This window comes from Cyrtonyx montezumae, unplaced genomic scaffold (genome assembly GCF_038088225.1).
Source record: "Cyrtonyx montezumae isolate F1298 unplaced genomic scaffold, pur_monq_1.0 scaffold_3, whole genome shotgun sequence".
NCBI classification, from domain to species: domain Eukaryota; kingdom Metazoa; phylum Chordata; class Aves; order Galliformes; family Odontophoridae; genus Cyrtonyx; species Cyrtonyx montezumae.
This window is the reverse complement of record NW_027072034.1, coordinates 137,395,638-137,517,533: the sequence shown is the minus strand read 5'-3', so window position 1 is coordinate 137,517,533 and position 121,896 is coordinate 137,395,638. Positions and strand designations below refer to the sequence as shown.

The 121,896-nt window shown below is 41.1% G+C and overlaps 2 protein-coding genes across 2 annotated transcripts; one reads left to right on the top strand and one right to left on the bottom strand.

Annotated features, from left to right (window-relative positions):
• Positions 1-728: 728 nt before the first annotated feature.
• On the bottom strand, positions 729-35,494 carry LOC136051468 (ankyrin repeat domain-containing protein 26-like). Its single transcript, XM_065740908.1, has 26 exons — positions 35,292-35,494; positions 33,707-33,843; positions 30,945-31,004; positions 28,541-28,574; positions 28,388-28,460; positions 27,253-27,276; positions 25,214-25,316; positions 24,392-24,477; positions 21,976-22,739; positions 21,461-21,470; positions 21,067-21,301; positions 20,216-20,351; positions 19,569-19,602; positions 19,223-19,361; positions 18,106-18,319; positions 15,937-16,120; positions 14,722-14,868; positions 13,166-14,122; positions 11,330-11,482; positions 10,337-10,512; positions 10,050-10,143; positions 6,760-7,041; positions 5,881-6,116; positions 5,227-5,473; positions 2,596-2,641; positions 729-1,095 (listed from the first exon to the last, which is right to left on the bottom strand). The coding sequence occupies exons 1-26, from the start codon at positions 35,492-35,494 to the stop codon at positions 947-949; spliced, it is 4,923 nt and encodes a 1,640-aa protein (XP_065596980.1). The 3' UTR covers positions 729-946.
• Positions 35,495-53,542: 18,048 nt separating this feature from the next.
• On the top strand, positions 53,543-93,423 carry LOC136051467 (ankyrin repeat domain-containing protein 26-like). Its single transcript, XM_065740907.1, is given in 37 exon segments — positions 53,543-53,748; positions 55,453-55,567; positions 55,808-55,981; positions 56,097-56,203; positions 56,620-56,757; positions 57,514-57,650; positions 60,333-60,392; positions 62,701-62,734; positions 62,815-62,887; positions 64,119-64,179; positions 64,533-64,681; positions 65,197-65,320; positions 66,582-66,652; positions 67,392-67,494; positions 68,901-68,929; positions 69,027-69,093; positions 69,179-69,223; positions 71,023-71,084; positions 71,834-71,936; positions 72,683-72,723; positions 74,375-75,111; positions 75,113-75,320; positions 76,101-76,336; positions 77,075-77,185; positions 77,813-77,996; positions 78,523-78,669; positions 79,269-80,225; positions 81,937-82,089; positions 82,907-83,082; positions 83,276-83,369; positions 85,935-86,047; positions 86,466-86,607; positions 87,321-87,602; positions 88,237-88,472; positions 88,880-89,126; positions 91,708-91,753; positions 93,232-93,423. Coding segments are annotated over 37 exon segments (6,117 nt in total). The 3' UTR covers positions 93,381-93,423.
• The last annotated feature ends 28,473 nt before the right edge of the window (positions 93,424-121,896 follow it).

The following is a 121,896-nucleotide window of genomic DNA, read 5'->3' as shown; positions in this document are numbered from 1 at the left end:
CCTCTCCAGCTGCAAGACACTACACTTGGAAGCAAAGAAGGCATTCAGTATCTCCACCTTCTCAGCATCCCTCTAACCAGGACACCCAGTCTTATAGACACAAAGTCCCATGGCATTACCTTCCACCTGAGCTGCAGTTACTGCATTGCCAGCTGTTGGCAGCAACAAAAAGTCATCCTGTCACACAGCAGTATTAAGTACCGACAGGACTTAAGGTCGAAATACTGCTTTTCCATCTTCCCAGCATTAACTGCTTCAGGTTCATCAGTTGATCTAGCAGCTGTGAATGCCTACAGCTGAATCAAATTCTAATACAAAGTCCAACATGGATACCAAATCAAACATGTCAAAGAGATCACATTAAAGCTTTCTTGGCACGGCTACACGCTCACAGTACTTTTAGACCCAAGGTGTGTAAAAGTGACACAACAATGTAAAGTGCACTGTTTTCCAGCTTAAACGTGTGTAAAACTTTATCACTTAATCAGCACAAATATTCACAGTATCAGAACTGAAACAGCTGGCAGAAAGCCAAACAATAACCTCCTGTGCATTACAATAACACTAGAAACATTAACACGAACAATGAAAGGATTTAAACAGAGAAAAGGGAATGCTTTTGTTAAAACAAGGAACACAAGTGGAACAAAATAACACATCTATTGTAATCAAAGGCACTTAAGACAGTTCTGTCAAGTTCAAGAACCAACATTACTCAATCCGATAGTAAGAAAAAATAGATATGGTTCTTTTCCTGAGTGCAAAACATATCAGCTGTACCTCAGTAACCAACAGGGAAGTGCAGAGTGCTATTTTTTTTAGTACATTTAGAACTTATACTCAAAACGCAATAAAGATGTTTCCATATCTAAGCTACAGGATGGGAAACCACAGACATGCCGTGTAAACAAAATAATTCCCAGTACTTTTCCCTTTGCATTTTTATTTAGATCAGGTAATTTTTGGTTAAGACATCACGGTACTCCTGTATTGCTCTGCAATGGGGATCCTGGTCAACACTGAGATTTTTTGAAGATCCATTAATAGAGACCATTGGAGAACCTTGAGGAGATCTAGTTCCAAGATCAGCAGTGGCTGGAGAGAAAAGAAGCAAGATTCATGATGTTACTTTTACAGTAGACTGAGTGAAATAAGTCACTGTAAAAACATTACTGGTAGCTGAACAGGCTACGCTCTGGAGACAGATTTAACAACTTCCAAGAGAAACAAAAAGCAAAAGGGACAGGCACAAAGGAAGAAACATTTTTTCACATTCAGTAATCAATCAACACAACTTCTAAAACTACAGAAAGAAATTCCAGAGGTCTTAGAATCATAGAATGGTTTGGGCTGGAAGGGACCTTTCAAGATTACCTAGTACCAACCCCCCTGCTATAGGCAGGGACACCTCCCTCTAGACCGGGCTGCTCAAACCCCATCCCAGCCTGGCCTTGAACGCCTGCAGGGTGGGAGCACGCACAACCTCTCCAAGCAACCTGTGCCAGCGTTTCAGCACCCTGACTTTGGGAGTAGAGAATTTCTTCCTAAAACTAGTAGTTTAAATCTACCCTCTTCCAGTTTAAAGCCATTTCTCCTCATCCTGCTGTTTCATGCCCTTATAAAAAGCCCCTCCCCAGCTTTCCTGGCCCCATCAGCTACTGGAATGTTGCTATAAGGTCCCGCTGGAGCCTTCTCTTCTTCAGACTTAAGAGCTCTAGCTCTCTCAGCCTGATCCCACAGGGGAGGTGCTCCAGCACTAATTATTTTTGTGGCCCTCCTCTTGTGCTGGGGGATCCAGAACTGGATGCAGCTCTCCAAGTAGGGTCTCATGAGAGCAGAGTAGAAGGGCAGAATCGCCTCCCTTGACCTGCTGGTCACAATTCTCTTGACGCAGCCCAGGATGCGGTTATCCTTCTGTGCTGCAAGCACACGCTGCTGGCTCACGTTGAGTCTTTAATCAACAAACACTCCCAGATCTTTCTCCTCAGGGCTGATCTCAAGCCATTCTCTGCCCAGCCTGCATCTGTGCTTGGGATTGCCCCGAGCCAGGAGCAGAACCCTGCACTCAGCCTTGGTGAACTTCACGGGTTTGGCAAAGGCCCACCTCTCGAGCCTGTCCAGGTCCCTCTGCATGACATCCCTTCCCTCTAGCACCTCAACTGCACCACCCAGCTTGGTGTCATCTGCAAACTTGCTGAGAGGGCACTCGATCCCACTGTCCGTGTCACTTAAAAAGATGTTAAAACAGCACCAGTGCCAGCAGAGATCCCTGAGGAACACCACTTGTCACTGGTCCTCACTTGGGACACTGAGTCTCTGACTGCAACTCTCCTCTTCAGAGAATCCACAAACAACACTGAGTGCAATGAATGTATGCAGAAAGAGAAGTGATGACTGAAGTCCATAAAAATCTTACTTCAGGGTGTTTTATATGTTTGATGTTTGTGCCTGAGGATGAAAGGTGACTTCAGCTTAAGCCAAGTGTGTCTGTGTGGGGGAGGTGGTTTGGTCTCTGTGTTTTTTCTCTTTTTTACACAAAAGTTACAAACAGTCATAATCTTCCTTAAAAACACTGATAGCAGAGTACTACATTACCTCGTTCAAGTTCTTTAGTGATTTTTTCATCCAGTTCTTTCCATATCTAGAATTATACATAACACATAATTGAATTTTCAAGTTACATTTTTGTATCATAAAACTTACAGAACAATTTTAAAACCCACACATAAATGGCCTATTAGAAACCAAAAATATCGTCCCAAATGGGGACATCTTGGTTTGGAGTTTGAGTTTTCACAAAGACAGTCTCTTGGTGAGTGAGGCTGTAGCTTTCTCACTGCTGAGCAGTGTTAACTTTGGCACAAAACAATACAGAATTCACCAGCTGGACCATAACAGGGCATAAAAATACAGGAAGAAAGCACAGTGGATTTATAAAAATGTAGATATGGTTAATATCTATCTTCAAACACATATAAAACACATTACTCCTTTGTTAACTTTCTTGTTAGCTTCCTTACAAAGCAAGTACTGCAGATTTTATTATGTAACAGAAACCAGCTTGGATCACTAGAAAAGAGCATTTACCCCTTGTCCCCCCAGAGCTGGTTATTTATTGTGATTTATTCTGAATGAAAAGTCTTCATAAGGAGAAATCAGACCTTTTCAAGGGCCACAGTCCAAACACTCTATGCTATTATTAGCATTTGATGGTATTTGTGACTCTTGCATTATTTTCCACCAGGTCTGTAACACACAGAAGTGATCGTCAGCATACAGCTTCCTGGCTTATGTCCTCTGCAAATACACGACGTGCTTGGAGCACGTGGCCTACGCAGAGGGGCTGAGAGCACCAGGCCTGGTCAGCCTGGGGAAGAGAAGGCTCAGGGGGTTTCACCCATGGGTGCAACCATCTGACTGTGGGATGGAGTGTAAAGAATAACAAAGCTAGTCTCCTTTTGGTGCCCAGAGAAAGAACAAGAGGAATAGGCAGAAGTCAAAAGAGAGGAAATTCTTAAGACTGCTACAAAAGCAGAGTGCAGACGGAATAAAATCAGAAGGGGAACAGAAACAGAGATGGAATGGGAAGAAGGTGTTCCCTCTTACGCTACCAGTAGGAAAACTGGTAGCATGAATCCATGCACTCACACTGGTTGCAGCTAGTAGAGTTCACCTTTGTTTCCTGTGCTCCTTTCTTCCTTTTGTTTGTAATCAGCACAGTTTGTTTTTTCTAATAGCTGCATGGACAGAGGAATCAATACCAGCAATTTGGAGGATGGCAGTGTGAAATATTTTCAACCTCTTGTCCTTGAAGCTATTTCAAAGCTTTTGCACAAATCAAAGTCAAAATCTAAACAAGCTTCCTTCTCCCAGGAGATGCATACACTCTTCTTCAGATAACCTCCCTTACTTTGAAAAACTCCAAATGCGCACAGAGAGCTTTAAATAAAAAGCCACGTGCAAGACGACTACATAAGGCACGATGCAATTTAAGCTCCTTAACTCCCTGTCATTATGAGCTTTACTGTAAGGAGTACTTGTGATCTCCTTCGGCCAAGAAGGCAGCACTTAGCTTGAATTTAATGGCAATACAGAGGTGTTGTTTGCTGTTGGTTTTTTTTTTTTTTTTTTTTTTCAATGGAAGGGAACAGATTACTGGAAAAATCTGAGGTATTAACTGAAGCTAACACTGAAGGAAAGAAAAGGCTGAGTGTCGTATAAACTCCTGTCTTTCTAAGTAGTCTGGTGAACAGGCCAAGTACTAAGTAGCACAACTGGTAGAGTACTTCAGAGTTACTGCTGTGTTGCAATCATATATAAATTGCTGCAAAATACTAGAAAGCTGTGAAGACTTCCTGAAGAGTAGGCCACTCTTTCTTCAGGTAACAGTACATAGCAGATGCATGGGAACTGTCGAATCAGGGCCTGAACCACTGATTGATCACCTGAGGAGAGCACTGAGTCAGCCACAGGACCACAGGGGAAGGCAATGTATCTGTGTGACCAGAAGGGGTGGAGTCTGGCTCCACCTCTCCCAGACCCCATTTAAGGGCTGACCACCACTGGGGAAGGATCTCTTGCTGGAGATCCCTCCCATGTGGAGTCCTGGGCGCGTCTTGACCATCAGCTTTTCTTTATTTACTACTTGTCTGTATGCTATCCAGATAAATCACACAAAATATACCATCCACCTCTGTTATTTTCTGTGGATACTATTCTTTTGGGTTATCTACCCTACGGCAGGAAGCACAAAAAGCAGTGTTGCCTAGGCACAGCATGCATCCCACAGTAGTGTAGGAAGAAGCAAAGCAATCATACTTATACCGTCCTAGTTTTGAAGCATGTCTTCGTTAGTATTAACGTACAAAAAGAAAGTATCAAGATGCAGATCAGCAAGGAAAGAAGAAGTGGCTTGACCAGGGATGTCTGATAGGCATCGCTAAGATATCAAGTTGCCCATTTTAAGTATGTCAGACACTTATCTTCATACTATACATCAGTTTAGTAAATAGCTGAGAACTTCCGATGCCACAGCACTGCTTATTAAATTTTCTCTTGTTAAAAGAAAAAACATGAAAACCTTATATGTATATAGTTCTGTATGTGTATAGTTATATAGTTCATTAGCTAGATGCCAGTATTTCTGGTGTCTGAGCACTCCTGGAATTTTTTACAATCTTGATGCCCAAAACTCTTCACCACTTAAGAGTATTTCACAATGCTTACCTTAGCCATGTAGGCTTCAACCTTTCTTTGCGGTGATAACACATTCCCAGCTGTGCCTAGGAAGCTTCCTCCTAGGCCAAGACTTCTGTTCAGGGCCACGTGGTTGTCAAGATGTCCCAGTTCAGCCGAATACAGAACTGGGCTTGTGGGCAGACCTCCACCGACGAAGCTGCTTGCAATTAAAGATTTGCTTCTCTGGCGCGCCTGAAGGAGCTTAGTGTTGGCTTCTGATAGTTTCTCATTAGCCCTGAAACATTCAAAAACACATAAAGAATCATCTTTGGTAATGTTTTTGCAATGTCACTTTTTCCAGGTCCTTGACTGTTATCCATCTTCAGAAAACAGAAAGCATTCAGAGTCCAAAATGAGAGGGGCCAAAAGGCAGCCTATTAAAATGCTATCAACTTCAAACACACTCTAGTGATGCCACAGCTAGTGGTGTTACTGCTAGAACACTGAAGTGACATCACAGCAGTTGCAAAAATAAAGGGGAAGGTTTCAGAGGGCTCATTCATAAAGACATCATCTTAGGTTTATGTCTGTAATACTGACAAGACATTGAAGAGGGATTTTACGAGGAAACTGAACAAGGTTTTTCATGCAAGCTACTACTAATTCACATTTCGTTACCACTACAAAAAGGCACGGACTTACCTTTCCAGCTTATTTCCTAGGCATATTCTAGCTTTCATTTCTTCCAGGTACCTTTCTTTGTATCTTTCTGCTTCTGCCTTTGTGGATTCTTGTTGAAAAACATTGTCTTGTTGAGTGTTCTTTATTCTGTCCAACTCATATTCGAGACTTTCAATTCTGTGCTTTAGTTGGTTTGTCAGTGAGGCACGATGACTGGCTCTAATTTGTTCTAAACGGTCCTGGGAGGCTGCCTGGGCCTGAAGCAGATAACACAGTTTCAAGCACTGCAAAGAAAAAGTGAACTATCTTTCCCGCCCCAGGGCACAGTTTTACAGAGCTGAGGCAACTGTACCTACTCACTACCATCAGGAAATCAAGGCAGAAGCCCAGAACCAACACATTACATAACTGTTTTCATCTAAACAGAGATCTGCTCTTAGCAATATTACTTAGCCTTCTTTTAGAAGCTGCTCTGATATCTCTGTAGGACGGGGCACACAAAAAGGATTCTACAAAGAAATGATAAGAATTCCCCTCCCCACTCTTCCTGCCCCATGGCAACTTCAGTGACTCATTCCCTGAGCATTTTATCCTGTACAGTGACCTGTATCTATGGCCAAACCATCTCTAGGTTGCAATATTCCCGTGCTGATGAGCAGCAATATCAAGATCACCAGTCTGCAATACCCTTTAAGAACTGCAAAACAGAAGTCTGTCACAGGAATGCTATTATGTTGGAAACCTACAGGCACACTGCACACACAAAAGCACGTTCACCCAACAATTTTTCATTCTCCTGTACAGGAAAGACACACGCACAGCACTAAGCATCAAATAAAAAAATGAAAAATATATATATGCTTAATAAAAATGACAGACAGACTCAAGAAATTCATTTACCTGCAAAAAAACATTGACTTCTTGTAGTTTTTGTCTGACTTCTTGTGCGGCTCGTTCATCTATCTCTTTCTTATACTGTTCTATTTGGATGAGATTCACTGTATTAGTCTCCAAGTGATGTCTGAGTTTTGCCACTTCTTCCTTAAGCTGGCGTTTGTTCTTCTCCAGTTTTTCATGGCTCTCATGCAGAGTATGCAGCGCTTCTTTCAAACCCTGGTTTTGTGCTTCCAGATGGATGCATTTTTTAGACTCTAACTCCAGCTTCTGAGAAAGTTCAGTAACCTACAGACAGTAATAAAATGAACTCAGAGGGGTGTAAAATTATTCTTTAAAAATTCATAAAGGGGAATACCTTCAGGACTGGAACTGTCATCTGCTGACTCAGTATCAAAGCCAAAGGAAAGTCAAGCTCATCTTTTAAAGGAAGAACAGCTTTTAAACTGTTGCCAATAGGATTCCTCGAGTTCCAGCCTTCCTCAGCTCTTCTGCAGCAAGTATTCCAAATTCTGCACCAAATTCCAAATACAAATACCAAACTAGCAGAATTTAACTTGTGGGAATAGGCTGAAAGGTGCTAGGGCTGCTCTTCTGCTCAATGGAAATCAAACTCAACCCAGATATCAGAAAGAATGTCCATTGTGCTTCAGGGAAGCGCTTCAGTACAGAGCTAAGTGGGCACGGGAAACAAGTGCTCCTCCTGCCATTGCTCTTGAAAGCTTTGTAAACAGAGCTTCAGAAAGCAGCTTCCACAGCAGTGGTAAAGGAGGTTACTTCCTCTCTAGGTCAAATCCGCTGTCTGGTTGCTAGAATACGTTAGGAAATATGAGAAGTTCCAGAAGTTTCCAAGGTCAACTGTGAAGCCAATTTCCCCTCCTCCCCCAGAAATATAACTTTTCTGTACCTCCTGAAAAGCATATTACAAGTTTCCAGAAATTATCACAACTCAAACAAGCAAACAAACAAACAAAAAAACAAAACAAAGAAACAACCAGAACTTGCCTTTGTTCTTAATCTGTCAACTTCATTCACCATTTCAGAATACCTTTGCTTCATTTGTTCTTGGAAATTACGTCCCTTTGCCTCCCGCTCCTTAGATACTTATAGACAGGGATGAGATCCCCTCTGACTCTTTTCAAGGCTGAACAGACCCAGGTCTCTCAGCCTCTCCTCATAAGGGAGGTGTTCCGTGCACTTTATCATCTTTGTAGCCCTCCACTGGACCCTTTTGAGGTGATCCCTGTCTTTTTGTACCAAGGAGCCCAGAACTGGACACAGTACTGCAGGTGAGGCCTCACCAGGGCAGAGTAGAGTGGGAGGATCACCTCCCTTGACCTGCTGGCCACACTCTTTAATGCACCCCAGGATCTCATTGGCCTTCATCGCCACCAGAGCATACTGCTGGCTCATGGGGAGCCTCAGCACAGGCCAGTACATGTTGCAAGTGCAGACAGCACATATCTGTCCCTCTGCCAAGTTCAGCACAACACTGGGGCACATGATTCTTGTGAACATTTAATCAGTTCAGATGCCACACAAACAGGCTGATACCTGTGGATACTAACAGATGCCCCCACTGAAGCAAATGCCCTCCTCTTAATGGGTTTCATCCCAGAGAGCTGGAAAAAGATGTAGAAGAACAGCTTCTGCAGTCCCTCTGCTAATAGGTCAGCTCACATAGGTAGCCACAGCCCAGGAGAACACCTCGCAGTCTAGAGCATTCATGGATTTTCCAACGACCAGCAGGCTCTTGTGGAAGAGTCAGCTCTTCTGAAATTCATCAGTGTCTCCTCTGTCACGACCTCCACATCTTGTGTGTGGCTGTTTACTAATTCTGGTTTTGTTCCTCGTGGTGTTTTCTCAGACAAACCAGAGGAGAGGTGGCAACTAGTTTAGTACTTTGCACTCGCACCTTATTTATTCTGCAAGGGTTTTAAGCTCCTGCTGTTCTGAAAACTTGCAGCAGTTCCTCCAAAAGCTGCACTGAAAATAAGGGGTTTTAACCCTGCCCAGAAATCAAGGGGTCAGACAACAACCAGAAGGAAACCAAATAAAGAACTGAGGAACTGCAGCCTTGCTCCGTGTGCTCTACTGGTATCAAACCACACCATCTTCCTGACAGGACAACTCTAGCATTTACAGAGATGTACCCTGTTGGCTTCTATTCAATTCCTTCACGATTCCCAAATCACAAAAGTACTCAGGGCCTGAGTGGCAGGGATACAAAAAGCTGAGTATGTGAGAACTCAAGATCATCTGTTTTTTGAAAAAATTGTTTAAAAAAACATATAAAATTGTTAGCAATTATCACCTCTGCCATTTGGCTTCTGGAAGAAAACTATGAAGAATACAAAGAAACTTCAAATACAGAATCATAGTATTGCTCAGGTTGGAAAAGACCTTCAAGATCATCAAATCCAACCACAACCTAACCATACTACTCTAACTCTTAACAATGAACACGCAAAAGAGCTTCTCTCATCCACCATACATTTGAAAACAATGCCGTCTTAACCAAGGGGGAAAGAGCAGGCACACGTGTCTTCTTGAGTCAGTAGCACAAAGTTCAACTTCCACACATAGTTATTTTCAGAACCACTTCCACATTAATTGACAACCACAGGTATAACAAGGCCTACAGTTCACTGCTTAGAATACATAAATAATTTGCTTTATATAAACCACAGGTGACATCACCTTATTTATGCTAATATCGATCACCTTATTTATGCTGCTGCCACTGAACAGGGGGAAATTCCAAATCTTTCACCAAGTTCAGAAAATAATTCCACAGGGATTTCTCTCTACTGCTTCATGAAAACAAATACACATCAAGCAGCCAATGGAAAAGCAATTCCACACAGCAAAATCCTTGTCCCAGCTTGATGATGTCAGTCAGGCCTCGAGCATGAAGCTCTTGGAACCAACACACATGTGAAATTTCCCTAAAGAAACCTGCAGAATTCCTTTCAAGATGCACATTCCAATACGTGTCTGTCATGTAATGTCATGAATGGTATAAAGAATAAAATATTTAAACCAGCAAATTAATGTCAAAACCTCAGCGTTCAGTAGACTTGATATATTATTACAGGAAAACTCTTAAAACCAGAAAGCTGGGGAATGGACCAGCAGGATTTTCAGAGTACCCTACAGTCAGCAGAGCTCAGGTGACTCACCTCCTCTGCACTGTCCAGGAAAATCATATAACTTTCCCATGAAAAATATCCAGCTAGGCTCAGAGGCTCCCCACCACCCCCTAAAAAAAAAAAGCAACTTTATGACTGGCTTACTGAGGCTGAGGCGTGCAGATCCTTCTGAAGAGCTTCAATTCTATTGGTTTGTTGTTTGCTTGTGGCTTCCAGTCTGGCATTTTCAATTTCAAGTCTTAAAGAGAAATAGAGATCATATTAGAGAGATCCATAATAGCACAAATTGTGAAAGAACAATGTGAAAGAATGCAATCTAAAGCAAGAGCTTCCTTCAAAAGCACGTATTACCATGGCAATGCAACAAGGCAATCCTGATGTTTTCAGACTCCCAGAAAGCAAAACCTTGCTTCGCTAGGTTATTTTCTTACCTCTGCACATGTTCTTCCAGTTGCTTTATAGTAATATTAGTTCCAGAATTTGCTAACAGAAGGTCTTGCAGTTTCTGGGAAGAAGCTGATATTTCTCTTTCCTGATAGTCTAAGACAGCCTTCAAGTCATGAACACAATGCTCAGATTGAATACGCTGTTCTTCGGACTCCTGTAACTGTAAAGTAACACTGAGAATCTGCAGCAGCCAGGTTAGTTTCTCTACAGAGAACTCAGAGGGTGCTGCAGAATTTGAATATTGCACATACCTACATACACCCCCTACCCAAAGTACTGTAATCATTTACAAGTCAGTCAAACTTTCATTTCTCTTAGCAAACAATCAACAACAGATGGTTGTAGAGATATTTCATCATCTGTTACACTGGCCTCTACCATCCATCCAAAGGATCTTCTGTGACACCGTTATGAGCGCTGACACTGTCAATCCTGTCTTCTCAGTGACATGTGACACTCTGTAGCTACTTGCCTGCTATTCCGTAGAAAATATTAATTTCTAAGGACCTGCTTACAGTGTTTACAACCAACCTTATAAGATACAGAGCAATAATTTGTAAATTTAGAGCAACTGTGTGAGATGTTGCTTGAAATAGTGGGAACATCCCACCCACAAACAAATTGTTAAGTTGTGTTTGACACCAGGAGGGGGGAGCAAGTAGGGAGAAGAAAGAACACTGCTGCAATACCCTGCAGCCTGAAGAAGAGCTTCAGCTTTGGGGCTGAAGAATGTCCCCTACTTGCAAAAGAAAATAGTTGGGGTTTTTTTCATGATTCCAGCAACTCTTTTCTTGCACTACAAAGGAAGGAGGCCAGCTGGCAAAGATTTCAATGGCTTCATGAATTATGACGGGGTATCACTGCTAACCTCTTAACCTCTCTGCTACTCACATTCAGAACATAATTTTTCTCTTCTACACCAGAAACAGGGAAAAACACCCTCGGATTTATAGGTATGAGTTACAGTTTATCTGTACCTTGGTTTTCACCCTGTCCAATTCCTTTTGCAAGCGCAAATTGTCTTCCTCAAGATCACTGCAGTACCGTGTAGTAACTTCAAGTGACGCTTCTGACATAGACTGCTTCTTAAGAGCTTCAGCAAGCTCCTGCTGCAGCTGTCTGACCGTACACTGAAGAAACAGAAGAACAGGAGGAAATGCATGACGTATCACTTTACTTCTTTAAACTGTCTAGATTATATAATTCAGTCTTCAGAGTGAATTGAAAGGTAAGAAATTTTGTCTCCACCAGCAGGCACTTGCACACAGTAACCTTTATCACACAAGCACACTGCCATCATGTATTTTTTTCCCCTAAGAAAACACAAAGAACTCTGCTGCAATGTTTGACTGCAGATGTAACTCCAATGATCAAAGGTGTGACCTTATATTAGACCATTCATTGTGCTTTTCTTTCACTATGCAGGCATAATTAAATCCACAATAAAATTGTGTTCCTGAATCTCCTGTGAAGCTTTAAGAAGATGCTGAATCACATCCTCTTAGAGCCTTCTTACTGAGTTCACTGTGGATTAATATGTTCTGTATCTAGGAACTTCAAAAGGAGGGAGGAAGAATATAAAGCAATTCACAAGTTAAGACAACTGACAACTCTCTAAGAGTTATTTCCCTATGTTACCTTTAAAAATAAACAAAAATAAGGCGTCTATCTGACAGAAGAGTAATTTCAGCTCACTACTCAAATCGTTGGGGGACACAAACTTTATTATCAAGGTATCTAAAAACTGAATGTGATCATTTCCTATTCTCTAGAAAGGAAAGAAAGATTAACCAAAATGGTTAAGCCAACTTCTTAATCATTACCCTACCTGGAATCGAGAATACTTTACTTCTAAGAACATTCATAACGTATTCTCCCATTACCTACAGCTGTATAACTGCTCACAATCACAGAATTGCAGGCATTGGAAGGGACTTCAAGAGATCATCTGAGTCCAACCCCTTTGCTGAAGAAGGTACAAGGAAATCCTTGCTCCTACCATCCCTGTTATGTTCCAGTCTTTCTCATTTTCTGTAATCTACACGCAGATATGGGAGCAATACTTGTTCCTTGCACATTCAAGACACCAAGAATGCTAGTAATCTGCATGGCAGCACATTTCATATTCATGCACTCTATCAATTTTCAGGAGGAGATTTACTTATTTCCTAATTAGTCTTTCTTCCGTCTGGCTAAACAGATTTTTGCAGAATCATAAAGAATGAACACATTTACATAAGTCTGCACATCAGAAAATACGTAAGACTTCAATCAGTGTCTGAAATCAACTTCTTGGAGGATTGGCACATGCCTCAGAACTCCTAAAACACACACATAAATTAATAACTGCATAACACTAACACTTCAATTTTCTATCATCTTAAGAAGAAGTGTTTTTTTCTACTCTTTCTTCTGCATGAACATACTATAAATCCATCCCTCATCACTTCACTTATCTGCATGTTCACCTCTCAACCTTTGAATATTGGATGGTTCTTCTAATACTTTTTTTTTTTGTGTGTTGACAGTGCAATATGTGTAGAAAAGCAGCACTCTACAGGGGACTAAGGAGAAAGGATGAAAAAATTCTGAAGGATCATCTTCTTGACCAAGCCCTGTATTTCTCTAATTTCTGCTCAGATCTGAGCAGTGACCATTTACCAAAGTCTTCCTTAACTCCAAGAGAAAAACAATGAACCAGAACAAAACTACAAAATTCAGTCCTATGCATATAACATACCTGATGCGTTTTAGAAATACAAAGTCATTTTATGAACTGAAGCATTTTAATTTATTCTAGTTGTATAGCTTACCTCTCTTTCTACTTTGTCAGTCTCGTGTTTAAAGGCTTGTTCCCTTAAATCAGTACACTCGGTATTTAATTCCTTGTTTCTCTCTTCCACGAGGTAAACTTGCTTTTCAGTATCAGCCCTGAGTTTGTTGAAAATATCATTACATCTGTCCTGGACATCGTTCACAGCCTTTTCTTTCATAATCCCCTTGTTCTGCAAATCTTCCAGCTGCTGATGGAGTAAAATATTTTCACTTTGGAACTGAGCCAATCGCTCCTGCATAGATTCCTGCTTTATCATAAATTTGCTGACTTGATCTTTCTCAAGTTGCCAAGCATGATGACTTTCCTTTGCCTGCCACTGGGCTTGATTTAATTCTTTTTGTGTCAATTCTAGAAGCAGTGTTTCTTCTTGAAGTGTCTGTTTCAAACGGTGAAGCTCATTTTCTAGGCTACTAGCTTTGCTTTCCATTTTACTCAGCTGCTGAGTCAAGCCCTTGGTGGCTTCTCGCATATCACAGAGCTCATGATGGAGCTTGTCTTGTAAATGAAGCCACTCTTCACGTTCTCTCTGAAATGTTCGTTCGACATCACTTTTCAATGACTGATGACGTTCAAGATCCTGGACAGCAGCGTTCAAGCGAGAACGGAATGATTCAATCTCTATTGCCAGTCTGTCTTTGATTTCTTTTGTCTGTTCAAGCTTGGAAGTTAGCACTGCAGATTCCGTTCTGAGGAAATTCAGCTGACCGCTGTACTGAAGTACTGTCTGTGTTAAGGCTTCCTCATTCAGTTTAAGTTCCTTCTTAAGATCTTCATTTTTTTCTTTCATAGTCTCATTGTCCACTACATATTTTCCTTCATCCTCCTGGTGCCTTAGTTTTACTTGATCAAACTCTATTCTTAGCATAGCAATCTCTTCTTGCAGTAACTGATTTTTGTACAACAGATCCTTTTCTCTTTCACTAGTGTCAGATACCTGAGTGATAAAGGACATGAATAAATAGTCACTTGGGAAATTGTGGTTTAACCTGGCAGGCAGCCAGGCACCACACAGTCATTTGCTCACTCCTCACCGCTAAGTGGGATGAGGGAGAGATCTGGAAACAAAATTGAACTCATGGGTTGAGATAAAAATAATCGATACAGGCAAATGATGAAAAAAAATGGAAACAAAAATGTGGTGGTAGTATAATAATCATTTCAAAACCCAAGCAATGGGATCACAAACAGCCTCAACCAAGTTCTTTCCTAGTTAATCCCAAAATATCTGGGTGTTTCACAACTAAAAACCTTAAAAATGATGGTAACAACTACACAATGAAGAACAGCAGATAGCTTAAGAAACTGGGTAAACAGCATCTTATTTTCCAGTGGCTTCCTACTTCCACATGCAATTCAGGTATATATGGGATTGATGCTGCTATCCAGAGTTTTTTAAAGAAAGCAGTAACAAAACCAGGTCATAGTGATAAACTGTAGATAATCCACCAACAGGCACAAAGAGTTATTTTTCTTATGACTTTAGAATGAGCGCAGTGAAATATAATCACATGCATTAGAAATGGAACTGCTTACCTCTGAATTTTTTTCCATAGTCTTCCTTGACTGTACTTCCAGATCCTTCTGCCTCTGCAGGTGGCTGTTCAAAATTCCTTCTTGTAGGGCTCTAGCACTCTTTTCCTGAGTGAGCTGCATCTGTATTTCATCACGCTCTTCTTCAGTCTACAGCAATATAATGAAACTTGTGAATCCTGAACAAAATCACAATTAGCAATACCTTCCTGTTTCATTCTTTGCATTCTTACGTTCTATTAATTCTAATAAGAGCTGTTTATCATAAAATCATAGAACGGCCTGAACATCAATCTTCCATGTTTGCAAATAAACATGTTTAAGCACTGCATGTTAACTGGTTAAGCACTGGAATAGGCTCCTCCGGGAGGTGGTTGAGTCACCTCCTCATCTGGATGTGGTGCTCAGGGACATGATTTAGCAGTGGGTTGTTAGAGTTAGGGTAGTATGGTTTGGTTGCTGTTGGACTTGATGATCTTGGAGGTCTTTTCCAACCTGTTGCAAAAAATTAGCGCTCTAAAGTTTTATACTTAACGAATCACACTCTGTAACAAAAGAAAAAGGTAAAACTACCTTTCTTGGAAATGTACAGAGTTTAAGCAGAAACCCAAGTTATCTTTCTAACATACTATATATACACACTGAAAATAGAGATGTACACTTATATGCTTACAGGCAAAGATCTGCCTGTAGGAACAGCATAAAGCCAACAAGTAACATTTCCAAAAGCACACTAATTCCATTAACTATATGCTACTGCAAGGGCTTAAGCCTACATCTGTAACTCAGTGCTAACATTTAGAAATGCTTCAGAACATGTCATTATATTTTCAGTTTACCAAAAGCTAGCAATACTGCTGTACAAATTGAGCTGTACGAGATTTACGAAGACTACTAATGAGGTGAGACCCAGAAGAGGACTGGCCAACTGAACAAACAGACCAGGAGGCAAACTAATGCAAACCACACTGCCATTACATTCAGGCAAACTGAAAGAGGTGATGCTAACTATTTATTGCTCCTGCCAGAACAGTGTGGCCACTGAAGATCCCTAAGGACCATTTTCATGTGCTCTTACTATGTTTGTAATATGTCCTCAAAATGTACCAAGATAATTACCTAATGCCTGTTGCACAAACAAGGTACATTTTCAGTGGACATCCCAGAATACAGTATCAATTAGTATCAAGAAACAGAAAAACTGAATGTTTAATATACCTGCTTCAAGAGTTTTCTCAGCGATATTAACTCTGTTTCTAAATTCCTTGCATGCAATTCAAGTTGTTGTTTCTTCTCTGTCTCTCTATAATACTGATCTTCTTTCTTCCTCAGTTGTTCTTTCATTGTTTCATTTTGCATTTCAGCTTTAAGCCTCCTTTCCTCTTCTTGTTTCAAAGAAAATCTGGGATTTTAAAGAGAATATTTGAGGAATTAAAGCACGGACAAAAAAGTAAATATGCCACATTATGAGCTCGCAGAAACAAACTGTAAAAATGCCACATCTTTTCAAATGCAATATTTTTGCTGTAATTTTAAACTTTTAAAATCCAATTTCAACCCATTAGTGGTGGAAGACATTTTGTACGTGAGCTGTACAAGACTGACAAATAAGCCATTAAGTGACGTATAAAATTCATCATGTATTTTCCAGTTTATGTAGGCAGATATGAAGAATGTACACTTCTAAAATTTCTAAAAAAAACCCCAAAACTTCACATTACAGGTGCACACTTCATTCAAAATTAGCTCACTGTCTCACCAGATCAAAATACCATAAACTTTTAGTATCAAAATAAACTGCTCTTAATGTAGTGAACATCATCTACATAGTGAGAACTCATGGAGACTGCAAGTAGTGCTAACAAAAGAGCACATCACTTAACCTAAGACAGATCCAAAAACTTTTAAGCAAGCCTCCTCTAAGACTACAACAACTGTTCACCACGTGTAGAGTAACCTTTTTATTTTTATTCTGAAAGAGTAAGGACAGTATTCCAAAAACAGATTTAGAAATGTTAAGCTCAGAATGATTGAAAAGCACAGTTCTAAAAGTCATTGGATCTACATGTAGGAGGAATATCAGCAACTTGATTTTCAATCTGATAAAAAAAGCCTTGGAGAATGTGAGGCTTTATTTTTTTTAATAACTGAAACCATCAGCAGTTTGATTGGCTAAAACTGTTCACTGATGTGGTTAAAACTGTTCACTGCGTGTCCACAGTAAGTAAACAAGAAAGTATGTTCGTATTTGGTAGTTATTTTGAATATTTTTCCAATATCTTTGTCAACAAATAAGAAAGCAACTATGAACATAAAGAGGTGCCCCCAAAAATCCGCTTTACTAAGTCTGGAAAATGAATCTGCTTCATTAGTAGTGACCGCTAATAAATAGCTCAAAAGATTGGCTGTAACATTAGGATTTAAATGGCTTATAATTATTGCTTTAATTTCTCAAAAAGTACAGCTTTTACAAATGTGTAGCTAATAGTTTTGAGATTTCATATAGAAAAAAAATTAATTCCTTGCAATTTATAGATGTTTGGGAATTTTGAAAAACATTCAGAATCAAATCCAGGCCAAATTAGGAACTGCTCTGTCTTACTCATAATCCCCTTCCAGACACTGGGAGACTTCTGACACACCTCTTCGACTTCTTCTCACAGAGAGAAGTGCTTCGTGCTCTGTGATCGGCCTAGAATGCCTCCGCTGCACTCACACATGCTGATTATGATCTCATGTATGGAGAGTCCAAAAGTTGGACTCGGTGCAGCAAAAAAGACCAACAAGAGCTATCACTCCCCTCAGCTTCTTGACGCTCTGCTCCTCTTAACAGAAGCCAGGATACTCTCGGCCTACAGGGCTGTGAGATCATTCTGGCTTTTGTGGCACTTAAATCTGCCAAAGCCCCCAGGGCCTTCTCAGCAAAGCAGTTCACAAACCCGAGCATTTCCCTGGCTATCCTCACAAGGGATCCCTCCATCCCATGTGCAGGGCTTGGAATTCGTTCTTGATGTATTTTGTATAATGCCTGCTGGCCACTCCCCTGAAATAGTGTAAACAGTAATTATAAACCATCTGCATCTAGCAGATGAGGACAAGGGAATGATCTCAAATTTGACCTTCAGTCAAACACACCCACTAAACTGCTTCAATTGGCAGTCTGTGGAGTTGCCACAGTTCCTAATTTTATATAAAAACGGAAGGTACAAAGACAAAATCTGTGAAGCGCGACTCTTAAAAATACTTGTACTTCCCTATCCATAGAGGTACTTCAGAGATACATGGATGTAGCACTAGGGGACATGGCACGTTGTTGGTGGCTAGACCGTCAGCATCTTCTAAAACGTGATCAGGATAACACACATGATCAAATACAAGATTGCATACTTAAGGCTTTGGATGTCACTTTTGAATTCAACTTCTTGGTGAGCCAACATGGATTTCAAATCTTTAGTCTCTTCTGCTATTAATTGCAACTCCTCTTTTTCATTTTCCAATTTCCAGGCTTTGCTCTGGACAGCTGTATGGTGGTTTTTTTCACGACCTATCATCTGTTCATATTCAAGGAGTATGTTTTGAATTTTCAGCGGCACAGCAGAACCTATATGGAGGAAAAAAATACACGAGATTGCACGTACAATCTATTTAATTCATTGCTGTACTGGGGCTAGGTGGCAAGGTTTTCAGCAAGTCTCTGTAAGACAGACAGAGAAGACCGTGCCAAATACAGACGAGTCCAACAGACCCACTGCAGGACACAGTTTAGCCTATCAGCCAAGCTCATGGTACCTCCCAGAAAGCATGTATTGGAAAGGGCAAAAAATACCACATAGACAGAGAAGGAGGAAAAAAAAAAGCGTAAATAATAGCAGTGGTAACGTAAAGGTAAGATGAAGGAGAGAGAGGAAGGAGGATGCACTCCAGGTGTGGAAGCAGATTCCTAATCAACCTGTGGAGAGGACCATAATGGAGCAGGTGTTTTCCTGCAGCCCGCACTACAGCCTGTAGAGGGACTTATGCTAGAGCAGGGGAAAAGCATGAAGAGGCTGAAGGAGCAAAATTAAGTGTGTGAAAGTGGTGGGTGGAAGGTGTTTCATTTATTTCTTTTTATCGTTCCCACTACCAAATTTAATTGGCAAACAATGAAATCAATTTTCCCCAAGTGGAGCCTGTATTGCCCATGACAGCAATTAGTGATGGCCCTGCCTTTGTGTCAGTTCTTGAACTTTTAAAATTCTATTTTCACCTCCTGTCCTGCTGAAGAATAGAAGTGAGAGGGCAGGTAATCCATATGTGCATTTTGAAATATTAGAAAAGATTAAGAAAATTAGTGCTGCTTATATTTATATCAAGCTATGTGTATACATGCAAGCATATTTGATTATGTATATTTTTTTTTTGGCAAAGATATTTTGGGGAGCAATTTGTCATGACTTACTAAGAGGTACAAGCAGGAAAAAAGAGAGGAACTTGTAACAGAAAACAAAGTGATTTAGAAGTTTACCTGCATAAACCGCACTAAGCTGCTCTAACAGCAACATAGCTTTTTTGCAGTTTGAAGTTGTCCACTCAGCATCCCATGTAGTTGTGTCAGAGGACTGTGTTAAATCAAGGTCATCAGTAACAGCCATCTGTGTGCTGACCTACGGACAATACAGTGTGGTAAGTATACAAAACTATATTATTGCAGATCATTATAAATGCAAGAACAATTCATCCTCTCACTCAGAGATTTGGCTAAAACAGTACAAAGTTGCATACTAGCAGAAATCGTTTGCATCTTGAACTTGATGTAAAAGCTATTACCCTTTAAGTGATTAAAAGCTGATAAAAACGTAATTTTACAGTACCTTTTTCTTCTTGCTCCCTGTTCTTGTTGCACGTCTGGAAAACAGAAAGACACTTCAGTACTGGAATGCTTATACTGCATTACAAATAATAACTGAAATTGCTCTGAAAACTTTCAGAAGAAAATTAAACTACAGTTTAATAACAAAACTTTTTTACATGTAGTCGAAGGCAAAAAAAAAAAAGAAACAACAAAAACACCTCTTCATGTGTACTGAATGGCTATGTTTTCTGCATGGTATTAGGAATTATAGAACAGTTCAGGTTGAAAGGGACCTTAAAGGGTCATTAGGTCCACGTGGGGAAAGGGAGCCTAAAGGAGACTATCTTGCACCCAGTCCAATTGTGTCCTGAAGATCTCCAATCACAGGAAATTCTATCATGTCACTGGGAAGACTGTTCCAGGAATTGACTGTTCTCCTTCAAAAACATCTTTTATACCAAGATGATACTTCTCCCAGTGCAGCCTGTACCCACTGTACCTTGTTTTCTCCACATGGCTCACATCCAGCTCGCCAACCACCTGTACCCCCAGGTCTTGTTTGGCATAGAACAATCCCTATGCATTCAGTTTATAAATCTTACCTTTCGTTTTCAGGCCAATTTTTGTAATTATTAAATTATTTATAATATTCCTTATATTTAGTACCTTTCTTCATCTTGAGATGTTTCACTGACAGTGCTATCATCCATTAATCCTTGAATCTTCTGCTTAGCCTTCTTCTTTGAAGACTGCCTTTTCTTCTTCTTTTTCTTCTTCCTTTTTGCATTCAGAACAGATTTACAGCATTGAACAGAAAGAAAAAAAAATCACCAATTGCGTACATTATATAAAAAAAGGAACACTCTAGGAAAAAAAACAACACAACAAAAACAAGACTAAAGATGTCTGCGATAAAACACAGACTTGATTCCCAAGATCTTGGAAAACATTCAAGCTGTAACGCTTCTCTGTCCCAATCAGGGGATGCACATAGAGCACAGATTTTCCTCAAGAAGACACAGATAAAAAAATCCTGCCTAGAGTTATGCAAAAGCATCTGTGTCTTCTTCAAACTTTTTAGACCTGTTTGGTAATATTATCTTTCCCTTTTTCCTGACAAAGGGGATCTGAGTTTAATGAAAACAAGTACACAAGGAACACTAGCATCTCCTAGAAAAGGGAGAAAATAAATTAAGTTTCTGCTTTTCTGTTCTGAGTGGCTATTTATTACGAAAATAGCTTCTTCTCAATCTCCAGCTAAGATTCTGAAGACCCGATTAGTGTCCGTTTTAAGGAAGAAATTCACAAGATCTCTATCTCCTCCAGTGAAATAAAATTGAACGTCCAATGTGCACTCAGTTCTTAGAAAAACATATTTTTAAAAGCTTGAGAATCATGGGACAACTCGGCATAGCTTTCACTGAGGAAAGTGCTTCAAACACAAGACCAGAAAAACCCTGAAGCTAAAACCCCTAAATATTACAAATAAAAATTACAGATTATTTTATTAGTTTACCTTTTTAGTGGCATTTCTGTTAATTTTAATCTCTCTTCAGATGAAGAATTCTCTGTGTGCATTTCTTCTTCTATCGTTTTTTCACTCTCAGTTTTTTCTTCATTCTTCCTTAGAGCAAGCTTTTCTTTCACTGGTTGACTGGTAATATCGCCTGCTGGTGTACTGAATTTATCAAGATCTTGTTTCTCCATTGTTTGCATTTTGAAATGTTTCTGCTTCCCTTCTTCCTTCTCAACCTACGAAGAGAAAGTTAAGCTTCATGTATTTTTTTGTTCCTAAAGGTGATAAAAACTGTATGTAAGACCAAAGAATCCAAGGCTGACTTCTGAAATAATGAAAGATAAAACAAAAAACAAAAAATTGCTCCACAAAATGTATGAAGTCATTGAAAATACTCTGATTTCACTCATGATTTAAAGTATCACAAAAAAACACAGCCCTTAGGACAGAAACAATAAGTCATGACTGATGGATAAGGAATTAGATGGACTACACACCATTACTTGTAGAAACACAAAATAAAGAGCGCATGTATGACGGAGCACTTCCTTAATGATGAGGAAAAAGAAACCCCAAACTCACAAGCAGAAAGTTTCACAGCAATCAGGAGTTTTAGTGAAAGGCAATGAAGGCACACCATGCACAAATCACAGCAAACGAAGAGATTAGTCAAGACCCTGTTCAGAAGCTATTTTCATTCCTTGACTGAGAATCAAAATTGGTGTACTTGTATGCATTTCTTTTTACAGCAGTGAGGTGATCACTACTTACACTGGAACTGACTGCCACCTATTGTTAAACAGAAACACTACATTTTGTTTTCCCCACAACGTAATTAGAAGGTTTTGAGAAAAGTACCACTCTAGTCTCTAGTTTTTTATTTCCATTCCTCCCATTTCCTTGATTTCACTAAGGCAGTCTCTGGAAATCCTTGTCAAATTTCCTCTCTCTTATCAAACCAAGTGTACTTTCATCATTTGTGGAAATCCGTCTTATTTTAGGGGGAATATTAGAAATGCCATCCAAAATATTTGTTTCTAGACAATGTCTCAGGGAATATTCAGGACTTACCTCTACATTCCTACTAATCCCATTCTCATTCTCTTCCATTTCCTCTCCTTTTGCTAGAGGTACTTCTGTATTATCTGTGCACTTAGCACAGTCTTCTTCGTCTGCACTCCAGATATTGTCCATGTTTGCATTTAAATTACTGTGATCAGGAAGGACGGCACAATTTGAAATGACAATTTCCAATTTGGGTTCTTCTAGGTCTGCGTTAAGTTTCGTATCTCCAAATTCACCTTTACTTTCTAACTTATTACTTGATTCTGTCACCCAAGATGAAACACAAAAATTCTCCAGTTCTTCCTTGAAGTCATCTTCTGCCACTTCTGCCGCAAGGGACGTAGTTTTTTCAGATTCATCAATTTCACCAAACAGCTGCTTCAGCTTTGCTGTAACCTTTTTAAAAATTGCTTTCAATTCCATTTTCTCATTTTCAAGCCACATTCTTTCATATCTTCCTTCCCACGATTTTAGATTTAACTGCTTGTCAGCACTGTGGGATTCCTTGTTTTTTGCTAGGGCTTCCTGAGGAGAAATTTCTGCTCTGTCAGTCTGCTTTACATGTGCTGTCCTTTCTACCAAGTTAGTAGTTTCTAAAATACATTTAACCTTAAATAAGCGGATAGAGACAGACAAATTACCAAGAAAAAGGAAATTACGGTTAAGCCAAGTGATGATGTTGCAGACTTATCCGATCATGCCACAAAAATAAAAACACTACCTTATTTATTTATTTATTTATTTTAAGAAGGAAATAGAAGGATGTAGTTTAGAAACAATGGTTTTTCTTCCTTTAGATTTCTCTGATCACGAGCATTGCTTTTACCAGTTATAGAGAGAAGGCAGGCTAAAAGGACTTTATGTTTTAGTACACTACTTAAGAAAACAAAACAACAACAACAAAAAAAACACGATCAAACAGAAACCAACAAAACTATCAACAACAATGTAGAACACAACTGCCTTAAATTCCCCATCCTCCATCACTTTCTACTATCTGGCACTCTACAACACCCTGCGAGCTGTGTTAACACAGTGTGAGTGATTAACAAGCTTTTTACTACCCACCACAAGGAGAACTGGCTACATTACAATCATTTGTGCTCCCCGGAGTCAGAATTATTAAATTCCATTCCAAGCTTCCAAGAAAAATATTTACTAGGAAAACCTGTTGGTTCCTGCCCTCAGCCCAAAAATCAAAAAGCAAAACATCTACCAAAGCTGTACCACGCCTCAAACCCACCAACTGCATCCTCTCTGCAGTCTCCTCGTAGCTCTGACTTCACACTCTATTCCTCAATGGTGCTGACTGCTCATATCACGTGTCACAGTCCCTGCAACATGCTCCTTGGTTTGTGTTCCCTTCAGAATTAGGCCTGCAGCCTTGGTGTCCCAAGGGGCCAAGACCATTGATCTTCTCACACTGGTTATACAGGCCCTTTTCTCCCTCCACATCTTAATTCTGCAAAAATCTTTCACAATGGAGAGGAGCATCTCAGTCAGCCAACGCTTGTACCAGCCATTCTGCTCCCAGGCTTCACTGTTTTTGCACGTCTACTACCTTCTTTCAGTACTTAAGTTCTGTTCTCTACCTCTTGAAATTCACATCCCTCTTCCACGGTGCCTGGGCATGTGGTTGAAAATACTTGCTCCACTGTCCCTTGAGGTATTACAGAAGACTCTAGACACTCACTGGAGATCCCTACCCAGTCCTGTCCTGTATGCCCAATACAAACGGAATGCCTGCTTTATATTCCTCCATAATGGCCTCCAAAAATTATTTTCAAACACTTTTTAACTTGATCACACAAGGCTACCTTTTGCAGAAGCAGAGAAAGCATTGACAGATCATCATATTTCAGGTTTTTGCTTGATCTTTCTCTTACAAAGAGGAAAATATGGCATATTTTATCAAAGAAACAATCAGACAATAGAAAAATCTTGCTCCCAATTGAATACATATTTTGGATAGGAAAAAAAAATCACAACTGCACTGTTTCTCAGCACTGCACACAAAGAAAAACACTGCAGTGTTTAAGCAAACCGGCTGGAAACATATCAGGACGATGTCAAGTATCCATCGCAGCAGCAAGCATTTTACACAACTCTAAGAAGATAGTATCTAACTTCAGATGATAAAATCCTCACGTACAAGACTCTCTTTTCAGAACTATTTACTGAGAGGTAAGCTTTCTTTTACCTAAATGCATAACACAGTTCACTAATTCAGACTATAACTCATAATATCTGTTTTCACATACCTGCTCCCCACAGCTTTCAATGGCTTCCATGACAATCTCTTCTTCAGATGATGATGGCGCATGAAAGACAGAATCGGAGCACTCATCTACAGTGAAGAAATCACATTTTTGTAATGTACATGACTTATTACAACTTACTACAACAACAAAAAAACATCAAGATTTGATTTTAGTTCACTTGCTGGTCAAGTAACACAGATGCACCATAGAAAGATCACCATAATCACCTCTTCCCCCTTTCCATACTGATTTCAAACTTAACTTAGCTGAATCATATGAAGCAGACTTTCAAGACAATTGAAAAGCTGATTTAGAGCTCCCAGAAGCTTGCAAAGATCTGGTTCCAGCCTACTAAGCTAAAATTGGATTAGCCTTTTCAGTTATGTCGCTGTACCCATGTTATAAGCTGGACTGCCAAATCATTTTTAAAAAGAGACAAGTTTTATTCCGATAACAAAACTTTCCTGCTCTCTCATGCTCAATCAGGATGGTCATGAGGTAAATGCCACAAGCTGCAGGCAGAAACCCTTAGCAACAAAACCTGAATTTATCCTCAAGTTTAACTCAACCAGACACCACTCTTACCACATTGAGCAGCAAATTAAAGCAAAAAAAATACATACATGTCCAGACAACACACACAACACACGCGAGAACTTCCAGGCCAGCAAGAGCAGTGTTAACTGGTGTTAATTAACAAGAGCCCAGCATTTCTTCACTGCTAAAGCACACACCCAGAACACAACAGGGCTCCTATGGAAAACACTAGAAAAAGTTCACTTGTCTATAAACACAGACAAATCCAATCTATGAGAAAGTTACCATTGTTGTGCTCCCCTGAAATATTCAGCAAGCACGCTCCATGTTCAGCTGCAGCTGGGAGCAACACACCAGGTGATACTTTTCTCAGGCTTTCGGAATCCGACTGTACAATGTAAAACACATGCATGAGAATTGGTACAAACTTGTTTTTTCTGTAATGTAATTTAATCTTCAATCTTTAATTTAACCTTTGTATCAAAGGTTTTTATATCTCTAATAAAAGGGAAAAAACATCCTCACGTCTCATCTGAACTATTCTCTCATGTTGATCAAGCTTGGCAAACCAGACAGCCACAAAAGAAATTAACATGGGAAATCAAGATGTTGATAATAAACAAGGAGCTTATGCTCGAGGGGCTTGTACCCCACAGTGGTGAGAGAATGCACCAATCACTCCATTGCAAAAAGAAAACAAGTGTGATTTGTGTTGATTAAAGGCTATTAAAGGCTAACAAGGCAAAGCTAACAGAGATTAAGGCTACCTTGAAAATCTTAGTCTTGTATTTTTAAGAAAGGGGTAGGGGATGAGTTTGTTTTTCCTCACAAAAAAGCAAAAACAACAACAAGAAAAGAACAACCAAGAGGAGGGCTAGCTACAGACCCTGCTCACTTTTGTCTTGTTACTTATCTCAGACAGAACGGATAAAAACAGCCAACACACTCGGTATTTGTTGAACACTTTTGAAAAATGGATTAAGTGTATCTACAAAAGATAGAAGTTCTATACAGAAAAATCTAAATGTCTGTGCTGCTCACTCGGGAGACAACCATTTAATTCCAACTGCATCGGCAGAATAGAGCTGGACAGTGAGAAAAACAATCCTCACACAAGCTCCCCTGAGCAGCTAACAAGTTTTTATGTGCAGTAAACCATGCTGTATCAACATCATGCTAGAAAACCAACTCCAAAGCCAGTAGCTAGGAGGCCCACGTAAGCAGTTTGACCTAACTTTGTCCCACCACTAACTGAACACACAATCTACCGTGTAAGAACTTCAAAGACCCCCAGTTACAGACATAGAGCAGCAACAACACGAGGTAAACAAGCCTCATCAGGGGCAGGGCTCAATTCAAAGGGAATCACCTTATTTATTTATTTATTTTAAGAAGGAAATAGAAGGATGTAGTTTAGAAACAATGGTTTTTCTTCCTTTAGATTTCTCTGATCACGAGCATTGCTTTTACCAGTTATAGAGAGAAGGCAGGCTAAAAGGACTTTATGTTTTAGTACACTACTTAAGAAAACAAAACAACAACAACAAAAAAACCCGACCACACAGAAACCAACAAAACTATAAACAACAATGTAGAACACAACTGCCTTAAATTCCCCATCCTCCATCACTTTCTACTATCTGGCACTCTACAACACCCTGCGAGCTGTGTTAACACAGTGTGAGTGATTAACAAGCTTTTTACTACCCACCACAAGGAGAACTGGCTACATTACAATCATTTGTGCTCCCCGGAGTCAGAATTATTAAATTCCATTCCAAGCTTCCAAGAAAAATATTTACTAGGAAAACCTGTTGGTTCCTGCCCTCAGCCCAAAAATCAAAAAGCAAAACATCTACCAAAGCTGTACCACGCCTCAAACCCACCAACTGCATCCTCTCTGCAGTCTCCTCGTAGCTCTGACTTCACACTCTATTCCTCAATGGTGCTGACTGCTCATATCACGTGTCACAGTCCCTGCAACATGCTCCTTGGTTTGTGTTCCCTTCAGAATTAGGTCTGCAGCCTTGGTGTCCCAAGAGGCCAAGACCATTGATCTTCTCACACTGGTTATACAGGCCCTTTTCTCCCTCCACATCTTAACTCTGCAAAAATCTTTCACAATGGAGAGGAGCATCTCAGTCAGCCAACGCTTGTACCAGCCATTCTGCTCCCAGGCTTCACTCTTTTTGCACGTCTACTACCTTCTTTCAGTACTTAAGTTCTGTTAATAAGAACATTAATAAGAACAGTAGGAGTGAGCAGATGTAGTTTATAAAAAGAGTAAAATCAAAGTATTCAAAAACAAAGAAAATAATGCACACTGCCAAGTTTGGCTTCTGTGGCTTCTACAAATGAAAATACATTTTAAAAGAATTATTTGATCTATTTTTATTAGCTTGTTTGTTTTTAAACAAATCTTTTACCTACATCAAATCTTGAACAGTAAATAAAAGGCTGACTCCTTTTGAAAGTACTTATATGCTTTCTAGATCCTTCAATTTTAATTACACAAACATTCTTCATGTATACAAGTCAGTGACTATTTTACTTCAAAACTATCTGTAGATGCATAACAATCCCAAGAAAAATGTTTTTTTTTTTTAAAAAACTGACAGTCAGTGACAGACCTGTAAATTTCAAAACAACGCTTGAAATATGCATCACTTCAATTTAAATCAATGTAAGCAAATGGAATGATGTTTAAAGTACACATGCTTCCATCTCCAGCATTGCAGAGTGTGTTGAACTACCAAATCCTAATCATTGCAGAATCCCAGTGCAACTGACTACATACTCCAGACATCACTGAAAAAAACGTCAATCCTTCAGAACATCAATAAGAACAGTAGGAGTGAGCAGATGTAGCTTATAAAAAGAGTAAAATCAAAGTATCCAAAACCAAAGAAAATAATGCAGCGTGAGATTATGTACAAGCACGGAATGTCATCCCACAGAGAAAGGAAAAAAGAAAAAAATCCTTATTTGAGCAGCTCAAGCATTAAGCACTCAAGGAACCTAGTGAGAAAGAAAAGAGAACCAGGTGATGAACAGTTTGACTAGATTTTGATAAATAAATATTCTTTTTGATTATCAGTTAGCATTCTACCATGTAAACTAGGGGAAACCATAGCAAAGTTTGAAAGAGAACAAAATAGGTTATTAACTTACCAACCCCTAAAGTCTGCAAATCTGACTCAATGAACATCTACAAAAATCTGTTTTTTTTATCTTGGTATCTACTGCGTTTTTGCCCCAGACCATAAATCTACTGCATGTTCTGCCAAAGGTACATCTCTTTTTGGAAAAACTCAGAGCTGAAGAAAGGTTGACAGACCAGAGACTCCTTTTAAGGAGAAAAAAATGAATTGTCTGGAAAAGCAGTTTACTGCAATCTAATAGAGAACTGCCTTAAAATAACTTACTTGACATAGCCATTTTCCTACAAAGGCACTGTACCTTGGAGGTAAAATCCAGTTCTTCTTCGTCAGAAGTATGCCAACTGTCACTATCGTCCTCTTTTTCAGAACTTCTTAGAAAACAAAGCAAAATAAATACTGGTTCTCTCAAATCATTTCTCAAGTAAGTGTTTGGTATTTTTAGAAGACTCACCTTATTGAACCTCCTCCGGAAATGTCATCTATTGCTGTTCAAATATAAATGGAAAAGTGGAAATTAGATTTTGCATAGTAAAAATTAATCAGTACCAACACTGAACACGGAAAAACGGTTCATAATAGTATGGAAGCTGGAGTGGCCAATTCAATAAAAACACCACGAAGGAAAGCATCTACAAAACAGTGCTTTTTCAAACTATATTGTAAAACTAAAATGATAAAAACAGATGAGAGATATTTGCATTTTATTTGCTGCTCTTCCAAGCTATGGATTATTCTGAAAAACGTAAAGAAAATCAAAAAGCATACTTGAGAGCTAAAGGCTGTCCTTAGATAGAAGAATCACCAGCAGTTCTCCACAGTGAATCATCGAAGGATATACAAGAGACAAAAGGAGCATTACCCGGGCATGCTATACTACACTGCAAGTTTTCATCAGTCCAGTGGAGGTAGTAATTCACACCTAAGATCATACGGTAAGTCGCATCAGAAGGGATCTCCAGAAGTCTATCAGCCAACTACTTAGAGCCAGCTCAGCTTTCAGGTCAGGAAAAGTTGGTTAGGGCTTTATTCAGTGTAGTCTTGAGCACCTCCAAGAAGAGAAACGGTCCAACCTCTCTCTTTTGCCATCCTTATCATGGCAACACTTTTCATTTCCAGTTAGAAACTTTCTTGCTTCCATTTCCACGTGGCTCTTGCACTTCCACCTCCTGCCAGGTATCACAGGGAAGCACCTGGCTGTGTCTTTTGATCCGCATTAGAAGCCACTGTTAGGACCTTTCAAAGCTCCCTCTTCTTCAGGCTGAGTAAGCCCATTTTCTCAGCCCCCTCTCACGGGGCAAATACTCCTTCACAAAAATGATGGCTCCCTAGAGAATTAGCTCACTGCTGAACCATCAACCTCTCCTGTAGCAGGAACTCAGAACTACAACCAAGGATCAAGGCACAGTCTAGTGAGTGCCAAATAGGGGCAGACAATCACGTTTCTCGTCTCCTGGCTTTCCTGCTCTTAAAACAGCCCAGGCTGCAGCTCTTAGCTGCCACAGCACCCTGCTGGCTCATGCTCAGCTCGCCCTTTGCCAGGTCTCTGTCCTTTCTGCCACCCTGTCACACAGTCCCACCATGTTTTGTAGGAAGGGATTGTTCCTCACCATGAGGGTCTTGGTATTTGCCTTTGATGGATTTCTTACAGTGTCTGCCAAATCCACTTCACCAATTGGCCAAAGTCCCTCTGCATGCCAGCTCTGTGCTGAAGCATATCCAACCATCTCCCTAATATCAGATCATTTGCAAACTTTATGAAAGTGCCTTTAAGTAGATATATCCTTCGGGTCATTGATGTACTGATGAAAACTGCACGGTAGGAAAACAACTTTTGTCCTCTTAACAACCAAGACAAAATAGAAGGACTTTGATTCCCAGCAAACAAGGAAAAACAAACGTATCTGACCTCCACATAGAAGTCAGCATTCCCAAAGTTCTTGAACTAATTGTTAACGATCATTAACAAAATGAAGGGCAAATGAGAGTACAAATTCTGTATTTCCTAAACACAGAGATTAGCTGAGAATATTCCCTGATCTGAACACAGCTTTCTGAAGATGCAATACAGTATACACATTCAGTGAAATCTCATGTAGAGAGATTCACCAAGAGGCTGAAACTTCCAATGTTAATGTTCTAACGTTAAATGGATTAAATGCTTACAGTCTGATTTTTGATGTTTTCCTCTACAGACAAACACAGAACATTCTTAAACGCTAACAGAATACTGCAGTACATATAACTAACTAACTCAGTACTAAGACTCTATCTGCTAACTTTACACACACAACAGAAAATTGCTGCTGTGTAGAACAGTTAAACACTGGACAGGTGACTTCAGTTACAACTTCATTAAGTATCGCTAGAATTAATCAAAACAGCTCATTAACTTATCTGAACTTTTGCTTTCAACATATAATACATAGAACCAATGATCAAAACCAGGTCACACTATCCTTTTCAAGGCAGGACAAGAATTTCACGAAATAGCTTTCAGCTAGACCAAAGTCACAGCCATGATGCATTGACACAGAAATGAGATCTAGTCCCTAGGGATTGCCTGTTTCCACTTTATTTGAATCCCGTCCCCATTTCTGAGCAACAGAAGAACAGACTACCAAGCAAACAAACATACAACCTAAAAAACAAAACGCTATCACAAGCGACAAAAGCAATTGCTGAATTCAGTAATAATGAACTCATGCAAAACATGCAAACAAATAAATCTGCCCCAAATTCACTCTAACTTATAGATCTTAAACCACCAAGATATGGATCTGCAAGATAATAAACCTATGATGTGTTAGTGCATCACAAGACATGTTTCATATTTAAAATACTGCTGTGCATAATACCTTTCCTTGATTCTCCTTTTCTTGATGTCTGCTTAGGAGATGGTTGCATTCCTATATCCACTAAGGGAAAGGCATGGAAAGCACAGACGAAACAATGACATCAGAATAAATTTAAAATCTTAGAAGACTGGAAAACACAAAAAGCACACAGACAAAGCTACAGCACTGGGAGAAAGCACTGTGACTATGATGTGCATTTGTGTGCATATATACATCCGTGTTTCAAAAGAGAAGTAATGGAACCGTATCCCTTCATCAAATTCTTTCACAACAAAGCTGTCACTTTTCTCTGGAGCAGAAGGTCGTCCTGTTTATATTGATTTTATCACAATACATGCAATAATGTGGAAAAACAGCTATTATCAGAAACATACATTTATGAAACAGATAAAAAGGATCACAGAATGGGCTTGGGTTGAAAAGATCTCAAGATGGTTTCTCATCCTTTCTGTTTTCCTCTGTTTCCTCAGCGGGGGAATATAGGAAAAGTTTTATCTGACCTCAGGAGATATAAATCACACAGGAGTGCTGATGTACTTTTCTAAGAGCTTTACAATGCCGAGACTAATTCTCTAACAACTTGGGGAAACAGTGAAGGAACGGCACACTAGTACGTGCTACAGTGGCTAAAAACAGTCACTGAAGACACAACTCAAAATAAGAACTTCACCATTATTATTTTTCTTAAAAATAAACTCCTACTTAAAATCCAAGAGGTCAGTCATTCAATACGTTAGTTCTGGAAATCAATTTGCCTGTGATTAATAAAAAGGTTCATGTTCTGATATTCAAATAATCATGAGCGAACTTCTTAAAGATGCTGACCTGTTCAACATTCTTCACAGTCCTCTAACTAGAAAGTACAAATGTAGCAGAAAGAATAAGGTCAACATTTTAAATGGCAGAAAAATAACAGAGAAAAGCAAAAGAAAAGAAAATAATTCCAAAGTGGGCATTTCTCTGGTCTCTGCCTTGGAATCCCAGCTTCTTTTCTAACGAACACTTTGAGGACTGTTACTGTGGCATATTAAAAGGAATCGCATGATGCAAAGTGTGGATGCAAGCCAGAGACTGCAAAATTAATTCCAATATTGTTCCTACTATGCTACTGAAGTTTCCCTCTGTGCCCTCCAGTTCACCTGCTGGGTCACCTCTAAGAGTCTGTTGGAAAAGACCGTTAAGATTTAAACTGAGTTCCAACCCCCCTGCTTTAGGCACAGGCACCTCCCTCTAGACCAGGCTGCTCCATCCAGCCTGGCCTTGAATGCCTCTGGGGCATTCAAGGTTCAAGGCATCCACAGCCTCACTGGGCAACCTGGACCAGCGTCTCACCACCCTCACAGTAAACAATTCCATCCTAATATTTAGTCTACCTTCTTCTCAGAATAAGAATCCTTCATATTTTAAAGTGATCCAGGCCTGTCAGCCCTTACTGTGGAGAAAAAGAGAAACTATCTACATGCACAGAAGGTAGCAACTGAGTGGGTTTGGGGTGAAAACAGGATTTTGATGATTAAACCAACTGTATCAAGCCCCACCGAAGAGCAAGCAAACAAATCTGCAAAACCAACCTACGAGAAACTTTTCCAACCAATGTCGATTTCAAAGCAACTGCTCCTAAGTCAAAGACAACATCACTTGGGTCTAAAATCTATTATATCTGTGAAGAGTCTGGGAAGAAAAAATATGCCGTGTATTCTTTGTTTATACTTCCCAACGCCTTACAATAATAATAATAAATGATGAGCAAGTGTAATAGATAATGAATTGCGTTTGACATAATTCTGACACAAAGCCCTTAAAAATAAGGAATAAATAAAATCTCCTATGTTAGCGGGGCCTGAAATGTAAATGGCAAGGTAAACATTTCCTTTATACTAAAACAGTGGTTTTCTAAGATTCCTTTGGGGCAATATGAGCATATAAACGCTGCCTGGATTTTAAAGGAGTTCCCTTCCTTTAATTACAAAGCAACGAGGCAAGGCTACAGTATTTCTGGATCACAAAGTCCTGTGGTCTTCCTTAAATAAAACCGATTGGAGCTGAAGAAAAGCATCACTTTTATCATAAACCAAACCATGTCCAAAAAGATGCAGTATACACAAACACTGTACCATTGTTGCTGATGAAGTTACCTGTCCAAGACAATTTTTGTTAATGTCTCCACAGCACAAAAACAACTGTAATTGAAGGTGAGAAGTTATGTGACTTTCTACAAGGAGCTTAGTACGGGTGAGACTATCACAATTAAAACAAAGTGACAGAAATCCTGTGGAACTCAACAAAACATGCATCTTCTTGCAAGTCATCTGCTGCTTCACTGCTACAAAAGATAAAACAATTCAGGACAAAACTACAGCTGTTGCAATCTGATCTTCTGAGCAAGGATCTGAAAGAGCATCTCTAAGTAAAACTGCACACCTGAATAAACAAGGTCACTCTAACCTAGTTTGTTCCCCGTCTTCCCTTCTCCTCCTTGCCAAAAGGAAAACTCAAATAATGGAGCAACTTGATGGGCTGAAGGTGACAACTGTATGAGTGGATAGATGTAATGAACACAAATCACAACTGTCCTCACAATCTGTTGAGATGCATTTCAAAGTAGCCGCAAGCAAGCACATTCATAAAACTTCTTGCAACAGTCGAACTGATGCTTCCACCAAAATCAATACTAAGCGCAGTAAACTAAAAAGATACAAACCAACCTAAGGAAGAAACCATCATGATTTTCTCATTAGCTCTACCACAGTTAAAAATCCTACCTCGGTCCATAGCAGGTGCACCCAAGGTAAAGCCAGTAGCACTAGACTTGTCAGGAGTCATAGGTACTGCGATGTCTTGGCTATCACGTGCAGAAGCTTCCCCTGTGTCCTCCCCGTCTGCCAGTTGTTTACTAAGACTATAGAAAGAGAGGAAATGCATTTGAGAAAAATAATCCCATACCTGCACACAACACTTAATGGAATAGTAAGAGCCTCCTACTATCCACTCTAGACACATCCATAGCCAAAATGTTTGATATATTCAGTCAGGGTAACACAGTCTACTTATTGCCTGACTGTAACATGCTAAAGTAAAAATATAGGAATAATATTCATGCACTAGCTTGGTTATTACTGCAACCAGTTTGGTGCAAAAGTGTTCTACATCTGACAACGTCTGGCAGAGCAGATGGCAGAACACTGGTATCCTGACTAAAACAAATATTACCTGACCTTCCTGGTGCTTACAGCTATGATATAAATGGGATATCACAGAAGAAGTCCCCTTCTGAGAGGGAAAGCTGTGTTTCCAATACGCATGAGAAAATTAAACTTCTTTTCTTCAGGTTAAAGACAGAAAGAAAGGGGCTTTTTCAAACTGCTAAGGGTCTGACGACAACTACTCAGTGTGCTTGTATCCAAAGCTGCAGTCATCCGAACAGTACCTGCAGGAGTTTCACCGAATCACAGTAGGGGCTGGAAGAGACCTCTTTGAGTCCAACCCCCTGCCAAAGCAGCTCCCTAGCCTAGGTTGCACACGTGGGTGTCCAGGTGGGTTTTGAACGTCTCCAGAGAAGGAGACTCCACCGCCTCTCTGTGCAGCCTGTGCCATTGCTCCGGCACTGCACTGCGAAGAATATCCCACACACATTTGCGCAGAACTTCCTATGCTTCAGTTTGTGGCCATTACCCCTATTCCTATCACCACACACTGCAGAGAAGAGTACAGCCTCATCCCTTTGCCTCCCATTCCTTAGATACTTATAGACATGGCTCAGATCCCCCCTGAAGCCTCTTTTATGAAGGCTGAACAGATGCATTTTCCCCCCTGAAAACACAGGGCAAGGCAGCACAAACAGAAGGCACAGTTCCTCCTGCATGGGACACCTGCTCCAGCAGAGCAGCAGATGAGCTAGAAAGCAGTCAGCATCTTTCTCCCTCCAAGGTCACGTAAAATCCTGCAACTCGTCAAGAATTTATAGGGAGTGTTTTTCTTTTTCACACAATCATTAAAGGTTGGAAAAGGCCTCCAAGATATCCAGTCCACCTGTCCACCTATCACCAACGCTGCGCATTAAACCGTGTCCCTTAGTATCACTCCTACACATTTCTTAGGGATGGTGACTTCACCGCCCGCCTGGTCAGCACGTGCCAGTGCACAACCGCTCTTCTGAACAAAAAGTTGACTTCAGCATCCAACCTGAACCTCCCCTGGCACAATCTGAGGCCGTTCCCTCCCGCCCTAACAGATCCCATCACGGGCAGGCTGATGAGCCTCCTCCACAAGATCAGTTCCTCCAAGGCAGATCACCCAAAAGCTCCTTGCTACAGCCGCGCCCGTCCCATCCCGTCCCGCCACCCTCACCGCTGCTCCTTGTCGCGTCCATCGATGCTGTACTTCTTCAGCGCCTGCCGCACCTGGACCAGCACTCCTGCAGCGGCCGCTCGGTGCAGCTTGCTCAGCTTCTTCGGCCGGAGCTCGTACGCACCGGCGGGGCACGGAGAAGCGGCGCTGCAGGACGGCGGCGGCTCCCGTTTCTTCTTTCCGAATGTGAATATCTTCTTCATGTCGTCTCAGGAGGCCACCGGGACGAGGAGCCCAGAGCACAACGCGAAACCCTGCTGCACGAACAGCAACCCGCAGCCAAATGAGCGGTTGGGCGTCCGGGCGACCGTTGATCCCCATGGCAACGCCGCGAGCACTACGCATGCGCGGCGGGAGGCGGAGCTAAGCGGTGCCAGTGAGCGCGCGCCCGCAGACAGCAGGAGAGTTTGCGCATGCGCAGACTCAGTCGCGTCAGGAGCTGAGTGGACGTTTCCGTCCTGGTTTTGCTGCTTGGTGCTGCTGAAGCATCGGCAGGGCTCATTCTTGGTCTCCCTGTGGGTGTTATTTAATAGGGGCCTCAGAGCACGAGTTTTTCCTGTGTTTTGGAACTCCTGCTTGCATCTCAGCTCCTGAAAAAAGGGAGAGCTGGCAAACAAGTCTCTTTAGAAGAGCTAAAATATAATAATTTAGAAAAAGGAAAAACAAAAACAAAAAACTTTTTGCTGAAACTGCAGCCACACAAATCCGGTTTGCAAAACCTATGCGGTGTGAGTAGCTATTTTGAGAGCATCTCCTTCATCAGCGCAGTCATTTAATGGAGAAGTGACAAGCAAGATATGTTTTTAGCTAGGTGTATTTACCTTCTTCCACGTGCATTAGAAGAGTTGCAGGATATTGCTTATCAGTGTGCCATCTATGTGCTCTTCCCAGGAGAAAGTAGTTATGTCAGGTGCTCTGTAAGCTGGATGCGTGCTCAGCTGCAAAAGGTCAGCTTTCTGTCTTCCGTTTTTCCATCTTTTTTCTCCCTCATGGATGATATTAAACATACCACTTTTAAGGAGCATTTTTAATTTGTTGTAGTTAAAAACAAATAAATAGGTCATTTGGAATTTTTTTTTCAGATGTTGGTATTTCTTGTAGTGGCTCTTCATTCTCTCAGCATGTTCTCCTTAGGTAATCTGGAGCTTTCTCTGGGTACCATCAAGTAATGGCTATTTCTATTTTTGTCTGCATGAGGTGATTCCGTTCTGATATCCGGTACAAGTGTTGCATAAGCATTGGCATTTGGGTTAGTCTGCTAAAGACTCACCTTTCATTTGACATAACTCAACACAGTTGGATAATTTAGCTCGCAGTCCTTGCAGCTCTGAGGTACAAAATGGCAGTCTAAAGCTCTCCTGTTTTTATTTTCCCCTTATTAAATCATCGTGTGTATTTTGTTTACCAAAGAGTAGCAATAGCACTATAGACCTGTTGGACTGATACCAGTGTGCTGCACATTGTCTGGTGACTTACTACACCTGCTTTGCAGCTGATGTGCTTAGAAGCTGGGAAAGCTTCCCAGGCACAGTGTATGTTTCTGCATTGCTAGCTCCAGGGCTATGAAGAGAGCTGGGTGGTTGCATGCATCTTTCAGGTAGAGACTGTAGCAGCTTCAGCTCTGCCTGAGTGGAGAGCTGGAGTTGCAGTGCTGCTTTTGGTATTACACTTCTACTCCCCTGTGCAGCCAATGTGTATGCTTAGATGTAGTTTAGCTTTTCCCTGTCCAGTCTGAAGCTCTCACACTGTATTTCATGCACACAGTCTGTTAATCCTCCGGTGGATTAACAACTAGCTTTCTACTGAAAAGGCTGAAAGGATTTCTTTAGGTTTCCTCTAAGTGAGAAGCAAGGAATGATATTTTCACAACAGAAACAGGGATATGCAACACACTACCCTCGTATACTCAGAACCACATAGATTCATGAGATTATGCTGCAGTTTCAAACAGACTTATGTGTTGTTGTGAATGTAGGTACATCATAATTGGATTATTATTATTATTATTATTTTGCTTATATACATTTTAATTGATAACAAAATGAAATAAAACTTTCAACTATTTCCTAATTATAAACTGTGAGAAAGTGAGGAATGTCGGCTGAAAACACCCAGCCCCTCAGCAACAACCAAACGTTAGTACAATGTTTTCCCCATCTGGGTTGCAACCAGGGCACGAGGGGAAGTGTGGTGCTAACTCAGTTGATGGCAAATAGCATGGACTTTAGTACATTGGCTAAACACAATCCAGTAAACAGCAAAAAAGATGCAGCTGTGCTTTCCGTCTTGATAATGGAATTTGAGAATAGGTTTCAAGACTGCTGAAAAAAACATCAATAACTTCATTTCTTTGAAACTCCATTTGCAGTTGACATAAATATATTACTTGTGAATTTTCAAATGGAATGTATAGAGTTGCAACTAAAACCATGATCGTGTCTCTCTAGCAGACTTTGATAAGCCCCATCTTACCAGTGAGAAATACCCCTGCCTTACTCATGTCACTGCTCTTGACAGTACGTACACTTGTGAACAAGGGTGAAGCACGGGAAGAGTAACACTTCATCACAACTCTCTGTTGAACACCTTGAGTGCTCACTGAGAACGGCAGTCGCTGCCATCAAACCAGCCTGATGCAGTCCTTTCACAGAAACAAGGTCATGTATCCCACTGTTTTTGTGGTTTTGTTGCTCTTTTTTTGGTGTGTTTTAAAAGCAAACATTAAAAATGCAGTTTTGTGATTTTATATACATTACCTATATTATATATTTAATGAGTGTTGCTCCTGAAGTAATGCCTCCTATGTTATTCTTTTGGCCCATGATGTCAGAGGTGGGTGTTGATGGTATAGCAGTAGGTGTTGAACCTCCTCACCAATATTCCACTGCATTTTATTGCTGTGTGACAGATGGCAGCAGAGGGACAGTCTGACAAAATGGCATTTGTCATGGAAGTGCGTATGAAGAAAAGGTGTTTTCATCTGTTACCTGTCCAGGAAATAGTCCTATGTGTTGATGCCCCTCTTCAGTCATCCAAGCTGACTGTAAGGCAGCTACCAAGTCCTCCAGGCAACCATGAATTTGTATAAGCACAAAAAGAAGGATAACATCATGCTGCAATTTTTCTTCCCATAGTTCACACCTCACTGCTGCTCTTGCCAGTATCAGTTCAGAACAGGGCTTGCAGTCATCTCTTACTTCCCTAGACAAAAAACACGAACGATTTCCTTCACGTAGGGCTCAGATTAAAGCATACCTTTATACCAATTGTAACCACTGTATTAGGGAGAATGAGGCACTTCAAGTCCGTGCTGTGCAGAGTTCTACAATCTTGATAAATACCACTAATGAGGAGGAAAGTCTGAAGTGCAGTCTGAGTTCTTCAATATCACTACTGGTCTAAAACAGAACATACACCAGCATGTTAATGTAAACCCTTACCTTCTATTTTTAACAGTGACTTGCCATAGGATCATGGGAAAACTCTTAAAATCACAAAGCTGGGGAATGGGCCGGCAGGATTTTCAGAGCAGCCTATGGGCAGCACAGCTCGGGAGCTCAGCTTTCCTAGGTTCTCCAGGAAAATCTCATCCTGTATTTTCCCCACAGAATTACTTAACTAGGCTCAGGAGCTTGCAAAAACCAGAGGTTCTTAACTAACTTACTGAGGCAAAGGCTTGCAGGTTGCTCAAAGCAGCTTCAGTCATTTTGCTCTATTGCTGAACTGTGGCTTCCAATCTGTCACCTTCAGCCTGGAGCCTGAAACAGAAATACATGAAGGGAAATTGAAAACTTCCACTTTCAAAACCTCACGTTTCTTCATTGCATTTTGATCTATTAGAATTCATAAGCAGCCTTTTAAGAGGAACGCGTGCGCATTTCTCCCAGTATGAACAAAGCAGCTTCTTAATGAGTAGCCCTCCTAATCACAGGTGCCTGGTTAATAAAATAAGGAAACCTACTTCCATGTTACTCAATCTACCCTGCCAAAATGATGCCCGGGGTACTGCAACAACCTGAGCTTAGGTCTCCACTGTTACCTAAGGCTGCTCACAGGGGCAGAAACTGAAAGCAGCAGTCCCGTTCCTTGCCAGCCCGACCATCACAGCTCAGTGCACGCTGAAGCATCCTGAGCTATAGAAAAGCCCCATAGAGAGGATCAATTCCCCACACTGGTTTTCTGCAGCAGAGGACTGAGCACCACCCTCTGGGAATTAGGTGGAAACTTAGGGCAGATGCAGAGAAACCTCAGAGTCCATAGCTTTGATGTACTTGAGTTGTGTTGTGTAATTTGGTGCCTGTTTACATGAATTAATCCCCAGTATGCTTGCAGTCTTTCATGTGGACCAAGCTTAGCAGGAGGGTCGATTCACAGTCTCTTACAGGTATCCAAGGCAGGAGCTTGAGCTCCTCCTAGAATCAGGGATAAGGTCAATTCAGAAATATCCATGGCTCATCCGCCGTTAGGTTCATGTCAGCTTCAGAGCAGAAACTTGGAGGGACAGCAAAGTGTTTGTATGTCCCCACAAGAAGGCTGCTTCTAACACACTGCTTTGCTCCTCCAGCTTGTGGAGAGCACCAAGGCCTACTAGCAGTATGACATACCTTGAACAGCTGGCCTAGAGCATAAGTATTTCAAGGTTGCCTTGTTCAGAAGCATAAGGCACAGGCAGCAGAAGAGGGCAGCCAGCCCACAGGGAAAGAAGCCCAAAAGTAAGCAAGCCAAGATGTAAGCAAGCCAATGGGGAACCATGTGCATCCTTCACAGAAAGTGCCTTAGAATACTGAGGAGATTCAGACTCTTCCTCTTGCTCTCCTACTATTGCAGGAAGACAACCTAAAAAGAATGGACAAAGTGAGACACTTCAGTCTTTTACAGCAAGTTTGCCTAAATTTGTTGAGCTCTGTCATCAAAGTTTTGCCATGTTCTCTGTGGGGAAGTGCAGCTGCAAGGTTTGTTAAAAATTTGTGGTAGCTGGCTTTACAAGTTGTTTTTTACTTAACATTTTCTGTGCTTCTATCAAGATTATAATAAGGCCCTCTGTCAAAAGAAGCCCAACTCCGTGCAGAGAGATAGGCGTAATCAGGCAGAGCTTTCAAACAAGCAGTGCATGTTTGGACAGGACCTTTACACTGCCTTATTTCCTTCCTGTCCCAGGAAGGAATGAACTCTCCTTAGTGCTGAGAGCAGTGTTGCTGCTTTCTACGAGTGCTTTTTGCCATCTAGTGGCAGCAAGCTAATTGTTTAACATTTCCCGTAAAAATTACACTTTTTAGACATAATATAAAGTAGTCAGTCCTTGCTGTAGGAAAGCTTCACCAGGTATCATGGTGCAACTATCAATTTAGGCTACAAACTGTACTACTAAGGGCCAGGAAACTATCTTTTTCTGGAATGGCTGGAAAATACTTAGTATCATCGTTTCCAACCATCACCTATTATTCCTTCTGATAGGTCAGGCTGGCAGGCTGAAGTTGCTGAGAGAATACTTAGGGCTGTCAAAAGGGACCGTAGGGAATTAGGGCAATTGGTGGGTGGAGTGGAAGTACAGGTGGTGTTCTTTTCTATCCCTTCAGTGGCAGTGAGGGATACTGAGAGGTTCAGGAAAACACATCTAATGAATACACAGCATCAGCCTTAATGTTGCAGCTGAAATTTCTTTCTTTCTTTATTTTACCATGAGGAGGTTTACTCAGCTCCTCTCTCAAAGGGAGAAACAGATCGTAGCCCAGGAGCTGACAGGGCTCACTGAGAGGATGGTGCTCCTGAGCACTTACATTGATGATATCATTGTGTGGGGCAATACAGCAGGGGAAGTTTTTGAGAAAGGAGAGAGAATAATCCAGATCCTTCTGCGAGCTGGCTTTGCTATCAAGCGAAGCAAAGTGAAAGGGCCTGCACAGGAAATTCAGTTCCTAGATATAAAGTGGCAAGATGGATGTCGTCACATCCCTACAGATGTGATTAACAAAATCACTGCCATGTCTCCAGCCACAAGTAAGACAGAGACCCAAGCTTTTCTGGGTGTAGTGGGCTTTTGGAGAATGCATGTTCCAAACTACAGTCTCATTGTGAGCCCTCTCTATTGGGTGACGCGGAAGAAGAATGATTTTGTGTGGGGCCCTGAGCAGCAGCAGGCTTTTGAGCAAATTAAGCAGGAGATAGCCCGTGCCGTGGCCCTGGGGCCAGTGCGGACGGGACAGGATGTAAAGAACATCCTCTACACTGCTGCTGGAAAGGAAGGTCCCACTTGGAGTCTGTGGCAAAGAGCTCCTGGAGAGACCCGAGGCTGACCCCTTGGATTCTGGAGTCGGGCGTACAGGGGGTCTGAGGAGCGCTACACTCCAACTGAGAAGGAGATATTAGCCGCGTACGAGGGGGTTCGAGCTGCTTCCGAACTGAAACGCAGCTCCTTCTGGCACCTCGACTGCCAGTGCTGAACTGGATGTTCAAAGGAAAGGTTCCCTCTACCCATCATGCTACTGATGCCACTTGGAGTAAGTGGATTGCGCTGATTACACAGCGAGCTCGGATGGGGAACCTCAGTCATCCAGGAATCCTAGAAGTGATCACGGACTGGACTGAAGGTAAAAAGTTTGGAACAACACCAGCAGAGGAGGTATCACGTGCCAAAGAGGCCCCACCATATAATGAACTACCAGACAATGAAAAGAGATATGCGCTGTTCACAGATGGATCCTGTCGCATTGTGGGTAAGCACCGCAGATGGAAATCTGCTGTGTGGAGCCCCACACGACGAGTTGCTGAGGCCACTGAAGGAAAAGGAGAATCAAGTCAATTTGCAGAGGTAAAGGCTGTCCAGCTGGCCTTAGATATTGCTGAACGACAGAGGTGGCCAGTACTTTATCTTTACACTGACTCATGGATGGTGGCAAATAGGTGGACGGTTGGACTAGATGATCTTGTAGGTCTTTTCCAACCTTGGTGATTCCATGATTCCATGATTAAGCTCAGGAGCTGAAATTGCTCAAGGGCTTTGAAAAGGCAGCTATATGATTCTTTCGATTCAAATTGTTAGGATGAGAGTGGAAACAGTCTTTCATGTGAAATGAAATAAAATGGTTGAAGGAGTCCACTACTGTTATGATTTAAGTGTTGTTTGTCGTGTGGCTACAGGGGACAGCTTCCTGTTTTGTCCAGAGACTGTTTAACATCCCACATAGTTCACAACATTGGTCAAGTCATTTGAATTTTATGCTCCAACTTCCAACATTTATAAAAGTCTCTGTTGCGTTCTGCCATGGGGCTCCTGACCCTTAGTAACTGAGGAAGCCAGGAAGTTCTAAGATGACTCTTCTGCAGTACCAAGAAAGACTTGTTCAGTGAAGATAATCTGGGCATAAAGTACAGAAAAGGTGCAAGAGCCAATCGCAGCACTACAGGATTTGGAAGGGACCTCAAGAGATCCCTGAGTCCAAGCCCATTGCTAAAGCAGGTACCCTACAATGGATCACATGGGTAGGTGTACTTAGGGTCTTGAATGCTTCCATAGAAGGAGATTCTACAACCTCTCTGGGCAACCTGTTCCAGGACTCTTGTCACCCTTACCACAAAGATCTTCCACATGTTTTTACGGAGCTTTCTGTGTTCAAGTTTTAGACCATTGCTCTTTGTTTACAATCTCCTCACTGCACACAAAAGGGTGAGCCTGGCCTCATCCGTTTGCCTTCCATCTCCCTTTAGATATTTATAAACATTAATCTGATTCCTCCTCAGTCCTCTTTTCCCAAGGCTGAACAGACTTCGGTTACTCAGCTTTTTCTCACACTGGAGATGCTCCAGGCCCTTTGTCATCTTCATGGCCCTCCGCTGGACTCCTAGGAGATCCCTGTCTTTTTTGAACTGGGAAGCCCAGGACTGGACACAGAATTCTAAACGTGGCCACAGCAGAGCAGAGGAGAGGGGGCATCCCAAGGTGCCACTGGCCTTCTTGTCTACCAGGGCACACTGCTGGCTCATGGCCAGCCTGTTGTCTTCCAGAACCTCCTTTTCCTTTACTGCAGAGCTCCTTTCCAGCAGGTCATCCCCCAACCTGTACTGGTGCATGTGGTTATTCCTCTCGAGCTGCAAGACACTACACTTGGAAGCAAAGAAGGCATTCAGTATCTCCACCTTCTCAGCATCCCTGTTACCAGGACACCCATCTCATTTAGTAGGGGACCCATATTTTCCTGATTCTTTCTTTTACTGTTGACATACCTAAAAAAACCTTTCTTGTTATCCTCTCCCTCCTTTGCAAGTTCCAGAGGGTTTTAGCATTCCCTGTTGCATCTTCACAGACCTTGACAACATTCCTGTGTTCTTCCCAAGCGGACAGGCCATTTTCCACATTTCATGGACCTTCTCCTTTCCTTTTTAATCATCTACGAGGTCCTTGCTCAGCCTCACAGGCCTCCTGCCACCTTTCCCAGATTTCTTACTCTTAGGGGTGCACCGATCTTGAGCTCAGAAGTGGCCCAGCTCTCATAGGCCCCTCTACCTTCTAACACTCTTAGCCCATGGGATGCCTTCAAGTATGTCTTTGAAGAGGTCGAAGCTGGTTCTTGTGAAGGCCAGGGTAGCAGTCCTACTTTTCTTCTTCCGCACAAGATCTGGAACTCCATCAACTCAAGATCACTGCATCTCAAACTGCCTCCAACCTTCACATCCCCAAGCAGCCCTTCCTTGTTAGTAAGAACAAGGTGAAATAGCACACCTCTCCTCATTGTCTCCTCCACCACCTGGGTCAGAAACCTGTCTTGAATGTGTTGCAGGAACCTCCTGGACCACGTGTGCCTGGCTGTGTTGCTTATCCAACAAATATCAGAATGATTGAAGTCCCCCATAAAACCAGGACTGCGCATTGCGGGACTACTTCCAGCTGTTTGTGGAAGGCCTCATCAGCTTCCTCCTCCTCATCAGGTCTGTAGAGTGCGCACACACAGCAGTGTCACCTATCTTGTGGTCTGCCCCTTCGCTCCTACCCACAGGCTCTCTGCTTGTTCAGCACTCACCACAGGTAGAGCTCCGGGCAGACCTCAGTGCAGCCTGTCAGTAGTGGAGAAGAGCTTGTAAACAGGAGGGGGACCAACTTTTTACAGTTTGATAGTGGTAGGACAAGGGAGAATGGCTTTAAAGTACACAAGGGGGAATTTAGTTCATCTGGAAGAAATTCTTTACTCACAAGGTAGTGAGGCCCTGGCACAATCTGCCCAGAGAAGCCGTGCATGCCTGGGCCCTGGGGGTGCTCAAGGCCAGGCTGGATGGGGCCTGGGCAGCCTGAGCTGGTGAAAGGTGACCCTGCCCGAGGCAGGGGGTTGGAACAGCATGGGATTTAAGGTGCATTCCAACCCAAGCCCTTCTATGATTCATTCTATGAGTGAGGAAGGTGCTCACCAAGCCCATCTCCATGGGCAGGGGTGGAGAGGGAAGCACACAAGCCTGCTCCCTGATGCCAGTGCAGTGGCTGGAACTGCTGAAAGCTGCCAGAGGAAGGACCCAGGGGCTTTGGCCCACTGATGAACCCCAAGGTTGCCCCTCTCAATGAGGCCTGAGTGTCCTCCAGGTACAGCGAACTCCATTGCAGTATTCTTCCACCTGATTCCTGTCCTGTACCAGCTGGAGAGAGCACAAAGAGCCACCAGAGGTTGTTTCAGGAAGGGATGGCCAATGTGCAAAAGAGGCCCCAGAGATCCCCAAGCACGACCAGATTTACAACAGAGACTTTACCCGTGGTTTCCTATTAATTTATCACCACTGAAGACCAGAAAGTGGTTCAGCACACCCACTGAAATCACACCTCTCCACATTCGTTTCAAGCATAGACTCTCCAATTTCTATGACGACAAACCTTATGACATCAAAGCCATTGAGATCATACTAGTGACTGATTGCTCCACTGGAGCTGCTCTCAGCTCCTGCTATGCTAGATGCCAACAATGAGTTTCTCTGCTGCTTTTCCTCTAGACAGTAACCTTCCCCTTTCACTGACAACCAACAGCACAGAAGCGTATCACGAAATAAACAGGTCACAGCCGAGTTTGCTAAAATAACCACATGAAGTGAAGGCCGTGACTTTCTGCACCTGCCTTCTTTGTGGAGAGATGCTAAAATGTACCACAATGTGAGCTCCTCTTTGATCACCGTGGTGCAGGCCAGAGAAAATTCTTGGCACCTTTGCCCTTGGTAGGCTCCAAACTGATCAGCTCCCCATCTGATCCGATGCTGAGGGGTTTGCTAGCCCTTCATGACTACCAGGAGCTTACCCACCACCTCCTGCTCAGACCACTGAAAAGCATTAAAGTGATCGCTAGCAATACGTCTACTCTAGTCCCTGATCTTTAGTGCAATCATGCTTCAAGTACCTCGGGAGGAAAAGGACACAGACGCATGCTGTCCCATTTACATGCTCTCAGGACAGGCTGCAGGCACCAGAAGCAGAGATGAAGTGAGCAGAGGAGAGCTGTAGCAAGTCACAGTGGCAAGGAATGCAGTGGGAAGCAAGAAGTCAAGAAGGTCAGCAGAATAAAAAAAAGTCATATAGGTATCAAAGTTTATTAAATACCAACTTGCAACAGAAAATCTGAAATACAGTGTATTAGTGCCACAAAATTGTTTTCACAATAAAAAGGAGTTGCAGCAACATTCACTGCTTCTCCTCACTGCTGTTACCTCAAGTTGCTGAATTAGTGGGTACAAATATTTTTTACAGTTTCCATTTGCCTCAGTATAACCATTCTAACATCTCTGTAACATTGACTTCTTTTGTTGTACAATATTCTAGCAAATTTGGTAGACAAGGAATGAGTGCTGCAGATCCTCAGTAACACATAACTTCCTGAACCCAGCAAAACTGCTAGTCTTATAGACACAAAGTCCCACGGCATTACCTTCCACCTGAGCTGCAGTTACTGCATTGCCAGCTGTTGGCAGCAACAAAAAGTCGTCCTGTCGCACAGCAGTGTTAAGTACCGACAGGACTCAAGGTCGAAATACTGCTTTTCCATCTTCCCAGCATTAACTGCTTCAGGTTTGTGAGAAAGTAATCTTTTTGTTCGCTGTAAGAAGGAAGGGACCTGTAAATAAGTAACCGTGATTTGTGATTTAGCATGTAACGCAGATGAACGTTCTGCTTAAGCAATCAAGAAAGCCACAAAAGATAGCCATTACTATAAGAAAGCATAGCTTGCGAAAACACAAAACTTGCGCATACCGGGAGCTAGCCTAAACACGTTCAAGGACTAGTGATTGTGCAATTAACCAATGAGATATGTTCGTATGAATAACATACCATAAAAGGAAAAACCACTAGAAAGGGTCAAGAAGGAGATATGGAGGAGGACTACTTACTGGCAGAAGAAGACCCCCTAGCAACAACTGGATCATGCGCAGAGTACACCGCAATGAGGAAGCGAAAACGACACGTATACAGAAGACGGACTGTATAAAAGGATCGGGTATTGGTTCAACTGTTGCGACAGTTGGTGGAACGCAGAGTCCCCTGTCGCCCAGCGCTGCATTGCCTCTTTGCTCTCTGATTAATAAAATTCAGTAGTTGACTCTTTGATTCTTAGTCCGTCGAATCTATCTATAACAATTGGTGCCGTGACTCGGATAGGAGTAGTGGCCGGGTTCTGAGGGTTGGGGAGGCGCCCCGCCAGAGCTGGCGGCCCCACTCTTGATTCCCTGCCTTACTCCTACCGACGATCCGAAATTTAAGAGCAAAAAGGCAAGAAAGGACCGAGTGTGGACCCTCTAGTAGTGCGGTTCTCATTGCCTGCGAAGGCTTGAGCCACGAACGAGGGGAAGCGAGTGGAACGCACAGACGGCTGAGTGAAGGCACTCCGGAAGATGGGACAGGGAAACAGCAAAGCCCCTGTAGCCATGAAACGTCCTCCAGTCCCGAAGGATTCTCCTCTAGCATTCATGTTAGAAATGTGGAGGTATTATCCTGGGACAGGAAATAAGAGTAAAGCCAAGATGATTTATTATTGTGTAGAAGACTAGGGAGGTCAGGGGCTTTACCTTTTGGGGACCCAGAAACACCGTGAGCCCTTGATAAAATTAAAGATAGGTCCCCAACAAGAAGAAATAGAATTTTTAGTGGACTCGGGGGCTGAGAAATCCACCATACAACAACTACCCTCTGGATGTAAATTGTCCAGAGAAACAGCCCTAGTAGTAGGAGCTAAGGGAGAACCCTTTAAGGTAGGGGTTGTTAAAAATGTAAAAATAGAAACAGAATCTAAGATAGGATTGGGAGATTTTCTAATTGTACCAGAAGCTGAATTCAATTTGTTGGGACGAGATCTAATTATAGAACTGGGGATAAGCTTGGAAGTAAAGAACAGGGAAATAAGGATTAATGTCGCGGAATTCCGGGTCCGGATTGATTGCTCTCGAGCGGGGAAGCATGACAAAAACTCAATACGAGTGATCAAGCTCTCATTTATTACCCGGACAGCCTTATTCTTATAGTGTTTAAGACAGGGCGTACAGAGAATGGCACACAATCATTGGCTGAGAGCCTCAGAGAAAAAACAACTTTAAGCAGTTCCCAACAATTAACAGCAGTGAGAAACCATCCTGAGGGAGGTAACTCTTGATATCATCCTAATCCTAAGAAATTCAAACAGGAATGCGTCGGCAGAGGGTGTGAAAGGCAGTGCTGGCAGGGCGTCCCCTGTTCAAAGTGCACTTTTCCTCTCCCACTCGCCACAGACCATCTCCTGCTTCTGCTTTTCTCTAGGTTCACACAGTGTACTTTCCCCTGAGTGCCGTATCAGCGTGGCCAGCGCATAACACAGAGCCCAAAGGAAAGCTAAACAGACTAGACTACCAAGGACAGCTTATTCTAAAAATACCTATAGTTACAATTATCAGCAACCCTGTGAAGCCTTCTTCACTGAAAGCAGGGTGAATAACATAATCACAGAAGTTTCCCATAGATGTCTTGGCAGCTTGGGTTGCTCACCTGCAGCAGTTCTTGTCCGCCTTGAGCTGTTTATCACTTGGCCCAGGGGCATCGTGACCTCCTATCAACATCTAGTACTTTTCCATGAATATGTAGTCTGTGCTACCATGCAAGCTATGCTCATACATATTGCCAGGACCTCTGTGCTCCTGAAGCCATTCCCCAACAGATTAAACTTTGCCCTTTAAGGGTGGAGGATGAAGAGAGGATTAACCCTGAAGTATGTTATACAATCGAAAGTGTGGGGCGTTTGGAAATACCTCCTTTTTCAGTTAAACTTAGAGACCCTGAAATTCCTATAAAAGTAAAACAGTACCCCATTTCATTGGAGGGAAGGAGAGGCCTAAAACCAGAAATAGAGAGACTTATAAAGCAGGGGTTACTGGAACCTTGTATGTCCCCATTCAACACTCCCATATTGCCGGTAAAAAAGCCTAATGGTACCTATCATTTGGTACACGATTTACGGGAAATAAATAAGAAGACAATATCTCGCTTTCCTGTAGTTGCTAATCCTTATGCCTTATTGAGTAAATTAGGCCCTGAAAACCTATGGTATAGTGTAATTGATTTGAAAGATGCGTTTTGGGCTTGCCCTCTAGATGAGTCTTGCCGAGATTATTTCGCCTTTGAATGGGAAGACCCGGACACAGGGAGAAAACAACAGCTGAGGTGGACAGTACTACCACAGGGCTTTACCGAATCCCAAATCTGTTCGGGCAGGCCCTAAAACAGATTTTGCAAGAATATCAACCAGCTCCAGAAATCACCCTTATCCAGGACTTCTGTGAACAACCAAAGAAAACCAATATAATCCCTTTGGTGAAGAAATCTCAACCTACCTGAAGAAGCCAAATGATTGGGGCATGGTTTGAACACCTACCCTTCGGTGTACAGTGTTTAATAGGGTTTGTGACAGCATTAATCTTGTCACTAATTGTGTATTTCTTATGGAAAGTCGTTAAGTGTGGGAAAGGAATTTGTGTTTATGTATAGAGGAGAATGAGAGTCATTTCCTAAGACTTGAAGGACGAATGTTTTGATAGAACATTAAGTGAGGTCAGTCTACCAAATTTGCCCTGAGTATAACTGGTACACGGCTGTAGGGATTGGCTGAGTAAATATCTAGAGGGGTTTGCATGTCAACCTTATAGGGAAAACTATAAAATGGGAAAGTAACGCAAGACATAATGATATAGAAGCAATCTGTAGATGACTAAATTGCAATTGTCACCTATTTGCTCGCTTCTGTTGTGAAATTTGTAAAGAGTTGTGGTAAGTTCACTGCCGGAGAAGGGAGGGCTCCTAGGCGTATGTGTCAACCCTGTTGGGAGGAGCAGCGCGAGCTGACTGCTCTGGTCCTGAACCGGAAGGCGGCAGCTCGAAAGCTAAAAGTGGGATCCCCGATTTAGTGATAGATATATTTCAAAGAAATAAATTCTGAATTTTACCATCATCACCCCGACGAGCCTCCGGGTCCATCCAACATAAGTACCGAGAGTGAACGAAGGAGCCCCGGTGTAATACCTCACCGCCAGAAGGTGGGAGAGAGGAGTGACACCCGCCCCTGAAATCCTTGCTGCCGTGAAGATGGGATACCCCGCAGCCAGCAGCAACCTGGTTGGCGGGCGAGGCAGAGGGATAAAAGGTGGGAACAGGGAACTCCCATGGAACGTAAACACTAAGGTGGCTCCAGGATCTTTGGAAACCCAAGGCCGGACAGGGAACAATATTGGGAATAAAAAATAAAAAAAAAATGGCGAAAGGTTAAATAAATCCAGCAGTGGACTTCACCTAGCTCTCACATTATGTATGATTAAAGGACTTATAGGACCCCCTACTGTAACAGCAGAGACAAATCATGAGAAAAGCCATGAACCTTTCAAATGGTCATTAATAAGATGGAAAGATCATCGGGTCCTTCATACAGTGATAACCTCAGGAAGTCCCTCGTTTAGATGCAACCCCTGCGACATTATTCCGGTAGAACCTTGCTTAAACAGGGTAGGATTTTATTTTTGCCCTGCATCCAACCCTGGGAAAGCCCTACTGTAATTATCCCGGACATTATTTTTGTGGATATTGGGGTTGTGAGACAGTAGCTCATGGATTTTCCCCCGGAGGGGAACGGGATAAATATATATAACTCTCGGGTGGTTCCCCCACGGTTGTGACCCTCCTTTAATAGAATCATGGAGTAGTGGAGTAGTAAGCATCGGTAATTGCCAGACAATACAAATCGATGTTATCAGGGATCGACTTAATGATCCAGTATGATTAACGGGAAAACTTTGGGGCGCCAGGTTATGGGAACCTGGGAAAGACCGGGGAGGATACTTCCTCATAAAAAAGGAGCCAGTCCCACATGACCCGGTACCTATAGGACCCAATCCAGTTGCCAACATTGAGAGTCAGACGAACCCAACGAAGCGTCCTAATAATGTAACCCCAGGAGTAAAAGGGACTCAGAGTAGAAACGAATCCACTAATTGGCCAGATGATCGGCCCACTCAGGAATATAACGCACTGTGGAAAGTAATGCAGGCCACATTTGGAGTCCTAAATGAGACTCACCCAAATCTAACTGAGGGATGCTGGTTATGCTATATAGTGAGACCGCCCTTTTATGAAGCCGTAGGATCCCCCGCTGAGCCAGGACGAATTAATGGAACAAACCCCAGGGAATGTTTGTGGAAAAAGGGGAAAGAAAACACACCTGGATTATCAATGGCTCAGGTAAAAGGCAAAGGAATGTGTGTAGGAAGTATACCCGAAGAGAAAAAACACCTCTGCCAAGTAAAAATGTCCATCTCAGACCCGAAAAAGCCAGCCAAATGGCTCATTCCTGCAGTCAACACAAAATGGATTTGTAATAACCTGGGGATTACTCCATGCCTGGTGATTGATAATTTTAACGAGACATACGAATATTACATACAAGTTTTAATTCTTCCCCGAATATCATATCATCCTAAAGATTATGTATATGAGCATCAGATTACCCCGGAATACCATCTAATAAAAAGAGAACTATTTACCGCACTGACAGTAGCGGTGCTATTAGGTGTTGGGGAGCAGGGATGGGAACTGGGGTAGCATCTCTAGTAAACCAACAACAGGGATTCAGGGACTTGAGACTCTCAGTAGACGAGGATCTAAGCCGAATTGAGAAGGCAATAGATGGATTAGTGAAATCAGTCAGGTCTTTATCAGAGGTAGTACTCCAAAATCGTAGAGGACTGGATCTTCTATTCTTACAACAAGGGGGACTGTGTGTAGCTCTAAGGGAAGAGTGTTGCACTTATGCAGATCATACTGGGATAGTAATTGACACCATGACAGAGTTACGAAAACAACTAGAACAGAGAAAAAGGGAAGAAGAAGAGCAACAAAGTTGGTATGAATCTTGGTTCACTCGTTCCCCATGGATGACAACCCTTTTGTCCACTATAGCAGGCCCTTTGATACTACTGATCTTAGTGTTAACCTTTGGGCCCTGTATTTTCAATAAACTAATCTCTATAGTGAAAGGGAAATTGGAGGCTGTCCATTTGATGCTCATGAGTGCCAAATATGAGTCCCTCCATGAAACAGGGACAGAGGATTATCTGGAGCTTAATGAAAGAGGGGTACTGAGATACCACGAACAAAAATAGTAATAAAAGAAAAAGGAGGGAATTGTGAGAAAGTAATCTTTTTGTTCGCTGTAAGAAGGAAGGGACCTGTAAATAAGTAACTGTGATTTGTGATTTAGCATGTAACGCAGATGAACGTTCTGCTTAAGCAATCAAGAAAGCCACAAAAGATAGCCATTACTATAAGAAAGCATAGCTTGCGAAAACACAAAACTTGCGCATACCGGGAGCTAGCCTAAACACGTTCAAGGACTAGTGATTGTGCAATTAACCAATGAGATATGTTCGTATGAATAACATACCATAAAAGGAAAAACCACCAGAAAGGGTCAAGAAGGAGATATGGAGGAGGACTACTTACTGGCAGAAGAAGACCCCCTAGCAACAACTGGATCATGCGCAGAGTACACCGCAATGAGGAAGCGAAAAGGACACGTATACGGAAGACAGACTGTATAAAAGGATCGGGTATTGGTTCAACTGTTGCGACAGTTGGTGGAACGCAGAGTCCCCTGTTGCCCAGTGCTGCATTGCCTCTTTGCTCTCTGATTAATAAAATTCAATAGTTGACTCTTTGATTCTTAGTCCATCGAATCTATCTATAACACCAGTGCTTATGCAACACTTGTACCGGATATCAGAACGGAATCACCTCATGCAGATAAAAATAGAAATAGCCATTACTTGATGGTACCCAGAGAAAGCTCCAGATGACCTAAGGAGAACATGCTGAGAGAATGAAGAGCCACTACAAGAAATACCAACATCTGAAAAAAAAATTCCAAATGACCTATTTATTTGTTTTTAACTACAACAAATTAAAAATGCTCCTTAAAAGTGGTATGTTTAATATCATCCATGAGGGAGAAAAAAGATGGAAAAACGGAAGACAGAAAGCTGACCTTTTGCAGCTGAGCACGCATCCAGCTTACAGAGCACCTGACATAACTACTTTCTCCTGGGAAGAGCACATAGATGGCACACTGATAAGCAATATCCTGCAACTCTTCTAATGCACGTGGAAGAAGGTAAATACACCTAGCTAAAAACATATCTTGCTTGTCACTTCTCCATTAAATGACTGCGCTGATGAAGGAGATGCTCTCAAAATAGCTACTCACACCGCATAGGTTTTGCAAACCGGATTTGTGTGGCTGCAGTTTCAGCAAAAAGTTTTTTGTTTTTGTTTTTCCTTTTTCTAAATTATTATATTTTAGCTCTTCTAAAGAGACTTGTTTGCCAGCTCTCCCTTTTTTCAGGAGCTGAGATGCAAGCAGGAGTTCCAAAACACAGGAAAAACTCGTGCTCTGAGGCCCCTATTAAATAACACCCACAGGGAGACCAAGAATGAGCCCTGCCGATGCTTCAGCAGCACCAAGCAGCAAAACCAGGACGGAAACGTCCACTCAGCTCCTGACGCGACTGAGTCTGCGCATGCGCATACTCTCCTGCTGTCTGCGGGCGCGCGCCCACTGGCACCGCGTAGCTCCGCCTCCCGCCTCTTTTCCGTGCTCGCGGCGTTGCCATGGGGATCAACGGTCGCCCGGACGCCCAACCGCTCATTTGGCTGCGGGTTGCTGTTCGTGCAGCAGGGTTTCGCGTTGTGCTCTGGGCTCCTCGTCCCGGTAGCCTCCTGAGACGACATGAAGAAGATATTCACATTCGGAAAGAAAAAGAAACGGGAGCCCCCGCCGTCCTGCAGCGCCGCTTCTCCGTGCCCCGCCGGTGCGTACGAGCTCCGGCCGAAGGAGCTGAGCAAGCTGCACCGAGCGGCCGCTGCAGGAGTGCTGGTCCAGGTGCGGCAGGCGCTGAAGAAGTACAGCATCGATGGATGCGACAAGGAGCAGCGGTGAGGGCGGCGGGACGGGATGGGACGGGCGCGGCTGTAGCAAGGAGCTTTTGGGTGATCTGCCTTGGAGGAACTGATCTTGTGGAGGAGGCTCATCAGCCTGCCCGTGATGGGATCTGTTAGGGCGGGAGGGAACGGCCTCAGATTGTGCCAGGGGAGGTTCAGGTTGGATGCTGAAGTCAACTTTTTGTTCAGAAGAGCGGTTGTGCACTGGCACGTGCTGACCAGGGGGGCGGTGAAGTCACCGTCCCTAAGAAATGTGTAGGAGTGATACTAAGGGACACGGTTTAATGCGCAGCGTTGGTGATAGGTGGACAGGTGGACTGGATATCTTGGAGGCCTTTTCCAACCTTTAATGATTGTGTTGAAAAGAAAAACACTCCCTATAAATTCTTGACGAGTTGCAGGATTTTTTACGTGACCTTGGAGGGAGAAAGATCCTGACTGCTTTCTAGCTCATCTGCTGCTCTGCTGGAGCAGGTGTCCCATGCAGGAGGAACTGTGCCTTCTGTTTGTGCTGCCTTGCCCTGTGTTTTTAGGGGGGAAAATGCATCTGTTCAGCCTTCAGAAAAGAAGCTTCAGGGGGGATCTGAGCCATGTCTATAAGTATCTAAGGAATGGGAGGCAAAGGGATGAGGCTGTACTCTTCTCTGCAGTGTGTGGTGATAGGAATAGGGGTAATGGCCACAAACTGAAGCATAGGAAGTTCTGCGCAAATGTGTGTGGGATATTCTTCGCAGTGCAGTGCCGGAGCAATGGCACAGGCTGCACAGAGAGGCGGTGGAGTCTCCTTCTCTGGAGACGTTCAAAACCCACCTGGACACCCACGTGTGCAACCTAGGCTAGGGAGCTGCTTTGGCAGGGGGTTGGACTCAAAGAGGTCTCTTCCAGCCCCTACAGTTCTGTGATTCGGTGAAACTCCTGCAGGTACTGTTCGGATGACTGCAGCTTTGGATACAAGCACACTGAGTAGTTGTCGTCAGACCCTTAGCAGTTTGAAAAAGCCCCTTTCTTTCTGTCTTTAACCTGAAGAAAAGAAGTTTAATTTTCTCATGCGTATTGGAAACACAGCTTTCCCTCTCAGAAGGGGACTTCCTCTGTGATATCCCATTTATATCATAGCTGTAAGCACCAGGAAGGTCAGGTATTATTTGTTTTAGTCAGGATACCAGTGTTCTGCCATCTGCTCTGCCAGACGTTGTCAGATGTAGAACACTTTTGCACTAAACTGGTTGCAGTAATAACCAAGCTAGTGCATGAATATTTTTCCTATAAAACCCATCTCCTGCATCTATTATATGAGTCTTGTGCGTGAATGATCCTGGGAGAACCTAGAATTTTACATGCCACCACAGCTCTCAGATTCCCAAGCTTTAGTCTCCCTTACTGTACCACAAGCACCTTTCTGTCAAAGGCAGCAGCCAGTGCCTTGACACAGGAATCTTTGTGAAAGTTCAGTTTTCCAGTGGAGGAAATGTTGTCTCATTCAGCAGATGCTATGGAAGGTTGTTCCTAGCCCTCCTCAGGCTTTGGGTGTACAACTTCTGTTACTCGTAATGGAACGAGCTTGGGATTTTTAATTTTATTGTGTTTAACATTTTGGGAGGTGATTGGGATGGAGAAATTAAATTTGCCCTATTTGTGTACCACAGACTGAAATGATTTATTTAGCTACCAGTTTCAATTTACGCATTTAATTTTCAGGACAGCACTGCATCTTGCTTGTGCAAATGGACATGTGGATGTCGTTACGTTTCTAGTAGAAAACAACTGTAAGCTCAATCTTCCTGACACAGATAACAGATCACCGCTGATGAAGGTAGGTAGAACATGTTATGCTCCGTATGCAAGTAGGAATTATTGATTGTGTCTTAAAAGATGGATGTCTTACCAGATTCTTTATGTAAGTCTGTTTAGAAACATGCAAGCTGTAATTGGCGTGGGCTAGCTCATCTTGGAAAATGATTTTATATTCCAGGATTGAGAAGTTGTAGTAGTCGTGACACGGTGAAATATGACTGCTGGAAATTTTGCCTTTTTTTTTGTGTGTTGTTTCCAGGCAGTACAGTGCCAGCAAGAAAAATGTGCGACAGTCCTGCTGGAGCACGGTGCTGATCCAAACCTGGCCGATGCTAGCGGCAACACTGCCCTTCACATGGCTGCTGTAGCTCCTAACACATCTCTAGCAAGGATGTTAATTGAGCACAGTGCCCATATTGATGCTAAGAATAAGGTACATTTTGAGATTCGGTAGGGAAGATCTTTCAAAAAGTTGCATCAGTATTTTTATTGAAGCTTCTTCGTTTGTTTCTTTTGATTTTTAACTTGAGTTATTTCTGTCCTCTCAGGAGGGATGTACTCCCCTTATTCTCGCTGTCTCTGAACATCATGAAGAGATGGTAGAGCTCCTCCTTAAAAAAGGAGCTGATGTTCACGCTCGAGATAAAGGTGAAAGGTGAGGAGGTGATCTAAACTCTGTGGGTCACCTAAATTGTCTTCAAGTTGGACTGATGAGAAGTATGGGATTGAGTGTTGAAGCAGAAAGGCACACAGAGAAGAAGTTCCCTGAGTGACTGGTGAAAGCAGGTCTGAAAGCTGGTGTCATGCATTACTGCATGTTTTCTGCATTGAGAACTGCAAGAAAAGTTGCAGTAGCCACTGTGGCAGGAAAGTGCTGTCGTGCCAGCAGCATTGCATTTATGCCCTAGAGGGTTTTTCAGATTGTCACATAGCTTGTACTCAAGCGTTGTCAATGTAGAAGCTCTTCTGTTCATAAAGTGATTTTATTTTTCTTTGAAGGTGAGCAAATGGGGATTAAAATAATTACAATGTCTGAGTAAAGTTATATATTTTGTCTTTTTGATGCTTCAGAACCCCTCTTATGACTGCTGCGGCTGGTGGGGAGCTTAAGTTGATAAAACTTCTTCTTTGCTATGGTGCTGATCTTTCCCATAAAGACACTAATGGATGGACAGCTGAGGATTATGCTATTATTCACGGACATTCTAGGTAAGCTTTAAATTTATTGCTAAGTTTTCAGTTATCGGTGTTGGATTTGGACCTATGTAATAACAGGACCAAGGTTTAATTGTGTGTTGAGACCCCTCTTGAAGATGTATTCAGTGACATCTTCTGACATGTACTGTTCATGTGTCTGGTGTTGATTTGAAAGTTGAAGAGGGCTTCTGCTCAAAATTCTCTAGAAGATTTCATGTGTTTGTTGCTAAGCTCATATCTGCCTAGTATTCACTCTTTATTAAAGTGTCTGTAGCCCGCAGTTATTGAGATGGAACTTGAAAAACTGAAATGTTTTGAGAAGAGTTTACAAACAGAACCATTGCTATAACTGTCTCCACTTCCCCTGCCCAGTAACCATCTACCTTCTGTTTCAGAAAAGATCTATCTGTTATTTCTTTTGTTAAATTACTGAGCAGTTTTACTTACTCTTATGCGTGAGCGTTTAACCCATGGCATTCGTTCCTAAGAGTGTGGTTGTATTTGTAAAAACTGGACTGCAAAAATGTGCCAAGCAGAAGTAAATAACTTCATAGATATGGGTGTGCATGTATAGAATGGTCATGTCTGGAATACTTTAGCATGTTACAGTCAGGCAATAAGTAGACTGTGTTACCCTGACTGAATATATCAATCATTTTGGCTATGGATGTGTCTAGAGTGGATAGTAGGAGGCTCTTACTATTCCATTAAGTGTTGTGTGCAGGTATGGGATTATTTTTCTCAAATGCATTTCCTCTCTTTCTATAGTCTTAGTAAACAACTGGCAGATGGGGAGAACACAGGGGAAGCTTCTGCACGTGATAGCCAAGACATCGCAGTACCTATGACTCCTGACAAGTCTAGTGCTACTGGCTTTACCTTGGGTGCACCTGCTATGGACCGAGGTAGGATTTTTAACTGTGGTAGAGCTAATGAGAAAATCATGATGGTTTCTTCCTTAGGTTGGTTTGTATCTTTTTAGTTTACTGCGCTTAGTATTGATTTTGGTGGAAGCATCAGTTCGACTGTTGCAAGAAGTTTTATGAATGTGCTTGCTTGCGGCTACTTTGAAATGCATCTCAACAGATTGTGAGGACAGTTGTGATTTGTGTTCATTACATCTATCCACTCATACAGTTGTCACCTTCAGCACCCATCAAGTTGCTCCTTTATTTGAGTTTTCCTTTTGGCAAGGAGGAGAAGGGAAGACGGGGAACAAACTAGGTTAGAGTGACCTTGTTTATTCAGGTGTGCAGTTTTACTTAGAGATGCTCTTTCAGATCCTTGCTCACAGATTGCAACAGCTGTAGTTTTGTCCTGAATTGTTTTATCTTTTGTAGCAGTGAAGCAGCAGATGACTTGCAAGAAGATGCATGTTTTGTTGAGTTCCACAGGATTTCTGTCACTTTGTTTTAATTGTGATAGTTTCACCCATACTAAGCTCCTTGTAGAAAGTCACATAACTTCTCACCTTCAATTGCAGTTGTTTTTGTGCTGTGGAGATATTAACAAAAATTGTCTTGGACAGGTAACTTCATCAGCAACAATGGTACAGTGTTTGTGTATACTGCATCTTTTTGGACATGGTTTGGTTTATGATAAAAGTGATGCTTTTCTTCAGCTCCAATCGGTTTTATTTAAGGAAGTCCACAGGACTTTGTGATCCAGAAAAACTATAGCCTTGCCTCGTTGCTTTGTAATTAAAGGAAGGGAACTCCTTTAAAATCCAGGCAGCGTTTATATGCTCATATTGCCCCAAAGGAATCTTAGAAAACCACCAATGTTTACCTTGCCATTTACATTTCAGGCCCCCCTAACATAGGAGATTTTATTTATTCCTTATTTTTAAGGGTTTTGTGTCAGAATTATGTCAAACACAATTCATTATCTATTACACTTGCTCATCATTTATTATTATTATTGTAAGGCGTTGGGAAGTATAAACAAAGAATACACGGCATATTTTTTCTTCCCAGACTCTTCACAGATATAATAGATTTTAGACCCAAGTGATGTTGTCTTTGACTTAGGAGCAGTTGCTTTGAAATCGACATTGGTTGGAAAAGTTTCTCGTAGGTTGGTTTTGCAGATTTGTTTGCTCGCTTTTCGGTGGGGCTTGATACAGTTGGTTTAATCATCAGAATCCTGTTTTCACCCCAAACCCACTCAGTTGCTACCTTCTGTGCATGTAGATAGTTTCTCTTTTTCTCCACAGTAAGGGCTGACAGGCCTGGATCACTTTACAATATGAAGGATTCTTATTCTGAGAAGAAGGTAGACTAAATATTAGGATGGAATTGTTTACTGTGAGGGTGGTGAGACGCTGGTCCAGGTTGCCCAGTGAGGCTGTGGATGCCTTGAACCTTGAATGCCCCAGAGGCATTCAAGGCCAGGCTGGATGGAGCAGCCTGGTCTAGAGGGAGGTGCCTGTGCCTAAAGCAGGGGGGTTGGAACTCAGTTTAAATCTTAACAGTCTTTTCCAACAGACTCTTAGAGGTGACCCAGCAGGTGAACTGGAGGGCACAGAGGGAAACTTCAGTAGCATAGTAGGAACAATATTGGAATTAATTTTGCAGTCTCTGGCTTGCATCCACACTTTGCATCATGCGATTCCTTTTAATATGCCACAGTAACAGTCCTAAAAGTGTTCCTTAGAGGAGAAGCTGGGATTCCAAGGCAGAGACCAGAGAAATGCCCACTTTGGAATTATTTTCTTTTCTTTTGCTTTTCTCTGTTATTTTTCTGCCATTTAAAACATTGACCTTATTCTTTCTGCTACATTTGTACTTTCTTGTTAGAAGACTGTGAAGAATTTTGAACAGGTCAGCATCTTTAAGAAGTTTGCTCATGATTATTTGAATATCAGAACATGAACCTTTTTATTAATCACAGGCAAATTGATTTCCAGAACTAACGTATTGAATGACTGACCTCTTGGATTTTAAGTAGGAGTTTATTTTTAAGAAAAATAATAATGGTGCAGTTCTTATTTTGAGTTATGTCTTCAGTGACTGTTTTTAGCCACTGTAGCACGTACTAGTGTGCCGTTCCTTCACTGTTTCCCCAAGTTGTTAGAGAATTAGTCTCGGCATTGTAAAGCTCTTAGAAAAGTACATCAGCACTCCTGTGTGATTTATATCTCCTGAGGTCAGATAAAACTTTTCCTATATTCCCCCGTTGAGGAAACAGAGGAAAACAGAAAGGATGAGAAACCATCTTGAGATCTTTTCAACCCAAGCCCATTCTGTGATCCTTTTTATCTGTTTCATAAATGTATGTTTCTGATAATAGCTGTTTTTCCACATTATTGCATGTATTGTGATAAAATCAATATAAACAGGACGACCTTCTGCTCCAGAGAAAAGTGACAGCTTTGTTGTGAAAGAATTTGATGAAGGGATACGGTTCCATTACTTCTCTTTTGAAACACGGATGTATATATGCACACAAATGCACATCATAGTCACAGTGCTTTCTCCCAGTGCTGTAGCTTTGTCTGTGTGCTTTTTGTGTTTTCCAGTCTTCTAAGATTTTAAATTTATTCTGATGTCATTGTTTCGTCTGTGCTTTCCATGCCTTTCCCTTAGTGGATATAGGAATGCAACCATCTCCTAAGCAGACATCAAGAAAAGGAGAATCAAGGAAAGGTATTATGCACAGCAGTATTTTAAATATGAAACATGTCTTGTGATGCACAAACACATCATAGGTTTATTATCTTGCAGATCCATATCTTGGTGGTTTAAGATCTATAAGTTAGAGTGAATTTGGGGCAGATTTATTTGTTTGCATGTTTTGCATGAGTTCATTATTACTGAATTCAGCGTTTGCTTTTGTCGCTTGTGATAGCGTTTTGTTTTTTGGGTTGTATGTTTGTTTGCTTGGTAGTCTGTTCTTCTGTTGCTCAGAAATGGGGAGGGGATTCAAATAAAGTGGAAACAGGCAATCCCTAGGGACTAGATCTCATTTCTGTGTCAATGCATCATGGCTGTGACTTTGGTCTAGCTGAAAGCTATCTCGTGAAATTCTTGTCCTGCCTTGAAAAGGATAGTGCGACCTGGTTTTGATCATTGGTTCTATGTATTATATGTTGAAAGCAAAAGTTCAGATAAGTTAATGAGCTGTTTTGATTAATTCTAGCGATACTTAATGAAGTTGTAACTGAAGTCACCTGTCCGGTGTTTAACTGTTCTACACAGCAGCAATTTTCTGTTGTGTGTGTAAAGTTAGCAGATAGAGTCTTAGTACTGAGTTAGTTAGTTATATGTACTGCAGTATTCTGTTAGCGTTTAAGAATGTTCTGTGTTTGTCTGTAGAGGAAAACATCAAAAATCAGACTGTACGCATTTAACCCATTTAACGTTAGAACATTAACATTGGAAGTTTCAGCCTCTTGGTGAATCTCTCTACATGAGATTTCACTGAATGTGTATACTGTATTGCATCTTCAGAAAGCTGTGTTCAGATCAGGGAATATTCTCAGCTAATCTCTGTGTTTAGGAAATACAGAATTTGTACTCTCATTTGCCCTTCATTTTGTTAACGATCGTTAACAATTAGTTCAAGAACTTTGGGAATGCTGACTTCTATGTGGAGGTCAGATACGTTTGCTTTTCCTTGTTTGCTGGGAATCAAAGTCCTTCTATTTTGTCTTGGTTGTTAAGAGGACAAAAGTTGTTTTCCTACCGTGCAGTTTTCATCAGTACATCAATGACCCGAAGGATATATCTACTTAAAGGCACTTTCATAAAGTTTGCAAATGATCTGACATTAGGGAGATCGTTGGATATGCTTCAGCACAGAGCTGGCATGCAGAGGGACTTTGGCCTTCCTACAATCCCTTCCTACAAAACATGGTGGGACTGTGTGACAGGGTGGCAGAAAGGACAGAGACCTGGCAGAGGGCGAGCTGAGCATGAGCCAGCAGGGTGCTGTGGCAGCTAAGAGCTGCAGCCTGGGCTGTTTTAAGAGCAGGAAAGCCAGGAGACGAGAAACGTGATTGTCTGCCCCTATTTGGCACTCACTAGACTGTGCCTTGATCCTTGGTTGTAGTTCTGAGTTCCTGCTACAAGAGAGGTTGATGGTTCAGCAGTGAGCTAATTGTCTAGGGAGCCATCATTTTTGTGAAGGAGTATTTGCCCCGTGAGAGGGGGCTGAGAAAATGGGCTTACTCAGCCTGAAGAAGAGGGAGCTTTGAAAGGTCCTAACAGTGGCTTCTAATGCGGATCAAAAGACACAGCCAGGTGCTTCCCTGTGATACCTGGCAGGAGGTGGAAGTGCAAGAGCCACGTGGAAATGGAAGCAAGAAAGTTTCTAACTGGAAATGAAAAGTGTTGCCATGATAAGGATGGCAAAAGAGAGAGGTTGGACCGTTTCTCTTCTTGGAGGTGCTCAAGACTACACTGAATAAAGCCCTAACCAACTTTTCCTGACCTGAAAGCTGAGCTGGCTCTAAGTAGTTGGCTGATAGACTTCTGGAGATCCCTTCTGACGCGACTTACCGTATGATCTTAGGTGTGAATTACTACCTCCACTGGACTGATGAAAACTTGCAGTGTAGTATAGCATGCCCGGGTAATGCTCCTTTTGTCTCTTGTATATCCTTCGATGATTCACTGTGGAGAACTGCTGGTGATTCTTCTATCTAAGGACAGCCTTTAGCTCTCAAGTATGCTTTTTGATTTTCTTTACGTTTTTCAGAATAATCCATAGCTTGGAAGAGCAGCAAATAAAATGCAAATATCTCTCATTTTTTATCTGTTTTTATCATTTTATTTTTACATTATAGTTTGAAAAAGCACTGTTTTGTAGATGCTTTCCTTCGTGGTGTTTTTATTGAATTGGCCACTCCAGCTTCCATACTATTATGAACCGTTTTTCCATGTTCAGTGTTGGTACTGATTAATTTTTACTATGCAAAATCTAATTTCTACTTTTCCATTTATATTTGAACAGCAATAGATGACATTTCCGAAGGAGGTTCAATAAGGTGAGTCTTCTAAAAATACCAAACACTTACTTGAGAAATGATTTGAGAGAACCAGTATTTATTTTGCTTTGTTTTCTAAGAAGTTCTGAAAAAGAGGATGATAGTGACAGTTGGCATACTTCTGACGAAGAAGAACTGGATTTTACCCCCAAGGTACAGTGCCTTTGTAGGAAAATGGCTATGTCAATTAAGTTATTTCAAGGCAATTCTCTATTAGATTGCAGTAAACTGCTTTTCCAGACAATTCAATTTTTTCTCCTTAAAAGGAGTCTCTGGTCTGTCAACCTTTTTTCAGCTCTGTGTTTTTCCAAAAAGAGATGTACCTTTGGCAGAACATGCAGTAGATTTATGGTCTGGGGCAAAAACGCAGTAGATACCAAGATAAAAAAAACAGATTTTTGTAGATGTTCATTGAGTCAGATTTGCAGACTTTAGGGGTTGGTAAGTTAATAACCTATTTTGTTCTCTTTCAAACTTTGCTATGGTTTCCCCTAGTTTACATGGTAGAATGCTAACTGATAATCAAAAAGAATATTTATTTATCAAAATCTAGTCAAACTGTTCATCACCTGGTTCTCTTTTCTTTCTCACTAGGTTCCTTGAGTGCTTAATGCTTGAGCTGCTCAAATAAGGATTTTTTTCTTTTTTCCTTTCTCTGTGGGATGACATTCCGTGCTTGTACATAATCTCACGCTGCATTATTTTCTTTGGTTTTGAATACTTTGATTTTACTCTTTTTATAAGCTACATCTGCTCACTCCTACTGTTCTTATTAATGTTCTTAAGGATTGACGTTTTTTTCAGTGATGTCTGGAGTATGTAGTCAGTTGCACTGGGATTCCACAGTGATTAGGATTTGGTAGTTCAACACACTCTGCAATGCTGGAGATGGAAGCATGTGTACTTTAAACATCATTCCATTTGCTTACGTTGATTTAAATTGAAGTGATGCATATTTCAAGCGTTGTTTTGAAATTTGCAGATCTGTCACTGAGTGGAGTTATATTTAACCTATTTATGCTTCAAGCTTAAGAAACACTTAAGTTACGTGAGTTGTGTTCACATACAAGTAAGCAACCAGACTGCAATCCCAAGTGTAGATGTATTTTACTTATGTGTAAAAAAAAAAAAAAAAAAAACATTTTTCTTGGGATTGTTATGCACCTAAAGATCGTTTTGAAGTACAATAGTCATTGACTTGTATACATGAAGAATGTTTGTGTAATTAAAATTGAAGGATCTAGAAAGCATATAAGTACTTTCAAAAGGAGTCAGCCTTTTATTTACTTTTCGAGATTTGATGTAGGTAAAAGATTTGTTTAAAAACAAACAAGCTAATAAAAATAGATCAAATAATTATTTTAAAATGTATTTTCATTTGCAGAAGCCACAGAAGCCAAACTTGGCAGTGTTAATGAATGTTTCCCAAAAGTTCCGGAATAGCAGTAAGTTATTTGGAAAAGACTTCATGATACAATGACATACAAATGAAAGCTTGCTAAGTAATTTCATTTTGTGTGGTTGTTTTTTGTTGGTTTTTTTTTCCACTTGGCTATAGTAAATGAAGAAGGTAGTATTATGAGAACAGAACAAATAGTCATTTCAGGGTAAAATAAGTCAGATAATGAAAATGAAGATACTGAGTCCCCTCCTAAAATTTTGTCTGTGATAAGTATTTCCCCCACCCTGCCCTTACCTGGCTTCTTGTCCATACTGTCCCAGAGGAGTCCTCTCCTGTGTTTTAAATGGGTAAAATGCCTGTTGCTATTTGTATAACTCATTTGATTCATACTCCTTTTCCCTGTCATGGATGATGAAGATGCTGAAGAAGAGCAGTGTAAACAAGTAGATAATAAATTCCATGAAGCGCTGAAACAAGGAAGTGAAAACTTGTGCCTTAATAGATGTGAAGAAAATCCAAGGGCAGCATTTACCTCGAGCACAAAAGTAAGCGTACTGTGATGATTCAAGTGCAAGGGTTTATTAAGGGCAATACAGATAAGCAACAGTAGACAGTGTTCCTGTTAATACTTTGCCATGTATGCATACTTCAGTCATCCTATTTTGATACTAAAAATATCTTACTCATAGCCAAAGACATTTCTTATACATAAGAATAGTATCAGACATCATTTTCAATATTTTTAATATGTGATTACAAGGACAAAGATGGAGAAGTTCATTTTTTCTGGAAACTGTGGTCCTGAGTAATATAAGTGAAGCTGGAATTAGGCTGCCACAAGGAAGTGCTTCAGGGCTTTGCCTAACCAGGGATGAAGTTTACAGCATGAGGCATTGCTGTTTAATCATACAGATTAATGTAATTGAAGGCCTTTAGAAACTTAGTTGAGCTTTGCTTCATTTTAGTCTTACTCATGAAAAGTGTTTTCCAAGTTGTTGATGAATGGTGAAGAACATATTTGTTTCTGTCCTTTCCAACTGTTTTGGTCAATCTCTTTCAGGAAGAAAAGTCAAAACAGGAGAAGGAAGACACTGGTGAAGAGCTGCTTACTGCAGTTCTTATGGGTGTGGAAAACTCTGTTTGTAGTAATACCCGTCAAGTCCAAGATGCTGCTCATGTGAGAAGTGAGTTAATTAAATACTGATCCCGATTATTCCTCTATAAGTATAGTTGCTCCATTAAGGAATTAAAATGGTCATTATCCTCAAAGATGATAAATGCTGCTGTTACCAGTGAACCCTAGCCAGCAGGGGTAGAGGTGATTTGAAGAGGTGCTTCATCTTGTTCAGTTTTAAGATGTAGAAGGTCCCTCCAGTGCTACTCCTCTGTGTGCTTGAGCAGCTGAGAGTATGGGTACTTTGGTACTCCCCTCAGGGTCTCAGAGCAGGGAAAGATACCGTTTCCATAGTCTATCTCCAGAGCAGAGCTTGCGGCGGCAGTGTATGTTTTCAGAGCATGTGTAGCTATCTATTGGTCAGATGCTGCACAGAGGGTCTGGCAGAAGCACTCGAGGTACGTGCTCTTCTGTCTTTGCGCATTTTCCCCTAAGCAAGCATTTGGCAAATGATAAGTAGTCAGCACCCGGGCTGGAATTAACAATTATAGTTTCCCAGAGTGGAGACCATCACTACTCTCTGCCTCTTTCCTGCAAGTGTTCCATGCATTTCTGTGTGAATGAATCCTGAGTTTATTTAACATAAAGATGTAGCTTAAAACAGAGAAATGAAGGTGGTCTGTTCTGGCCAGGAGTTTGGTAGTGACACTCAACATTATGCTCTGCTGGCAGAGAAGAGACTAGACTGGTAATTGCTAAACTGAAAAATGCTTGCAGTTGTGTGGGCTAAGTACTGGAACGGTGAGCTCCTACTCCATTTTTAAATGGCACTCCTTAAGTATCTACCTGCTTGGAATCTTAGTCAGGGGAGGACTTGCTTGATAGCATTTAACAAGGAGCTGTGTGTGGTGGCAGCTTCCTCTTAGTGTGACAGTTTTTTGCATCGTGCTTGTATGGTATGTCCGGTACAACGGGAAGTGATCATAGATGCCAAATGCTGGAGGTAGACTAGAGGGAAGATGACTCGAGCTCTGTGTATGCTGAGACTGCAGCATGCTGGAGTGTTTTCCTGAACGTTATCCAAATGTGTGGAATATGGCCATATCAGCTGTTATCCTCAGGCATCTTTTGTTGTAAAAGAGATAAGAGGAGTAGAGGAACACTGTGATGTGACTGGGTGTGAAGATACCCATGAATATAACTCATTTCTTGGTTGGTTTGTCCTCTGCTGTAGAACCGTTACTCTTCTTTCAGATCCTGGGTTTGACTGATGGGTGATAAAAGTGGGGTGCAGTGAACTCTCAATGTCTCTCTTTGTCCATCCTTTGTAGGTGCCCTGCCAGCAGTAGGAGCAGAAAAAGAGCAAGAGTCTGAGTCTCCCTGGGATTCTGAGGTACTTCCTGTGAAATGTGTATCTCCCCAGTGTAGGGGAGAGTCAGATGAGAGCTACTTGAGAGCTTCCCTTTGAATTGAGCCCTGCCCCTGATGAGGCTTGTTTACCTCGTGTTGCTGCTGCTCTATGTCTGTAACTGGGGGTCTTTGAAGTTCTTACACGGTAGATTGTGTGTTCAGTTAGTGGTGGGACAAAGTTAGGTCAAACTGCTTACGTGGGCCTCCTAGCTACTGGCTTTGGAGTTGGTTTTCTAGCATGATGTTGATACAGCATGGTTTACTGCACATAAAAACTTGTTAGCTGCTCAGGGGAGCTTGTGTGAGGATTGTTTTTCTCACTGTCCAGCTCTATTCTGTCGATGCAGTTGGAGTTAAATGGTTGTCTCCCGAGTGAGCAGCATAGACATTTAGATTTTTCTGTATAGAACTTCTATCTTTTGTAGATACACTTAATCCATTTTTCAAAAGTGTTCGACAAATACCGAGTGTGTTGGCTGTTTTTATCCGTTCTGTCTGAGATAAGTAACAAGACAAAAGTGAGCAGGGTCTGTAGCTAGCCCTCGTCTTGGTTGTATGTTCTGTCAACGTGACAGAGTAGTTCAGATGGGACGTGAGGATATTTTTTTCCCCTTTTATTAGAGATACAAAAACCTTTGATACAAAGGTTAAATTAAAGATTGAAGATTAAATTACATTACAGAAAAAACAAGTTTGTACCAATTCTCATGCATGTGTTTTACATTGTACAGTTGGATTCCGAAAGCCTGAGAAAAGTATCACCTGGTGTGTTGCTCCCAGCTGCAGATGAACATGGAGCGTGCTTGCTGAATAATTCAGGGGAGCACAACAATGGTAACTTTCTCATAGATTGGATTTGGCTGTTTATAGACAAGTGAACTTTTTCTGGTGTTTTCCATAGGAGCCCTGTTGTGTTCTGGGTGTGTGCTTTAGCAGTGAAGAAATGCTGGGCTCTTGTTAATTAACACCAGTTAACACTGCTCTTGCTGGTCTGGAAGTTCTTGCGTGTGTTGTGTGAGTTTGGACATGTATGTATTTTTTTTTGCTTTAATTTGCTGCTCAACGTGGTAAGAGTGGTGTCTGGTTGAGTTAAACTTGCGGATAAATTCAGGTTTTGTTGCTGAGGGTTTCTGCCTGCAGCTTGTGGCATTTACCTTATGACCATCCTGATTGAGCATGAGAGAGCAGGAAAGTTTTGTTATCGGAATAAAACTTGTCTCTTTTTAAAAATGATTTGGCAGTCCAGCTTATAATATGGGTACAACGACATAACTGAAAAGGCTAATCCAATTTTAGCGTAGTAGGCTGGAACCAGATCTTTGGAAGGTTCTGGGAGCTCTAAATCAGCTTTTCAATTGTCTTGAAAGTCTGCTTCATACGATTCAGCTAAGTTAAGTTCGAAATCAGTATGGAAAGGGGAAGAGGTGATTATGGTGATCTTTCTATGGTACATCTGTGTTACTGGTCCACCAAGTGTACTAAAATCAAATCTTGATGGTTTTTTATTGGGATTTTTTTTTAATGTGAAAATTATTCTTTGGAACCATTCTTACTTGTTTCATGAGAGGACTTATAAGCTCTAAGATGAATGCAGCAGAGGATTCACAAAATACTTGGCCAGTATATTGTGTGAATTCAGAAATAAAATTGGACAGAAAACTTGAAAAATATTTGGAGTAATGCACATTGTTGTGCGTTACAACCAAATAACATTTGTTTCATGGAAGCTAAAGCAGTGATCTGTTTGGAACCAGCTTGGTTTTACCTCACTGAGTGACGTGTGTGTGAGATTTCTGTGTCTATACCCTTGCTCTCCCTGAGCTGTTAATGAGAATGCATTCTCAATATAAAGCACTGGTCTAGAAACAGTCGTAGTGCTGCTGGACTCTTTTATGATTGTTCATTAAAAAGCCAAAGCTGTCTGCTCTAATTAATCCTTTTAGAAAGCAGAATTCAGCTTCCAAAAAGAAGAAAATATTTTTATCTTGTTCTGTTAGAAAGGCATGACTGAATGCTTCATGTGAGTTGTTCTCATTCTGTGATTTAATTTTTGTATACATAAGGTACATGATGGGAATTACTCTGCACTTCTTGTATATTACTAGGTGATAAGATAATTGAATACTAGTTATTGCACTTTTGATGAAGTGATGCTTGCAACCAACAATTACAGAACCTACTGTACAGAGTGAAAGATGTCTTCAATTAAATAAAACAACGCTTTCATTTTTCTCCTCCAGGCTTTTCAGAGAAACACAGTAATTTGCAGGTAAATGATTTTCATTTCAGACTACTTGTTATGCCCGTTAAAGAATCTGTTGTTACTTTGAATTGGGTTTTTTTGTTCACTGAATTGTCTTTCATAGTTGAAGGCTTCCGCAGCAGTTTTAGAGATGAATGAAGCATCTTCAAAAAAAGAGAGGCGCAAATCAGGTAATGGCAACTTTGATATTTGGAGTTGAGCTTTGGAATCTTTCTGGATAAGCATATTTAAGCATTTGACTTACTTGTTTTGCAGATCTACTGGAGGAATTAATTTTAGAAGATGTAGACGACATTGAAGGTATTTGTAACCGTTTTTTCTGTCGTGTTCTTTGTGGGCAGACACATAGTACTTGTAAATTCTTACCATTAAATTAATGTTTGCTAGCAAGTTGTTATTTCAGCTGAAGATTTAATGAAATATGCCTCTCTCTGTGTGCTTTTTATCCTCTAGTCCACCATTCAATGCTTGTAAAAAACCTTCTTCAGTACAAGCTTCCTCTGGCATACCTGCTGTCATCACCCCTTGTCAAGCCGTCCTCAGATTTACTTTCCTACCCATTTTCAAACATGCTAGTCCCCAGAGGAGTAATAGGGAGTGTGTCCTATGTGTGATTCCAGGGTAGGGATCTGCCAGCTAAGCTGTCAGGAGCTACAGCTGCACTTAGGAAGGGTGATTATTTACCTGGCTTTTCTCTACCTCTTTGGCAGTTGTTTTAAAAAATGTTTTACATATGTTCTTCTGAAGCCTTCCTCTCATGTTTTGCTGAAACTGACCACTAAGTTTAGAGCTAGGAGAAGGAAGTGGAACAGAGAGTTTAACTGGGAGGAAGTGAGTGAAAGCATGTTGACAGGAATTGGTTGGGAAATGAGGATAGAAGTGAAGCAGATAGATCATGCTGTATATATGGGAGGGAGGATTAAACCTCAGTGGGTGGTTTCCTTATTCTGATGTGCATGAATTTAAGTATTTGTTAGTGAGATTAGAAGATCCTATTTAGGTCTTAAAGTTTCTACAGTCAGCCCCTGAAAATACTGATCAGGTGAAAACTGATATAAGCAAGCATATGAAATAGATGATTAGAAAGAGTTCAGAAAACTATTGCTGCTTCTAAGTATGGAATGCAAATGGTTCCGAGCTGTTTGGCATCCTTGTCTCAGGTAAAAAGGTACTGTTTCTTTTGTCAGCAAAGATTTTAAACTTCCCTCCAGAAAAAAGTGTGTGTGTGTGTGTGTGTATTTGCATTGCACAAAGAAAAAGAGATTCTCTTTTGCAGTGATAGTGTTTCTGTAAGATGCATAAAGGGTTGTTAGAATCATAGAATTAGGGAATCGGACTGGAAAGGGCCTATAAAGATCACCTAGTTCTAACTTCCCTGTTGTGGGTAACCTGTTCTGGTGCCTCACCACCCTTATGAAGAATGTATTCCTCGTATCTTATCTAAACTGTCTTTTAGTTTCAAACTGTTATCCTTGGCTCTATCACTATAGGCCATAGTAAGAAGTCTCACTTCATCTTCATTATAAGCCCACATTAAGTATTATGTTCTCCAATTCTGTCAGCTTTTCTTCATAGGAAAAGTGTTCCGGTCCTCTAATCATTTCTGTGTCCCACGTCTGGAACTACTCTAACAGGTTTTTGTGCTGCGAGGCCCAGAGCTGAACTCAGTACTTCTGTTAGGGTTTAAGTAGAGTACAGTAGGAGGAGGGGGACAATCACCTCCCTTGTGATCATAAATGCCAAAAGTGATCATAGATGCCAAATGCTGGAGGTAGGCTAGAGGGAAGATGACTCGAGCTCTGTGTATGCTGAGACTGCGGCATGCTGGAGTGTTTTCCTGAACGTTATCCAAATGTGAGGAATATGGCCATATCAGCTGTCATCCTCAGGCATCTTTTGTTGGAAAAGAGATAAGAGGAGTAGAGGAACACTGTGATGTGACTGCGTGTGAAGATACCCATGAATATAACTCATTTCTTGGTTGGTATGTCCTCTGCTGTAGAACCGTTACTCTTCTTTCAGATCCTGGGTTTGACTGATGGGTGATAAAAGTGGGGTGCAGTGAATTCTCAATGTCTCTCTTTGTCCATCCTTTGTAGGTGCCCTGCCAGCAGTAGGAGCAGAAAAAGAGCAAGAGTCTGAGTCTCCCTGGGATTCTGAGGTACTTCTTGTGAAATGTGTATCTCCCCAGTGTAGGGGAGAGTCAGATGAGAGCTACTTGAGAGCTTCCCTTTGAATTGAGCCCTGCCCCTGATGAGGCTTGTTTACCTCGTGTTGCTGCTGCTCTATGTCTGTAACTGGGGGTCTTTGAAGTTCTTACACGGTAGATTGTGTGTTCAGTTAGTGGTGGGACAAAGTTAGGTCAAACTGCTTACGTGGGCCTCCTAGCTACTGGCTTTGGAGTTGGTTTTCTAGCATGATGTTGATACAGCATGGTTTACTGCACATAAAAACTTGTTAGCTGCTCAGGGGAGCTTGTGTGAGGATTGTTTTTCTCACTGTCCAGCTCTATTCTGCCGATGCAGTTGGAATTAAATGGTTGTCTCCCGAGTGAGCAGCATAGACATTTAGATTTTTCTGTATAGAACTTCTATCTTTTGTAGATACACTTAATCCATTTTTCAAAAGTGTTCGACAAATACCGAGTGTGTTGGCTGTTTTTATCCGTTCTGTCTGAGATAAGTAACAAGACAAAAGTGAGCAGGGTCTGTAGCTAGCCCTCGTCTTGGTTGTATGTTCTGTCAACGTGACAGAGTAGTTCAGATGGGACGTGAGGATATTTTTTTTCCCCTTTTATTAGAGATACAAAAACCTTTGATACAAAGATTAAATTAAAGATTGAAGATTAAATTACATTACAGAAAAAACAAGTTTGTACCAATTCTCATGCATGTGTTTTACATTGTACAGTCGGATTCCGAAAGCCTGAGAAAAGTATCACCTGGTGTGTTGCTCCCAGCTGCAGATGAACATGGAGCGTGCTTGCTGAATAATTCAGGGGAGCACAACAATGGTAACTTTCTCATAGACTGGATTTGGCTGTTTATAGACAAGTGAACTTTTTCTAGTGTTTTCCATAGGAGCCCTGTTGTGTTCTGGGTGTGTGCTTTAGCAGTGAAGAAATGCTGGGCCCTTGTTAATTAACACCAGTTAACACTGCTCTTGCTGGCCTGGAAGTTCTTGCGTGTGTTGTAAGTGCTACAACTGCACTTAGCAAGGGTGATTATTTACTTGGCTTTTCTCTACCTCTTTGGCAGTTGTTTTAAAAATGTTTTACATATGTTCTTCTGAAGCCTTCCTCTCATGGAGGAAGGCTCTTTTATTTTTAAACCTCTCCCCTTTTAGTTATTTGTGCCCTTCTTGGCACAAAACATGGAGCAATGTAAATAACCAGAGGAATCTAGTCAGTTTCTGTATGGCACACAGTATGTCATTATATATAATTTTAGTTCTACATAAACATAGGCCATTTGTGTTTTTTAAAGGTCCATTTGTGACCGTTTGTACTGTTTTTCATCAAATTTCCCATAAGTATGAAAAAAAGGAAAGTGCCCTGAGAGAAAGTGGTTCACACAGATGCATCTTAAAACTGCATTATAATAATATGATCTTCAAATCAAACGTTTGAGAGGACTCTTTGTGTTATTTTCTCACCAATATGTTGATTCAGGGTGTTCTCTGGGTATAAGTTGTAATAAGTCATGTTCATTACAAAAATGTGCTCCGATTCTGTCTTTCATGCGCCATCATCATCTGAAGAAGAGATTGTCAAGGATGCCATTGAAAGCTGTGGGGAGCAGGTATGTGAAAACAGATATTATAAGTTACAGTCTGAATTAGTGAACTGTGTTATGCATTTAGGTAAAAGAAAGCTTACCTCTCAGTAAATAGTTCTGAAAAGAGAGTCTTGTAAGTGAGGTTTTTATCATCTGAAGTTAGATACTATCTTCTTACAGTTGTGTAAAACGCTTGCTGCTGCGATGGATACTTGACATTGTCCTGATATGTTTCCAGCTGGTTTGCTTAAACACTGCAGTGTTTTTCTTTGTGTGCAGTGCTGAGGAACAGTGCAGTTGTGATTTTTTTTTCCTATCCAAAATATGTATTCAATTGGGAGCAAGATTTTTCTATTGTCTGATTGTTTCTTTGATAAAATATGCCAAATTTTCCTCTTTGTAAGAGAAAGATCAAGCAAAAACCTGAAATATGATGATCTGTCAATGCTTTCTCTGCTTCTGCAAAAGGTAGCCTTGTGTGATCAAGTTAAAAAGTGTTTGAAAATAATTTTTGGAGGCCATTATGGAGGAATATAAAGCAGGCATTCCATTTGTATTGGGCATACAGGACAGGACTGGGTAGGGATCTCCAGTGAGTGTCTAGAGTCTTCTGTAATACCTCAAGGGACAGTGGAGCAAGTATTTTCTACCACATGCCCAGGCACCGTGGAAGAGGGATGTGAATTTCAAGAGGTAGAGAACAGAACTTAAGTACTGAAAGAAGGTAGTAGACGTGCAAAAAGAGTGGAGCCTGGGAGCAGAATGGCTGGTACAAGCGTTGGCTGACTGAGATGCTCCTCTCCATTGTGAAAGATTTTTGCAGAGTTAAGATGTGGAGGGAGAAAAGGGCCTGTATAACCAGTGTGAGAAGATCAATGGTCTTGGCCTCTTGGGACACCAAGGCTGCAGGCCTAATTCTGAAGGGAACACAAACCAAGGAGCATGTTGCAGGGACTGTGACACATGATATGAGCAGTCAGCACCATTGAGGAATAGAGTGTGAAATCAGAGCTACGAAGAGACTGCAGAGAGGATGCAGTTGGTGGGTTTGAGGCGTGGTACAGCTTTGGTAGATGTTTTGCTTTTTGATTTTTGGGCTGAGGGCAGGAACCAACAGGTTTTCCTAGTAAATATTTTTCTTGGAAGCTTGGAATGGAATTTAATAATTCTGACTCCGGGGAGCACAAATGATTGTAATGTAGCCAGTTCTCCTTGTGCTGGGTAGTAAAAAGCTTGTTAATCACTCACACTGTGTTAACACAGCTCGCAGGGCGTTGTAGAGTGCCAGATAGTAGAAAGTGATGGAGGATGGGAAATTTAAGGCAGTTGTGTTCTACATTGTTGTTGATAGTTTTGTTGGTTTCTGTTTGGTCGTGGTTTTTTTTTTGTTGTTGTTGTTTTGTTTTCTTAAGTAGTGTACTAAAACATAAAGTCCTTTTAGCCTGCCTTCTCTCTATAACTGGTAAAAGCAATCCTCGTGTTCAGAGAAATCTAAAGGAAGAAAAACCATTGTTTCTAAACTACATCCTTCTATTTCCTTCTTAAAATAAATAAATAAATAAGGTGGTGTTTTTATTTTTGTGGCATGATCAGATAAGTCTGCAACATCATCACTTGGCTTGACCGTAATTTCCTTTTTCTTGGTAATTTGTCTGTCTCTATCTGCTTATTTAAGGTTAAATGTATTTTAGAAACTACCAACTTGGTAGAAAGGACAGCACATGTAAAGCAGACTGACAGAGCAGAAATTTCTCCTCAGGAAGCCCTAGCAAAAAACAAGGAATCCCACAGTGCTGACAAGCTAAAATCGTGGGAAGGAAGATATGAAAGAATGTGGGTTGAAAATGAGAAAAGGGAATTGAAAGCAAATTTTAAAAAGGTTACAGCAGAGCTGAAGCAGCTGTTTGGTGAAATTGATGAATCTGAAAAAACTACGTCCCTTGCGGCAGAAGTGGCAGAAGATGACTTCAAGGAAAAACTGGAGAATTTTTGTGTTTCATCTTGGGTGACAGAATCAAGTAATAAGTTAGAAAGTAAAGGTGAATTTGGAGATACGAATCTTAACGCAGACCTAGAAGAACCCAAATTAGAAATTGTCATTTCAAATTGTGCCGTCCTTCCTGATCACAGTAATTTAAATGCAAACATGGACAATATCTGGAGTGCAGATGAAGAAGACTGTGCTAAGTGCACAGATAATACAGAAGTACCTCTAGCAAAAGGAGAGGAAATGGAAGAGAATGAAAATGGGATTAGTAGGAATGTAGAGGGAAGTCCTGAATATTCCCTGAGACATTGTCTAGAAACAAATATTTTGGATGGCATTTCTAATATTCCTCCTAAAATAAGACGGATTTCCACAAATGATGAAAGTACACTTGGTTTGATAAGAGAGAGGAAATTTGACAAGGATTTCCAGAGACTGCCTTAGTGAAATCAAGGAAATGGGAGGAATGGAAATAAAAAATCTGTTTCCACATGCTCAGCAACCGAGTGGCATGCTGAAAAGGAATCTGGATGAAGAACTAAAACAAGATGTGGAAAGATTTAAGAGTAAGGTAGGAATGCTGCAAATGGTGTTCCTGGCTTTGGAGAAAGAGAAGGTACAGCTACAAAAAGAGGTAGAAGTGCAACTGCTGCTCCTTATTCCTCAGTCTTTCTCCGTATCAATGGTCCTGTTCATGTTAGCTATTGATCATTAAAAGAAAATGCTTTGTGCAATTTTTTTTTTTGTTAAAGGGAAGTATGTAACTCATAAATAAGGAGACCAGTGGAGACCAGAGTGGTACTTTTCTCAAAACCTTCTAATTACGTTCTGGGGAAAACAAAATTTTCAGTTTAACAATAGGTGGCAGTCAGTTCCAGTGTAAGTAGTGATCACCTCATTGCTGTAAAAAGAAATGCATACAATTACACCAATTTTGATTCTCAGTCAAGGAATGAAAATAGCTTCTGAACAGGGTCTTGACTAATCTCTTCGTTTGCTGTGATTTGTGCATGGTGTGCCTTCATTGCCTTTCACTAAAACTCCTGATTGCTGTGAAACTTTCTGCTTGTGAGTTTGGGGTTTCTTTTTCCTCATCATTAAGGAAGTGCTCCGTCATTCATCCGCTCTTTATTTTGTGTTTCTACAACTAATGGTGTGTAGACCATCTAATTCCTTATCCATCAGTCATGACTTATTGTTTCTTTCCTAAGGGCTGTGTTTTTTTGTGATACTTTAAATCATGAGTGAAATCAGAGTATTTTCAATGACTTCATACATTTTGTGGAGCAATTTTTTTTTTTTTGTTTTATTTTTCATTATTTCAGAAGTCAACATTAGATTCTTTGGTCTTACATACAGTTTTTATCGCCTTTAGGAACAAAAAAATACATGAAGCTTAACTTTCTCTTCGTAGGTTGAGAAGGAAGAAAGGAAGCAGAAACATTTCAAAATGCAAACAATGGAGAAACAAGATCTTGATAAATTAAGTACACCAGCAGGCGATATTACCAGTCAACCAGTGAAAGAAAAGCTTGCTCTAAGGAAGAATGAAGAAAAAACTGAGAGTGAAAAAACGATAGAAGAAGAAATGCACACAGAGAATTCTTCATGTGAAGAGAGATCAAAATTAACAGAAATGCCACTAAAAAGGTAAACTAATAAAATAATCTGTATTTTTTATTTGTAATATTTAGAGGTTTTAGCTTCAGGGTTTTTCTGGTCTTGTGTTTGAAGCACTTTCCTCAGTGAAAGCTATGCCGAGTTGTCCCGTGATTCTCAAGCTTTCAAAAATATATTTTTCTAAGAACTGAGTGCACATTGGACGTTCAATTTTATTTCACTGGAGGAGATAGAGATCTTGTGAATTTCTTCCTTAAAACGGACACTAATGGGGTCTTCAGAATCTTAGCTGGAGATTAAGAAGAAGCTATTTTCCTAATAAATAGCCACTCAGAACAGAAAAGCAGAAACTTAATTTATTTTCTCCCTTTTCTAGGAGATACTAGTGTTCCTCGTGTACTTGTTTTCATTAAACTCAGATCCCCTTTGTCAGGAAAAAGGGAAAGATAATATTACCAAACAGGTCTAAAATGTTTGAAGAAGACACAGATGCTTTTGCGTAACTCTAGGCAGGATTTTTTTATCTGTGTCTTCTTGAGGAAAATCTGTACTCTATGTGCATCCCCTGATTGGGACAGAGAAGCGTTACAGCTTGAATGTTTTCCAAGATCTTGGGAATCAAGTCTGTGTTTTATCGCAGACATCTTTAGTCTTGTTTTTGTTGTGTTGTTTTTTTTCCTAGAGTGTTTCTTTTTTTATATAATGTACGCAATTGGTGATTTTTTTTCTTTCTGTTCAATGCTGTAAATCTGTTCTGAATGCAAAAAGGAAGAAGAAAAAGAAGAAGAAAAGGCAGTCTTCAAAGAAGAAGGCTAAGCAGAAGATTCAAGGATTAATGGATGATAGCACTGTCAGTGAAACATCTCAAGATGAAGAAAGGTACTAAATATAAGGAATATTATAAATAATTTAATAATTACAAAAATTGGCCTGAAAACGAAAGGTAAGATTTATAAACTGAATGCATAGGGATTGTTCTGTGCCAAAGAAGACCTGGGGGTACAGGTGGTTGGCAAGCTGGATGTGAGCCATGTATGTGGAGAAAACAAGGTACAGTGGGTACAGGCTGCACTGGGAGAAGTATCATCTTGGTATAAAAGATGTTTTTGAAGGAGAACAGTCAATTCCTGGAACAGTCTTCCCAGTGACATGATAGAATTTCCTGTGATTGGAGATCTTCAGGACACAGTTGGACTGGGTGCAAGATAGTCTCCTTTAGGCTCCCTTTCCCCACGTGGGCCTAATGACCCTTTAAGGTCCCTTTCAACCTGAACTGTTCTATAATTCCTAATACCATGCAGAAAACATAGCCATTCAGTACACATAAAGAGGTGTTTTTGTTGTTTCTTTTTTTTTTTTTTTGCCTTCGACTACGTGTAAAAAAGTTTTGTTTTTAAACTGTAGTTTAATTTTCTTCTGAAACTAAGTTTTCAGAGCAATTTCAGTTATTGTTTTTAATGCAGTATAAGTGCTTTAATTCCTCAAATATTCTCTTTCAAATCCCAGATTTTCTTTGAAACAAGAAGAGGAAAGGAGGCTTAAAGCTGAAATGCAAAATGAAACAATGAAAGAACAACTGAGGAAGATAGAAGATCAGTATTATAGAGAGACAGAGAAGAAACAACAACTTGAATTGCATGCAAGGAATTTAGAAACAGAGTTAATATCGCTGAGAAAACTCTTGAAGCAGGTATATTAAACATTCAGTTTTTCTGTTTCTTTTTAATTGATACTGTATTCTGGGATGTCCACTGAAAATGTACCTTGTTTGTGCAACAGGCATTAGGTAATTATCTTGGTACATTTTGAGGACATATTACAAACATAGTAAGAGCACATGAAAATGGTCATTAGGGGTCTTCAGTGGCCACACTGTTCTGGCAGGAGCAATAAATAGTTAGCCTACCCTAACTCTAACAACCCACTGCTAAATCATGTCCCTGAGCACCACATCCAGATGGGTTTTAAACACATTCCGGGATGGTGACTCAACCACCTCCCGGAGGAGCCTATTCCAGTGCTTAACCAGTTAACATGCAGTGCTTAAACATGTTTATTTGCAAACATGGAAGATTGATGTTCAGGCCGTTCTATGATTTTATGATAAACAGCTCTTATTAGAATTAATAGAACGTAAGAATGCAAAGAATGAAACAGGAAGGTATTGCTAATTGTGATTTTGCTCAGGATTCACAAGTTTCATTATATTGCTGTAGACTGAAGAAGAGCGTGATGAAATACAGATGCAGCTCACTCAGGAAAAGAGTGCTAGAGCCCTACAAGAAGGAATTTTGAACAGCCACCTGCAGAGGCAGAAGGATCTGGAAGTACAGTCAAGGAAGACTATGGAAAAAAATTCAGAGGTAAGCAGTTCCATTTCTAATGCATGTGATTATATTTCACTGCGCTCATTCTAAAGTCATAAGAAAAATAACTCTTTGTGCCTGTTGGTGGATTATCTACAGTTTATCACTATGACCTGGTTTTGTTACTGCTTTCTTTAAAAAACTCTGGATAGCAGCATCAATCCCATATATACCTGAATTGCATGTGGAAGTTGGAAGCCACTGGAAAATAAGATGCTGTTTACCCAGTTTCTTAAGCTATCTGCTGTTCTTCATTGTGTAGTTGTTACCATCATTTTTAAGGTTTTTAGTTGTGAAACACCCAGATATTTTGGGATTAACTAGGAAAGAACTTGGTTGAGGCTGTTTGTGATCCCATTGCTTGGGTTTTGAAATGATTATTATACTACCACCACTTTTTTGTTTCCATTTTTTTTCATCATTTGCCTGTATCAATTATTTTTATCTCAACCCGTGAGTTCAATTTTGTTTCCAGATCTCTCCCTCATCCCACTTAGTGGTGAGGAGTGAGCAAATGACTGTGTGGTGCCTGGCTGCCTGCCAGGTTAAACCACAATTTCCCAAGTGACTATTTATTCATGTCCTTTATCACTCAGGAATCTGACACTAGTGAAAGAGAAAAGGATCTGTTGTACAAAAATCAGTTACTGCAGGAAGAGATTGCTATGCTAAGACTAGAGTTTGATCAAGTAAAACTAAGGCACCAGGAGGATGAAGGAAAATATTTAGAGGACAATGAGACTTTGAAAGAAAAAAATGAAGATCTTAAGAAGGAACTTAAACTGAATGAGGAAGCCTTAACACAGACAGTACTTCAGTACAGCGGTCAGCTGAATTTCCTCAGAACAGAATCTGCAGTGCTAACTTCCAAGCTTGCACAGACAAAAGAAATCAAAGACAGACTGGAAATAGAGATTGAATCATTCCGTTCTCGCTTGAACGCTGCTCTCCAGGATCTTGAACGTCATCAGTCATTGAAAAGTGATGTTGAACGAACATTTCAGAGAGAACGTGAAGAGTGGCTTCGTTTACAAGACAAGCTCCATCATGAGCTCTGTGATATGCGAGAAGCCAACAAGGGCTTGACTCAGCAGCTGAGTAAAATGGAAAGCAAAGCTAGTAGCCTAGAAAATGAGCTTCACCATTTGAAACAGACACTTCAAGAAAAAACACTGCTTCTAGAATTGACACAAAAAGAATTAAATCAAGCCCAGTGTCAGGCAAAGGAAAGTGATCATGCTTGGCAACTTGAGAAAGATCAAGTCAGCAAATTTATGATAAAGCAGGAATCTATGCAGGAGCGATTGGCTCAGTTCCAAAGTGAAAATATTTTACTCCATCAGCAGCTGGAAGATTTGCAGAACAAGGGGATTATGAAAGAAAAGGCTGTGAACGATGTCCAGGACAGATTTAATGATATTTTCAACAAACTCAGGGCTGATACTGAAAAGCAAGTTTACCTCATGGAAGAGAGAAACAAGGAATTAAATACCAAGTGTACTGATTTAAGGGAACAAGTCTTTAAACACGAGACTGACAAAGTAGAAAGAGAGGTAAGCTATACAACTAGAATAAAGTAAAATGCTTCAGTTCATAAAATGATTTTGTATTTCTAAAACGCATCAGGTATGTTATATGCATAGGACTGAATTTTGTAGTTTTGTTCTGGTTCATTGTTTTTCTCTTGGAGTTAAGGAAGACTTTGGTAAATGGTCACTGCTCAGATCTGAGCAGAAATTAGAGAAATGCAGGGCTTGGTCAAGAAGATGATCCTTCAGAATTTTTTCATCTTTTTTCCTTAGTCCCCTGTAGAGTGCTGCTTTTCTACACATATTGCACTGTCAACACAAAAAAAAAAATAGTATTAGAAGAACCATCCAATATTCAAGGGTTGGGAGGTGAACATGCAGATAAGTGAAGTGATGAGGGATGGATTTATAGTGTGTTCATGCAGAAGAAAGAGAAGAAAAAAACACTTCTTCTTAAGATGATAGAAAATTGAAGTGTTAGTGTTATGCAGTTATTAATTTATGTGTGTGTTTTAGGAGTTCTAAGGCATGTGCCAATCCTCCAAGAAGTTGATTTCAAACACTGATCGAAGTCTTACGTATTTTCTGATGTGCAGACTTATGTAAATGTGTTCATTCTTTATGATTCTGCAAAAATCTGTTTAGCCAGACAGAAGAAAGACTAATTAGGAAATAAGTAAATCTCCTCCCGAAAATTGATAGAGTGCATGAATATGAAATGTGCTGCCATGCAGATTACTAGCATTCTTGGTGTCTTGAATGTGCAAGAAACAAGTATTGCTCCCATATCTGCATGTAGATTACAGAAAATGAGAAAGACTGGAACATAACAGGGATGGTAGGAGCAAGGATTTCCTTGTACCTTCTTCAGCAAAGGGGTTGGACTCAGATGATCTCTTGAAGTCCCTTCCAATGCCTGCAATTCTGTGATTGTGAGCAGTTATACAGCTGTAGGTAATGGGAGAATACATTATGAATGTTCTTAGAAGTAAAGTATTCTCGATTCCAGGTAGGGTAATGATTAAGAAGTTGGCTTAACCATTTTGGTTAATCTTTCTTTCCTTTCTAGAGAATAGGAAATGATCACATTCAGTTTTTAGATACCTTGATAATAAAGTTTGTGTCCCCCAACAATTTGAGTAGTGAGCTGAAATTACTCTTCCTTCTTCATAAATATTTGAAGTAAATACTTGAATGTGTCAGATAGACACCTTATTTTTGTTTATTTTTAAAGGCAACATAGGGAAATAACTCTTAGAGAGTTGTCAGTTGTCTTAACTTGTGAATTGCTTTATATTCATCCTCCCTCCTTTTGAAGTTCCTAGATATAGAACATATTAATCCACAGTGAACTCAGTAAGAAGGCTCTAAGAGGATGTGATTCAGCATCTTCTTAAAGCTTCACAGGAGATTCAGGAACACATGTGGATTTAATTATGCCTGCATAGTGAAAGAAAAGCACAATGAATGGTCTAATATAAGGTCACACCTTTGATCATTGGAGTTACATCTGCAGTCAAACATTGCAGCAGAGTTCTTTGTGTTTTCTTAGGGGAAAAAAATGCATGATGGCAGTGTGCTTGTGTGATAAAGGTTACTGTGTGCAAGTGCCTGCTGGTGGAGACAAAATTTCTTACCTTTCAATTCACTCTGAAGACTGAATTATATAATCTAAACAGTTTAAAGAAGTGAAGTGATATGTCATGCATTTCCTCCTGTTCTTCTGTTTCTTCAGTGTACGGTCAGACAGCTGCAGCAGGAGCTTGCTGAAGCTCTTAAGAAGCAGTCTATGTCAGAAGCATCACTTGAAGTTACTACACGGTACCGCAGTGATCTTGAGGAAGACAATTTGCGCTTGCAAAAGGAATTGGACAGGGTGAAAAACAAGGTACAGATAAACTGTAACTCATACCTATAAATCTGAGGGTGATTTTCCCTGTTTCTGGTGTAGAAGAGAAAAATTATGTTCTGAATGTGAGTAGCAGAGAGGTTAAGAGGTTAGCAGTGATACCCTGTCATAATTCATGAAGCCATTGAAATCTTTGCCAGCTGGCCTCCTTCCTTTGTAGTGCAAGAAAAGAGTTGCTGGAATCATGAAAAAAACCCCAACTATTTTCTTTTGCAAGTAGGGGACATTCTTCAGCCCCAAAGCTGAAGCTCTTCTTCAGGCTGCAGGGTATTGCAGCAGCGTTCTTTCTTCTCCCTACTTGCTCCCCCCTCCTGGTGTCAAACACAACTTAACAATTTGTTTGTGGGTGGGATGTTCCCACTATTTCAAGCAACATCTCACACAGCTGCTCTAAATTTACCAATTATTGCTCTGTATCTTATAAGCTTGGTTGTAAACACTGTAAGCAGGTCCTTAGAAATTAATATTTTCTACAGAATAGCAGGCAAGTAGCTACAGAGTGTCACATGTCACTGAGAAGACAGGATTGACAGTGTCAGTGCTCATAACGGTGTCACAGAAGATCCTTTGGATGGATGGTAGAGGCCAGTGTAACAGATGATGAAATATCTCTACAACCATCTGTTGTTGATTGTTTGCTAAGAGAAATGAAAGTTTGACTGACTTGTAAATGATTACAGTACTTTGGGTAGGGGGTGTATGTAGGTATGTGCAATATTCAAATTCTGCAGCACCCTCTGAGTTCTCTGTAGAGCAACTAACCTGGCTGCTGCAGATTCTCAGTGTTACTTTACAGTTACAGGAGTCCGAAGAACAGCGTATTCAATCTGAGCATTGTGTTCATGACTTGAAGGCTGTCTTAGACTATCAGGAAAGAGAAATATCAGCTTCTTCCCAGAAACTGCAAGACCTTCTGTTAGCAAATTCTGGAACTAATATTACTATAAAGCAACTGGAAGAACATGTGCAGAGGTAAGAAAATAACCTAGCGAAGCAAGGTTTTGCTTTCTGGGAGTCTGAAAACATCAGGATTGCCTTGTTGCATTGCCATGGTAATACGTGCTTTTGAAGGAAGCTCTTGCTTTAGATTGCATTCTTTCACATTGTTCTTTCACAATTTGTGCTATTATGGATCTCTCTAATATGATCTCTATTTCTCTTTAAGACTTGAAATTGAAAATGCCAGACTGGAAGCCACAAGCAAACAACAAACCAATAGAATTGAAGCTCTTCAGAAGGATCTGCACGCCTCAGCCTCAGTAAGCCAGTCATAAAGTTGCTTTTTTTTTTTTTTTTTTTAGGGGGTGGTGGGGAGCCTCTGAGCCTAGCTGGATATTTTTCATGGGAAAGTTATATGATTTTCCTGGACAGTGCAGAGGAGGTGAGTCACCTGAGCTCTGCTGACTGTAGGGTACTCTGAAAATCCTGCTGGTCCATTCCCCAGCTTTCTGGTTTTAAGAGTTTTCCTGTAATAATATATCAAGTCTACTGAACGCTGAGGTTTTGACATTAATTTGCTGGTTTAAATATTTTATTCTTTATACCATTCATGACATTACATGACAGACACGTATTGGAATGTGCATCTTGAAAGGAATTCTGCAGGTTTCTTTAGGGAAATTTCACATGTGTGTTGGTTCCAAGAGCTTCATGCTCGAGGCCTGACTGACATCATCAAGCTGGGACAAGGATTTTGCTGTGTGGAATTGCTTTTCCATTGGCTGCTTGATGTGTATTTGTTTTCACAAAGCAGTAGAGAGAAATCCCTGTGGAATTATTTTCTGAACTTGGTGAAAGATTTGGAATTTCCCCCTGTTCAGTGGCAGCAGCATAAATAAGGTGATTGATATTAGCATAAATAAGGTGATGTCACCTGTGGTTTATATAAAGCAAATTATTTATGTATTCTAAGCAGTGAACTGTAGGCCTTGTTATACCTGTGGTTGTCAATTAATGTGGAAGTGGTTCTGAAAATAACTATGTGTGGAAGTTGAACTTTGTGCTACTGACTCAAGAAGACACGTGTGCCTGCTCTTTCCCCCTTGGTTAAGACAGCATTGTTTTCAAATGTATGGTGGATGAGAGAAGCTCTTTTGCGTGTTCATTGTTAAGAGTTAGAGTAGTATGGTTAGGTTGTGGTTGGATTTGATGATCTTGAAGGTCTTTTCCAACCTGAGCAATACTATGATTCTGTATTTGAAGTTTCTTTGTATTCTTCATAGTTTTCTTCCAGAAGCCAAATGGCAGAGGTGATAATTGCTAACAATTTTATATGTTTTTTTAAACAATTTTTTCAAAAAACAGATGATCTCTAACACCTAGCCAATTCCCAGACTTATGCTGCTATTTTCTTGAATTCTCACATACTCAGCTTTTTGTATCCCTGCCACTCAGGCCCTGGGTACTTTTGTGATTTGGGAATCGTGAAGGAATTGAATAGAAGCCAACAGGGTACATCTCTGTAAATGCTAGAGTTGTCCTGTCAGGAAGATGGTGTGGTTTGATACCAGTAGAGCACACGGAGCAAGGCTGCAGTTCCTCAGTTCTTTATTTGGTTTCCTTCTGGTTGTTGTCTGACCCCTTGATTTCTGGGCAGGGTTAAAACTCCTTATTTTCAGTGCAGCTTTTGGAGGAACTGCTGCAAGTTTTCAGAACAGCAGGAGCTTAAAACCCTTGCAGAATAAATAAGGTGCGAGTGCAAAGTACTAAACTAGTTGCCACCTCTCCTCTGGTTTGTCTGAGAAAACACCACGAGGAACAAAACCAGAATTAGTAAACAGCCACACACAAGATGTGGAGGTCGTGACAGAGGAGACACTGATGAATTTCAGAAGAGCTGACTCTTCCACAAGAGCCTGCTGGTCGTTGGAAAATCCATGAATGCTCTAGACTGCTAGGTGTTCTCCTGGGCTGTGGCTACCTATGTGAGCTGACCTATTAGCAGAGGGACTGCAGAAGCTGTTCTTCTACATCTTTTTCCAGCTTTCTGGGATGAAACCCATTAAGAGGAGGGCATTTGCTTCAGTGGGGGCATCTGTTAGTATCCACAGGTATCAGCCTGTTTGTGTGGCATCTGAACTGATTAAATGTTCACAAGAATCATGTGCCCCAGTGTTGTGCTGAACTTGGCAGAGGGACAGATATGTGCTGTCTGCACTTGCAACATGTACTGGCCTGTGCTGAGGCTCCCCATGAGCCAGCAGTATGCTCTGGTGGCGATGAAGGCCAATGAGATCTTGGGGTGCATTAAAGAGTGTGGCCAGCAGGTCAAGGGAGGTGATCCTCCCACTCTACTCTGCCCTGGTGAGGCCTCACCTGCAGTACTGTGTCCGGTTCTGGGCTCCTTGGTACAAAAAGACAGGGATCACCTCAAAAGGGTCCAGTGGAGGGCTACAAAGATGATAAAGTGCACGGAACACCTCCCTTATGAGGAGAGGCTGAGAGACCTGGGTTTGTTCAGCCTTGAAAAGAGTCGGAGGGGATCTCATCCCTGTCTATAAGTATCTAAGGAGCGAGAGGGAAAGGGACATGGCTGAACTCTTCTCTGCAGTGTGTGGTGATAGGATGGATGAGAGGAAATGGCCACAAACTGAAGCATAGGAAGTTCTGCACAAATGTGCGCTGGCACAGCTGCACAGAGAGGTGGTGGAGTCTCCTTCTCTGGAGATGTTCCAGACCCACCTGGACGCCTACCTGTGCAACCTGGGCTAGGGAGCTGCTTTGGCAGGGGGTTGGACTCCATGATCTCTGGAGGTCCCTTCTGACCCTTACAGTTCTGTGATTCTCTGAGTGTGTCATGTATTTTATTTTTTATTTTTTTTAAGTGTGAGAGTGAAAGAAAGAAAGTGGAGAAGCTGGTAGAGTCAAAACAACCAGTTGAAGCGCGTCTTGACCAGGAAATGAGAAGAAACATTGAACTGCAGAAAGAACGTCACAGGTATGGTCCATTAGTATTTGAAAGAGAGCGTGTGTAGATTAGAAGTCAGGCTTTGTGGAACTCAAATGTAAAAGAAGGTGTGCTTAACTCTTTCTGATCAAACTCAGACCTCACATCAGTTCTTGCAAGGCAGTTCTGGTGCGTGAGCCTGTTGTTTTCTGGAGCTGCCCAAGGAACAGCAAATGCAGGCTGCCCTGCACTTCTCCTGGGAGGGAGGTCTTTTGTTCCTCTACTGAGGTGAAATTTGGGCCTTCCAAGTGGCCTGTTGCAATGGAGTGCTGGATTATTGCAGTGACCGCTGCCCTGTATAGCATGTTAATGATGAAGCAAGCCATCTCTATGCTGTCCGTGTGCAAGTGTGACAAATAGATTTGTAGTTCCTTTACTTCAATATTTTCTTGACTGATTTGTTGTGCAGGTGCAAGAAGCTTCTGAACAGAGCTGTGAAGAAACTAAGGATGTATGAATCCAGAGAAAGAGAGTCCCGACATAATTTCCAAGAACAAATGAAGCAAAGGTATTCTGAAATGGTGAACGAAGTTGACAGATTAAGAACAAAGGCAAGTTCTGGTTGTTTCTTTGTTTTGTTTTTTTGTTTGTTTGCTTGTTTGAGTTGTGTTAATTTCTGGAAACTTGTAATATGCTTTTCAGGAGGTACAGAAAAGTTATATTTCTGGGGGAGGAGGGGAAATTGGCTTCACAGTTGACCTTGGAAACTTCTGGAACTTCTCATATTTCCTAACGTATTCTAGCAACCAGACAGCGGATTTGACCTAGAGAGAAAATAACCTCCTTTACCACTGCTGTGGAAGCTGCTTTCTGAAGCTCTGTTTACAAAGCTTTCAAGAGCAATGGCAGGAGGAGCACTTGTTTCCCGTGCCCACTTAGCTCAGTACTGAAGCGCTTCCCTGAAGCACAATGGACATTCTTTCTGATATCTGGGTTGAGTTTGATTTCCATTGAGCAGAAGAGCAGCCCTAGCACCTTTCAGTCTATTCCCACAAATTAAATTCTGCTAGTTTGGTATTTGTATTTGGAATTTGGTGCAGAATTTGGAATACTTGCTGCAGAAGAGCTGAGGAAGGCTGGAACTCGAGGAATCCTATTGGCAACAGTTTAAAAGCTGTTCTTCCTTTAAAAGATGAGCTTGACTTTCCTTTGGCTTTGATACTGAGTCAGCAGATGACAGTTCCAGTCCTGATGGTATTCCCCTTTATGAATTTTTAAAGAATAATTTTACACCCCTCTGAGTTCATTTTATTACTGTCTGTAGGTTACTGAACTTTCTCAGAAGCTGGAGTTAGAGTCTAAAAAATGCATCCATCTGGAAGCACAAAACCAGGATTTGAAAGAAGAGCTGTATACTCTGCATGAGAGCCATGAAAAACTGGAGAAGAACAAACGCCAGCTTAAGGAAGAAGTGGCAAAACTCAGACATCATTTGGAGGCTAATACGGTGAATCACATCCAAATAGAACAGTATAAGAAAGAGATAGATGAACGAGCCGCACAAGAAGTCAGACAAAAACTACAAGAAGTCAATGTTTTTTTGCAGGTAAATGAATTTCTTGAGTCTGTCTGCCATTTTTATTATGCATATATATATTTTTCATATTTTTATTTGATGCTTAGTGCTGTACGTGTGTCTTTCCTGTACAGGAGAATGAAAAATTGTTGGGTGAACGTGCTTTTGTGTGTGCAGTGTGCCTGTAGGTTTCCAACATAATAGCATTCCTGTGACAGACTTCTGTTTTGCAGTTCTTAAAGGGTATTGCAGACTGGTGATCTTGATATTGCTGCTCATCAGCACGGGAATATTGCAACCTAGAGATGGTTTGGCCATAGATACAGGTCACTGTAAAATGCTCAGGGAATGAGTCACTGAAGTTGCCATGGGGCAGGAAGAGTGGGGAGGGCAATTCTCATCATTTCTTTGTAGAATCCTTTTTGTGTGCCCTGTCCTACAGAGATATCAGAGCAGCTTCTAAAAGAAGGCTAAGTAATATTGCTAAGAGCAGATCTCTGTTTAGATGAAAACAGTTATGTAATGTGTTGGTTCTGGGCTTCTGCCTTGATTCCTGATGGTAGTGAGTAGGTACAGTTGCCTCAGCTGTGCAAAACTGTGCCCTGGGGGGGAAAGATAGTTCACTTTTTCTCTGCAGTGCTTGAAATTGTGTTGTCTGCTTCAGGCCCAGGCAGCCTCCCAGGACCATTTAGAACAAATTAGAGCCAGTCATCATGCCTCACTGACAAACCAACTAAAGCACAGAATTGAAAGTCTCGAATATGAGTTGGACAGAATAAAGAACACTCAACAAGACAATGTTTTTCAACAAGAATCCACAAAGGCAGAAGCAGAAAGATACAAAGAAAGGTACCTGGAAGAAATGAAAGCTAGAAAATGCCTAGCAAATAAGCTGGATAGGTAAGTCCGTGCCTTTTTGTAGTGGTAATGAAATGTGAATTAGTAGTAGCTTGCATGAAAAACCTTGTTCAGTTTCCTCGTAAAATCCCTCTTCTACGTCTTGTCAGTATTACAGACATAAACCTAAGATGACATCTTTATGAATGAGCCCTCTGAAACCTTCCCCTTTATTTTTGGAACTACTGTGATGTCACTTCAGTGTTCTAGCAGTAACACCACTAGCTGTGGCATCACTAGAGTGTGTTTGAAGTTGATAGCATTTTAACAGGCTGCCTTTTGGCCCCTCTCATTTTGGACTCTGAATGCTTTCTGTTTTCTGAAGATGGATAACAGTCAAGGACCTGGAAAAAGTGACATTGCAAAAACATTACCAAAGATGATTCTTTATGTGTTTTTGAATGTTTCAGGGCTAATGAGAAACTATCAGATGCCAACACTAAGCTCCTTCAGGCGCGCCAGAGAAGCAAATCTTTAATTGCAAGCAGCTTTGTCGGTGGAGGTCTGCCCACAAGCCCAGTTCTGTATTCGGCTGAACTGGGACATCTTGACAACCATTTGGCCCTGAACAGAAGTCTTGGCCTAGGAGGAAGCTTCCTAGGCACAGCTGGGAATGTGTTATCACCGCAAAGAAAGGTTGAAGCCTACATGGCTAAGGTAAGCATTGTGAAATACTCTTAAGTGGTGAAGAGTTTTGGGCATCAAGATTGTAAAAAATTCCAGGAGTGCTCAGACACCAGAAATACTGGCATCTAACTAATGAACTATATAACTATACACATACAGAACTATATACATATAAGGTTTTCATGTTTTTTCTTTTAACAAGAGAAAATTTAATAAGCAGTGCTGTGGCATCGGAAGTTCTCAGCTATTTACTAAACTGATGTATAGTATGAAGATAAGTGTCTGACATACTTAAAATGGGCAACTTGATATCTTAGCGATGCCTATCAGACATCCCTGGTCAAGCCACTTCTTCTTTCCTTGCTGATCTGCATCTTGATACTTTCTTTTTGTACGTTAATACTAACGAAGACATGCTTCAAAACTAGGACGGTATAAGTATGATTGCTTTGCTTCTTCCTACACTACTGTGGGATGCATGCTGTGCCTAGGCAACACTGCTTTTTGTGCTTCCTGCCGTAGGGTGGATAACCCAAAAGAATAGTATCCACAGAAAATAACAGAGGTGGATGGTATATTTTGTGTGATTTATCTGGATAGCATACAGACAAGCAGTAAATAAAGAAAAGCTGATGGTCAAGACACGCCCAGGACTCCACATGGGAGGGATCTCCAGCAAGAGATCCTTCCCCAGTGGTGGTCAGCCCTTAAATGGGGTCTGGGAGAGGTGGAGCCAGACTCCACCCCTTCTGGTCCCACAGGTACATTGCTTTCCCCTGTGGTCCTGTGGCTGACTCAGTGCCCTCCTCAGGTGATCAATCAGTGGTTCAGGCCCTGATTCGACAGTTCCCATGCATCTGCTATGTACTGTTACCTGAAGAAAGAGTGGCCTACTCTTCAGGAAGTCTTCACAGCTTTCTAGTATTTTGCAGCAATTTATATATGATTGCAACACAGCAGTAACTCTGAAGTACTCTACCAGTTGTGCTACTTAGTACTTGGCCTGTTCACCAGACTACTTAGAAAGACAGGAGTTTATACGACACTCAGCCTTTTCTTTCCTTCAGTGTTAGCTTCAGTTAATACCTCAGATTTTTCCAGTAATCGTTTCCTTCCATTGAAAAACAAAACAAAAAAAACCAGCAGCAAACAACACCTCTGTATTGCCATTAAATTCAAGCTAAGTGCTGCCTTCTTGGCCGAAGGAGATCACAAGTACTCCTGACAGTAAAGCTCATAATGACAGGGAGTTAAGGAGCTTAAATTGCATCGTCCCTTATGTAGTCGTCTTGCACGTGGGTTTTTATTTAAAGCTCTCTGTGCGCATTTGGAGTTTTTCAAAGTAAGGGAGGTTATCTGAAGAAGAGTGTATGCATCTCCTTTGAGAAGGAAGCTTGTTTAGATTTTGACTTTGATTTGTGCAAAAGCTTTGAAATAGCTTCAAGGACAAGAGGTTGAAAATATTTTACACTGCCATCCTCCAAATTGCTGGTATTGATTCCTCTGTCCATGCAGCTATTAGAAAAAACAAACTGTGCTGATTACAAACAAAAGGAAGAAAGGAGCACAGGAAACAAAGGTGAACTCTACTAGCTGCAACCAGTGTGAGTGCATGGATTCATGCTACCAGTTTTCCTACTGGTAGCGTAAGAGGGAACACCTTCTTCCCATTCCATCTCTGTTTCTGTTCCCCTTCTGATTTTATTCCATCTGCACTCTGCTTTTGTAGCAGTCTTAAGAATTTCCTCTCTTTTGACTTCTGCCTATTCCTCTTGTTCTTTCTCTGGGCACCAAAAAGAGCCCAGCTTTGTTATTCTTTACACTCCATCCCACAGGCAGATGGTTGCACCCATGGGTGAAACCCCCTGAGCCTTCTCTTCCCCAGGCTGACCAGGCCTGGTGCTCTCAGCCCCTCTGCGTAGGCCACGTGCTCCAAGCACGTCGTGTATTTGCAGAGGACATAAGCCAGGAAGCTGTATGCTGACGATCACTTCTGTGTGTTACAGACCTGGTGGAAAATAATGCAAGAGTCACAAATACCATCAAATGCTAATAATAGCATAGAGTGTTTGGACTGTGGCCCTTGAAAAGGTCTGATTTCTCCTTATGAAGACTTTTCATTCAGAATAAATCACAATAAATAACCAGCTCTGGGGGGACAAGGGGTAAATGCTCTTTTCTAGTGATCCAAGCTGGTTTCTGTTACATAATAAAATCTGCAGTACTTGCTTTGTAAGGAAGCTAACAAGAAAGTTAACAAAGGAGTAATGTGTTTTATATGTGTTTGAAGATAGATATTAACCATATCTACATTTTCATAAATCCACTGTGCTTTCTTCCTGTATTTTTATGCCCTGTTATGGTCCAGCTGGTGAATTCTGTATTGTTTTGTGCCAAAGTTAACATTGCTCAGCAGTGAGAAAGCTACAGCCTCACTCACCAAGAGACTGTCTTTGTGAAAACTCAAACTCCAAACCAAGATGTCCCCATTTGGGACGATATTTTTGGTTTCTAATAGGCCATTTATGTGTGGGTTTTAAAATTGTTTTGTAAGTTTTATGATGCAAAAATGTAACTTGAAAATTCAATTATGTGTTATGTATAATTCTAGATACGGAAAGAACTGGATGAAAAAATCACTAAAGAACTTGAACGAGGTAATGTAGTACTCTGCTATCAGTGTTTTTAAGGAAGATTATGACTGTTTGTAACTTTTGTGTAAAAAAGAGAAAAAACACAGAGACCAAACCACCTCCCCCACACAGACACACTTGGCTTAAGCTGAAGTCACCTTTCATCCTCAGGCACAAACATCAAACATATAAAACACCCTGAAGTAAGATTTTTATGGACTTCAGTCATCACTTCTCTTTCTGCATACATTCATTGCACTCAGTGTTGTTTGTGGATTCTCTGAAGAGGAGAGTTGCAGTCAGAGACTCAGTGTCCCAAGTGGGGACCAGTGACAAGTGGTGTTCCTCAGGGATCTCTGCTGGCACTGGTGCTGTTTTAACATCTTTTTAAGTGACACGGACAGTGGGATCGAGTGCCCTCTCAGCAAGTTTGCAGATGACACCAAGCTGGGTGGTGCAGTTGAGGTGCTAGAGGGAAGGGATGTCATGCAGAGGGACCTGGACAGGCTCGAGAGGTGGGCCTTTGCCAAACCCGTGAAGTTCACCAAGGCTGAGTGCAGGCAATCCCAAGCACAGATGCAGGCTGGGCAAAGAATGGCTTGAGGTCAGCCCCGAGGAGAAAGATCTGGGAGTGTTTGTTGATTAAAGACTCAACGTGAGCCAGCAGCGTGTGCTTGCAGCACAGAAGGATAACCGCATCCTGGGCTGCGTCAAGAGAATTGTGACCAGCAAGTCAAGGGAGGCGATTCTGCCCTTCTACTCTGCTCTCATGAGACCCTACTTGGAGAGCTGCATCCAGTTCTGGATCCCCCAGCACAAGAGGAGGGCCACAAAAATAATTAGTGCTGGAGCACCTCCCCTGTGGGATCAGGCTGAGAGAGCTAGAGCTCTTAAGTCTGAAGAAGAGAAGGCTCCAGCGGGACCTTATAGCAACATTCCAGTAGCTGACGGGGCCAGGAAAGCTGGGCAGGGGCTTTTTATAAGGGCATGAAACAGCAGGATGAGGAGAAATGGCTTTAAACTGGAAGAGGGTAGATTTAAACTAGGTTTTAGGAAGAAATTCTCTACTCCTAAAGTCAGGGTGCTGAAACGCTGGCACAGGTTGCTTGGAGAGGTTGTGCGTGCTCCCACCCTGCAGGCGTTCAAGGCCAGGCTGGGATGGGGTTTGAGCAGCCTGGTCTAGAGGGAGGTGTCCCTGCCTATAGCAGGGGGGTTGGTACTAGGTGATCTTGAAAGGTCCCTTCCAGCCCAAACCATTCTATGATTCTAAGACCTCTGGAATTTCTTTCTGTAGTTTTAAAAGTTGTGTTGATTGATTACTGAATGTGAAAAAATGTTTCTTCCTTTGTGCCTGTCCCTTTTGCTTTTTGTTTCTCTTGGAAGTTGTTAAATCTGTCTCCAGAGCGTAGCCTGTTCAGCTACCAGTAATGTTTTTACAGTGACTTATTTCACTCAGTCTACTGTAAAAGTAACATCATGAATCTTGCTTCTTTTCTCTCCAGCCACTGCTGATCTTGGAACTAGATCTCCTCAAGGTTCTCCAATGGTCTCTATTAATGGATCTTCAAAAAATCTCAGTGTTGACCAGGATCCCCATTGCAGAGCAATACAGGAGTACCGTGATGTCTTAACCAAAAATTACCTGATCTAAATAAAAATGCAAAGGGAAAAGTACTGGGAATTATTTTGTTTACATGGCGTGTCTGTAATTTCCCATCCTGTAGCTTAGATATGGAAACATCTTTATTGCGTTTTGAGTATAAGTTCTAAATGTACTAAAAAAAATAGCACTCTGCACTTCCCTGTTGGTTACTGAGGTACAGCTGATATGTTTTGCACTCAGGAAAAGAACCATATCTATTTTTTCTTACTATCAGATTGAGTAATGTTGGTTCTTGAACTTGAGAGAACTGTCTTAAGTGCTTTTGATTACAATAGATGTGTTATTTTGTTCCACTTGTGTTCCTTGTTTTAACAAAAGCATTCCCTTTTCTCTGTTTAAATCCTTTCATTGTTCGTGTTAATGTTTCTAGTGTTATTTTAATGCACAGGAGGTTATTGTTTGGCTTTCTGCCAGCTGTTTCAGTTCTGATACTGTGAATATTTGTGCTGATTAAGTGATAAAGTTTTACACACGTTTAAGCTGGAAAACAGTGCACTTTACATTGTTGTGTCACTTTTACACACCTTGGGTCTAAAAGTACTGTGAGCGTGTAGCCGTGCCAAGAAAGCTTTAATGTGATCTCTTTGACATGTTTGATTTGGTATCCATGTTGGACTTTGTATTAGAATTCGATTCAACTGTAGGCATTCACAGCTGCTAGATCAACTGATGAACCTGAAGCAGTTTGTCACGGTGTTATCCGTGACAGTGACCCAAGGGAAACCAAGAAGGGAGAGAGGAGAGAAAAAGAAACTGCGTCAGTGGCCGCGGGCTGCGCGGCTGCCGAAGCAGAGCCGCGCTCCGGGGGGAAAACAGCGGGAAGAGATGAGTCTACAAAAACAACGGCACGATCTGAGAAGGACTGGTAACTTTATTAGATTTAGTAAAATTGAACAATTGAGAGAGAGATAAAGTTTCCAAACCAAAAGCTGTGAGTTTACGTTAAGGAGGAAACTGCAGGGGAAGCACATGTGCTGAACCTCCATGGCAGAAACATATATATATACATGTAATTACAGACTGCATTCCCCCAGCATCAAATTCCCTTGTGGGACACACTGGATGCCCCCATTTTTATCCATTACCCACCAGGTGCACCCAGATCCCTGCGCAAAAACGGTTCCACGGAGGGGTTTGCCCTTTCCAGAGGCTGGAAGGACCCACACCGCTTTTCCCAACATGCTCCTCACATGTACCACAGGGACCTTATCCCCCTCTATGGTCTGTAGGGAGATGGACTGTGTAGGACCCTCTCGGTTGACTGATCCCCTAGTGTTGACCAGCCAGGTGGCTTCTGCCAGATGCTTCTCCCAGTGCTTGAATGTCCCGCCACCCATTGCTCTCAACGTGGTTTTTAACAACCCGTTGTAGCGCTCGATCTTACCAGCAGCTGGTGCATGGTAGGGGATATGGTAGATCCATTCAATGCCGTGTTCTTTGGCCCAGATATCCACAAGAGAATTTTTGAAATGAGTCCCATTATCGGACTCAATTCTCTCTGGAGTGCTATGTCGCCATAGGACTTGTCTCTCAAGCCCTAAGATGGTGTTTCGGGCGGTAGCATGGGGTACTGCGTATGTCTCAAGCCACCCAGTGGTCGCCTCCACCATGGTGAGCACGTAACGCTTACCATCGCGAGTTCGTGGCAAGGTGATATAATCAACCTGCCACGCCTCCCCATATTTATACTTTTCCCATCGCCCTTCCTGCCAGAGGGGTTTCATCCTCTTGGCCTGTTTAATTATGGCACATGTGTCATAGTCATGGATAACCTGTGCAACGGCATCCATAGTTAAGTCCACCCCTTGGTCTCTAGCCCACTTATAGGTCGCATCCCTTCCTTGAGGGCCTGAGGTCTCATGGGCCCACCAAGCTAAAAATAGCTCTCCTTTGTTCTGCCAGTCCAAATTGATCTGAGACACCTCAATTCTGGCAGCTCGATCTACCTGATGGTTATTTCTCTGCTCTTCAGTAGCTCGATTCTTGGGCACATGAGCATCTACATGGCGCACCTTTACACCCAACCTTTTTGTTCGGGCAGCAATGTCTTTCCACAGTTCAGCAGCCCAAATAGGTTTACCCTTCCGTTGCCAGTTGTCCTGTTCCCACTGCTGCAACCACCCCCATGAAGCATTTGCCACCATCCAAGAGTCAGTATAAAGATATAGCATGGGCCACCTCTCCCGTTCAGCCACATCTAAGGCCAGCTGGACGGCCTTTACCTCCGCAAATTGGCTTGACTCTCCTTCTCCTTCGGTGGCCTCTGCAACTCGTCGTGTGGGGCTCCACACAGCAGCCTTCCATCTGCGATGCTTCCCAACGATATGACACGATCCATCAGTGAAGAGGGCATACGTCTTTTCATTCTCTGGTAGTTCATTATATGGTGGGGCCTCTTTAGCATGAGGTATCTCCTCTGATGGGGATGTTCCAAATTTCTTGCCGTCCATGATCAACTCCAGGATTCCTGGACGGTTGAGGTTCCCCATCCGAGCTCGCCGTGTAATCAGTGCAATCCACTTACTCCAGGTGGCATCGGTAACATGATGGGTGGGGGGAACCTTTCCTTTGAACATCCAATTCAGCACTGGCAGTCGAGGTGCCAGGAGGAGCTGTGTCTCAGTACCAATTACTTCAGAGGCAGCCCAAACCCCCTCGTATGCTGCCAAAATCTCCTTCTCAGTTGGAGTGTAGCACTCCTCTGAACCCCTGTACGCTCTGCTCCAAAATCCAAGGGGTCGGCCTCGGGTCTCCCCAGAGGCTCTTTGCCACAGACTCCAAGTGGGACCTTTCTCTCCAGCAGCAGTGTAGAGGATGTTTTTCACATCCTGTCCCAACCATACTGGCCCCAGGGCCACAGCACGGGCTATCTCCTGCTTGATTTGCTCAAAGGCCTGCTGCTGTTCAGGACCCCATGCAAAATTATTCTTTTTTCGAGTCACTTGATAGAGGGGGCTTACTATGAGGCTGTAGTTTGGGATGTGCATCCTCCAGAAACCTACTACACCCAGAAAAGACTGTGTCTCTTTCTTGCTAGTGGGTGGTGACATACTGGTGATTTTGTCAGTCACGTCTCCCAGGATGTGACGACGTCCATCTTGCCATTTTACTCCTAGGAATTGAATTTCTTGGGCAGGTCCCTTCACTTTGTCCCGTTTAATAGCAAAACCAGCACCCAGAAGAATTTGGATTATTCGCTCTACTTTTTTAAAAACTTCCTCTGCTGTATCACCCCACACAACAATGTCATCAATATACTGGAGGTGCTCAGGTGCCCCACCCTGTTCCAGTGTGGTTTGAATCAGCCCATGGCAAATGGTTGGGCTGTGTTTCCACCCCTGGGGCAAACGGTTCCAGGTGTACTGAACGCCCCTCCAGGTGAAAGCAAACTGTGGTCTGCACTCTGTGGCCAAAGGAATAGAAAAGAATGCATTGGCAATGTCAATAGTGGCATACCATTTGGCTGCTTTTGACTCCAGTTCATATTGCAGCTCCAACATATCTGGCACAGCAGCACTCAGTGGGGGTGTGACTTCATTCAGGCCACGGTAATCTACCGTCAGCCTCCATTCTCCACTGGCTTTATGCACCGGCCATATGGGGCTGTTAAACGGTGAGTGAGTTTTGCTGATAACTCCCTGGCTCTCTAGCTGATGGATCAAGTTATGAATGGGGAGCAAGGAATCCCTGTTGGTGCGGTACTGCCGTCTGTGGACTGTTTTTGTAGCAATTGGTACCTGCTGCTCTTTCACTTTCAGTACCCCCACAACAGATGGATCTTCTGACAGGCCAGGTAAAATAGACAGCTGCTGAATGTTGTCTGCATCTACAGCAGCTATTCCAAAAGCCTATTGGTATCCCTTGGGGTCCTTGAAATGTCCCCTTCTGAGATAGTTAATACCAAGTATGCATGGAGCCCCCTGTCCAGTCACTATGGGATGCTTCTGCCAGGTTTTACCGGTGAGGCTTATTTCTGCCTCCAGCACAGACAGTTCCTGAGAACCCCCAGTCACTCCAGAAATATGAATCAATTCTGTCCCTTTATAACTCAAGGGCATTAGAGTGCACTATGCACCAGTGTCCACCAGTGCCTTATATCTTTGTGGCTCTAATGTGCCAGGCCATCTAATCCACACAGTCCAATACACTCTGTTATCCCTTTCCCTCCCCTGGCTGAGGGCAGGGCCCCTCTATTGGTTACCTGCAGTGACGGGAGCAATTTCGTTGGTGGCTGATCTCTGCTGTAGTTCTCTCACCTGTGCTCACAGTGCAGGAGTGGGTTTTTTATTTCACTTCCTCATGTTCTCTCCTTGTAGGAAGCTCCACATGGCCACACGTGACATGATGTTACTGCCGTCATTTGCTCGAGCAGAGAGGCGGTTGCCTTTGGTGGTTGAGACTTTCATCAGTTTGATCAATTGCTTCACCAGATTCTTTGGGTCATGCTCGTCTTCATCAGGTGTTTCCAATACTGACACAGGTTCATCCCTATTCATCAGTAATGACAGTTCCTCCAGTGTAGTTTTCTTTATCTCACCTACTTCTTCTGCTACTACAGCTGCAATGGAAGCACGTGATGGTGGAAACTGTTGTTCAAAGTTTTGGAGTGTAATAGTCAATTCATAAACTGGGAGTCTCCTGTCCTGACCCTCGAATCTATGGAACATTGCTACCAGTGTACTTGCGTACCTCTCTGGTGCTGTTTTTGAGAGCTTACGATATACATCAGGTGTACACCTTACTCTATCAGGATCACGGTCCTGGTGTGGATTGTTAGGGACGAAATTGGGATCATACAGCATCTCTACTACGGCTGTTTCTCTCAAAAATTGGATGCCTTTCTCCACGGTGTTCCATCTTTCCACCTTAGGCTCCAGATCATCTTTGTAAGGGTATCTATCCTTTACAGCCACTAGTACTCGTTCCCAGAGGGTAGCGACTCCATTCAGACATCTGCTAATTCCTCTGTTGATAGCTGGGTCTCGAGCAATGCTTCCCAGTTGGCGGGCTTCGCTGCCATCTAGGGACACGCTGCTGGCACCGCTGTCCCAACACCGCAGCAACCAGGTGACAATAGATTCACCCAAGCGCCATACAAACTCCTTTCTTGAACCTTGTATTTCAGTCATCTTTAGGGGCCGACGAGTAGTGGTAACAGTGACTTTATCATCATCGCTGTCTTCTCCACGTCTCTCACTTTTCTTAGTGGCCTTTTTAGGTGGTGGTGGTGGTGGTGGTGCTGAGGAGGGCCCCTCGCCTGGATCTTCCTTTTCTTTCTCTGCTTCTTCTTTCCGTTCTAGGCGCGAAGACGGCCGTGTCCATTTCTGGCCTTCCACAGGGGCAACCGACACTGATGCCGGTGCTTCCTGTGATTGGTCAGGTCTAACTTCGAGGTTTTCATTTTTGCTTTGGACCTTGGTTTGGGAACCATTTCTCTCCAGAATATCAATTATAGCTCGATAAGCACAAGCCAGACCCCAAACAATACATTCCTTCTCAGATTGTCCTGAGTCACATGATTCCTTACCTAAACACTCTGAATTTCTCAGGATCCCACAGGTGCTCAAGATCAAAATTGCATAACACTGGGGGTCCCCATGCTTCTAATTTCTTTCCTAATTTTTCCCACCTTCCCTGCCATTCAACACTCTCTGGTTTTGAGGAAGGCTTCCTCCATGCAATATAAAATCCTACTGTAAGGAACACATTCAGGAAAACGGATAACACAGTTGCCAGGCAGGCATCCTGAAAATAGGTAAAAACATGAAAAGAGTAACTGGAAACCATTCCAAATGCCGTATAATCGGTCACATTAGCCAGGGTGTTTAGGCAGGAGGCATGTAACCCCATCAGCACACTAAAGTAGCTGTATGCAGATATGACTCCAGTGCTGAACATGAGGAGCTTAAAAGAACGCCAGCATGCTATAAGGTACATGAAAACCCTTAGTCCACTTAGCACCAGATTTACAGTGGAGTACCAATACTGCACTGCCGGCATTCTCCACCAATAATTGTCATGGTGTTATCTGTGACAGTGACCCAAGGGAAACCGAGAAGGGAGAGAGGAGAGAAAAAGAAACTGCAAAAGTGGCCGCGTGGCCGCCCGAGCAGAGCCGCGCTCCGGGGGAGAGGGGTGAAAACAGCGGGAAGAGATGGGTCTACAAAAACAACGGCACGATCTGAGAAGGAACGGTAACTTTACTAAATATAATAAAATTGAACAATTGAGAGAGAGATTAAATTTCCAAAACAAAAGCTGTGAGCTTACGTTAAGGAGGAAACTGCAGGGGAAGTACACATGCTGTACCTCCACGGCAGCCCAGAGGAATGCGCCCAGGCAGAGCGCCGCCTCCATCCGGTGCGGAGCTCCGCCCCTCTGCTGCTCCCACAGGAATAACTCCTTCACTGCTGCATGATGCTCTGGTGTGGAATACCAGCATCAAAACCACAAAACCACAACAACATACCATTATCTTTAGCCTCAGCCGGAACAGTGCATTGGAAAATCTGCTCTGAATCATGACTCTGTGAAACAGTATACACACACAGATGAGCTCTCTGCAAACAGCACAAAGCCCAGCAGTGACCCAGCCCTCTGTCTTTATGTCAGCGTTAAACAATTATAAATGTTTTCTGTTTGAAACAATATTTTGTCATAGCATATAAATCCATGTTTAGCATGGATTATTCCTACACAGTGCACAAAAACGTCTCGTACTCCAAATACTTGAGTGTTAAATTGGAGTATTTATCATCACAAACACAAAAATCCAAACTCCTCGCCCACCACCAAGGTAGACAAGTCCCTTGCCATTGCAAATAAATCCTACTGCAACTGAGTTTTGTCTTTATGCAGGCACTGGGAATGAGATGGAGCCTGATGGCATGTGGTTTTGCTTCTTTCTATCCTCACTTCTCTCCATGGTATGCAACACTCGTCCAGGCACAAGAGGAACTGGCCAATATTTAAACTTAGTGATGAGTTCTGACAAAACCTTGAAAATTTACTCCCATCTATAGGAATTAGAAAATACATTGAACTTAATTGTTAATAAAAGTTGTGGGAGACCTGTGTGTGAAAAAACGTGAAGGTGTATAAGCACTTCCTTTGCATTCTTCTCAAGGAGACATTGGCACAGCTAATCTTACTGCTTTATATTTTTCAATTGCAGGAGTGAGAGTTCTGTAAATGGAAATGTTTCTCTTCAAAATCTATGCTAAGATTGTCTTCTCAGCACCTCCGTTGATTACAGAGAGGTATTGCATTGAACCGAATGGAAATTAGCAAAAGTATCACTACAGGAAATAAATGATAGGAAAGGAAGTAGATAGCTACATTTTCTCTCATAGACATGCTGTGGCTATTGTTAACAATACATTTGCATACCACATGCTTTGATAATTTTGGAGGCTAAAATAGCCCATGGCTAGGAGGCCGTTCACTCACTTTGCACTGCTGAAACCATAAGTCTACTTACACGGGTTACTCACTTAACACATGTTAAATCATGTCATTACTTCATCACTGCTCATGAAGTTCAGGAAAGTGCTCCTTATTGTAGAATTGCAAAATCATTTGAGTTGGAAGGGAGCTGAAAGGTAATCTAGTCCAGCTTGCCTGCAATGAACAGGGACAACCACAGCTCGATCACCCAGCCTCACCTTGAATGTGTCCATATGTATACACGTTTTAATTATGCCAGCTATATCAAGCCATAAGGGGAAATTAGAAAGAAAGAAAGGACTGATGTGAAAAGAAAATACACAAAAATCACAAAAAAGCCAAAAGCAAATTAAGAAAAGGAATAAAGTCTTGACAGATCATGAAAAGAGAGAATGCATGTTGAGAAGTAGAAAAGGGAGAAGCAAGAGTGGGTAACATTAAATAAGCAGAAAACTGCAGTTCTGTTTATAAGTTTAAGCCACATATTCCACTAGCAAGGTACTAGCAGAACTTGAGTACACATATCAAGTTAAACTTCAAAAATATCCGTGTCCCACAAACCCCAGAGTTCAGTAAGTTCATAAGTTCATAAGGTTGGAAAGGACCTACAAGATCATCTAGTCCAACCATCCTCCTATCACTATCCCTACCCAACTACTAAATCAAATCCCTTAGCACCTCATCTAAACGCTTCTTGAACAGCGCTAGGGACGGTGCCTCAACCACCTCCCTAGGCAGGCCATTCCAGTGCCTGACCACTCTTTCAGAAAAAAAATGTTTCCTCAGGTCTAATCTAAATCTTCCCCGGCGCAACTTGTGGCCATTCCCTCTCGTCCTGTCATTACTTATCAGGGAGAAGAGGCCTACCCCCTCCTCACCACAACCCCCCTTCAGGAAGTGGTAGAGTGCAATAAGGTCTCCTCTGAGCCTCCTCTTCTCCAGACTGACTGTATGACTGTATCTTATAAGTGAGTACAGTTGGACCTCTATACTATATAGGTTGTTCTAAAAGCAATTCCTCCTATTTATTTCCATGGAAACTACAACAGATATAAAGAGCACAATAACACTATTTGATTGAGCAAATTCTCAACTACAAAGCACTGTTTTTCAACAGTCACCACCAGAAGCCGTGCATTTTTGCAGGAACCTGCTAGTATAAATCTGCATGAACAGAGGCTGTTGAGGCTGTTACTGTCTCAGTGTGCTCACATCCACTGTTTGATCTCCATCAACATTCAGTAAGTTTTGATGAAGGTCAATAGGTGATACTTTTTCTGCATGGAGTAATTCAATACTTCAGTGAAGTAGTTCAATTGCTTCATCTACACTTCCACGTCAGACCGTCCTTCTGCTGCCATCTGTTGCACAGCAACAAAATGTAATGGCATATTGGTGGCAAGGTTCACTCTCTACTGTCACGCCACCATCATGATATTGCAGGTCAACATAATAAAATAGGAGGCATTATTTTTGGAGTAGTCCTTGTATTACTGCCAAGCAACAGGCAAATTTTATTATACACACAATGCTAAAGAACATGGCACATTTCATATGTTTATATTCTTTTTTTTTTAATCCTATTTGTATCCATAGACCTTTCCTCATTGAAATTTTTATCTTGGCATTCCTTCAATATCATCTTAGCAAGGCTACATACGATTTAATAGATAATCTTTCACTCTTCCTTGGAAACAAGAAGAGAAGGAGATTCTAAAGGCTAATTTTCAGTGACCTCAAACCATCTATCCTAGTATTAACTCCATACTTTGTTAAAAGTGTATGATTTCCCAAGATAACTGAATTAATGTTAATTCCTCTAAATTACAGTGTATTTTAGCATTTGTATATTTTTTTAAAGGTCTTCCTTGAAACCAGAATATTAAAGGGGCAGTATTTCCATCAGCATGGCACTCTGTGTAGTACAATGGCTGAATATCTATGACAGAGAAGAACTGCCTAATTAGTCTACATTTTTCCAGGAATAATTGCCTGTCAACTAGTTAAACCATCTTTCTAGAAACACGTTTCCCAAGGCAGCAATTGAAATTACAGGTATGTTCATGTAGATACTTGATAATATAAATCTTGTTCAAAAGCTGTCCTATTACCTTTGTTTTACAAAAAAATGCATTTGCAGTGGTATTTTATGTTGGAAGTGTGGGCCATAAAATTAAGGAAAGAATGTATTCAAAGGGCTTTCAAGGCTCCACTGACAATGCTATGCTGCTAATGTACAGTGATTCTTTTCAAATAACAAGGCCAATGACTTATTTTGTGTCACATGGTAAATGTTCCTCATTTAGGATAGTTTAAAACATTGCTTTTAGTTTTTCAGAAGATGTAAAGCCCATACATTAACAATGGCATGAGTAGTGTGAAGAGAAAGGGATTAAATATTAATGCTGTAACAGGTAAGGATGGAAGATATTTTTGGATATTTCTTTTCAACTGTGCTTAGAGAAATAATGTATTCATTATCAGATTCCATGGGGACTTCTGTTTACCAAACTTATTCTGTCTGCAATGGTACAAAGGTAAAAGTACCTTATGAAACACAAAGCAGATTTCAATAAATATTTGTATCTTTAACAAAGCTCACAGGAGATATTTTACAATACCTCATTACATATCTTGCCTTCTTGTTCTAGCAGTAACTAGGCGCCAGGGAAGGAACAGATCTGAAACTGGGATAAACAACTGAATTAGAGGTGCCATTTATTTGTTTTGCTCTATTTACATCCCTAAAAATGAATGTGATATGATGTAATCAAGAAATTGCTAAGAACGTATCAGAGAACTCTCTGCTTACTTATTTATTGGATGTTGCTTTTTATAGGAATTAGATTTGCATGACTCAGATCTTCATGATCATAATTTGTTTGCTGTGAATTACAGATCAGTCACTGTGAATTTCTGCTTTTATTAAGGGCAGGGTTTTACAGCCTTCGAGTTTGCAAGCTGAGGAAACCCTCATTTCAAACTTATCACAACTGCAGTGTAGGTCTCTGCTAAATATTTATTCACTAGTTACCACATAGAGCATGATGACTGGCTATTAATGCTTGCTACAAAAAAAGTTTTGTTTTGTTTTACCTTAGCAGAGAAAGGCAAATGACAACATTTGGCTTAAAAAAACCCAAATTCTGCTAATTTTACAATGCTTCTGAAGCAATTAGAAATAACCACCATTCTCACAGTTACACATTAGAAGTAAAAACACTCTTCTTTTTGCCATCTGAAGTGACAGACACCATATGTGGGTTGGTTGCTTTTTATGTATGTGTGTTCACTTGCCATTCATTACAGAAAATCTCTTAATGTCTGCCTCCACAAATGTTTCTATCTTTGAAACAAGAATTCTGATTTTCTTTCAGATTTTCAATATACAAAAGATACTGCAAGTCCTTCCCATATAAGAGAGTACACATAGAAAAAAACTGCAGTGAGTTTAATTAGTGATTTTCATATTATCCAACATCTAGCGTGTCTGTTCATTATTTTTGATTAAATAACTATATGCTGTTGTTCATTATCAAAGTTTAAGCTTAGTTTTGGAAATTAAAAAAAATATATTCCTTTATATACATTGCAAATACACAGTATGTTTTTTTACATCCTTTTATTTGAAAACTATACCTAGCAAAGTTACCTGATGAAACATTTTTTTTTCTGAAAGAGTGGTCAGGCACTGGAATGGCCTGCCTAGGGAGGTGGTTGAGGCACCATCCCTAGCGCTGTTCAAGAAGCGTTTAGATGAGGTGCTAAAGGATTTGATTTAGTAGTTGGGTAGGGATAGTGATAGGAGGATGGTTGGACTAGATGATCTTGTAGGTCCTTTCCAACCTTATGAACCTATGAACCTATTATTAGTTGTTATATGTACTTATCATGTTTAATCATTGCAAACGTAATTTAATAAGTGGTTTCTGAAAATGTGAGTGGACTCAGAAATAAAATGATTCCTAGTTAGCAACAGTCAAAAATACCTTATTTCCATTACCTCTAACATATTCACCACTGACTAATAAAATCGTTAGCTCATAATCTGAATTCTCTTTTCTGGGTTTCCAGAGAATGTTACAGTATTAATGAGTAAACATTAGTCTATTACAGACTTTTTATATCAGTGTTTTACAATTAGTTTAACTTACTTCATGGTAAATGGATGTGACATTCAGAAGCAAGCACTTTGCCCACACTTCTGATTTTCATTTTAGTTTCCAGGGCTGTATTTTGCCTTGCTTTTGCAATAAAAACTTTCAGAACAATGTGTACAGTAAAATGTATTTCATAGTGACCCACAGCAGATGATATTCAACATTAAGTTCCTGGCTCTATAAAGACATTTCTCTCCTCTAACATGTGTGTCAGAAAGATGCACAAAGAAGATTCTTCCTCTACTTAGACTTGCTACAGTCATCACTAAAATTGATCCAGACATTAGTATATAATGTTTGGTTAAATTTGAGCGCTCTTCCAATAAAGATGCTTTTTATTCTATGGCAGTAGCACTTTTTACTCCCCAGACATAGGATTTGGTGAGGTTTTTTGATTGTTATGGATTAAACAAGTTTTCTATCATGGAGCAGCAAAAAAAAAAAAAAAAAGATGAGCTTTTGCAACATTTTCATCTTTAGAAGGCAATTTGCTATGAAGAAGACATAAGCAATCCATGTCAAAGCTAACCAGATTAGACTGCCCAGGGCCCCATAAAATGTGGACTTGAACTCCTCCAGGAATACTCTTTCCCTCTTTCCCTGCTGGCCACCCCTCTTTTGAAGCAGTCCTGGATTCAGTTGGCCTTCTGAGCTGCAAACACACATTGCTGGTTTGCATCAAGCTTTTCACTCACCAGAAATCCCAAGCCCTTCTCCGCAGGAATGCTCTCAATGATTTCTTCTCCCAGCCTGTAAATACATCTGGGATTGCCCTGACGTAAGTGCAACATGGCCTTGCTGAATATCACTATGTCCCTGTGAGCCCACTTTTCAAGCTTGTTTGTGTCCCTCCAGATGGCATCCCTTCCTTCTGTTCCATCAACTGCACCACTGACCACCATCATCTGGCTGTGACAATCCAACCAATTCTTATTCCACCAAATAGTCCACCCTTCAAATCTGTATCTTTCCAATTTAGAGATAAGATATTGCAGAACTCATCATCAGCTTTGTTGTACACTTACTGGTTAATCTGTTACTAGAGAGTTTGGCCTAACTTTTTTTTCTGTTTCTGTGCTCATTCTTTCCACCTGATGAAATGCCTTCCAAAACTTACCAGAACTTATCAGGACTATTGCTTTAGAGTCATTACAATTGGTAATTTCAGTGGTCTGTCAACACTGGCATTACAATCTCCAAAATTCATTTATGTCGAGCAATAATCCAGCACCTGGATTCCTACATTATTTGTTGGTTTAAATGCTGAGTTACAGTTTTGTGGATATCCCCTCATCAAGTCGTCAGCAAAAAAAAAGGAGTGAGGATTTTTCTTTTCTATGAAATGTACTATCAAAACAAAGAGTAAAATAGCATAGCTTTTGTTTTAAAATCTGTGCTACTCAATCAGAAGCTTATCAGCAAGATAATTCAGTTTTCTAACTGGAATATTAAAGCCTCTGAAAACTATATTGTTTTTCTCTCCATTGTGCATTTGATTTTTCTCTTTCTAATGTTCAGCAGTTCTAGGAAGGAGTCTCTTTTTCTTTTTTCTCTGGTTATTTCTTTTAAGAAAATGACAAACCTAAACTTGATCTTTTCCCAGATGGAATTTTCCATCGGACTCCTCTGTTCTTCCTTGACTGAAATTTCAGGAGCATGTATGTCCCTCCTGTATTAATTTTATCAATACAACTCAGTATAGACCATACACACAGACCACAGGCTATAAGCAGTTTGTAAGTGCTGTGACTGAGAACAGATTTTCAGGATAGTGTGCTTACTCTGAAGTTTTCTTATCACATCAGAGAGATCATGATTAAAGTCCAGCTTTACAGTGCAAGAATGCAAGCCAGGTCAGAGGGGTACCCTACACCTGCTGCTAATCTGCTGCTCTAGTTTTGCAAGCTGACTTCATCTTGTGTGCCCAGCTACCCGCAGGAGATCTCCTGATGTTCTGGACTCCAGAACATGGTCACCGAGGTCTCCTGGCTGACCAACCTGATCACAAGGCAAGTCAGCTGGCAACAGCACTCAGATCAATACAATTCAAAGTACTCAGATGATACTGAGCCAGGAATGTAGGCCAAATTTTAAGATATTTGAAACACCTAAAACAAGTCACTGCCTAGGCAGTAAGAACATCAGTGCAGGTGTTTGGATGGCTCTATGTCCCTTCCAATCCTCCCCACACCTCCTCTCACAGATTTCTCATCATCATTCTTGGTATCAAGCAACCAGTGAGGTTTTTTACAGACGAGGTAGAAGTCACTAGGCCCTCCCTCAGTAGTGAGAAACTCTCTCCTCTATTTAGGTACCTGACGTAACCGGACTTATAGGAATAAACAGACACAAGAACTGAGTTCTTCTCTGAAACATTAACAATGCCCAGAAGTTTGAAAATTATTTACAAAGGGAGAAAGGAATCATATAAAAAAAGGCAGCTGTATATACTTTTTTTCTTCAGGAAATCAAGCCATAAATATTTCAGATATTATACATATTTGGTATATTCTACCTGTTTTTAGAAGAAAAAGAGAAAGAAGGACTGGATTTATAAATATGAGTACAATACAATTTTCCACATCAGCTAGGCGATTAAATTACTATTGCAAACACAACAGTGACATAAATGACATTTTGCTTTGCTTTCAAGATGATGGTGGACAAGTAGATCAAACAACAAGAATATTTTTGTAGCTTCAAACATGCAGGTAGATTGTACTCTGCTTCTGTATAATTCTGAGAATAAGCTCTGGGCATATCTTCTACTCATTAATTCATTGTCTGCAATACTCAGGATATCTGATAATAGCAAATAACCTCTGTAATGCAAGTGCGCTGGAACCTACAAAAGCTGAGATCTACTTTATCAAAGCAAAGCGGTTATTACTAGTTTCAAGTTAAGATTATTGTCTTGTTTCTCAATGGAGACATTATATTCAGATAACACTGAATTTTGAAGGTCATACAGTGTACTTCTGAAGAAAAAATTCATAAGCTTGCAGTCTCCATCAGAGTCCAATTTCTAGCAACAATTGCTCAGGGAGGATGAGACAACAATAAAGTGTGTCATCCCATTCAAGGGATGTGAAAAGGAAAATGAACAGGGAAAAGCATGAGAAACATTGCCATCATCCATTTCATTTGGCAGATGTCATAGTTTAGCATTACATGTTCTATATAATAATAATAATAATGTTAATAAAAACATAAAAACAATGACAGAAGAAAAGTGTAAGTGAATATGAGGATGAGATTGACCATCAGTAAGAAGCAGTAAAAAGCAGTCGCAAAGGAGATACTAAACATGAAATCAAATAGGTGAAGAAATTGCTCTTTAGAGAAGCTTCCATACTCCTTTTATAGAATCACAACCAAGATTGTCCATAATCAACATTGTGTCTAGTTCTGGGCTCCCCAGTATGAAAAAAGACACAGATCTCCTTGAATGAGATCAGTGGAGGGCTTCAAAGATGATACAGGCCGTGGAACACCTCCCGAATGAGGAAAGCCTGAGAGACCTGGGTCTGTTCAGCCTTGAAAAAAGAAGATTCAGAGGGGATCTGATCCATGTCTATAAATATCTGAGGAGCAGGAGGCAAAAGGATGAGGCTGGACTCTTCTCTGCAGTGTGTGGCAATAGGACAAGGGGTAATGGCCAAAACCTGAAGCATAGGAAGTTCCACACAAATGTGTATGAGAACTCCTTCACAGTGCAGTGCCGGAGCGCTGGCACAGCTGCACAGAGAGGTGGTGGAGTCTCCTTCTCTGGAGACGTTCAAGACCCACCTGGACGCCTACCTGTGCAACCTGGGCTAGGGAGCTGCTTTGGCAGGGGTGTTGGACTCGATGATATCTAGAGGTCCCTTCCAACCCCTACAGTTCTGTGATTCTGTTATTTAAATGTAAGTTTCTTCACATTTATTGCTCTGCAAATTGCAAATACTGCAATAGGGGGAAAAAAATAAAAGCCCTCTGTGCAGGTGAAGGTGAAGACAGAAAGAGCACTTAAAATAGGAACTTCTCTATTGCACCAAGTTCTGAAGCAGTTATCTCACCACTGGGGCCCACATTAGACTCTTACAGCTCCCAGTATAATTGAAAAGGTTTATCTTCTTACAAAGAAGGCAACTTACACTGCAGTGCTTTAAAGAGCACTTCTCACCAAGTCCTCTGGGCTCCTCTTGGCTGCCATCCAGAAGTCCATAGATGGTTGATGGGCTGCAGCACTCCACAGAACCTTTTCTTCAGGGACTAGGGCCACTTCTGCATTGTATGCTTTGATGTACACTGTATTGGCATATTAAATAGGAAAATACTGTTTATTGCAGAAATGTTTTTATGATCTATTCATTCCCTCAGAGGAACACCTGCTATTAGCCTGACAATAATTGCATCACTTTCTATTGTTGCTTCCAGAATACAGGCCGTATTCATGGTTGTAATATATTGTGCTCAATATCATATAGTACAAGTCTGCACTCGGGAATACATGCTTGCTCATACGGTGCTCAGGAGATACAAGCAATCAATACGGACAGAGAGAACCACCACCTAGTTTTGTACAAGTTTCTGTTATTCCCCTTTGGCTTACTAACCCACTCAAAACAATAATGAAAAACTGCCTCCATCTGTATTCAGATTAAAATACGCTTTACAGTCACAGAGTGTGGTAACGTTTAGATTTAGATGTGAGGTCAGTTTAAGCCTTATGATCAAGTTTAAAATCTGTCTCTGTAGAGAATTTAAACACAGATCTTACAATATTGAGATAATATACTGTGAAACAATGCTCCAAAGTAGCTGAAGTCTCCTGAGATCATTTTCACAGCCTATTCTCTCATGTAAATTTGAAATCCAGAGCATTTCTAGAGCCTTGTACCCAGAAGGTGGTAGTGGCTCAAGCACTTTCTCCCACTCCTGCCCTCACAGGGCCACCTCCTCCAGATGCACATAGCTGAGAAATTTGCAGGAGAATGGAAGCTTCTTTTTGTAAATCAGCACTAGATCACCATACACATATGAGCAAAAAATCTACTTAACTCTTTTGCTAGATGAGCATCCTGTCACAGGATGCATCTACTTAAGCACCAGAGCAATTAAAATAAAATAAACATGTCAGTTAAATCAACTATTTATTCTCTGGGAAAGAAAGAAAGAAAATCCCTGTCATTTCTGTTTTTATATCCCTGGGAGGCACTCTGACACTGCAATAAGAGTACACAAAATCTGAAGCAGGCAAATGAATTTTGTAACTGCAATCTAAATTATTATCATCAGGTTCACTGGAATATTTAATGTTAGTTCTGACAGCAATATCGTGATGGAGAAGCATTGATTGGTGTTACAAACCCTATATAATCTTTTTATTTCTGTCCCTTTATCTCCCTTGTAACATGTGACGCTGACACATGCTGAGGAGTGAGATGAAAAGGACTGCTTACATGATTTGTGTCTGGAAGGAAAAAATCATTTGTTGTTCATCATGTCTGAAAAAAAAAAAAAAGATGATATTTACATTTTCCCATACCAGTGACTAATTAGACATTACTGAATCCATACATTAAAACATAAAACATTAAAACATCAGTCTTTAAGCATTTATCATACATAGTCAATGTCTCATTGATGAAATGGCAATGTATCGGCTTTATTTTTTTTTAATTCATATATAAAAAGCAAGATACACTCCGTGCCTTTGAAATCTACAGGATTTGCAAAAGGAAACTTATCTAGCTTATTTAAATTCTTTACTTTGTTATCATTACATCCACATTTATCTCAAGGTAAATAATGAGATCTATTTCAGTCTTTTAGCTCCCAACTCTGTAGAAGTTTAGCTACGCAGTTTTTATAAAAGCAGATATTCACAGATACTTATATTTGCAGATATTTGCATAGTGCAAATCTGATAACTACAGAAACAATATCAACATAACACATCCAGAAAGCTTAATGAAATTGTCAGAAAAAATTTTAATGCAACTTTCGACTGAAGGTCATGCCTGGGAAGAACTACTGAACTGAGCTAAGGTCTCAAAAATCTACAAGGAACTAATTATATCATTTTATAATGGAAAATATTGTTTTGTCTTTACTATATATCCAATCCAGCATATAATTTCTACATAAGTTTTATCTTCATATAAAACCAGCAGAAGGTGCACAGAACAGGGGTAAACTTAATGATGCTTTAGAATATATGGACCGACAAATTACAATTTATATAGTCATTAGTACACTGTCTGCATATTGCTCTGAAAAACTAACATTAATTCACACTATTTTGTGATAAAGTATGCATGTGATTACAGCAAGGCCATTTTTCATAAGCCAGCAACAAAACACCAAACAAATAATTTCTTTTTTAAAGAGAACAGGTAGAAATAAACTGAATTCTAATATTTTCATTGGAAAATTAAGACATAAATCCATTAAATAAATTGTATATTGTAATTACATATTTTTTAATTTGCAGGCCTCTAGGCAGACCTACACTGAACATGCCTACAGTCAAATTCCTAAGTATTCCTCTTATGGCTTAGATACAAGCTAGCCACAAAACACACTGACATCCTAAAATACACTTTGTTTGGTAAAGAAAGTTATGATTGTAACAAACGTTCGCCTTTAATCAAACCACTGCTGAGATGATACTATATTTCATTACCTAAAGAGTTGAGCTCAGGACCTCCCTGTTATAATTCATTAGTTCGAAGTATTAAACAGAATGCACTTGAAGTACAAACTATGACAGTCAGTAATGGAGTACATTTAAACTACAAACTGATCCAGGCAGTAACCTCTCTCTAGCTGTCAGGGAAGTATTGTATTTTTAGAAATCTTCAAGAATTGGTGAGACAGATCAACAAAATCCTATAAATCTAGTGAAGGAGTCTTTCCCCATGTGACAGTGACAAATTTCAGGATGCAGCTATCATAAATTTAACTTTCAACAACTTTCACATCAAGAGTGCAGTAAAAAGGCTGGAAAACATAAGTAATACAACCCAGAAAATATCTGCAAATGGCTTTAAATGTATAAATATACAGTATAATCAAAGTTATTTGCATAGTCTACCACTTAAAAGTTCAGAATGTTGTGACTCACAAAATGCAAGAGGAAAAAATAAATAGAATAGGGAAAAATAAACAGCAGCATTTGCATTTGTTCATTTAATAAATATTTAATCTTTTAATTTACAATAAACTCTGGTTTTATTCCTAGAAACATAGACATTTTGTAATACTTAAGTACTTCAGAAAGTGTTTACAAACCCCACTGCTGAGACAGGGCCTATGTACAGACAGAGCATATTTTCCTGCAGAGTTCTTAACCTGCAAATGAGCAAATCATTATAGTAAGAACATCTACATATAAGCTTTTCAGATTATCAAATACAAAATTTAACATGAATAAACTCAGTGGGCAATAGCGAGAAAAGCCTGGCTTTCATTAGGTGAAATTATTCACCTAATACATCATTCAGAAAGCATTCAGATGTATGCATTTCAGCAGTGAGTTTACAACTCAATAGCAATATTGACATGAGAAGGAAATACTCAGGCAGTGGAAGCAAGGGTGTGTGACCTGGGAAGAATAGAATCATAGAATCATAGATTCACTAAGGTTAGAAAAGCCCTACAAGATCATCCAGTCCAACTGTCCACCTATTACCAATAGTTCTCACTAAAATACAGGTATTCTCCCCAGATATGCAGAGATAGGACCAGGGAAGCCAAGGTACAGATGGAACTGAACTTGGTGAGGGATGTGAAGAAGGGATGCTACAGGACCATTCGTCAGAAAAGACAGGCTAGGGAGAATGTATTCCCTCTGATAAATGAGAGAATTGGCTTCAACAGGCATGGAGAACGCTGAAGTACTCAAGAGATTTCTTTGCATCAGTCTTCACTGCCAGTCAAGGTTCCCAACTCTCTCACATCCCTGAACCTTCAGACAGGGCTCAGGGGAGTAAAACCCCTCCCACTGTAAGAGAAGAGTAAGTCCAAGACCACCTCATGAGGCAGAATGTGTACAAGTCTATGGGCTGGACGAAAACAGCATTCCAGGGTTCTGAAGGAACTGACTGATGTGGTTATAAAGCCACTCTCCATCATTAAGTCTCTTCCGGAAAAAAAAAAAAAAATAAAAGAATCTCAGTTTCCTGAAGGTCTCTTGGGACAACAAAAACTTTGGATAAATTAGGGTTCCTTGGGCAGAGCTGACTGGTTGCATTGATGTTGCATATAGCTATCCAGCTGCTAAGTGCACACTATGCACATAGCCACATCCTAAAACATTCTGCTCCCACAAATAAGAGACGGCGGAAGAGTTGGGACAGCTCAATTTCACAAGAAGTGTATTTGATTACAAATGGGACTTGAAGCTTATTTTTTCTGAGACATCCTGGCAGAAGAATGCAAACCTATATGGCATGGGTTTGAGATTGAGATATCTTGTATTCTAAGTGTGTCCACAAATAAGATGTAATAAAGGCAGCTTTTCTTACGAACAAAAACTCTTTATTTCCCTTTCTTTGCCCCCGAAACTGTGTGAATTCCCTGTCTGTACTGCAGACTTCCCCTATGCTGCCTAGCAGAAAGCCTGCCAGAAAGCTTGCAGGAGTGTGGGAGCATGAATTTAAACAGGCTTCAGACAACTGAAATTTCTGTGTTCCTGATTTTTAGTTATTTTTATTTCATACTGCTCATTTACCCAATCCCACCCTCAATGGCAGCACATGACAAACACCCTAAGAACCTGTTAAAAACATAGGGCTTAGAGTTACTGAAGATGTAGCAAAGGCAAATGCCTTAAGCTGACAAAAAGAGGCTCGGAGATACCCACTTACGGAGATGTGGGTTTTATGTTTTAAAAATAAACATTGCTTTTACATACTTTTCAGTTTAGAAAAAGGAGGTGGAGAACATCAGCTGACAGCCACAGGCAACATTAGTGGACCATTTCAGCAGTGCAGAGCCCACAGGCTGAGTCCTACAGAGCTGTTTTCAGCAGTGCCTGCAGACATTAACTGGGGAAAACAAAAATAAAACAAGATAGAAAGTATCTCAAAAGTTACTCCCTCCGCTATTCCCTCCTTCCAGAGACACTGTGGTTCAAAAGAAAGAAAAGCGGTCAGCAATTCCTGAGCTGGCCATTTGACTATCAGAGCATAGCACAGAAATTACTACAAACTATGGGCATGTATTTTTCCACATTCCCTCCATAAATATATGATTGATTTTGTAATAATGCTAATATTTCAATTAAAATGTTAGATTTATTTTTTCTCTTTTATTACAGGTTTTGTAAGAACATCAAGAAATGCAGGTCTTCCATTGGGCTGAAATCACTCAGGGTTGTTCTGATCATCATGGGGGTTGATCAAAATTCCACATCCCTCAATAAGCTCATCCCAAATAATGGACCATAGCAGATTCATATCAATAAGATAACAGTGTTTGCTTTGCTAACTGCTATATCAGGAATAGCCATCCTGAGGCCCAGCACAGCTCACAATCCATCCTGCCCTCCCTCTCCAGGCCCTCATGGTGGTGGTTCTCCTCTGCCAAGTAGCCTGGCCCAGCCCCTCAGCACCAACCGCACTTTGCTGTAAGTCACGTTTAGGCTGAAACCAGCCCAGTTCAAGTGATGGCAAAAAAGTTCGTGAACTGTGATATATTAGCTAAACACAGTCCTGTAAACAGCAAAAAAGATGCAGCTGTGTGTTTGTTGTGGTTTTGTGGTTTTGATGCCGGTACTCCACACCAGAACATCAAGCAGGCAGTTAAGGAGTTAATGCTGTTGGGAGCAGTAGAGGGGAGGAGCTCCGCACCGGATACCAGGCCGCTCTCTGCCTGGGCGCGCTCTCTCGGCTGCTGTGGAGGTTTCAGCGCGTGTGCTTCCCTAACGTAAGCTCACAGCTTTTGGTATGGAAACTTCATTTCTCTCTCAGTTGTTCAATTTTATTAGATTTGGTAAAGTTACCGTTCCTTCTCAGATCGTGCTGTTGTTTTTTGTAGACCCATCTGTTCCCTCCGTTTCCCCCTCCCCCACCCTCCCCGGCACGCACAGCTCTGCTCTGGCGGCCGTGTGGCCACTGCAGTTTCGGTTTTTTTTTCTCTTTCTTTTCTTTCTCCCTACTCGGTTACCCTTGGGTTACTGTCACGAATAACACCGTGACAGTTTTCCATTTTGATAATGGAATTTGAGAATAGGTTTCAGGACTGCTGAAAAACACATCAATAACTTCATTTCTTTGAAACTCCATTTGCAGTTGACATAAATATATTACTTGTGAATTTTCAAATGGAATGTATAGAGTTGCAACTAAAACCATGATCGTGTCTCTCTAGCAGACTTTGATAAGCCCCATCTTACCAGTGAGAAATACCCCTGCCTTACTCATGTCACTGCTCTTGGCAGTACGTACACTTGTGAACAAGGGTGAAGCACGGGAAGAGTAACACTTCATCACAACTCTCTGTTGAACACCTTGAGTGCTCACTGAGAACGGCAGTCGCTGCCATCAAACCAGCCTGATGCAGTCCTTTCACAGAAACAAGGTCATGTATCCCACTGGTTTTGTGGTTTTGTTGCTCTTTTTTTGGTGTGTTTTAAAAGCAAACATTAAAAATGCAGTTTTGTGATTTTATATACATTACCTATGTTATATATTTAATGAGTGTTGCTCCTGAAGTAATGCCTTCTATGTTATTATTTTGGCCCATGATGTCAGAGGTGGGTGTTGATGGTATAGCAGTAGGTGTTGAACCTCCTCACCAGTATTCCATTGCATTTTATTGCTGTGTGACAGATGGCAGCAGAGGGACAGTCTGACAAAATGGCATTTGTCATGGAAGTGAGTATGAAGAAAAGGTGTGCAATCAAATCCTTCCAAGTGGAAAAAATGACACCCACTGACATGTGTTGATATTTGCTGGACGTTTGTGGAGACCAAACAGTGGATGTGAGCACAGTGAAGTGGTGAGTGGTGTGTTTCAGCAGTGATAGCAGCAACAGTGGATCCCCTCTGCTGCTACAGATTTTTACAACAGTGGCATGGAGACTTTTGTTCATCACCGGCAAAGAAAGCATAGCTAGTGCTAACTATGTAGAATAACTGTTTTGTAGCTGAGAATTTCCTCAATCAAACTGTTCTACTGTGTTCTTTGTATCAGTTATCATTTCCATGGAAATATTTAGGAGGCATTACTTTCAGAGCAACGTTCAGCCCAAGATGATTTCTTTTCACTCAGTGTGGCCCAGGCAAGCCAAAAGGTTGAACACCTATGTCTTCATAGAATCACAGAATGGCTTGGGTTGGAAGGGACTCCAAAGACCCTCAAGTTCCAACCCCCCTGCCACTGGCAGGCCCACCAATCCCCAGATATGGTGCAACACCAAGTTGCCCAGGGCCCCATCCACCCTGGTCTTGAACATCTCCAGGGATGAGGTGTTCTGCAACCTGTCTGTGCAGCTTGTTCCAGCACCTCACCACTCTCTCTGTAAAGAACTTTCCCCCAATAACCAACCTAAACCTTTCCTCCTTGAGCTTAAAACTATTACACCTTGTCCTAACACTGTCTACTGTGGTAAAAAAGTTGATTCCCCTCCTATTTATATTCCCCTTTTAAATACTGCAAGGCTGCAATGAGGTCTCCTCGCAGCCTTATCTTCTCCAGGCTAAACAAGCCCAGCTCCCTCAGCCTGTCTTCATAGGGGAGGTGCTCCAGCCCTCTGATCATCTTTATTGCCCTCCTTTGGACCACCATGAATTCATACTGTCTCCCGTAGCAATTAAATGGAAAAAAAATCTGCCTTTGTGTAAAGCTAATTTTTCATGCATATATTCAAGCAGGAGTGAAGAAGGAACAGAGTATTATTTGCCAGTGAAATCAGAAAGAAAAAAAAAATTGACCATTCCAGAGTATTTTACATGTAAAGAAAGAAACATTGCTCACTAGAGGGTAAAAGTAGCATTCACATTATTAGAATAGTAGAAATTATTTAATATGTGTTACAGAACATCTCGACTTAATTACACTGTTTTTGAAAGATATGTAGTACAGCCTTGTTCTGTTCTAAGGAATTATCTTGGTTTATTTACCATTTATCTAGTAGATGCATGTTCCACATTACGCCCCTGCAGCTTCCAATAAAATGGATGGCTAACACTGCTTAAAGCTATTTAACAAGTTTCAAAACACTTAGCAGCATTTAAGAAGCAGTTTGAATATAAAAAATGATTGTGAATATTATGAAGCACTGCCAATATTGGCAAGTCTTAAAGAGTCTGTTCTCAATTAAAGTACTCTATCACCTAAAAAAAAAAATCATTCTCTGTAGAGAATACTTCCTGAAATCTCAGATGTCAGTATCTCTTTACTCCCACTGTCTTCCCATGTGGACTTTGCTGACCTCTGCTAAAGCCTGCCTTGTGCCCTGTACCCATCAGTTACAATGACAACTGTCCCAGTTTTACTCCATATCTGGCGATCAGATTGAATGCTTTCCTGGAGTGATTAACATCACTAAGAGTTCAATGTGCATGTCCTCAAGGTCTTAGTGTCTGTGAAGGAAATTTTCATGTATGATACAAAGGAAGTTCTCATTCATATCCACATTATTTTTTGAAAGTATCATAAATAGGTTTTTGAATGGGACGGGGTCCCTCAGATCTACATACTAACATATTTAATGTGTTAATATATTTGGTATTGCCTATACACTCAACTTGCAGCATGAGAAATACTAGTACAAAAATCTTCCTTTTTATTTTAGTTGCTTTTTAACACCCAAGAATTATGAAGATCTTCAGAAACTATAATGGTCTGTTCCAGAAAAAGGGGTAAGGAAGCAAAGGATATTGCTTGAGATCAGTAGCTAATATCCATGTGGACTGATAAGATCTTGTAAAAGAGAGAGACGGAGAGATGTCATACTTGTTTCTCTTCTGTGTCTCAAAACCCATCTGTCACCAGTGATGAAGTGATAAAACCATTTTTCTTAATAACTCAACAGCCAGAATGTACTCCACTCCCACCAGTCATAAAAAGCTTATTTAATTTGTCATTGTATTTTGACACACAAATAATAAACAATATCCTATCTATTATGAATGCTGAATTCTCTGATATTCTGCTGCTATTTTTCCCTATAAGTAGATTTTCAGTATTGCTGAAACTATCCTGAAGCACTGAGCCAATAATGAATACTGAAAATCTCCCACTGACATTCTGGAATTCACAAACATCATTAATCTACACAAATGATCAGGGGGATCGATTTGTTGAATAACTGAATAAATATACCAACAAAGCAAGGTAATGTATAACCAGAAGTTATTTGTGAATGTATTTGTTGAGAATGTTTGAGAATCATTCTTATGCAATGACTTGTGATTTAAAAGAGTCAAGTAGAATTATTCTGATTTATTTGGTGAAATATAGTTTCACAGTGTCAAATACTGATTTGTTAAAACTGAAACACTCTGCAGAATCATCTGAAGTAGAGAAAAACATATATGGAGAAAAAATGTTTTCACTTCCATAGCTCTTTGGCATCCTATATATTCATCTATCAAAACTGCAGTCAGGTAGGAATACTGTGTCTATCTCCAGATAAAGTGGCATTTCTATATAGTAGGATTCAGTGTTTTCCAAAACCAAGCACAGTACAGCTGTGTTTGTCCAAACTCAGCCCAGGTAACAAGTGTCATACCTGAAGTCATTCAAGTTCTAAGCTAAAAACTCTAGTTCAGAATTATTTTTTCCAAGTAACTTCTTTAAAATATACGTTTTAAGAATCTTGAAATTATAGAAAGCCTGAACTTCTTTAATGTGCTAGTAGTATAATCTTGCCCTCCTAGGAGGCACCATTAGTTAATACTGTCTCCAGTAATGCTGTCTCTCCCTGATTTCCCTCACTAAATAATGAGGGATCTATTGGAGTATACCACAGCTTCCATCTGATATCAGGCCTCCATTACTTTTCAAAAGGTGAATGAATGCAAAGACACACAACCAAAAATGTGAAATTGCTTGCAGACATTTTACCTATGAAAACTGAACAAGATATTTGGGAGTGCCTACATAGACGGACTGGGTCTGACCATGCAGCTGTGACTCTAGAAGGCAGTGCTGTGGGGAGTGGGATCGGATACAGCTGTGCTGCTCCAGGCAGGAGCAGAGTGCCTTGCACACGTGTAGCACAGAAAGTAACGCAAAACATCTCTGTCTGCATCCATGTATAAGGGCCTGATTATTTCTTCACCTAAAGAGGCATAGGGAAAGCTCACTACATCCTTAGAAACACAGTGCCAGCCTGGCTCATGCCAGCAGCTCATGCCATTGGGGCTTTTTCTGCTGGGTGATGGTGCAACAACAGCCAAAGCTGCCAACTCGCAGCCAGTACAGCAGGGCTTCAAAGCCCAAGAGCTCCTGTGCACAGCAGCACTTCACAGCACTCCGGCATAGAGGAATTAGCACGCTTTAGCCTCAGCCCCTTCTTCTCTATTAAATGGGACATATGTATGAACTGTAAATAAAATAATTCACCAGGGAAATTACTTTCCATGTCACTGTTTTCTACAGTCTCTCTATCCAGTGGCGTGAAAAGGTTCATACTGAGCAAACAGACAAAAACAATTAACCTCTGTGCCCTTCTGGTTGATCGGCTGTGACCATACTCCCTTTTCTCCAGCTAGGAGAAAGAGGTTTGTGAAATGACTTTCTTCTACTTTCCTGCTGGTTGCTGCACGGGAAATGGTGAGAACTACTGATGCAGAAAGAGATTAAAATTAATGATCTGAGATCTTCAAGAAGCTAAGCCAAAGGGTCAGAGATGCAATAAGAGCCCGTAGCACGTGTCCAGTGAAAAAGAGCATCTCAGGGACAGAGCTCAGCATCCCACTGCTACCAACCTGTTCCGGCAGGATTTAACCCTTAGTCACAAAAGTACGAAGGAAATCAGTTGCATTACTAAAATGACTTTCATTTCTAGTAATGTGGCTGCATTAATGCTTTTTTTCATGATGGTAATGTGCCGTGCCCTCAGCTGATATGCTGCTGGATCTTAACTATTAAAACCAACAAGAATGATAGCTCCATTATTCCAATAGAATATCCAATAGCTTTGGTAGATCACGTAAATCTTCTTCACCAGGTTTTAGTGACTAGAATTGCTACACAGTAATTTTTTTTAGCTTTTTTGTTTAACTTTTTTTTTCTTTTCTGTAGAAAACAGATATTTCCTAAGGAGTCTACAGCTACGATTCCTCTTAAAACAAGCAAAGTTTGTATTCTAAAACTAGTTAGGTATTCTAAATACCCTAAAAATAAATGTATACATACTTACTCAATTATATACGTGCATACATATGGATGTGTATAAACAGAGCCATAAATACTGCAAGGCATTTAGAGAAGACCACTATAATTTGAAGTATACACCAGTGTACAAAGAAATTCAAGTCTTTGTAAATAAGAAGAAAACGACTGATTTGTGATTACTCCCTTAAAAACCTGGCTAGTAGAAAGTACCCCGACAAAAACTAAATACATAGCACAACAGAGGTACCCAGAGATGGAACAAAGAAAGAAACAAAATTTTTTCACATAATTTAAAAAGTATTCTTCTTAGACTACTAACACTTTCATTACTAAAATTTCATTAGTTCATGTAAAATTCACACCATATATTTCTTTCCTTTCTCTATAATAAAATTATTCTGAGTTATCTGCAGACAAATCAGTACTTTTAAAAACACAGTGCTACAAAACAAATTTAACATATACTTTCCAATTTTTACATTGTATCGATGAATATTTGCTTATATGCCTTTTAACTATGTTAAAAATGTAATAGCCAGTTGCAATCCTGCATTTTAGGGAGATGCTGGATTATCCTTCAAGACATCTTAGTATATATTGCATATTTACCTGTTAGTTTAATTACTGCAGCCAGTCAAGCACCAGCCACAGAGGAAGAGTTAGCCTCCTGTAAAACCTCTATAAACCTAACCTCTATAAAAATTAGTTATTAAAAATGCCTCACTTCAGGAGTTTGCCACTTCTTTAGGTCACCCTTACAGCTACCTGGCAGTATCTTAGCTTCTCTCAGATGCATAAAGGACCATTTTCACAGTCAGCTGCAATAAATGAAGAATGAGGATTAAACCACTACACTGCTTAATTATTAAATGAACCTTATACTTTTATTTGAAGAAATTAAAATTTTATACTAAGCACTCTTAAAGTTATTTGTAAGGGAGGATCATCTTAAAAGCATTGGAAACCATGATTCTGGCACAGAAGATGAAAGTGAAGCTGAATTGCATGCGTCTCCTCCACCAAAAGCAAAAATAAATACATTTTAAGTACAGGGGCATTGATACAACAGAACATAAGCACTTTGTTAGGATGGTAAAACTGCCAAACATATGGAGGTGAAAGACCATCATTTCTTAATCACGTTACACCACTTAAAGATAAAGAAAGAGCTCTGTCCTAAGCTTGGCATAGTGTATAACTAAGTTCTGCAGTATAAAGCAGATAAATTAGGGAGCAGGCAAGTTTGCTTACTTACTGAGACTACTTATGTGCATTGGCATGCAGCATTAATATTTTGCAGGCACATTAGCTTTTCAACTTATTATTTTATATACACTATACTAGATACAATACAGCTATGATAAAATATACATAATTTGCTCCACAAGTAATGCCTCCTCTTTATTCCCACAGAAAATACAACAGATCCGAAGACCACAATAACACTGTTTGATAGAGCAAATTCTCCGCTACAAAACACTATTTTTCAATATAGTCAACACCATTGGCTATGCATTTTTGTCAGTGATGAACAAGGGCTTTCATGTTCACAGTTATCTGGG

What these genes read in the sequence shown, in the direction of transcription:
- LOC136051468 (XM_065740908.1), bottom strand. Translation starts at nt 35,494, where the DNA reads ATGAAGAAGATATTCACATTCGGAAAGAAGAAACGGGAGCCGCCGCCG. An exon ending in AACTGGATTTTACCTCCAAG is followed by an intron (nt 27,277 to 28,387) that starts GTACAGTGCCTT and finishes TTTCATTTGTAG; the next exon opens with AAGCCACAGAAGCCAAACTT. An exon ending in AAGTCAATGTTTTTTTGCAG is followed by an intron (nt 6,117 to 6,759) that starts GTAAATGAATTT and finishes TATCTGCTTCAG; the next exon opens with GCCCAGGCAGCCTCCCAGGA.